The 128,520-nt window shown below is 45.8% G+C and overlaps 4 protein-coding genes across 6 annotated transcripts; all 4 read right to left on the bottom strand.

The window, feature by feature from the left end:
• Window positions 1–10,734: 10,734 nt before the first annotated feature.
• MYH9 (myosin heavy chain 9) lies at window positions 10,735–79,318 on the bottom strand. Of its 2 annotated transcripts, none has more exons than XM_042838006.1 (41): window positions 79,219–79,318; window positions 64,296–64,648; window positions 59,290–59,446; window positions 48,787–48,814; window positions 47,938–48,031; window positions 43,491–43,583; window positions 42,739–42,802; window positions 42,088–42,186; window positions 41,094–41,237; window positions 38,844–38,939; window positions 37,685–37,803; window positions 36,569–36,721; window positions 34,598–34,771; window positions 33,523–33,696; window positions 32,825–32,939; window positions 30,247–30,440; window positions 29,785–29,906; window positions 29,542–29,611; window positions 28,436–28,596; window positions 27,593–27,701; window positions 26,473–26,604; window positions 25,675–25,881; window positions 25,019–25,156; window positions 24,392–24,515; window positions 23,402–23,573; window positions 22,637–22,849; window positions 22,065–22,209; window positions 21,332–21,538; window positions 20,443–20,547; window positions 19,052–19,204; window positions 18,456–18,704; window positions 17,757–17,969; window positions 16,792–17,004; window positions 16,295–16,456; window positions 15,483–15,611; window positions 15,048–15,136; window positions 14,728–14,851; window positions 13,433–13,641; window positions 12,887–12,995; window positions 12,497–12,669; window positions 10,735–12,324 (listed from the first exon to the last, which is right to left on the bottom strand). In XM_042838006.1, the coding sequence occupies exons 2-41, from the start codon at window positions 64,626–64,628 to the stop codon at window positions 12,207–12,209; spliced, it is 5,883 nt and encodes a 1,960-aa protein (XP_042693940.1). In that variant the 5' UTR covers window positions 64,629–64,648; window positions 79,219–79,318; the 3' UTR covers window positions 10,735–12,206. The 2 variants fall into 2 exon arrangements, with proteins under 2 accessions (XP_042693940.1, XP_042693941.1); XM_042838007.1 differs by lacking the exon at window positions 79,219–79,318 and adding an exon at window positions 77,726–77,818.
• A 17,792-nt stretch (window positions 79,319–97,110) lies between these two features.
• TXN2 (thioredoxin 2) lies at window positions 97,111–104,540 on the bottom strand. The gene is made up of 3 exons (XM_042837709.1): window positions 104,249–104,540; window positions 102,341–102,464; window positions 97,111–97,832 (listed from the first exon to the last, which is right to left on the bottom strand). Exons 1-3 carry the CDS (start codon window positions 104,458–104,460, stop codon window positions 97,716–97,718), a joined length of 453 nt encoding a protein of 150 aa, XP_042693643.1. The 5' UTR covers window positions 104,461–104,540; the 3' UTR covers window positions 97,111–97,715.
• Window positions 104,541–106,057: 1,517 nt separating this feature from the next.
• Window positions 106,058–115,211, bottom strand: FOXRED2 (FAD dependent oxidoreductase domain containing 2). Its single transcript, XM_042837705.1, has 9 exons — window positions 115,204–115,211; window positions 114,438–114,959; window positions 112,579–112,830; window positions 111,631–111,900; window positions 110,776–110,942; window positions 109,956–110,121; window positions 109,214–109,455; window positions 108,178–108,348; window positions 106,058–107,118 (listed from the first exon to the last, which is right to left on the bottom strand). The coding sequence occupies exons 2-9, from the start codon at window positions 114,944–114,946 to the stop codon at window positions 106,853–106,855; spliced, it is 2,043 nt and encodes a 680-aa protein (XP_042693639.1). The 5' UTR covers window positions 114,947–114,959; window positions 115,204–115,211; the 3' UTR covers window positions 106,058–106,852.
• Window positions 115,212–115,466: 255 nt separating this feature from the next.
• EIF3D (eukaryotic translation initiation factor 3 subunit D) lies at window positions 115,467–122,815 on the bottom strand. Of its 2 annotated transcripts, none has more exons than XM_042837706.1 (15): window positions 122,711–122,815; window positions 122,348–122,481; window positions 121,884–121,929; window positions 121,364–121,500; window positions 121,178–121,263; window positions 120,629–120,701; window positions 120,382–120,497; window positions 120,048–120,180; window positions 119,317–119,464; window positions 118,878–119,008; window positions 118,322–118,407; window positions 118,004–118,133; window positions 117,409–117,551; window positions 116,173–116,453; window positions 115,467–115,579 (listed from the first exon to the last, which is right to left on the bottom strand). In XM_042837706.1, exons 2-15 carry the CDS (start codon window positions 122,468–122,470, stop codon window positions 115,566–115,568), a joined length of 1,647 nt encoding a protein of 548 aa, XP_042693640.1. In that variant the 5' UTR covers window positions 122,471–122,481; window positions 122,711–122,815; the 3' UTR covers window positions 115,467–115,565. The 2 variants fall into 2 exon arrangements, with proteins under 2 accessions (XP_042693640.1, XP_042693641.1); XM_042837707.1 differs by having other exon boundaries at window positions 120,382–120,494.
• Between the last annotated feature and the right edge of the window lie 5,705 nt (window positions 122,816–128,520).

Raw genomic sequence — 128,520 nt, 5'->3', positions numbered from 1 at the left:
AGCTCCGGCTCCCGCTTCACGCCGCGGGCGGCCCCGCCGCTGCCGCCGCCGCCGGTCAGGAGCTGCGGCTGTGGCTGCTGCTGCTGCTGCTGCGGGGGCTGGCCGCCCTCCGCCATCCGCGCCGCCGGAGCCCCGGCCGCCCCCCGCCGCGGTCGCCCCGCTCTGTCACCGCGCCGCCCGGCCCCGCCGGAGGAGAACGACGAGAAGGAGCGGGCGGAGGAGCCGCGTGCGAGCGCAGCGGGCTCCGACCCACCGGAGCGCCTCGGTCACGGGCTCGACGGCGGCCGGGGCGGGGCCGAAGCCCCTCGGCAATCTCCGGAGGTGTCGAAGCCGCGCGACCCCCGCTCGGCAACCTTCGGCAACGGCGAAGGGCGGGGCGAGGGGAGAGGAGGGGCGGAGGGGCGGGGCGGGGCCGCGGCGGGGCACGGGGCGCCCGGCGCCGGCTGGAAAATGGCCGCCTGGATCCGGCCTCGGTGTGCCCGCCGCCTTCCGCCGGGATGCGGCGCCTTCTCTGCGGGAGGAAGGCGGGGGTCCGAGGCTGCTCCCTGGGGGGGTGAGGTTGGTGGCTTCGCCTCGGAAGGCCGTGCTGAGCGAAGCCCTGGCGGTGGGATGCGCTGACTGGGTGAGCGGCGATCAGCTTTCTGGATCCACTGTGGGACCCTCGCGGCGTGTTTCTGCTGTGTAACTGCTCATAACAGGAGCCTGAGGCCGTACATCGGCCCTTATTTGTAACCGCTGTCAGAGGAAAACGGTCACAGAATGGTTAAGGTTGGAAAAGACCTCTAAGATCACCTGGTCCAACAGCCAGCCCATCCCACCATGCCCACTGTCCATGTCCTCAGTGCCACATCCACACAGCTCTGGAACACTTTCAGGGTCGGTGACTGCACCACCTCCCCGGGCAGCCTGTGCCAGTGCAGCACCGCTCTTTCTGAGAAGAAATCTGGTGCAACTTGAGGCCATTCCCTCTCATGCTATGGCTGTTACCTGGGAGCAGAGGCCAATGCCCACCTCAGCACAACCTCCTTTCAGGTCATTGTAAAGGGCAATAAGGTTTCCCCTGAGCTCCTCTTCTCCAGACTGAACATCCCCAGTTCCCTCAGCTGCACCCCAACAGACCCATGCTCCACACCCCTCGCAGCTCTGTTGCCCTTCTCTGGACACACTCCAGGTCCTCCACATCTTCTGGTAGTGAGGGGTCCACAACTGAGCACAGCACTCGAGGTGCAGCCTCACCAGAGCTGAGTACAGAGATACGGTCACCTCCCTGCTCCTGCTGGCTGCACTACTGCTGATACAAGCCAGGATGCCATTGGCCTTCTTGGCCACCTGGGCACACTGCTGGCTCATGTTCAGCCGGCTGTCAACCAACACTCCAGATCTTTTTCCTCTGCACTATTTTTCAGCTGCTTTGCCCCAGGCCTGTAGCACTGCATGGGGTTGTGATCAGTGATAGAGCAGCACCCGAAACTTGGTCTTGTTGAAGCTCATACAGTGGCCTCAGCCCATTGATCCAGCCTGTCCAGATGAAAAGGAATCAGCCAGAAATGGCAGTGGTCACAATGTGCCAGCACACACACAAGGAAGCCATGCTCTACTTCTCCAGGGTGTTCTGGAGCCTGGGCACTCACTAGGTGGTCTTGGTGGGTCCCTACAGGTCTGCTGACATTCAGAAAACCGTACAGCTTTTGGCTGCAAGTAGCAGTTACAATGCTTGGCTCCACTCTTCCCATACACCACATTTTTCTTCATCCAAAAATAGTCTTCAAGGCCACGTTAAAAGCTATTTTAAGTGGTATGTTTTTGCTATGAGGTGCCAGTTTGTCTCCTCCAGTGACAGGGAAATCTCTTTTTTTCAGAACGATTACAAATCCCCACAGAGTGGCAGGCACCCAGAGGACAATTACACGCAGCTTCAGTCTGCTCGCCCACCGAGGGTAAACACATGTCTCATTCATCTCGACTGGGTTTGATAAAGTGAGCCAGGCTGTCAAACAACACTGAAGGCACGCGTTCAGTCTGCCCTCAGCTCGAAACGAAGCAGAAAGTCTTGTGGCTGGGATGCTGCTCCTTCGGAGAAAAGCGTCTCCATCCTTATCTTCATCCTAATTTTAGTGGGGCAGCTGTCAATGGAGATCACGGGTGAAGATATTGCCCACGAGATGTTGCAGAATGCTTCAAGTGGCTTCTTACAGGATCCAGCCTGGATTCAGGTTAGGAGTAAACAGTTTGGAGACAAATCTGTGTGTGCACTTGGTAGCCGTCCGCTCTGATAGTCATACATCTGTGATACGTCTGATATTCTCCCTGAGAAATACTGCAAAACAGAGTTGCTCTGTGGTACCCTGCTCCACTTCTACCTATCCTCCCCTACTCCCATCCCTACCAGCTCTGCCCTATGGGTGATGTTGAGGGCAGCTCCCTTGGCAAGGCGTTTTTGGCAGGGCAGCAGCAGATCCTGGAGAGGCCTCAGTGGTGGTGTGCATGGAATAGTCAACAAGAATTCCTGTGCCTTCGCTGCCAAACCAACCCTCAGTTTCCACTGGTGTGCTGTGTGCTAGTGCTTGCTCTCTGTCATTTCTGTCGTGATGCTTTGTCTCAGTATTTCTCTGGCTCTGTGCATTTCCACTTAAGAAAAGATTAATGAATTAATCTTCGTTCTATGCTTGTGGGATGGGAATTATCTCAATTTAATAGAGGAGATGGAAAGCATTCCTGAAGTCACAAAAAAGCTTTGGAGCTGGGACTACAATCGTAATCTGTTGATTTCCTTTCACACAACCCAGCTGCCTGTTAGGTATGTGTATGTGCCATCTGAGACTGCTAACCAGACAGCTGCCTCTGCTGTTAACCCTTTCTCTCTGAAGCACAGCACTCCTGCCTAGAACTCCTGTTTGCCATTATGCACAATTCTGTGAAGTGCTTGCCAATGCCTTGTCTTTGACAGGCCAAGAGGCAGCTATAAGAAACGTCGTCCTTCCAGAGAACTCTCAGAAGTTGATTCATAAAATCACAGAACTGGAGAATGATTAAGGTTGGAGAAGACCTCTAAGATCACTTGGTCCAACCTCCAGCCCATCCCCACCATGCCCACTGACCACGTCCCTCAGTGCCACATCCACACGGCTCTGGAACACCTCCAGGGACAGTGACTGCACCACCTCCATGGGCAGCCTGTGCCACTGCAGCACCGCTATTTCTGAGAAGATATCTTTACTAATATCCAACCTGAACCTCCCCTGGAGCAACTTGAGGCCATTCCCTCTTGTCCTATTGCAGTTACCTGGAAGAAAGGGCTGATTCCCACCTTGTCACAACCTCATTTCAGGTCACTGTAGAGAGTGACGAGATCTCCTCTGAGCCTCCTCTTCTCCAGTTTGTGTCATTCTACAATTAAACTTGATTCATTTTTGTTTTGTTTTGTTTTCTCAGAAAAACATCCCATGAAGGGTTTCCTTGAAGGATACGTGCTGGGGCTCCTACTGGAATCGGGTGCCGCAAGGATGCCCGAGAGATGCATGAAGCACAGAGCATGGCACAGACACAGTGACTCACACAAGCTCTAAGGCACAGGAGTGAAATGAGGCACAAACACAGCTATTCGTTTTTGACCCAAAGGCATAGAAATCATTAGGAGACAGTTCAAAGCCAACCTCTCCTCCCCAACACAACTGGGAAAAGTTCCTTGCTGCTGCCATCGTCTGCTCATCGTGGCTCATCCCGGGTGGCTCTCTCTCACCCTTGCAACCTCCTGCAACTGTGCCCCTCTCCTTTCTACTAGAATCTGCCTCTCTGCTAAGCGGCTCAGGGACATTTAACAGCTTGCCCAACCCTCCTCATTTCTCCTGTTTCCCTCCTGCCAGCTGAGCTCCAGCTGCCAGACTCTTTTCTTCCCAACAGCCGCAGGTAACAACACGCTGCCAAGGTGGAGCTGCAGCCTGCACTTTGCTCCTGGTTATGCAGGAAGCAGTGGTAGAGCTTTCCCTATCAACAGGCACAAGTAAATGTTTCTCCTTGCTTATCTCTGGGCTGACTCTTTGGTCCAAAATTTTATTAGCACAAGTTGCCTTTTCTTGTCACTGATCCGTATGTAACATAAGCCAACAGGATGCAAAGGTTTTGTCACCTGATCTAATTCATCTGCCTGGAGGAGGCCAGTCCTTGTCAACACCTTGCTCTGATGCAGCGGCACACACTGGTTGCCTGGAATTTCGTGGGTGCCACTGCTTGCTCTGAGGGCACATGGCTTCAGGAAACAGTGCCTCACCATGCTTCATTTGGTGCTGGCACAGCTGCCCAGAGAGCTGTGGGTGCCCCATCCATGGAGGCATTCAAGGCCAGGTTGGATGGGACTCTGGGCAAACCGAGCTGGTGGGTGGCAGCCCTGTCCATGGCATAGGGTTGGAAATCGATGATCTTTAAGATTCCTTCTGACCCAAGCCCCTCTGTGATTCTATGATCTTCCTGCCTGCTTCAGACATGGCTGCAGTGCCTTAATCACTGCTGATTGCCAGCCAGTCCGTGCTTTCTGTGGGGCAGCATCGTGTACAGAAGTTGCATCGTTTGGAGAACACTGATGCTGCAAAGACAGTACAACACCTGCAGTGCAGATGCAGTTATCTGCATCTATGCAGTTAGCATAAAAATGCCTTCTGCCTGCCCTGCTTACGCCTGTAAGAATGGCGAACAAAGCAGAGGTGCTTCAGCACCTTGATACCTTGTGATAGGAAAGAGGAAATGGTTTCAAACTAAAAGAGAGGAGATTTAGACTAGATATAAGGAAAAGTTTTTTTACAGTAAGGGTGGTAAGCCCTGGAACACGTCACCCAGAGAGGTGGTGAACGTCCCATCCCTGGAGACATCCAAGGTCAGGCAGGAGGGACTCTGAGCCATGCGATCTAATGCCCTGGAGCTGCAGCTCTTCCCCTCTCCCAGCAGGTAGCGGTGAGCAGCCCCTGCACTGTGTGCTGGGTGCTGGGTGCTGGGTGCATGGGCAGGCAGTGCTAATCACTGCTTGCAGCTGCTTGTTTCCAAATATGCTGCTGAAGGAGTGCAAATGCCCAGCCGGAGACAGCATTTGTCTGCAGCGAAGTGGGCAGACAAAGCAAAGGGCAAAGCAAAACACCCATCACAAGAGCAGAATGGTTTTTATCCTGTCATTCTTGTTTTTGTTTCCAACCGAGCACCATGGCTCATAGGGCTTTGAGCTACAACTCAATTTACTACATGGCTGATCTCTGGAGACGAGGCTGAATCTCCCTTACTAATTGGTTTACTGAGAAGCACCTCAGCGTGCGTCGCTGTACATGAAATTCCAGGATGGGCTGTAACAAGGCTGAGCCAGCAGAGGAGCGGAGCCCTGCACAGCTCACGGGTGTTCCCCCAGCAGCCCCTGCACCACCTCTCGCTCCATTGCCTGACGGGATGAGTGCAGGCTGTGTGCTGCACCCTGATGCTTCCCAGCTGTCGGAGCTGAATTGCAACAGCACGAACTGCGCCTCGGGAGCCGTGCCACAGCGTGCTGCCAGCATTGCTCCAGCTTTTCGCTATTCCAAACATTCTGCAGGCCCCTCCTCTTCTGCTGCTCAAGTTTTAGCCCTTTGTGTACTTCGCGCTCGCAGACTTTTTCCAGTTCCATTCCTCAGATTTTCCTTGGTCTCAGCTTTCAGCCCATATTTCCACGTGTCCGGGCAGGCATGCTGAGCATCGCAGCTCCCGCTGTGCCTTACGGGTGCCTCCACCTGCTGGCTGCTCGGCCTGGCTTTCCTACACCAGGGACCATGGGGTGAGCTGCTCACGCCACAGAATTACGGAGTACTAAACTGGAAGGACCTGTAACGATCATCGGGTCCAACTGATGATATTCCTCCACATAGGAACACCCAAAATTCCAATCCTCTGCCTGAGAACGTCCTCCAAATATTTGGGGCTGTGAACGCTGCCTTGTGGAGCCCGTTCTGTGCCCACCACCCACTGGTGGGGAGCCCCACTTCATAGGGAAATCCCCCATAGATGTCACATCCACACAAATCCTAGGAGTTTGCCTAAAAACCTGATGTGTGCACGAGTGCAGAGCCAGCTGGGATGAGATAACCGATGGTCAGAGCACAGACAAATCCTCCCCTTGTGACTCAGCGCTGCATCGAGGCTCTTGCTTAACCTTCAGCCCAGGAAATATCACTGCAGTCCCTGAGGTCACCGAGGGGCTGCTGGGCTGGGCAAGAGCTGCAGGGCCGTGTGGGCTCTGGGTGCACACAGCGGTGGGTGGAAGAAGCTGCTGCTGGGAGCACATCAGCCCGCTCCAGCGCTCCCTTGCCTGCAGCACAACGCAATTATTTCAAATGCAATTTGGAGCCCCTACTGAAAAAGAAGTCAAGCTCTCTCTCCCTGAATTACAGAAATCTCAGACAACCCATAATCCACTACAGGAAACACAAACGCCTAATGCAATTTTCTGGGCGGCCAAAGGGTGCCAAGCCTGCTGGCCCAGGCAATAGATTGCAGATTTCTGCAGGAGAAACAGCAAAAAAATCCAAACGCATCGGGAGGGGGCCGGGCCTGCAGCTCCTCCTGGTGCTGCACAGACCTTGGGAGCCTCGCAGCGCTGCTGGGGCCCCGCAGCCCGCAGGAACGCGGCCATATTTAGGCATATTCTCCAGCCCCTTCTCCCAGCCCTGCCTGCTGAGCTGCTGCCGGGGAGGAGAGCGGGGCTGCAGGCTGAAGCCAAAGTAAAACCTTATCACCCTGGGTGCAGTGCAGAGGGGGACACACGAGGCTGCTGCCAAACTGCGGTGGAGCCCCTGACTGCACGAGGGGAAAGCTGGAAGCAATCTGCGTGCATCCTTCAGCAGGTAGGGCACCTAAATAAAGGCAGCTGCAGTGCCAGCGATAGCCACGTCGTTGCACAGCACCATAGGGTTGTCACCCAGACTCTCTGACACTGGTTTTCAGAGGCATAGGGTGCCTTTTCTCCCCGGTTCCCCTTCTCCAGGCAGCAGCTCATTGGGTGTCCCAGCTGCACCCCTGCCTTTCCTTTGCATCTGACCGCGGCACTCAGCTTGCACTGTTTGCTTAGGTTAACCACAATACCTGCACAATGGACTTTACCCTGGATAGTACCCACGCAGTGCCAACTCACATCCATGCAGCTGTACACACATACGCGTAAGGGGCCACCCAACTGCAAAACAACTTGGCAGAAAGGTCCCATGGTGCTGGTGGATGCCATGCTGAACACGAGCCAGCAATGTGCTGGAGCAGAAGCCCAGGTGCTTTGGGGAGCTTTTCAGCCTGCCACATGGGCTGGAGTAACCTTCTGCAAGGCTCTCCTTCACAGTGTGAGGCACTAGAAGGATGGAAGGAGGTGCAACCTCTCTCTTACAAATGTTCAGATTTAGAATTGTAGAATGTCTTGGTTTGGAATGGACCTCAAAGATGATCCAGTTCTAACTCCTCTGCTGCAGGCAGGTTGGGTCTGGTCTGGCATCAGGAATGCAGCCCTCTCAGCCCCCTGCGCTGCATGGGGAAGTGCTGAGCGGGAACTGAAAGTAGCTTCTGACACGCGCCCATCAGCTGGCCTCAGGAGGCTGGAGCATCTCACAGGGCCCAGTGGCTTGGCCAGGGCCCTGTCCTGCTTGTCGAGCGGGGCAGAGATGGGAAAATGGGCTCTGGAGGGAAGAGGTGGCCTCAGTGCCTTGGAGCATGCTGTAGGAAGGCTGCCTTCCCTACTGCAGCAACAGGAGCACTCCGTGCCAGGAACTGTGGGGAAAGAAGTAGAAGGTGGGCTCTGCACTGTGTGATGCTGCTTTGTAAGGCAGCACACAGGATGTTTCCCTGGATACAGCAGGAGCAAAGAGCAGGAAGCACATTTCTTCAATCACAGCTCCGAGAGCTGTTTCTTTTCCCCACATCAAGCCGTCACTTCACCCAAAAGTGAATTCAGGGGAAGTTCAGGTTGGATATCAGAGAAAATTTCTTCTCAGAAGGAGCGGTGCTGCAGTGGCACAGCCTGCCCAGGGAGGTGTTCCAGAGCCGTGTGGATGTGGCACTGAGGACATGGTCAGTGGGCATGGTGGGGATGGGCTGGCAGTTGAACCAGGTGATCTTAGAGGTTTTTCTTCCAACTTCCATGATTCTGTGAAAAGCAGGGCTCAGTCTGCTCCAGGCCCAGCTGCCCTGTGCCTGTGTTGTTTGGCACCGGGCTGCTTCCAGGCACACCTCCCCCCTGGGCACCACCACCCCATCAACTGTCTGCAGAGCTCCACTTCAGCCCCAGCCTTACAGTCAGATATGGGAGTTGTGTCTCTCTCCCTAAGAACGGGGTTTAGGAGAGCGAGCCACTTATCCTGAGTGATGCACCCTGTCAGAACACCCTCTTGAGTGAGGTTTCCATCAAAAGTCAATTAAGGCCGTGCCGGATGAAGCCCCCTGCAGTATAATTTCAGATTAATTAACAGCACAGAGCTAAATGATGAGAAAAACAGAAGCATGAAGCCAGCTGCTCCATCATCATCACTTCTCCATTTTCCCTCTCTTGTTCTTCCCTGGGGCCGAGTGATAGCAATAGTGCTGGGCCAGAGCCTGCTGTGGGCAGGTGCAGGTGGCAGCATCCCAGGCAATGAGGAGAGCAGGCAGCAGCCTCCACCAGAACAGTAATCCAGGCAAAGACATCCCTGCTTTCACCTCGCTGCTCATTACCTGGCCTTCTCTGTGCATTTGGATGTTGCAGACGTGAAGTGCCCTGTGCCTATGATGAAGATGCCAGCATCTCCCCTCTGCTGTGCCAGGCCCTCATTGCTTGAGCTGTGTATCACAGGATCATTGAATCCCAGAATGGCGTGGGCTGGAAGGGACCTCAAAGCCCACCCAACCCCAACCCCCAGCCACAGGCAGGGCTGCCACCCCCCAGCTCAGGCTGCTGAGGGCTCCATCCAACCTGGCCTTGAATCTCCAGGGATGGGGCACCACAGCTTCTCTAGGCTAAGAAGAATCTCCTTCACAGCTCTCTTTCCCCTTTGGTGCTCAGTTGCTTGCTTTGCCCAGCCACACCAGCTCAGAATGGCAGCAAGGTTCGGGCAGTCACAAGTTCAGGACCGGAGGCTTTTTTCTCCTTTTCCTTCTGCTTTTGTGCCCATTGTTGGCATCAGGGGGAAGGAAAAAAAACGGTGCAGGCGGACAGCAAGCAGCCATCAACCAGCATCAACTCTCTATTCTGAAGCTGGGAATACTGCTATAAGGTCCAACAGCAAGTTTTGCATCCAAAGCTTTTCAAGGAGGCAGCACAGCTGGGCTCTCAAGTGCCAGAGCAGGCATCTAAGATAGAGGAGAAATGCAGGAAGACAAAATCCTCATCGCAAGCCTGGCAGGTCAGGGGCTGTGGCTCGGGGCTCAGCTGAAAGCAGTTCTGCTGGAGGACATCCACCCTCAGCCCAGGAAGGGATGCTGCAGGTTTGGTTATTTGACTCCACATCCCTGCAGCTGATCATCCTGCCTGCTCCAATCTGCTGCTACAACAAGTGCATGCTGTAGCCTGCATCACCAGGAGGACTATTTTTAGTCAGGGTTATTATATTTAATGATCCGGTTTACAGCAGACCCATGAACCTTTGAGCCAGCACAAGCCTGGCGCGGGGATGGGAATGCTTGAAACGTCACTGCCAGTCACTCCATCTTCTAGAACTACATCCATGTACTCCATTCTCATTCGGGTCCTTCCAACACACTCTGCAGTCAGCCCTGAGGTAGGACCAACAGGTAGGGCCCCAGCACAGCACCCGTCACGCACGATCAATCTTCAGAGCTTCGTTTCTGCATGCCCCGTGTTTTCCCCCTCTACCCAACTCAGGCTTTAGAGACAGTACCTTTTCTGCTCTCAGCGTTGCTTAGACAAATGCCACCCCCTGGAGGCAGCACTTTGATTCTTGCTATTTTACTGTAGGCTAAGTTCTCATTTTCCAGCAGCCCCAGCGCTTCGGCTCACTGCTGCTCAAGGCTCTTTCTCACCAAGGTTTAAACCTCTGCCAGTTGGAGACCATTCCAGGCCCATGGATGAGCTGTAAGATCAGGCCCCAGCCCAGCCACAGGTGTGATGCTGCCAAGGCAGTGGTCAGGGCTCCAGAGGTTGCTCCAGCAGATTTAATCTGTACCACCCTAAGAACAGGAGGGCCTGAGGCAGCTGAAGCGGCCATTGATCAGAACGTGAATATAGTCACAAGCTCCTTATTCAATTCTATCCAAAACGTTACAAAGGTAGGATTTTTCGGGGATGAGCTAGAAGCTGAGCGAAGGGCAGGTTTTGCCAATCCATTGATAAAACAGACGTTGAGACATCCATCACCTCCTCCGCTAACTTCACTTCCCAGTTACTATAGAGATGGGAAATAAAAGCTGAGAATTGGTTTGTAGCTGCAAAACACCGCATTCAGCCCAGGAACAGAACCGGCTCAGCCCAGGTGCAGAGCGCCACACTTCGGGCAGCTCACACTCCTGAAGCACACGCTCACTCACTCACTCACACACAGCAGAGGTGTGTTGTCTTCCTCCAACATCCGTGCCGTTGGCCGCTGCCGGCTGCCACAGCGATACACCGACGTCCAATTTCAGCATCAGGGAAGCGTGCAGCTCTGCTGCCGGGCCCAGGCCGACGCTGTGATGACACCAGGCGTGCTGTGGGAGCGGTGCACGAGGTCCTCACTGCACCTGGGGAAGGAGGGAACGGCAACGCAGGCACACAGATTGCAGCACATGGATAATCTTTATTGGTAACATCAGTGGAGCACCAGTAATCCATTACTGACTGTAGTGGTGACACACAGCTGAGGCACATGCTAAGGCACTTTTATTATATATATATATAAAAAAAAAATTAAAACTTTCTTGTGACAGCAATTGGGACACGAGGCTCCTGCATTTAGAGCGCTCCAGGCATACAGCGTGGCGCTTCATACTTAATTATTTTTACTCTGCTCTTAAGTAGGTCTAAATGCAGCATATACAATATGGTTAAGAATACAGGTAAATCCAGCAACCAGTGTACGGTGTAGAAAAGTAAAGACTATCTCTATATAACCATGGTCCCAATAGAAAGGCAGTGATAAAGACCTTTATTTTTTATCTTAATTACTTATTACGAGAGATACAAAGGCCTTACATATATCTGTGCAGATTAAAGGGTTTTTAATATACTCTTAGTCAATGGTGCACAATAACTAATCCCAACCCCTGGTTATAGAGCAGGTGCAAGAGGCTTGGACATGTCAATAAAAGAGGGATTTCCCTCCCCTCATCCCCACCCTCTGCCCACTACCCTATTAAATTCCCCTAGATTCTATTACCATTAAATATATTTGGTCCCTAGAGATTCTCAGACAAGGATGAGGATATTGTTCTGCTTCCCCAGCCTGTCATTAACTACTGGTCCACACTACCTTAGATGAAACCGCTCAGAGGCAGAGACACTAACAGGACATCATTGCACTTCAGAGATCTGTCCAGACAGTAAAAACGAGGAGAAAGGATGGGAGGAAAGGGAAAAAGAAAAAAAAAAAAAAAAAAAAAGAAAAAAGAGAAAGGGGAAGGAAATTAAAAAAAAAAAAGACAACTTTGGCAAGTCCTCCAGGTAGTCCCAAGAGGGGTTTCCCTCTTCACCCCTCCCTGGAATCGTGTGAAAGAAGAAAGGGTGAGTTGCCATGGCCAAAGCACACCGTTTTTCCTGAAACTGCTCCCAAACCGTGTGGGTGGGCAGATTAAAAGAGGCAGAAGTCTGAGGTCACTGAACATGATTGCCGAAAGCAAACAAAGAGGGAGGGGAAAGAATACAGGAAGGAGCTTCCCTGCAGCTAGCATCTGAAGACAAAAAGGAGATTTACAGCAAAAATAATCTTTCCCTAACCCCACTCCCTCCAAATTGTGTAAGGATTCTTCAGCAGACGTGGCACAGACAGTCTTACACGACTTTGTAGATGCCAAACTGCCATTCAGATTTTAGAGCCCCAACTCTTTGGCATTAAATACAAAGAGGATTAGGAAACTGGAAAGAGGAGGAAACGAGGAACACAGATGCCCGATGGCTCCAGATACACAGAGCTGGACTTGCTCTGCAGATCCCCAGCCAATTTAAGAGGAGAGGGTTTGCAGAAAGTCCAATGGAAAAGGGGAGGGTGGATGGGTCATTCCATCATGTGTAACCTGGGCACAATGAGAGGACTTTATTCAGTAGCTTTGGCATCACCAGCTTCTGCCTTGCCGTCCACTTCCTCATCGGAGCACTCTCCTGTACCCTTCCTCACAAGCCGACGTGTGACGACAAAGGGCAGGTCCCCACGCCTAGGGAAAGACACACAGGGTGTCAGATACTACATAACACAAGATTTACTGCGCTCACCAGACACGGCGGGCTTGGGAAAAAGGAGAGAAAACAGACTGTTTGCCATGGGCAGCTGCAGCAAGCCTATGCTGCGCCGGCTGCCAAGGTACTGCACCCAATGCTCTGCCTTACCTGAGTTTGCTCTTGAGGGAGCTGACCTCTCTATTCATTGCATCAGCTGTTTCAGTGGCATCGTCCAGTTCACGCTGGAGCTTCCTGCGGGACGCGTTGGCTCTCTGGGCCTCCTCTTCTGCTTCCTCAAGCTGCCGTTTCAGCTGCTTCAAGCGCATGTTCGCCTTGTCCGCCTGAGAACGGGCAGGGATAAAGATCAGTGTTCCCTCACTTACAGCACAGTGGCAAAAAGAACAGTTTCCCAAGTCTCCCCTTCCTGAAAGAAGCTGCCTAGGACTTGACAGCTCCAAGCTTTTCTTAAATTTCTCTTAAATACGGAGGATGCCTCGACCATAGAAGGGAAACCCTCCCACCAGCAGACTTTACAGTGCTGTAGGTAACCACACACACCTGATCTTTGAATTGCTCAGCATTACGCCTCTCATCATCCACCTGCAGCAATATATCTTTCAGCTTCTTCTCGGCACGGCGCACTTGCTTGCTGGCAGCCTGGCGCTCCCTGCACAGAAATACAGCCAACAGCTCAGACATGAATTTATCCCCCGCTGTCCCCAGCCAGAAGACCTGACACGGGTAAGTTGGAAACAAAGAGGATGGCAGAAGTCACACTAATTTTTGATTACCAAAAAAAAAAAAAAAAAAAAAAAGGATGGGAAGCGATGTTTCCTAGAGATGATTAATAGGTACCAAAAAGTATTGGTGCCACCACAGATACTTTTTCCTGAAGCTATAGAGGAGCAGCAACAGCGCAATCACAGCTGCTGCTTTAGGACTGGTTAAGATTGGCTGAAGTTAAAAGTCTCTACAATGAGGGCAAGGAAGAACTACCCAGTACCTCTACAGTGAGCCCCTCATACTGACAAGTTAGTATTGGCTCAGAAGGGCTTAAAATTCCTGGGTGCTTGTAAAACAACCAGGGTTCTGGCCAGGACATACTTGGTCTCCATGTCCAATTGCTCTTCCAGCTGCACTATCTTGGCTTCCAAGGCCGTGATGGTAGCCTTGTACTTGGACTTCACTGCACTCTCCATCTCCTGCAGTTTAAGCTTAAGCTCCTTGTTCTGGCGCTCCATCTGCTGGCGAGCATTCTCATTCTTCTGGGCATTGCTGCGCTCAGCGTTCAGGTCGGCGTTCATCTGATCGATCTGTGGAGAGAAGCAGCGCTGAGCATATCGGGTGTCCCAGCCTGAAGGGCTGATTTGTTTCTCAGACACGTGCTGATGTGCAAAGAAAAAGGACCCTCAGGGTGAGCTGAACACCTGGGATAGCTCTGCTACAGGAGGAGCTGTCTGTAGACAGAGATACAAACTACTTCTCAAAATTTCTTAGCTTATTCCAACTTTTTAAAGTAATTACTTGAAAAACAGGCTTCTCAACCTCCTCTTAGTACTACGTTTGCCAATCACGTGCCTCTCTTGGGTGAAGGAGCAGTCTGGCACTTAACAACTTAATAATTACCAGACCTAGTGAACTGCATCCATCCTGAAGGCAAGCGAATTCAATATATGTGCTTTACTGATCTATCGCTTACTTGCTGTCTGTCTGCTTCAGCTACAAAGAAGCAGCCTAAAACTACTGACTTTCAAAGATGAAAGGGCAAAAACTCGATCCACTTCCAACCCAGGGCTCTGGCTGATAGTCAAGTAGAGAGCTATGTTCTTTGGAGTAGAGCCACCCCTTGGAAAACCATCAGCCTAGGTTCTTGGCTTTAGAGAGCTAACAGAACAGCATGCCTGACTCCTAAAGTCGGAAAGATAAAGCACAGCAGAGAACAGACAGATTAGGATCACTGTTTCTATAGCAGCCTAACAAATTCCATATGGAAAGTCCATTTGAAGAAGCATAGAACTGGCGAAAAAGCCGCTTTCCAAACACACTGTGGCACTGTTCAGCAGGCCAAGATAGAAAAGCACACTGCAGAACATAATTCTCATAGATCCTCAATTTAAAAAAAGAAAAAAGGACCGGAAATTCCTGATAGACTTTGGAGATGGTTCCAGCTACCAAAATCATTTAATACTCCAGGATCAGAACCAGTGAGTTAACATGAGCTCCAACTGCCCACCACGTTTTCTCTGTTGTGGCATTCAGGTGTTTCACCTTGCTCATGTCTACAGACTTTCCAGGGCCCGTAACATCCACAGAGCAGCAGCTGACATTTTTCAGAGCACAGTCTGACAATTTACACAGGTTAGAGAGCATCTGCTCACACATCCAGCCCGCGTAAGTACCTGAAGATTTGCCTTCTTGAGCCGGTCATTGATTATCTCAGTGTTGCCCTGCTCCTCCTCCAGCTCCTCCTCCAGCTGTGCTATCCGAGCTTCCAGGCGTCTCTTTTCCTCCATGGCCAGCGCTCTGTAGGACACACAGACATTCACGTGATGTTGGCAGCATTCATGCCTTGGGGGAAAACCTGCCCCTTCTCATTTTATAAAATAAGCTCCGTCTTCTGAAAGCACAGAGGATGCAGTACACACTGCAGTCTAACAACAGCCTGCAAAGTATTTTCTCCAACCAGCTCCTCCACTCTTGAGCAGGGAATATTACTCACCCTTTACCACTGCTGTTGGCAATCTCATCAGCCAGCTCATCCCTTTCTTGCTGGGCCTGGCGCTTGGCACGCTCAGCAGCTGCAAGTTCCTGGAATGAAAACGAGACAGCAGAGGGAAGTGACCAACTAACTAATGCAGCATAGGAAAAAGAAGTTACTAGTAATGGGTGGTACAGCCTCTAGCTAGATCCAGACTGAATTATAAGACCTGGCTTGTTTCCCTCCCACTTCACAACTTCCTTTGTTTTGCATCACTTCTATTGCAGCTGTCAAGCAAGGACCGAATTCTGCAATTAGAAAGAGACCTTATATTTGAGCAGAGTGGGAAAAAAAACAAAAGAAAGGAAAAGAACAACTGTTCAAGCTTAAACCGTCATGCTTGGTTCCTGGTCAAGAAAACAAACAAACCCTTGATTTGCATGCATATGCCATTACCTCCTGCAATTGGATCATCTCTGCCTCCATGCTCTTCAACTTCTTCTCGTTTTCTTTGGCCTGAGCCAAAATCTCTTCTCTGGAGGTACGCGTGTCCTCCAGTTCCCGCATGTAATCCTTCATCTGTGCCTGAAAAAGGAGAACAAAAATGGATGGATTTCAGAGCATCTGCATGAACAAACGCTTACGTTTATCTTACAGGAAATACAGGGAGGGAAAGTGGAAGTGGGGACTTCATTAGTCTTCACTACCTGAAAGGCTGCTGTAAAAGGAAGGAATCATCTAGCTTCATTTCACGAGAAACAAGAAGTAGTAGTAACGGAAGCAAACAGAGTTGCTTAAATTGCAGGGGAAAACAATTCTTAGATATGGGGAGGGAGGAGTACAGGAAGCTTTCTAGTGAAGCAGTGGAAAGGATGGCCTAAGGGAGGATTTGGCGTTTTTCCTACGAACAGATCAGACACATGCCTGTAGGAATTAGAATAGTATGACAGAACTGTTTCAGGCAGGAGAAGGCCTACATATTCTTTTAAGTCTCTGTAGCCCTGCAACTCCATAATCCTTTACAGAAACACTGATATGAGGCAAGCACTCGAGCAGACTTTCCCAGCAGCTTGTCTCTCAGGGAATTAAACAGGCAGAAGGGGGTTAGAAGGATATTTGAAATGCCAATAAATCTTTCCTGTTAAATTGCTACCAAGTTGCTGCTCTTGTGACACTGAAGCTTGGTTCTCAGGAGGTGAAATCTTGTATCTCATTTCCCTGGGTAAATACACTCTACATTGACAGCTACAACAACTGCAGTTCCTCACCTGCAGTTTGCGGAGCTGCTTGATGGCTTCATCACGATTCTTGTTAGCAGTGTCTATATGGCTTTCCAGATCTTTCAGGTCCAGCTCTAGTTTCTTCCTGGCAGCCACAGCAATGGAACGTTGTTTTCGTTCATCTTCCAATTCCACCTCCATCTCCCGCACCTGTACACAGAAATTTAGGCATCAGTGTTTCAGCTCCTTGATTTCCCCAAAGCTCCTTTTCACATCCACCTTACAAACTGCACTCAAGTGTAGCACGTGACTTGTTCTAATCCCTCCTGACAGAGGGATGAGGGTTGACATTCCTTACAAGTAAAGCAACACGGGATCTTCAGATAGGCAAAGGCTCTTTGAAAAATCATGCATACAAGGGAAAGCCTTTGCAGCACTGACTGGACAGTTATCATTAACAGTGATGAGTGGATTGGCACTGTGAACCATCTTTGGGCATAAATGCCTTTGCAGAACGCTTTCAGGATTTACAAAGCAGTTCTTACTTGTCTAATCAGCTGTTTCCTCTTCTCTTCATTCTGTTCATCACGTCCCAGGAGGTCTCGGTCAAACTGTGCTTTCATGGCCTGTTGGTTCACTTCTAGCCGCAGTTTGGCATCCTCTGTGGCCTGCAGTTCATCCTCCAGCTCTTCCAGCTGTGTCTTCATCTCCTCCACCTGCTGCTCCAGGGCTCGCTTAGCCTTCTCCAGCTCATGGACCTACAGCACAGTACCACACACAGGGTTTTCTCAAAGAGGAAACCCAGTTTCACCTATCCTAAGAACAAAAAAGCCCGAGAGCAGCTACTCAAGACAAGACTCAAGGACTCTGTATTTGTTCCTTATATTAATGCAGGGATATTCCTCCGAGCCAGCTGCTCACATAGCTGCAAGCTGCCACATGGATTATGATTGCTAAGGTTGGAAGAGACTTCCAAGACCATCAAGTCCAACTATCCACCTACCACCAGTATCTCTCCACTAAGCCAGGTCCCTTAGTACTATGTCTAAATGTTTCCTGAACACCTGCAGGGACAGTGACTCCGCCACCTCACTGGGCAGCCCATTGCAGTGCCTAACCACTCTTTCTGAGAATAAATTTTTCCTGGTAACCAACCTGAACCTCCCTCAGTGCAACTTGAGTCCATTCCTTCTACTCCTATCACTAGTCATTGTGAGAGGTCGACCTTCACTTTGCCAGAGCCTCTAAATCATCTCACATCACACCTTCTCCATCACAATACAAGTCTCAGTTTACCATCACGTCATCTGAGTCATTTCCAGGCTCTTCCTACTCAACTTTCCTGCTCACTAATGTAATACAAATGTTAACATTCACGAATCCTCAAAAGCGTTCAGTTCTCTCTACTACAATTCTTCATGTTCACACTAGCATAAGTATTTTGCAGCATTAAACTAACAATATTGTCTTTGTGACATCTCTTGTGCAGATACCTTAGCTCCATACTTACGCTTTTCCCAACATCATCCTTTGAACTCATCAGGTCTTCCATCTCTGTGCGGAACTGCTTATTGACTCGTTCCAGCTCAGCTTTCTGTTCTATGGCTTCTTCAAGGGCTCTGGCCAGGGAAAGGGCCTTTGTCTCCTTCTCACGGGCTTCAGCTTCAGCACGGTCCCTCTCTTCTGCGTATTTGGCAGAGATGTTCTTCTCCTCTGCCAAGAGCTACAGGAGCACAGAATTTTGAGAAATCACTAAACCATTTTTAACAAGGTAAACATGCACCTTTTCTGTTACTGCCTTCTAAGTAGCATTCTGCCATGGACAGAAAGAATCAAGAAAAACTGTCTTCAGAAAATGCATACCATCCCATCTTCAATAATGTGCTGACCCCACGGTGAATAAACCTGATTCCCTAGGCATCTAACATATCAGTTCCAACAGCTCCTCATAAACTGCAGCCAACATTTACAACTTGAAGTTGTTGTCAATATAAATGTAAGCCCTTTGGGAAAAGGCACATCTCTAAACTTCTTGTGTATGAAACAAAACAAGTTTCCCTCTATGACAGCTTCTCTCTCCACTTTATATGCTATACCTCAGTTCAGAAAAAAACATACATTCTCCAAACAGCACTGTTTAGATATACTTGGAGGCAAACCTGCCAAGTCAGATGCACCTACACTGAATGGATTGAGACTGAAGTCATACCTGATCAAACTTCTTCTGCTTCTTCTCTAGGTTGGAAACTGTCTGGCGCTGATGATCGAGGTCCACAGCGATGTCATCCAGCTCTTGCTGCAGGCGGGTCTTTGTTTTTTCCAGCTTGTCATATGCAGCTATCTTTTCCTCATAACGCTGAGTTAAGCTCTCCAAGTCCTTTTGCAGCTTCTTCTTGGCTTCTTCTGCTATCTCAAGGCAGCCCAGACCATCATCCATCTTCTTCCTGGCCTCTACTGCCTGAAGGACAGAAAAGACTGCACGTGAACCTCACCACACATAGCACAACACAGTATGTGGTTTACTGACACCAGATGAGCTGAGGAAATAAGTCTGTTGAGCTCTGAAGGAATCATCTACAACCACTAACACTGCATCAATGATTCCAAAGGAATTCCTGGGTAGAAACCTACAGTTTGTATGATGGTTATCAGAGACTCACTCAAGTAAGCAGGATCACCTTTGTCCATCAAAGGTTCTCTCATTAGATGCCTGCACTGCGTTTGCATTTTACTGCCTTCAAGTCAGACTTGCACTTTGCACTTCCTCTCCTTTCAAGTGTTTGGTTTATGGAAGGTAGACTGTACCTGTTGCTGAAGAACAGAGATCTGCTTCTCTAGGTTTCTCTTTGCCTCCTCTTCTTCTTCCAGTTGCTCTTTCAAAGAATTCTTTTCATCCTCTGTTTGCTTCAGTTTGGTGCTGAAGCTCAGCTTTAGGCGAGTCTCCTCCTGCAGCAGCTCCTACAATACAAGTACCAAGAGGAACTCAGCACATCTCCTAGGATTTAAAGGCTCACCATCTTCAGTCATTCTCTCCAGCAGGAATACTTTTGAAGTTTAGTTTAATTATGCTAGTCATTTCACAGATCAAACAATTGAACATAGAATTTAAGTAACTATCTTCTACTGAGTCTGTATAGGAACAAAATACTGACAAAGGTCCTATTCTCTGTACACTCTCATGATTAAAGTAAACTTCTTTGCCACATAAGTACTGCCTTCCTGCACACAGCTACCCACAGTCCTTTCTGGAGTCCTCTGAGTAGCACAAACAGCATTAAAAAGCTTTTCCACATGGCCATACTCTGCTACACAACTTTCTCATACTCAAGTATCACAGAAATGGACAACAGGATAAAGAGATTTACCATGGTTAACAACAAGTTAACTCTCAGCAGAATTCAAAGACAGCAGTCATTTACCAAATTGGGGCACCAACAACATCTACTAACTTCTGCTGCCAGTACTTAAGCTGAATGACTCGTAGAAACCAATCTTCAAACTAGTGTGTAACTTCTGAATTGTGCATTATCTTTGGGACTGTATTTTAAAAGATAGAACACCAGTGCCCATTCAAATTTACTTAATATCTAAGGCTTGGTGCACTCTTCCTTTCCCTCCCAGTCTTCTGCATGGTACTCCATTGCTTTGCCAAAAGATCCACATTCTAGTGATAGTAAACAATTTTATTTTGTTCAATCCCAGAATGTAAGATTATGCATGAATTTTCTTGGAAAAAATACTCAGATATTTGAATCTGTTTCTTCCCCATTATCCAATGGGAAATGATTTTTTTTCTCTTTAACTTTATGGATTTACTAGAAATCATGCACAGGGAAATTAGAAAAAACATCAAACACAAGAATCTAGCATTGCAGCTCAGTACTAGCAACAAAGAATGCCCAAGAAGAAAGGTCATGGAGGAAGACCTCTAAGATATGGAAAGCATGGAAAGACTTCTAAGCATGTTGCATGCACTGAAGAAGCAGAAGGAAGATAAAGTGCTTGTTTCTGTAGAAAAGCTCTCGATACCATGCAGCACAGCCCCTCAGCAACACAGCCAGAGCCACCTCTGAAGTGTTGTGTAGTCAGTTCTTAACAGCAGTCCAGATTGTTTTCTCACTTTATTTGAGATCATTTGTGACAGTGGATGTAAGATATACAGATGATATGGATGCCTTGGCTTCCGAAGCTCTTACCTGAGTATCCTGAAGCTGTGACTCCAGAGCAGAGAAGTCCTTTGCTAATTTGATTGATTTGCTGTCAGATTGGTTCAAAAGGCCTGTGACATTGTCCAGCTCAACCTGAAGGAGAGATGAGAGTATCACTTATTAAGTGCATCAGCAAGAACAAAGCCACGAACAGCTGCAAGACCCGAAAATGAAAAACAAGGCACTTCTCAGAAGTAAGGCATGTGTGTCATCTCTTGGGAGAAGAAACGTGTCAGATGAAATAGAGATGAAATAAGAAGAATCCAAAAGAGGCTCTATTGCAACATCCTTTATGTCTTTATCACATATGGTTTGCTTCAGGACTGGATGAAGATACTCCAAATTACATTTTCAGACTCCAGAAGAGTACACATATGCCAGCAGTGCTAAACATCTAATGATAGCCCACCAAAAAAGACAATGCTTGGTGTGAACCAAAGATTTTCTTGTTTATCTTGAAGAGAGTTGGAGAAAATCCTGAATTTCAACATCTCCCTTTAGTCAATCCTCTTCACCATCAACCACACTACAAACTATCAAGATACATTCTTCCAAATCAGCAGACTGTGCCAGTCTAGGCTCACAAGTAGCTGAAAGGTTACAGAACAGTACAGTACAAACTGCTGCACACTGAAGGGAAGCATCTTCTCAGGGCTGCTCATTAATGACATCAGTCCTAATGGCCTGAACCGATAATGAGATAAGGAGTTTGCTGAGTCTTGGGAAGCAAACCATGCCTGTGCTTTTTTGTAGGAACTTTATCCCCTGGAGGAACGAGAGATTTTCAATTTAACCATAGGAAGGTACCACCCTATAACCTTCTTTTCTCTCTATTCCTTGGCTACAACAGAAGATAAGGAAAACCCATGCCACTTACCTGCAACTTGTTCACCCTCTCAGCCAATTCTGTCTTCACCCTTTCACCTTCTGTAAATTTCACCTGCAGTTCCTGGAGCTGAGCATCTACTTTTTTCCTCTTGTGCTCTGCATCCCCTTTGCCTTGCAGAAGTACCTTTACTTCATTGGACAGTTCAGCCCTTTCACTTTCCAGAGCTTGTTTTGCTTTTTCAAGATTTGCTTTCACCTGGAGGGGAGGAAAAAAACAGCAAAATACCTCAGACAGAAGATACAGCAGAATGCATCCAGTGAGTGATTACGCTTTTTTTTTCCTCCAAATTATTCCAACAAACTAACGTTGCATGTTTAACAGCTAAATCTTAGACTGCTTACTCAGAAAAAAAGCAATGTGAATGCCTGATAAGCAGGAGACAATTAAACAATCAGAGCAGACAACAATAAAGGAGATAGTCTTGCACCATCAGATTTCCAAATTAAAGGTCGTACAGCTCAGCAAATGCTAGCAGTGAAAAAGAACTACACAATATTTTGGCTATTCAGTATAAGATGCCTGATGGGAATAAATGACTGAGTGCAACTACTTAAAACAACTGTAATATGCTTCATAGTGCAAAGTGATCTACCAGGGAACGAAGAGCATGTGCATCAGAAACCTAGTTTTATGTATTAAAACACTGCCATAGAGCAGCTATCACTACAATCACTTCAAGAGAGGCTGACTGCTTTGGTCTTGCATTCCCTGTTCCACATACCCGTTTGGTTTGCTCTAACTGCTCTGCCAATTCTTCAATGGCTTGTGAATGTTTCTGCCTCATCTCTTGGATCTGAGCCTCATGTGTCTTCGCCTCATCCTCAAGGGTCTTCTTCAAAACCGTTACTTCTTGTTCTCTCTTTGACCTGCAAAATTCACAGCTTTTATTTAGATGCCAAGGAGAGAATCAAACAGATGTGCATATCCACAAACAGCATCTCTAATGCAGAAAAACACCAAGGTTTGTTTAGCCCTACATGCTACAAATGCACTTTTCAAAGTTAACACTTATCTTTGAACCCTTCTTAACTACAAGCTCACAACGTTGTTTTCAGCTAAGAATCAAATCAGAAAGCATGAATGTTTGGACTGTCACCACCACTAAGGTTACAGAACAAACTAACTTTCTTACATCAGATAAGGGAATGCAATCTTGACTACAGCTTGCACACTGCCTCCTTCTGTAGCCATAAGACTGCTAACCAGCATGCTCTGATGAAGACTTGCATTTTTTTTAACAAAGAAGTCAAAAACAAAACCAGACTATACGACACAGCTACATGTTGGAGTTACCTGAGCTCCTGCTGAGCAGCTGTAGAATCTAAAGTGTCTTCTAGCTCTGTTTTCAGTGCTTCCAGCTCTTCTCCCAGGTCTCGTTTCTGTTTTTCGGCTTTGTTCCTTGAAGCTCTCTCTGACTCCAGGTCTTCCTGCAGCTCAGTGATCTGGGACTCGAGTTCCCTGATCTTTTTCAGGGCCATGTTCTTCTGAGCTGCCTCCTCCTCCACCCTGTGTTTAACATAGAGCTCTGGTCAGAGCCAGATTTAAAGCATACAGAAATGAAAACCACCTGTCCTACAAGAATAATCCAGAAAAAAAGCTGGTATAGATCGTCTCTACATGATTACTTTCAAATTTTGATCCATAGATCACCCACAAAATTCTAAGTTCTAACTCTCAATACTTCAGAGAGCACAATTACTTACCTTAAAGAAGGAGACAGAGAAAGACTGACAACAGAAGCAGAACAGAAGCAGAAGAAAAAGCACCATTTTACAATGGAAGTTGGACACTTCACTGAACAGAGAAACACAGCAACTACCACAGAGAGACAGTGCCCTGCCACTATTTTTTAACACCCTCTGAAATCCTACAGCAAAACTTGTTGCAGGGATAGTCTAGGTCTGTACAGAGAATGTGGCAGTGAGTAACAGCCAAAGAACTCTGATGCTAAGGATATGAATCCTACCAGTTCACAGACTGAAATACATAGATTCCAAAGAGACACACGACTAGAAGAAATACTTCCTAACGTGGCAGTGCCATGGGTCAGATTCTCACCTAGCTAAGGCTGCCTGCAGCTCCTCTTCCTTCTTGGACAGCTGTATTTTGAGTTCTGCAATCTGAGCCTGCAGCTCAGCAATCTGGTCATGCAGATCACTGGAGTCTCCTTCAAGCTTTCGACGAGTCTTTTCCAATTCTTGCCTCTGCTTTTCTTCACGTCGAAGACGTTCTAATGGAGATAAGGACAAAGTAAGTTGCACAATGACACAAAGTCATTCAAAGAACATTGTGCAAGGCAGAGAAGATAAAGCTATTCAGGCAATAATATCTTTCCTGGTAATACAACTGTAAAAACTAGCTGGAGTGCATTATTATGTCAGGATAATGCAGACGGCTCGCATATTTTGCACTTAAAAGATACATGTGCAATTTTCCTTTCCCTCATTTTCCATTCAAACCTCCTTCCCCACTTCATTGTAAAAAAACAATAAACAACAAGCACAATGCTAGTCTCTCCCAACACCCACACCACACTGCACTCATTAAGTGATGCTGAACACAGGGACTGCTCTCCTTTTACTGCAACTAAATAGGCTATCTCCTGCTGTGTTGACCTGGTTAGCCCCATGATAAAGTGCATTGAGCTTGAACTCTGAAGAACTTGCACAAACAGAGCATCAAAACCCACACTAACCCTGACAAACTGATGCTGCTGGAAGTAGAAAGGTGGAGACCCTTCCACAGTAGGAGAGGAAAGAAAACCAGCTTCTCTTCTCCATTGGCCTGCTGCTTCGGAAAGAACTTTTATTTAGATCACGGGCTCAGCTGACAAGGCACATAACCTTCACCCAGCCACTGAACAGCTCTGTCAAACCAATCAATAGCATACACACTATAGACTAATTTTTAACCCTTCAAAAACCAGATTGAGACTCAAGCTTTAGAAATGAAATTGAAATTCCCCAGCTTTAAACAAGAAACCACCCAAAACTGAACAAACAATTTGTCTGCAGGATCTGCTTTTTAAAATATACAAAAAAATGTCACCTTCCAGGTCTGTGATCATGGCCTCGTGCTTGTTCTTGAGTTTGGCTAAACTCTTTGATTTCTCCTCTTCCTCTGTTAGGTTTGTTGTAAATTCAGACATTCTGTCTTCCAACAGTTTCTTTTCCTGCAGAATTGAGAAGTTATTGTTAAGGCAGCTGCTGAAATTAAAGGAAAATTTTCAGAGTTGACTGTACTTAAAGATGTCCATGTCATTGGTGCCTACTACTGCAACAAGGAAACATGGAAGGAAACAAACCCACTCAGGATTACAGATAATACTCCAATAAAGAGGGGCTTACAGATTTGTATGTGACAACCCTTTCAAAGCCAAAAGGGAAGCCTGTTTGTGAAGTAACTTGATACTGTCCGGCATAACAAAGTACCAGAAAAGATTTGCTTACCTACTGTTAGTTAGTCAAGGCTAACTTGACTAACTGTATTTAAATATACAACACTGGTCTGTAAAAAACATACAGACAGGCACCTAATATCATAAATAAATTCAGGTTAGAGCTGCTTATCACCAGATTGAATTAATTCGTAAGCTTCCCATAAAAAGGGAGCTCGTAGCTCCACGGGAGTCACTGCAAAGTCTTTAGACTGCAGAGAAAACTGCAGGACTCTTACCTTGGCCAATTTGAGATTCTGATCTTCCAGAACTATCACATCTTCTTCTAGTTTCTTCAATTTGGCCTCTGTGGTCACTTTTTCCAGCTGCAACTTCTGCCTTGCGCTTTCCTCTTCTTCAAGCTGCTCCTCTAGTTCCTTCACAGCACAAACACAAAAGCAAGGAACTTGTCAGTGCTGCTCACTGCCCAATATAACCAGCACAACAGACAAGTTCTAATTTTAACGTTTCTTTTTCTTTAACCCCTACTACAAGGTAATATTAGCACTCTCCAGAATTGACTTCTCTGTCTTGACTTGATGCAACATACTGCACTTCAGTAAATAAAATTTATAGCAGAAGAAAACAATACTGTTTTGCAAACAATACTACTGTTCTCAAAACACCTGGTTCAAGCAAAAACTTGTCCAGTTACTTGACAAGTAGCCATAACCTTCACCTTCAAGAATGGAATAACACATTCCAAATGACTGTTTCAATGCCTAAGGCATCAGAATTGTCCTGCCCCATTATTTCCATGCTTAGATTTTTCAATCTTTTCTTTTATTGTTATTCTCACTCCTCTGATTTCCTCCAAAATGTAAGACAAATCAAACCACTCTGACTCCTATTATCCTGCTTACTGCTACCAGAGATGGCATTCCTAATGCATTACCTGAATGTTCTGCTGCATTTTCTTCTTTTCAGCCTGCAGATGTTGACACCGTTCCTCTTCTTCCTCCACCCTTGCTTCCAAGTCATGACATATTTCCTCCAGCTCTTGCTTCTTGGCTGTCAGGCGGGCTCTTATCTCCTCAGCTTCAGCACAGAGTTCAGCTTCTGCTTGCAACTGTTCTTGCAGCTGCATCTTCTCTGCCATTAGCTTCATAGTACACAAAGCAGAAACAACAGTAAGACAAACTCCAATTTACCAAAGCACTAAGTAATTTATATTATCTGAAGGTATATATGCCAATGTTCCACAGTTATAACAACTTCAGCTGTCTCCTGCTATGAGTTAAAGATTGAATGTCAAAATGCAGTTTTTAAGTGCTTGATTCCCTCCACAAACCATTCACATTAGCCCTAACAAATTTCTAGAGATTATGACCATTTGAAATAAGGAGATTGTTTAATTTTCCCCTACAAAAGTAATGCTAGTAAGTATCATCCCTGCAGAAAAACAAACCTGCTGCCACCTTCTGTGTTCCAAACAAAAAGAATTCCATTAAGGCTGAATTCAACCAGCTTGCTATAATACTCAGCCAAAAGAGACTTTACACACAATGGCTGTAACAAGGCAATAGTTATTCACTAGGAACTGAGCTGGGGAGAAGGGCAAGCAAAACCCAACAAGGTAGAGCAAAGTCACATATTTCAGCCAGCAGGAATCCTGCAGCTTATGCATCAGACCACTGAAGCAAAGGAGCAGCTCTTAGGGCAGTGGACAGAATGAGTTTTACACACAACTCACCTGGGCCTGGAATGTCTCCATCTCACTCAGTCTATTTTCTGCAGCTAGCTGCTTCTCCTTAACCTTTATTAGTTCTTCTTCCTTGGCCATCATCTCTTCTTCCTGTCTGCTTACTTGCAACAGGGGCTTCACCTAAAAAGGAAACCAAGGGAATGGGATGTATTTAATAAACATTAAGAACATGACAAAGTGCTCTTGTACATGATGAGCATCCAATAAAACAATGTTTTTGTAAGTATCATATATGAAGGACTGACCAATTACTTTGTTATGAACCATGGGAGAATTAGAGAGGACTGGATACAGTCTGTTTTGCCACTAACCCTGTGCTTGCCTGACTAATCAATATTTCCTTCAGGATGGGATAATTCAGGAGAGTAATATGTAAAAAATTCAAGACTCTCAAGGGGTAAGCAGTAATAACAGTAAAATAGATTTGCCATCCAGTGGGGCAAATTACAGTTTGTGGGCAGTCAATGTAAACAAAACACCACCACCACTCATCTGTGTGCTTCCCCAGCAAAAATCCTTAGAAATCTTCATAGGAAGAAGAAGAATACTTTCAACTCTGACTTTGCTGCAAAGTCTCCACAGTTGAAGAGTAAAAAATCCTGTGACTTCAAGAAAAAGATTGTTTCTTCATGTGCTCATTGTCTTTATAAAGATAAAATATGTACAAGTTTAACAGTAGAATCAGACTTCAGTGTTTTCATTTTGCTTTCATGGTTCTGGAGAAAAAGATGATAAACCTCTCTCCATGTTAACAATTTTTGTCTAGCTAAATTGACTAGCCATGTAGTAAGTGACTCTTTGAAGTGACATGCTACCAAAACAAGCAATCCTCTTCTATGCATAAAACTTTAAATGATGACTTCTGCTTTTCCACATTACTTGCACATAGCCTTGCACTTCTTTTTTATGCAGGAATACTGCAGATATAAAATATGTTACAATATTCATTATCAAAATGAATCAGGGTGCAGTTATAAGCAAGCTCAGCTAGAAAGGAAGTGGTTTTTTTGTTGTCGTTTTGGTTTTTTTTTGCTGTAGTTCAACCTGAGAAGCTTAAATCACAACGACAAACTCTCACCAAAACTTGTATAAAGGGAAAAAATATTACCTTGGTGAACAACCTCCACCACTGCCAGTTCCGCAGCTTCAAATAAGCAGCACAGTTCCTCTGGAGCACCTTCATGGCTGTCAGCTGCTGCTGGCGCTTGGCAAAAGCTCTACAAAGTAAATGGAGATCAGATAACACAGGAACCCACAGTAGGAACCTCTTAACCAAAGCCACTCTTGGAGAACTATAGATTATATTTTTACAAGGTTCCCTCCTCAAAAAAAAAAAAAAAAGGCAGAACAAAATTTGCAGTGCAATTCCACTGGCTTTTTTAAGCCTTTTTCTGCTCAGGTAAGACTGGTTATCTTTTCCTTTACTCAATTTCCTCTGTATTTCCCTAGCACCTCCTTATCTTAGAAGCCTCATTCTCACTTCCCACGAGGAGATACGAAACAGAGGTGTTTTGTACCTGACAGATACTATTCTTGTTTTTAGATCTGTACCATTTGCAGTCCTACCTAACAGATTCAGAGAAACCCCTGTGCTAAGACCTTTGAAATATCACATTCATAACTTGCAGCACTTTCACAAAAAAACAACAAAAACCCCAAACTTAAAAGTTGCCTCCTATATTGCTGTGTAGTGTTCCTATGGAAGGAAATAGTCTTTACTGCTCTGTATGTAGGACAGCAGCATACATGTTTTCTTGCACGTGCAAGCACTCAAGTATTACAGAGATTGAACAACTCTAAAACAATTATCAGCTGTTGTATACAGTGAACAAGTCATGGTCCTTCTGACAAAAAATAATTTGTAATCAGCTTTTTTTTTGGAAGAGAAACTTGCACCTGAAGAATAGAAACACATATGTTTATAATGTACTTTATAAAATCTGATCCTTACTTTCTGGCCAGGTAGCCTCTGCAGCATGCTTGGAAGCCAATAATGACATCTGTGATTTTCAGATCTCTCTCTTCTTCAAGATGAGCAAGGACTCCAGCTCTGAAAAACACTTTACTCTGTCCAATTCGGTAAAGGTTAGAATCCAGCTCCAATGCTTTGATCTATAATGAGAGAAAGAGAAGAATATATTTACTGCAAAGATTGCTCCATGTCACAACACAGATTATATGACTCTCACAGCTATAAGATACCCCTTTTCTCCCACAATAACCCAGTCAGGTCAGCCAACACTGCTAACTCCTGCAAAAGCCCTGTCTCAATTAGAAGATTTGGAGCTCAGTCAAGTATGGCATGAAACAGAGGCAATATAAGACAGAAAACATGTTAGAAGGCCATTATTTAATATAACACCACATCTAGTACCCAAAGCTACAAGGATGCTGCAAGGAATATGTTTTTCTTTCTAAAAGTCCTCTTCCTTTCCTAAGAAGAATACATCTGTTGATTCTTCGTATTTCATTTTTCCCAATACTAGCCTGAAAGGCACCCCAACCAACTTTCCCTTCCTTTAAAGGATTTGTGGCCGATACCTTACACCAGTTCAGAGGAAGAAACTATATTCCTCTGAGACAGAATAAACAGCAATCCCTTAAATTCAGCTCAGTGTCCCCTAGTCATCAAGCTAACAAGCCAAAACTTTCCCTCTGAAGCAGGCATTTCTGCAGAAATTAAGAGTTCTCATTGAAAGTGTTTGCCATCAGCAGGCATTTAAAAATGTTTGTTGGAGCTTGTACTTCAAGTATGTAACCAAAGATAACAACGCCTCTTAACATTTTGATTCAGTGAATGCTGTTGGCATCTAAAAGTGCAGATGTGTTGAAACAGAAGGATTTGCCCATGATTATTGAACCTCATGTTAGTCAAGAGCCTCCAACAGCGAAGGCAAGACAGTTTTCTGCACCCTCCTTCTCTCAGACAAACATGTTTGTCTTTTGAATTTCTGTGTGTAGAAGATACAATTAATATGCTTACAGAATACACAACCCCAGCTTCCTCACCACATCCATAATGTTTATTCTATTCAAAGAGTTTATGGAATGTCTTACCATCAGCACACAGGCTTGTTTTCCATCCATAAATCCTTTGGGAATTGCATTTGGAGTTAAGATCTCATATCTGAAGAGCAGAATGCATTGGATTAATTACATAGTTATATATGAAAACAAAAAATGCTAGTTCCTACTACATTTCGACTTCAACAGCTTATGGTTTTCTTAGAAAAAAACCTGCACCTGTATACAAAAGAACATGAAGTAGCAGATAGCAGACTATTATTTTCTAGTCTTTACCTTTGCCTGAATTCCTGGAATACAACTCTGTTGGGGAAGCCTTGACGACAAATACGGATTCCCTCCAGCACTCCGTTGCAGCGAAGTTGATCAAGGACCAAGTGGGGGTCGAGCTTTCCAGCCTGGTAAGGAAAAAAAACATTGGCTTAGTATCATTAAGCTTGTACAAAAAGAGGCTGAACACCTTGCCTCCTCCCCTGTTTTGTAAAGCAGCTGGTTCTCTTTTTTTTCTTGTTATGAGAAATTGAAAGCTTTTTTGCCACCTTAGAAATAACTGCAACGATCAGTCTCCCAAATTCTGGAACGAGTACCCTTATTTAAGATAACTGTAAAGAGAGACCTTGAATAAACAGGACCACTACAAAATCTGTTGCAAAAACTGGGAAGATATAACAACCCAGTCATACCCTGCCAAGGAAGTCCATCTATGACTGCATGGGCAGTAGTTACAACCTCCTTTACCTTTTTCTCGTGGTTGGGGATAATGCAACGGACGAAGTTGGGGTTGGTGTTTCTCAGGGTGGCCATCAGTTTAGCCAGTTGTTCTTTGTAAAGTTGTCCCACTGTTCGGAACATACCCTTCCTGGTTTTAAAGGCTCCTGGCAACGCTGTTTCTGACATGCCAGCTACCTGATCCAGCCCAACAATACGATCAACTAGAGAAAGCACAAGAAAGGGTATTAAAATTCAGCCACAACCAAAGGAAATACTGGTCTGTACAAGGAACATCTGGGTAGAACAGGATAAATGAGAGGAGCTGCAGGATCCTTTTTGCTTCATCTCTACACAGATGTCGACTCCTGTACAGAATTTGTGCAGGGATAGGAGCAGGAAGGAAAAAAAAAAGCAACAGCTCACTACAGGAAGTTTGAGTGATGGAATCAAACTTACTCCCAGACACAGCCTACTGATGCTCTGGAGGGCAGATCTGGAAGAGCAATCTAGAAGTGTGTTTCAGATGCTTCCACTTGCTTAGGTTAATGAAAAACAACAAACCAAGAGTTCTAGCTGCTAGCCCACACCAGAGTCAACTATTTGTTACCTCTGACTCAGAAGGGGCTGCAGTTAGAGAAAAAGCCCAGCTTGACTCTTCAGCCAGAAGCAGAATTGCCATGTTTGGTGATCAGAAAAGCCATGTCTACTTGTTAACCGAACAAACATGGTTAAAGGCTTGATAAACACCAACACCACTGCTTGAGTTATTTTGCAGAACAAGCATTCTATGACTTACAGACATGAACAACACCACTAGGAGAAAGCCAGAACTCCCTGCCCCAACAGCTTCTCCACTATGCTACAATGACATCCAAGTATTAATGAAGCCATCATTTTAATGGGTGAATTCCAAGATTGTTTTTTTCAATAGAAGCCAGTTAGATCTGAGAGTAGCATCAGTCAGAAGAAACTAAAGCATTCCTTTTTCCCATTGTTCTATCATGTAGAGATAAATATTCACACTCACAACCACTATAAATCCCCACACCCTAAGGTACTTTTTCTCAAGGGCTTCAATCTACTATCTCGCTACTATCCTCAGTGATTGCTTGATGCCTACACTCAGGCTCCCTGTCTTAACTTCTAAAAATATATAACTTGTGCTCAACTGGCTAGATTAAAAAAATCAAGAGTCAAGAGAAATCCCCACAAGTGAAGAAAACAGAAAGGACAGACACTGTCATTTACAGTTAATATTAGTTTATAACTGCTCACTTCTAGAGCAGCCATTAGAATAGGGTCAAAGCTGTCTTATCAGAAAGAAAAGAAGGTTATGTTACTAGATGACACCATAGGGAAATCCACAGAAAAGTGTCCCAGATTCTGTTTGGAACAATCCTCTTAAAAACTTGAGCCCTGCAATCTACATCAAGATGGCAAAAAAGGACAGTCACTTGCAACAGAAGCTCCAGAGAACAACAGATGAGATCTGATCAGCCGTGGTTCAGTCAACATTCTAACTCCAAAAGGCATGTGTCAGCCTCACACAGCAGAGGCCTTACTGGGTACTACTTGCTGATGGATATTTTTCACATTGTACCAATTCCTTTTCCAAACTTAACTTTCCTTTTTGTGATCTGCAGCTGAAATCAAACCCCGGCATTAGAATCAGCATTAAACTGAATTTCAGTTTTAACACAGTCTTAGAAAAGTTCTTCTTCCAAGTTTTGGAATGAAATATAGCCTTACTAGTTCTACATCCAAACATTTGACAGGGATTTGCTTTTAGTTGTTCCTATGAAAGTCTTGCAATAGCACCTTTAGCACCTGATTGTGTCCATATTTGCCTTGTCTCCACTCACAAGGATTCTTATTATTATTATTTTTTTTTTTTTTTAAGTCTGTGAGGAGCTACTAGCACAAAGCAAAGGAAATGAACAAGAGAGACAAGCAGGTATGACAAAGGGACAAAGAGAAGTTAATGGAAGCATTTCTTGCATGGCTCTAGGATGCATTACACACATGACACAACAGCTGGATTTCTCAGTCACCTGGTTCTAGATGAAGAATAGGAAAGTGTTGATAGAAATAGGCTCTCTGAACGTTCTGCATCTCTGCAACAGACAGAGACGTCAAAGAAAACCCATGACAGAAAGTGACAGCAACAGTAAGACTCAAAAGCAGATAAACTCAGAGGAGATAGAGCAAAATACTGAACAACACTGCGGAAAAAATACGCTATTGCAGGATGGAAAACCTAGATTCAGCCTCAGATCTTGCATTTGAGTGTTGCAGCTAAGCAAGCTGCCAGGACGCATTGGTGTGTTCATATTTTAATCTGGCATTCTCAACTTAGAACAATAATTGCAGAATATGCAGCAAGCTTAATGTAAGTCAATGCACATGAGCCTTTCTTTTGTGTTACAGTGAATTTTAAATGCAATACCAGGGTCTAAGCAAAAGAGGTACTGGATAATATTCATCTTGGTGGTTTAGTCCCCAGGGAAAAAAGGAACACAGGTCATAACAGATTTTTGATGAACCAACAATTTTTTCCCTGTAAAACAGGAAGAGAAAATACATGAAATTGCATTTAACTACATACCATCTTTCCACAACTCAGACACAAACTTATCCGACGACTGATGGAGAAGAGTAGCAATGTTATCATTCAGTGGATCCATGTTCTTCATCAGCCACTCATCTGCTTTATAATCCACCTGGAGAAGAAAAACACGTCAAGAAACTCCAGAGCATTTTCTGCAGCACAAGATCCAGCAAGATTCTGCAAAGTCTAGAAAAGCAGCACCAAGGTTTGCATAATCAACAACAGACAACCTAATTAGTCTTGAATGTGTCATCTAAGCAAGCATACCTACAAACACCAAACCCTTAAAAAAAGCTGAATGCTCTGTTTTATCGGGAATGGATTTGCAATGCTAGTATGCATCAGCCTGAGTGTGAAGCAAAAAACTGCTGCACCACCATTATTGATGATGAAATCTTGATGCGAGGTTTCTGAAAAGTATCTCCAATCCCATTAAGTCACAGAGAACAAATTTAAGTTGGTGTCAATTTGACATGTCCTCAACTATACATAGATAATTTGCAGGTTAATCTCCTTCATGGAAATCTCCTGCCCCGTAATGTCTACAGCAATGAAATGGCTTTGTGAAGTCTCCCACCAATTTCCTACGTCTTCCAAAACACAGTCCCTCTGTAGCTACTTCTAAAAAACAGTAGTTACCCAGTGGAAAATAAGGCAGACATTCTTTTAATGCAGTTTAGCTATTAATTCTTTACCTTGCCAGCATAATGTATGATACAGAAGTCAGCTTTGTCTTTCAGCTGTTTCGGCTTCTGAAATTTGGGGTGGGTGCCTTGTTCTTGTACAACTTTTTCCACAAAGCTTTTGTCTGTTGCTTTTGGGAACCAGCACTCTTCATCCAGCAGGGCCAGTATACCAGGGGGGCCAGCCTTAAAAGAAGGAAACATCCAAACACCATTAAGTACATGACTGTATCAGTAATTACAACCCTTGGACAGCTAGGAAAAAAGGATACCTAACCATGATCCCTATCACATTCATCTGTCCTGTGGTATCAGTTCAACTGCTGCCACAGTAATAGAAATCATTAATAATCTCTCAAGATCCTCTTCTGAAATCATAGAATGGCCTGGGTTGAAAAGGACCACAATGATTAGGTAGTTTCAACCCCCCTGCTAAGTGCAGGGTCACCAACCACCAGACCAGGCTGCCCAGAGCCACATCCAGCCTGGCCTTGAATGCCTCCAGGGATGGGGCATCCACAACCTCTGAGCATTTTTAATTGAAGGCCTCTTTCATGACACTTATACAGGGTGTTTTAAGTAAAAAAATTTTTTTTTTTTTTTTTTTTAATACAAGGACTAAGGACTACAGAAGACCAGAGCAGCAAATTGCAGGCACTAGTTCTTACTATTGGAAATCTACTGTGAAATGTGTGAATTTCCAAGTTTTGCTAGTGCAGGGTGAAAGCAACAGAGATTCCCAGCCTCTCTTCACGCTTGTAGGCAAAAAAGGAAGTTCACACTATTTATCCGAAATTGCACTTCTGCACCTGGCACCATGCAGTTCTACACAAAGATAATTTTCTGATTAAAAAAAACGGGCAACAAGGTGATCTGTTTGCATGCAACACTTCCTACAGAACCGATACTAATGATTTTATTGACAGACTTTCAAACCAAGAGAAAACTGTTCATTTCTGCTTCTTATCAAAGCACAGTGACAGTAGAGAATTACAAAAGCCAGCTGTATATAGGGAGACTAGCTTTTTATGACACAATCAGTGCAGCCATTTCTTGTTGTTCAAGAACAGGAGAATAGGCTTCTTACCGGCTTCTCTATGAGGTCAATGCAGGGCTGCAGGTCCAGGCCAAAGTCAATGAAATTCCACTCTATGCCCTCCCTCTGGTACTCCTCTTGCTCCAGAATGAACATGGTGTGGTTAAAGAGCTGCTGCAACTTCTCATTTGTGTAATTAATACACAACTGCTCAAAGGAGTTCAGCTAATGAAGAAAAGGGTAGAAAGACATTTGAACAGTTGCTTTTGAAGGCACGTCTACTATTCTCCTAGCACTAAACATCACGTTTATAGTTATAGCTCAGCAACTCTAAGCTCTGTTCTTGTCTAACTTCTAACTCTTTTGCTTATGAACCGCATTTCCTGTCACATGCTACTGAAACACTGCATCAGTCCCAAGGGAAATTCACACGCTGCTCCTCAGAACTTGCAGAAGAATGTTTTGTCATAAACAGCAGAAGAATTACTGTAGCCACTTAACCCGGGAACAGAAAAACCTCCGGTTTTCTCACAAATTCAGAGCTGGCAAGCCCTCTTCATAGGAAGGGAAGCAATGGAGGTCTGCAGGCAGATTACTGAAAACATGTGTACTGGGAAGTCCTTTTAAAATCCTCTTTGATGTATAAAATCAGAACAAGAAAACTGAGCAAAATTTCTTCATTGTGCCCTGATTTCTTCAAACTGTACGGATAAGGTTAAAAACCAAGGATGCATTTTCATGTTAAACCATACTTAATTTAATGCAGCTGCTGGACAGAGTGGTTCTGTTCTACTTCCTCCATGTTCCAGTAATTCCTAACCACGCATTTCCACTCTCCTCACATTTTTATGAGATGTAGCAACCATTAAACTAAAAGTACAGTTAGATAAACAACACGATCAGAGAGAAACAAAGCAATCTTCCTGTGGCTTAGTTCTCTATTTCATCAATAAATGAACCAAGTAACTTTGCAGCTGCACAGAAGCTAGATTCAGAAAAACACAAGTTCATAGGAGTTGCCTGGCTTGTTACCTGGCTGCCATGGGAATAGCAGCATAGTTCTTTCCTGGTGTCAGCCTGTGGCTATTTAAGACTAAACATAATGCAAAGCCACATTCTGGAAGTCTAGTTTCACGGACATTATGATTTAGCCCAACAGTTAACTGTTACCTATAGAGGGAGCTCCCACTTTCCCTTTCCTGTTTCTCCTTTAGCTTTCCTTCAGCTGCTTCTTTCTCTCATTTACCTTGCATCAGTTTTTGTGCTTAGATTCTCCTTCACAGACTGACTCAATTATATGCCACCCTAAGAAAAACAGTATCTGCAGTCCTGGAAAATTAGACAGTACAAGAGGGTGTAGCCAGGAACAGCAGAAGGGGAAAGGTGAAAGTTTACTCCTTTTCTTCATCAACGAACTGTCACATCAGTTTAGATGTGAAACCAGACTCTGAACCCTGATTTTCACACTTCTCACAGAACACAGGATATATTAGGATATGTTGAACCTGATTTGGTCTCCCCTTCCTTTGTCTTTTCAAAAGCCTTTGTCAAAACTAAGCAGCAGAAAGACTTTCTAACAATTCTTAATGACGCTAATAAGTTTCAATGGTTCATATTTTTAATGCTTTGGGATAAACTAAGGGGACAAAATTTTAACTCCACTTGACATTTCAAAGACTAGCAAACTCTTGCATGCTGAATTATAGAGAATCACAAGTGTCCAGAACTATAAAATTAAAATAATTGTGATGCACACAACAAAAAGGATGTAGCACCAGAATAGAAAGCAATGAGATAACAATATTTGCAGTCCATACAAACTAAGAATTATGAACTACTCGCACACATTATTAAATAACCTGACAGTTCAAATCAGCAGGGATCTCAAATAAAAGCAGAATATACACACGATTTCCAAAGCTGCTCTATTTTATTCCAGCTTTGAAACTATTTCCTTCAACACATTTCCTACCTTGCCCCATGGTAAACTGTGCTGATTGCAGGGACCTGACATCTCCTTACCTCGAAAATCTCAAAACCAGCAATGTCAAGGATTCCAATGAAGGATGCTCCCTGTCGCTTGGTCTTATCCAGCGCCTTGTTGATGCGCATAACCAGCCACCGGAACATCCGTTCGTAAGTGGCTTTAGCCAGAGCCTCAATGGCAAAGTCAGCCTACGCAGAAAGACAAATATCAGGAGTTGCATTATGACAGTGATATTCCATAAGCAGGAGCAAAGAATATTTTAATAAATCAGCATGTCAAAGCCAACTTTTAGGACCATGCCTACCTGAGAAACCATAGCTTAATATTCAAGAAAAAATAAACAAAATCAAGTCCCTTCCAAAGTAACGTAGCATGTTCACATGTATCCAAAGAAAAGCATTAAAATTACTTTGTAATTTAGAATTCGTGAAAATCATTGTTTTCCCCTCAGTGCCATCACCCTACCCATGATTAACACAAAAATAAAATATAAAGAGTAGGAAATTAAATGTCAAAACTGAAAGACAGTCAGTGAATATTTCTAGATCTCACTTTCCCTTCCCAATCCTTCTCATGTTATGGGGCATGTTTATTTTCACTGAGAGTAATGATGTGTTTATGAAAAGGCCACGCAGAGAGTAAGCACAGTGGCTTTATTTAGGAAGCCATTAGCTTCTAATTCAGGTTTCATTTAAGAACACATTCAGCACAGCCTGATTCAAGACTTTTAAGAAACATACAAGCAATTTCAGAGGTGAGATACAAATTCTTCCACCCAAGCAGCTGGCCTACTCAGAAATGGTGCTTTCTATGTTATAGCAACTTGAAAATGTCATCCTTGCATAGAGCACTGAAGAAACTTACTCCCCTGAGACAGTCAGTCACTAAAATTAGGAGAGTTGTGCTCTCATTTTTTCCTCATACGAGAAGAAGTGCTACAGGGGCAGGGGTGACTGCTATTTTTATACAGATCAAGAGAGCTAATACTAGAAGGAACACAGATGCCATATTATTCAAGCTGTAGTTGCTTGAATAACACTGCAGCCATGAAGATGGCCATTAAATGCTAAAGAAAATTTTAATAGATTTGCTAGCTTTGTGACAGCAAAATTAAAGAATGAAGTACTCATTCATTTGTACAGAATGCCTACCTGTTCTTTGGTCTGAGCTTTCTGGACATAATCTCGCCCAACTTTGATGCGAGGAGTCAGAATACCTCTGGTGAAGTCTGTCACATTGATACCCAGAAGATGAGACACTTTCTGAGCAGCTTAGGAAGGAAAAAAGAAACAAAGATAACAATATGTTGGGTTTTTTTCCTGTTTTTCTGAAAGAAAATAAGAGAAAGAAAACGTTCCTGCAACTGCATTCTCAGGACAGTAACAACTGCTCTCAGAAAGCCATAAAATGAAGAGCAGGTTAATGAAACAAAGAAACCCTCCCAAAAAACTCTAAAAACCCCTACTAGAGGTTACAGAGTTTCTTTAAAAGTCACAGGAGTGTATTTGACACAATACTCTCACATACTAGTAAGACATAACAGGGAATCCCCATAGAGTTCACATTTACCATCACATTAAAGATACCACCAGTGACAAACTTCTTAATCAAACTCGTTGTACTTCCTTCTACTAAGTGATTTTTGGGACAACCCTTTTTATTTCAAATTAAAAAGCCAAAAACTCAAATGGTTACTCTTCCTTCCCAAGGTGCCCCTTAAAGCACATTTTATACCCTGACAGCCAAAAGCAAGAACATTTAAAGAGCATTTAGCCACCTCTGACATTTCTGCAGTAATTCTACAACACAACTTTAAGATGTCTTCCAATACGCAGACTTCTATTATGTGAAAGATGATGCTACTTACACATGCAATAATAGCCAACTGAAAGGTATCTAAATATGAAATTTGTAAATATTCCTTAATCAGGTATGTAAGAAGTAATCATTCTTAGCCTGATTAAAACAGACACATGCTATGTGTTCCAGTAGAGTAAGCCTTTTCATCTGGTCACTGTTATGTGTACTTTCTGCCTGGTTCTTTAACAATAACAGTGCCACATTCTTGCCCATGAGTGGCTGCAAATCCACATTTGGCAAGACAAAGCATTTCTTTTTATATTTATATGAAGGGGCATGACATCTCCTTTGACAGTAAGTCACTTGATAGAAAAATAGGATGGGAGCATTCCCTATATACTGTAATTGATTTCTCTACTTGCAAGAACTTCCTGTAGGCTTTTTTTTCCTCTAATTTTCTACAGGGAATTTTTTTTAGGGGTGGAGTTGTAGGGACAGGAGGTTGGTTACCTGTGTTGTCTGGCATAGAGGCTTGGTCTGTGTTGCGCTCCTTCTTGAAGACTATGTTGCCAAGCTGAAGAACACCTGAGATAACCTTCAGAAGACCTTTTGAAATAGCAACAGCTCAGTGTCAGACATCAGCAAAGCCCCAATATGACCCAGTTAACCATGGCATGGAAAGTAAGAAGCTCTTCCCAACAGCAAAAAATCATTCTGGAATTTGGCAAAAAATCCCACCACAGATAAGTAATTCCTCTATATGACTCCCATCCAGGACACAGGGCTTTCCCTGCTTCTCCAGTGCAAGACTAGGCAGCCTGGGAATATACCCATCCTCAACATCACTACAGTAAAGTTGGAAACAAGATCCAGAGTCACATCTCAACCTATAACATCTACATGTTTGCTCTTGATAACCAAAATTCACTTTTTTCTCAACAAGTACTGTTAAACAAATGAAAAATACAGTTTTTAAGAGTGCAAATCAATTAAGAGAAAGAAGTTTCTGCTCCTTTAACTTCATATTGCTTTCAGCTCCCTGACCAAGATCTGTAGACCATACAGACAAACTACAATATAGGGAGGGCGACAGGATGTGGGCAAAAGGGCCTGTGCCATAACTAATCACATGCTGAATCACCTCAACCATTATTAAATATTTGTACTTCTGAACAGTCAAATGCAGCATCAGACGTTAGGACAGGGATAAAAAATTTCAGTATCACAGCATAGAGCCAATTTTCACTACATGCCTATCAAAGCTCATTGCATAACAGCTTCTTGTTGCCTTGAAAAAATTGGCAGTCACTCATAAAAATGGTCTTATGCCAAATATCTTTTTCATCTCCTAATTTTTTACCTACTACAGAAACGGCTGCTTTTTGATAGCAGAACAAACAAAGGCTCCACAGATTCTGCATCAGGACTAACAGAAGAGAATCATATATGCTCCTAGTGGCATGTTTTGAAATCCAGTGTTTTGACAGCTGAACCTGGAGTCCTGGCACTCGGACATACAGCTTGTTTTGATGTTGTCTCATACATGGAGAAAGTTAGCATTTAGATTATACATCAAAACTAAGTAATCTTACTGCCCAGCCAGCTACTCTATCTATTCTTATTTTAAGCCTAAAGGAACTTCATACCTTGAATGGCAAGAGCAAAATACTACAGTTATCTTTGCTGCAGTGGTTGGAACCAACTGCTCATCTATGTGACAGCAAAGACATGCCCTAGAGCATACATTAAAAACAAAACAAACAAACAAAAAGAGCCACAAATCAAATAACAACAAAACGAATACAGTAGGACAACTTAGCAATAAATTAGGCTGCCAATTATTTAATTATATTTAGGCAAACATGTCTTCACCTCTATAGCAGTTTGTCTTAGATGATTTAGGATATAGTATTAAACTGTGGATAACAAAAGCATGGATTTATAGCTGACTGCACAGTGAAGAGCAACAGCTAAGGCACAAGCACATATTCCAGCCACAAGAGCTACAGCCTCCAGCAGAGGAAGCAGTGACCTCATAAAAAAAGAAAAAAACACAGATGCTTGCTACAGTGTAGGGAAAAAAAGTTGTAGTTTTGTAAGACCTTATACATCTACAAACTGAAATTTGGCAGACCACTGGTTCCCAGCCAGTAAGGCAGATTATAAATGAGAGCACAGAAAAAGTGAGTAAGTATTGTTGCACTTTGTGATGGCTTCATAAATTCTAGGGAACTGTGCTCCCAGAATCAGACAATATTAATTTCTGATCAGCAGTTCAGTGTTAAGCTGGAAAGAAAGGCACCATAAGCAGGCCATTTTCAAAGCACTAATCCAGCCAGTACTAGATTAGATACTTAAAAGCCATTGCTTAGGGGGCGGGGGAGCATACAAACCTTGCATTACACAAGAGAATGAGGGAAATCTTGTATCTTGGATGTGTTACTCATAAACCAGATACACAGCTCTCAGTCTGGGATCAAAACCAGCAAAAAAGATGAACGTTTTCATTGGCAGTTTGACTTCTAAGACTGAATGTATGAACTGAAACTATGCTTGTATATCCTGAAGTGGATTACTCCAAAGCCACTAAACTCACCACCTGCACTCTGCTCACTTGGGGTTTGAGCTGGGGCCAAAGAAACAAAGTAACAACAAAAAAATACCAAAAAATGAAAACAAACCAAAAATAGAAGTTTACAGAGATGTGCTCTATTTCCTCCTTGATTTTCTTGCGTTTCAAGCTCTCCAGAGGACTCCTACCTATTTGTTCCTCATCTGGGATGCCCATGATCCTCATAGCTTCCATGGTCTCTTGAAACATATCTTTGTCTTGCTGACCCGGGATCGTGACATGCCCATTGGAAAGGAAGCGGTATTTGTTGTAAGGCTCCAGAAGTAGATCAGCTTAAGAAAAAAAAAGGAGAAAGAAGTTATCGTGATGTTATTTTAATAGACAAACTACCACTGAGAGCAAACGTCTCACCTGCATATACTAGCAGGTGCTGGATGAATCTGAGATTAAGATCAGTTTTACTAACAGATGAAAATTTAATATATTTTCAAATAAAAATGGAGTTTTTCTGCCTTATTTCTTTCTATTCCTTCCTTTGGAATACTTCGCTAAAGAAGTGCCAATCATCATTATATCCTAAGTCTATAAAAAGCAGGGATTAACTTTGAAGTAAATTTGCCTTCCACTTCAGATGCCTTATTTGTTTCAAGTCACACAAAGGTTAATAAATAGCTCTTGTAATAGTAGCAACTATGAGAAAAGTCGTCTCTTCCTGTTATTCCTCCAGATCAATTTGCAGCTCTCACACAACATGCATTCCAACATTAGTTGAGGCTTTAAAGGTAGGTGTGCTAGCATCCTAGAGCTGCATAGGTGCCAGACGCTTTGCTCCATTCACCCAAACGCTGAGCACATCACAGTAGGATCACTGCCGCATAAGACAGGCTTACATCATACAAGACTAGACTAAACACAGGACAGTGATTTAGATAAGGAAGGGTGTAGATTCATTTCTGGCAAGGAGACAAGTGCAGGAAGGAACCAGAGAAGCAAGTTTTCAGGAACTGAGAAGTGCAGGGGGAGGGCAGAGGGACGAATGCGTATGCAGAAGTGGAGAAGGGGCGGCCATATCTGAGAGGCAGAGACAAGAAACTATGAAAGAATAGGTGCAAGTGCAGAAAGAGTTTGGACCCTTTTGCAGTGACAAGAGAACTCCACACCCACAACAAAAATCAAACTTACTCTTCAAATGTTCTCCTGCCCCAGACAGCAGGTAGTAGAAGATGTGAAAGGTTCTCTCCTCTTTGGCTTGACGAATTGCACGTGACTTCTCCAGTAGATCTTCTGAGAGTTAAGGCACATGGCAGAACATACACATCATTTCCTCTTTTATCACAAAAGAAAACCTAGCAGTACTTGATCTTCTCCCCATGCCAGCTAACAGAAGTATTGATTTTGCAATTGTTATCAGCCAACAAGCCACTGAGTTCTGGTCTCAGTTCTGTCAGCTTTTGAATGATGGCAATGACAAGAGAATCTTTACTGGTAAACAGAGAAATAGCAGCCATTCATCTGCATTCACCTGGCACAGAGGTAAAAGTGGCTCATGAAATTCCAAAGCTATTTATCTTATAGCAGTTTATGTTGCCATCTCAGCTTCCTATGTTTAGAACTCATTAATTCACAAGAGATATCCACTGCGGTCACCAAACCACAAAATACACTACAGCTACAACAGTAATCTTGCTAGCAAAATTTAAGTGCCTCCCAACACATTCTCAACTTCACAAACAAAGGTAAGGTGGGATAAGCTTGCTAAGCATTACTACTGCTTACTTCAACTTTACTGTACTTAACTACTACTGTAACTTTAAGTGGTTACAAAAAGGATACAGGTCTCTATATTGGCACCAACAATGTAACCGTTGACATCAAAGTTGATTCTGATGAACTTGCCCTGAAAGGAAGTTATTGGCAAAAAGGTTAGTATTCAATCTGTCCAGTAATTGCAATAAGCAGCAAAGGCTAACCTTGTCTTTTTAATGTGGGAAAGGAAATTCAGAACAGGTCAGGTTTTATGCAAAACATAAGATCAGCCAATAGGCAAAGTCTATTGATCACAACAACGATTTAATGAGCAAGACACCAAACACCTTTAAGTAAGAATGGGCAGCCCACAATTCCACTTAATTATGTTTCAACCCAGATTTCCCACAATTACTGCATTTTCAGTTTTCTGTGCTGTACGGTTCAAACGGTTCCGCCTCCCTCAGTGCCTGGCATCAACCATCTTCATTCAGCTTCAGCTCTGGCTCCTCAGTCTGCCTCAGACACTTGCCCATCTCTCCAGAGCAAGTAAAATAAGGATTGCTATTTGCTCTCCAGGATAAAACTGACTGTACTAAACTTAGGATAAAAATCGGTGCAAACAGTCCTGGCACAGGATCAGGTTCCTTCATACTAGAGACCTACCAGAAGTATTTTCTTTATAATTCACTGAATGAAATTCCCTTCCCAGGTTAACTTCAATGAAGTCACACAGACAGCTGTCCTATCCCAGGATAGCACTGCACTCAAAGCCAAAAAAAAGTCCTCCCTCTGAAAAGCTCAGCATACTAAAAATCATGCTGGATAGTAATACTCACAAATCTTGAGGAGTTGTCATTCTTTACTGTCTTGGCATTTCCAAAGGCCTCCAGGATGGGATTAGCCTGGAGTAACTGCCTCTCTAGTTCCCCCTGGAGAGAAATTAGAAATGAATAAAGGAGGTAACAGTTTGCTGCATTAAGCTTGGGTCAAACCAGCGCTGAGGTTTCAGTTCACACTAGCTTGGTATCTGTAGTAGAGAAGCCATCTTAGAAGATGATCCCTTAAAACCTTCAAAAGGAGACTTATTAGTTATCCAGGTAAAACAGAAGCACTCACAAAAATCCTTTATTCCAGAAGCACTCACAAAAATCCTTTATTCCCTTCCCCGAGACAAGGGTGTCCCAGTGCTGTCTTTCTGTTAACAAGCAGCCGTTTAAAGTCACTTGGCCACAACACCCCACAGATTTCCCAGAGTCAAAACAAAAAAAACCAAAACATTTCATCCAAGATCAGGCCCTCATCCCAGAAAATGTCTTGCCATCTAGGTAGGAAGAGTGAGAAAAATCCTTTCTTGCTACTGTGAGCTCTGAACTCTGCTACCAGTAGATTAATAAGTTAGCCTGAAAAACTGCAATGTTTGCAAAAACAAACAAACATACAAATAAATATATAAAGAAAACAGCAATACCAAATTGGACTAAGAGTCTATGCTTTCCACAATACTAACAAGCAGAAAACTCTTTTGTAAGGAGGCACACAGAAAAAAAGAGAATTAGTGGTATCCCACAAACTGCAGGATCGCTCACATTCTACTGCCATATTTGCACACTCCTCCTCCCCTCAGGGAACACAAAATGCTGGAGCTGCAGGAAAAAAAAAATCAGAACTTTTATCCCTGCCAAGCAGTAGATCATTGGAGCATGTACACCTTTCCCTTCAGGCTCCAGATACGTCGCCGGTTGTTTTTAAAAACATTTGTCCTTTGTGTTAAGAATGTGGAGTTCTGCATATGTCAGGATTACTCGAAAAACTTCTGGAGACAGAAAATGACAGTTTAGATGAATACTTCTCTTTTTAGCAGTTATCAGTATATATTCAAGATTTCCTGTGCATAACAGATGGAAATTGAGTTTGGTGTGTGAAAACTGGAATGCACGGGCAAAATATTTAATGGCGTTTATAAAGGAAAATTGTTGGCATTCATTTTTCAAGTGCATTACAGAACAGGTCATTGTCTCTCTGAAAAAGCAGGAGAGTTGTGTTATGTAGTTGTTGTTTTGTTTTTTAAAGAGGTGGTGCATCAGTAACCAAACAAAGAACTACCACTGCCTCTTTTCTCGATTCCACAATCATCTCACTTCATGCTTGCAAAGAGCACCGCCAAACAAAATGCCAAACATGACCTCCAGTCCCTGCAGAACTGCACACACACAGAAGGGGCAGCTGCTGCAAACACTTCTATTCATTGTAAAGTATACACAACAAGGGGGTTGGTTGACCATGGAAAGGGAAAGCTGGGATACCTGCTGTCTCACAACAGAGCCAGTGTGTAGGAGAAAACCTTGAAACTGGGGTTCAGTCCTTGGAACTGTGCAGCAGTCACATTTCCCTCTCCTATTCTGGCACATGTACTGATACTGGAACACTCTTCCCTCACCAACCTGCAGTGAAGTTCCAGGCCTCTGTTTGTGACTACAAACTGTTGCTATGCAGGAGAGGTCAACATTTCAACTCAACTAAGGCACAACGAGGAAAGAGATCAAGAGTTGCTTTTTCCTCTAAAAAGAAGTCAGGCTGAATCTGTTCAATTATTTGGTTAAAAATAAAACTAAGACTATGCTTTGCTACACAAATATCAGAAGTTTACAGAAATTTTCACTACCAAGCCTCCTCTTAATTCCTCAGTGAAAAAGTGTCCTCAGTGTAACATAGGTGTTGGTAGACCACAGTTTGAAAGTGACTCAGTCCCCTGAACCACACCAAGGTAGAAACAGGTGTAAGAGAACACCAGCTCAGGGCTTACAGCAGTACAGCACTGTGAGGAAAGGAGAAGGCTGGAGCTGGTCACATCCCTCAGTTCTCATGACTTGTCAATATGGAAATGGGCATCCAGAAATCATAGCTAGCTTTCACATCTTTTTTTTAGAAGAAAAGATGTTGTTTCCCCTCTGGTCTATGTTGGTTTTATTTGCTTTAAACATTTCAGAGATTAGTTTCTATATGCTTTTCTACAACCAGGTGAAAGTCTCTCAGACAACTGGATCCCAACAACACTAAATTTGATGGGGAAGGCGGAAAGAGAGCATCAATAATGTAACCTCCATTAAAAAGATTTAAACATCAGCAGCCACTACCTGTGAACTTTTAATCAGCTGCAAACATTCTCATCTTCACGACTTAACAAGTCAGTAGAGAAGCAGAGACTACAAAGGGGAAACCATCAGTCTTAACTTTCGCAAATGAAGTAAAAACGTATTTATATGATTCAATTCAGTAGGCCCCAAAAGCAGCTTTAATGCACCTAATACTCACACCATGCAGCTAGAAGCTATTTAGCTGAATATACTAATTCATTGGACCTGGTGAAAGCAGCCACAACCTCCAAAGCAAGAGAGCTACAGCTGACAAATATGCTTTGTAAATCAGATTTTGCTGAGATACTTCAAAAAACAGGAGCTTAAGTTCAAAACTTCTACAAGAAGACGGTCAAGAAACCTTCCCCGTAGATTAAGTATCACTACTTCCTGCACTGTCACTGACAAAGTTCCACATCTAGTCTTGCTAATCAGTGCCAGCAGCGGGTTTTTGGTGTTGCAGCATGAAGGCTTGACACTGCCGTATTCTATCTTAAAGAATAAATCTGTCAGGATCTCAGATGCTCAGAAACAAATAATGTATAACCCCTCATAATATTGTTCCAAGTTTAAGATTTGCAAAGGATTGCTGCCCAGAACAATCCTTACCAACTAACATTTAAGAATCCACAGGTTACACACTGGAATAATACTTAGCTGAAGCCCACGATTCTGTTTTCCACATTTAAAATTAGAAAAAGAAAAAAGAATGTTTCTAAATACAGCTACTGACAGACCATGGAAAAAGCCTTCATATGTCTGAAAGTTTGGCATGTAGAAGGGTTTTTTTTTTGGTCATATTCCAGAAGTTACTTATTAGAATGTGTGTGCACAAGCACAGCATGCCTTATTCACACACTCTACACACATAAGGCATGCCTATACATTAAGCTACCAGCAAAAAACTTTTACTGACAGATAACACTGGATGCACTTGGCATCTGGATTTCATTACACAGCTCACCAGTGAACATTTCCAAAGTGTTCAACTCTTACTAACAAGCTCACAGTCCTGGAACACCCCGTCTGCAGGGCAGCCTTCCTCATCCATCTTTCTCTGCAACTTGCAGTCACATCTCACTGCTGGGAGGAGAAAGCTAAACACATGCCTACATTTATCTTACTAGGAGCACCACACATACTAGATATTCAGTTGTATGAAAGTCTGGTCCCAGTTCAATTGCCTCAGAGGAATATTTTTCCAAATAAACTGTTCACGAACTCCTGGAAGAAAAGTCTTAAAATGCAAACTAGTTTTTAGCACAGAACACAAGTATTCTTTCTTTATATTACTTTAGTCCCCAATCGAACATCCTAATAAAAAGATTATTGTGCACCACACACACACACAAAAAAAAAACTGTGAATTGTCTATGGGTTTGGTTTAGCTGCAGAAAGTGATATTGGTGTGGAGTGAAAAGCTGCTCAAAAAAAAAAAAAATAAAAAATCACACAATGGGACAGAAAACGCATTCCTGGTGCAGAACGTGCAGTAAACGTGCAGCTCACCTACGAGGACACAACTGATGAATTCGGCAATAGTCCACCGGGGGAGAGGGAGGGGAAAAAAATATAAGTGAGACATTTTCAAAGTCTTCCCACCATCACCACCACCCTCCTTTCATGTGCTGCTACTTGGCTCTTTTCCACCCTTTTAATGTCCTCCTACAATTTCAAAGTTTTCAACTGAGGTTTCACTAGACTACCTCTCCAGTTTTGAGACAGTATATGTAATAGTCAAGCCTAACATACAAAGGTACAGAAGACTGGAGACAACTCCTCCACAGAAGGATCAGTTTTAAACTTCCTGGACTGGTTATAAGCCTTATGTCTGTGTAAAAAGATCAGGATGGGTGATGTTTCATTTACAGCATTTCTAGCCCACAAATCCAAGAGGTTGCAGATGAGTATATTCCTGTGTAGCTCCACTGAATTCAAAGGAGGTTTGACTTAGAACAACGTTCCCCGGCTCGTAGTTTTCAATAAACTTTTATTATTGCATAGTTCACCGTCCTCCTCAGTCCCTGATAGATGTTACCATCTAAGCTTTTATTCAGCAACATGGCTTTTACCAACGACAGCAAATACATATCTATTGTCCAAAGTCAGCACAATAATAAAGCATCATTAAATTAAACCTAGGTCTTACCTGGTCTTTTTTAGACTTGTGTGAAGAAGCAACGTGAGCCAGATACTGAATGACCTTCTTGGTGTTCTCCGTCTTACCAGCTCCTGATTCACCTCTGTAAAAAAAGTCTGCAATTCATTCTCACACACACACAAAAAGACATAGGGGGACATATTTCTAACTCCAAAGGGCTACAGAGCTCCTTAAATCCATTCTATCACAACACCTCTCAAAACCAGCAAAAACTGAATCATACCAGAGAGTGGCATGAGCGTAGCTGGATGAAAGCCTATATCTCTCAGCTAGTTTTCTACTGGGCATCAATTCTGTGTGCTGACACAAAGGAGGCAATAGAAACAAGAACTATATTTTTTAGTCACTTAGATACGAAAACTGCTAAGTGGATGAGGAATAATTCAGAGGCAGCTATAGAACAGTGAAAGGCAAATAAATGAATCTTTCATAGCGAAGGTTCCCAACTGAAGGCCAAATTTTGCTGTGTCAAGAGGAGAAACTGCTGTAATAAATAAGACTATCAATTTGTTATTACATCAGGCATATCAGCACTGATGTTCTTAATCACAACAGTTGCATCAAATCTTAAGGAGTTCTCCAAAGCTTTTCCACTGACAAAACTTTATTTCTTCAGGAGTTTGGGCTTTCTGAAAACCTCCTTCTTTCCTTCAGTTACCATGAAAATTATTCTGCAGAAAGGGTTAGATCTTGGAGGAAATGAAGCAGGACCTTCCTTAACCCTCCAATATTACTCAATTTACTTGAGACCACCTCCAAGTGCTCACTAAAACAATCCTCCAACCAAGATTTTTAACACAGACATCCAGACAAGCTTGCAACTGCTTATATACTCACGTGCAAAGGATGGACTGATCCTCTCGGTCTAGAATAAAATTTAAAACAGTAGTCAGATTTAGACTTGAAAATTACATCAACGTGACAGAAACAAATCAACACCAAATACAAAAACAAACTGACAAGTTCATTATCTGAAGTATCATCAGAAATATGGCCACGTATCCCCTCTTTTGGAAACAGAAGCCAACTTCCCACCATCTGCTGAAGTTAAATTTCAGCAGTACCATTGTTTTCTTCATCCAGAGAGAGAACATCATTTGCATCAATTTTTCTGCAATCATCACAGAATTCTCTCACTGAATGTTTCTTTATCACAGAGATCATTTGATACATAGGTACTTGTTATTTATCCCCTTCCCCCCTTCCATTATTCTGAATCCATACTGACTTGCAACAATGATGAGCAGAGCAGAGAATACAGATGGGAGGTGGAGAAAAAGGTGGGAATGGGGCAGGAACCATTAAAAATTCCAAAGAACTAAAATCTCATATCAAACTGAGACTTCCACCTACACTACACACCAACACTAGAAGCTCAGTGAGAAATTACTGTTACTTATTTTATACAGAATGGGTTTGAAAGCTACAGTGCTGAGCAGCAGCCTAAGTGCTCTACAGGTTACTTATTTGCAGCACCAATCCCTTTGTATTAACTGAGCAGTCAATAATAGCAGAATCTTTTTCATGCTGACAAGTTGCAAAAAAACAGGAATAGGAATATTGCACTGAATGCTAAATAGTAGACATGCTAATTCCTGTGCTCATTTCCCAGCTATGGATTACGAAATCTTTCCAGTTACAGAACTTACTTCACCCAGCCTATCTACCACTATCTTCTCCAACATCTTTAACCTCCTTTCAGCTTCCACCTATGATTACACTTCCTCACAGGCAATCCCTGCCCAGTCTTCATCCCACTGCTCCTCAACCACTTCTATGCAAACATGCTCCCCTTCTTCTACCTTGATTTCACTTTCCATCCACTCCTCCACTCTGAATCCCACTTTAGCCCCCAGAGTCTGCATCATATTCTCCCCCCAGATGGAAGCACTCAGAAGACTGGAGAGTGTCTGTGCTGTGTACAACTTCACTAGCTGTAGAAATCACAGGGGAAGCGAGACCTGTTCAGACACAGAACAGACTCAGGAACTGTAAGTAACAAAGTCCTGCATCACACAAGAGCTATTGAGACACGCACTGTGCCATCAAAATGTGTTTATTTATTTATTCAGGATAAGATCCAGTCTGAGAGCCTGAGTATCACAGCAGTTACATTTCATCTCGTCACTGTTCTTTTTCCACATTGTACTCCAATTTTGTGTCAGACTACAGTCTAATCTTTAAACAGACTATAAGCTCTAAGCATTCATGAATAGAAAATTCACTGGATTCCTCTAATAAATTATTTCAGCAATTGGTAGCTTTCATCAGTATGTTTATAACTGTGACTATCTCCACATTTGAGCTACTTCTTTTCCTTCCTCCATTCTCTTACAGAATGTCAGTGTACTCAATGCTCTCCCCACCAGAGAACTGCTTAGAAGATATAACTGAGTCACCATTCAAGTTTCTTTGTGTGAGATAGTGAGATTGAACTGTAATTAGGAAAGGCTTTATAGTCAGGTAGACTTTTCATGGAACAGGAAAAGCAGGTAAATCTACCAAATTTGAGATTCTGTCTTTTCTTAAACTATTCTGAAAACAATATCAGAAACATTAAGTTCGCACTATGGAGAGGTAACCTGCTCTGAACTTCCTTTGCTGGAAACTGACTGTATTCAGGTGAGCATAAAAGTTTAGAGGAAAATAATCTGCTTTATACCAGTTAATACCATTCTCAGAAAGAGCTGATCAGCTTAGGACTGGAAGAAAGCAAGCAAAAGAAAATTGTCACTACACATTCCAAAGTAGACACCTGCAAGTTTATTAGCACTGCACATTCACTGTTTTCAAGTGCTGAATTTTATTCCTTTGCTTTTGAGATACATATCCCTTTTGCTGAGGGAAAGGTGAAGGACAGAGGTGAGGCAGCCTCAAAGGCCTCACCCATTCCAAGTTCCCAGTGGGTCAATGGCTCAGCAGACACATCTGCGTGACTGGGCACTGGGAAGGCGGATCAGGGGAATAACTAATGACTCATTTATGGATCGCCTAAGGAAATGTATTCTGCAGGACTGCAACACTTGGATGCAATGCTCTATCACAAAGCAGCTATGTGAAAGGATAAGATTGTGCCTCTGAATAACATCTGCCTTTTGAAAGCTTGACTAGCCCACTTGTTCTAGAAAAGTTTATATTTGCATTCAGGTACCACAGTGGCTCTTCTAAGAATGTTTGAGAATGACACTCCTCACTTCTGGAAACCAACTTTGGTGTTGGAGCTCGTACAGGTAATGGAGTCCTAAGTACCTCCATACCACATGCCATCTCTTCCCTGCTCTCCAAGATAGGATCCTTATTGTAGCAAAATACATTGGTAAACAGACAAACCGAAAGTTGCATGGAAAAAGAGGTGACCAGCATCAGACAATCCCCAGTTTTCTTTTGGCACAAAACACTCCTGATGATCACAAGTTTTGTCGACTTTCTGAGAAGCCCTTGTAGAGCCATGCTACAATGGGGCTAGGCAGCAACAACACTCTGGAATTACCACAAGAAGCCACAAAGGGGCAAGCACAGGATCTCTCCAGGACTTAACACCAAGTGAGGTGTTGTCAGGTGCTCAGCAGGAAGAGCCATAGACAGTGTTTAAGAGCCCTCTTGGCACTAGGGTTGCCTCCCCCAGCACACTCGTCTGGTGGCCTGCTGCAGCTGTGTTAGTCACCTCTGCTTTAAGCCAGTAAGAACGTACCTGCGAGTGCAGGCAAGCCACCGGCAGCGTGCAGACACTGCCATAAAAGGCAACATTCCTGTTTGCAATCCGGGGGAAATTCTTTCCCAGGACGGCAAAGCGGCAGTCATTGGGATAGCTGGAATTCTTCTAATTGTGTACAGACAGACAACTGAATAATGTGTTGAGCAACAGGAAATTGGAGCCTACCAAAGGGCCAAAGAGCTAACAAATACAAAAGCGTAACTCTTAGACACGCTTCCAATTAAGTCTTGTTGTAAATGCCAATACTTATTCTCTATACAATGCTGACTTGCGCCATCACCGAATCCAAATCCAATTGCCCAGACAAGAAGCCACCTCCACTCCCCCACATTTTTTTTTAGATGATCATTCGACATGGGCGTACTGCACAACCTCAGTCAGCACTTGCCTTTACTGCGCTGTCAGTTGTGCAAGCAACCTACTCAGCAAAACAGAATGTGCTGGGTACCATAAACCCAGTCGCTTATAATAACACAATCAAGAAACGCCTGATTAAAAGAAATCTGCATCTGCTTTTCAATCCTAAGTAGAGTCACTTATTAAAAACAATTCAGAATAACAACTCATTAGTTAATTATAGCAACAGCTCTGTATTTCAGACCAGCTGGCAAGGAAGGCTTTTTATCTAGGCTCCTCCTCAGTTCTCATCATCACAGTATTCAAGAGACCCCAAGAAGCAGCGGCCTCAAGCATCCAGAAATGCAGGAAGTAAGACATCCTTCACATTTAAGTTATACAGCAGGATGGTATAATGAGATCTCTAGATTAATTTTACTATATTAAAAAGACATATCTGACTTCTCTCAGTTTAAAAATAAAAGGCCTCATTTTAGACTGCTTCCAGGACCTTGCAGGACACATTAAAAAACTTCATTAAACCAAAATTTGTTTCGACAAGACAGAGATCTTGTACATTAATGATGCTCAGATAAATATTCCACTGCAAAATAACAGGTCTGGAAGAATTCTGAACCGCTGTGTTCAAATATATTGTTCAAATATATTGGCATTACTGATGAATAAACTCTTGATTTTTTATTTTTAATATACATTTGGGGGTGGAAGAAGAAGAGGTTTGTAGGCTAGAACAGAAGAACAGAACGCACAATTCAGGCTCTCCATCTCACTTACAGCACATCCTACCAGGCCTTTATCACCCACTTCCTCTGCAGTTGCAGGCCTGTTCATCTCCATAAAAGGAGAAGTGCTATAGCGCTCACACAATGGTGACATCATCTCTCCAGCCAAGAGGAAGTGTAGCTGAAAGGCAAAGGCTTGGCTTGCTATCCGCTGCCTATAGCTGACTCATTAAGGCTACAAGTTTAACCGTAGCGAGATGGTACCACCCACCTCCTAACCACAGAGCCCGGCCCTGTAGGTTTCCGTTACTGTAAGGCTGTGAGGGCCTGGCCCAACTGGGGGAACGTCTGCTGGCCAAGTTAGGGAGGTGACCTAAAGCAAAAAGTGGGCTGAAATGCACGTTTCAGCCACGCAGCTGCCTCAATTCCCCGTCTCTCCTCAACAAAATCTTACTAGCATGTCCTTCCCTCGGGGCTGGGACACGTGAGGAGCCGCAGGCACCTGACACACTGTGCTACTGAAACAACCCCGCTGGCATACAATCTCATCAAATATATTCACAGCAGTGCTTTAACCTACGTGCTGCTTTGAGTAGGATCAAAAACACCCCAGGGAAACACCCAGTCACAGCCTGAGAACTTGCTTTTGCATTCCCATTTTGGGAATGTGTTCGAGAGAAGTTTCTAAATGTGAATACCCTACCACCGAGCACAAGGAAAAAAAGAAGGACAAGCATAGAATATTTAAGACAGCTCTTACAAAACACAGCTTCTAGACGTGGAAAAAAGAAAAAGTCCCTTGATTTGGCAGGACGGCTACAGTGTCAAGATTCAGCTTTGCACTATGTGAAGTTTGAGGGCAGCCACAAGGAAAAAAGGGTCATTTCAAAAAATGAAATACATCCTACCGGATCAAATGTAAATATTTATTTCCCTGAGCCTGTTTTTGGACTAAAGCCCATACCCCTTTCTCTAACATTTCAGGACTGAATCTAGAGATAGCAAAATGGGAAAATAAGTTAGACTGTAATTTTAGGCTACACAAATGTTTACGAAGTTCTGACAGGAAAGAAAAACCACTGTATAGCCTGCAAAAGCTCAGGCTGCTCGTGGTCCTAGGACAGTGTGCAGCGGGGGGACTGACAGAAAGGGCTGAGCTGTTATGTAAGAACTGCCAGAAGGCTCTTGCTCTGGTTTGCAGGAATGAAGCAAAGGGTGTGGTAACTACTAAAAAACAAGTGGGCAATGGACTCTTTTTAGCTCCTTGTTCTATTGAGAACCACATTTCAAGACGCACTCTTTTCACAGTTGCATTTAGAAAGCTCAAATGATTCAAAACTAGTAAAGCATCTCTTAAGAAAGATCAGAAACTGCATGCAGCCTTTCTTGCAATTTGTATACAGATATCATCAAACAAACATCCTCCGTAATTGGTATCCAAATTTAACACTGCCCTTTGCATCAGAACTTTGGACAAATCTCAGAAATAAACTAGTGAAACCACATGCTACTTTCCTTTGGTTTTAGTGGAAACAAAATTGACTTTTGCAAGCAGCCTGAGAGAGACATCTGTGCCCCTGCATAATCTGAGCGGGCTCTCAATCAGCTATTCCTGAATTGGCAAACACACAGAGAATATCTTATAGAAAATAAAGACGTGTTTTGGAGCAGCGCAGTATACAGTGCAGTACAGCAGAGCAGAGCTACAAAGCAAGCTGAGAAAGCAGCATTGAGACACAGAAATTAGAAAAGAAGTGTTCTACTAGCTTGGAAACTTAAGAAATATGTCAACGTGTGAGAATTATGAATAAAATACTTCAAGGTCATGTTCCACAGGAGCAGACCTAGAGGACTGTTTCTTATGAAAATGACAGCTGGGTCTGAGGTGCATCTAATGACCTGTAATTTGTCTTACCATAGCTAACCCTTTCATCCCTTAATATAACAAGGCCAAGAAATTTCAGGAAGGTGCTATGCTTCAGAACTTTTTCTTTTAAACACCAAACCCAAAGACTGCTTAAACCCCAAGCTGCTGGCTGCGTATGCTCCTCTGCAGACTAATCCATCAAGGCCAAAGAGGATTTAATAACTGTACAATGTTTTTAAGAGTTTTGTTCAGTGAACCATTAGGAATCCTATACTGACATGCAGAAAAACTGGATGAGAAGTGAGATGAAGCACATTCAGTAGCAATGTGTTGCTTATACCCTCTCCCACCCATCTTTTAGTTGAGCAGGTTGAATAGAGGCTAATAGATTGGCAGAGTACATGTACAAGGAAAGAGCTTTGGAGAAAGCATTCCAGAATAACCATACACATCAAAACTATTACAAAGAAGTTTCAGACACTGACATTTAACAACGGTCATCATGCTCCAGACACTAAGAAGACTCATAGCTTATTGCTAGCTTCAGTATTTGACACAGAAAATTTCTTCTATGTGTTCTGAGTAGACAAACAGGTGTCATTTAATAGCTTTAAAAGTTTTTTTTTTTCTTAATAAATCCTCTGGAGAACATGAATTGAGGTAGAGAATTTATCTCTTCAACGTACATCTGCTGCTTTGCAATAATGATTTGTCTGCTTAAGATACCATTCCACTTGCAGGCACTCTGCTTCCATCATCAGTGCCAGAAAAACAATTCTTCTGAAAGCAGTCAGACCTGAGGCTTCTGGCATTCAGGTTACCCAGGAAACAGAAACATTAAGACAAACGGTTGTTTTCATAGAAAATAAAAATGTTATAATTTTCTCAGAGTTCTTCTCTTGAAACTTAAGAAGTATCTCCAAGCACCATGCAGCAAAATTGTGGGTTTATCTCACTTCTGAGTCTTAATGTCCTTTGTTGGGAAAAAGGAGGGAAAAAAAATACTTAAAACATGTTCCCCATTATATTATAGCTTCAAGGAAATGCTTTTGGTGAAGTTCAACCAAAAAACAAACAAACAAAAAACAACTACCCACAATTTAACCCCTTGGGATATACAAATGGCCACCATGACACTTCTAAATGGACTAACCATGGAAGACACAAAAAGAGGACCAAACAGTGCATTGGCATAGATGCATGAAAAGGCTTAAATAGTTTCTGAATTAGCAGAAGTTGGATTAAAATTCTCATCTTCCTCTCCCTTCCCTATCTCTTTCCTAAAGGACCTCCCTTTAGGAGGCCTGCTTATCAGAATACCATAAATTGACTGAAAACCAGAAAAAAAGAAAGTCCAAATCAATTAACATGCAAGACTTTTTCACTCCCTCGGCTTAATAGACAACTACACCTCATGCTGGCATAAGTCACCAGCTTGCTATCCTTCTTCAGACCCTGAAGGAATCCTTGCCTTTGGGGCTCAGAAAGCATAGTAGGGAAGGCAGACTAATCCCAAATGCCTCTAGCTCATGTGGAGCACTGTACCCTTTTATCTTCTATTCTCTGAACAGATTCCTGCCATACCACTGGCTGCTGCATCAAGCCTCCCCCACTGCTAAGCAGCACTAAGAAAGTGAAATAGGAATGTTGCTTTCCATTGCCCTAGAGGCTAGCCAGGACCAGAGACATTACAACAGCCTACTCATCTTTGCTCCCAGTAGCATACACTGGAATGCCACTACTAGCAGCAGTGTATAAAGCAGCAAGTAACCCTACAACAATCTCTGGGCATTTTTTGCTAGCAAACAGACACACATGACGTGCAGAGAAGAGCTGGGACAAGCCTCTAGATTGTCAAAATCACTGAGAATGCCACATAGCTAGAATAGTTCTGGCTCCTCTTGGCCAAGTGCAAGGTCCTGCACCTGGGTCAAAGCAATCCCAAGTACGGATTCAGGATGGGCAGAGAATGGCTTGAGAGCAGTCCTGAGGAGAAAGATGTGGAGGAGTTGATTGAGCCATGAATGTGTGCTTGCAGCCAAGAAGGCCAACCATTTCCTGAGTTGCATCAAGAAAAGCAAGAAAAGCATGACCAGCAGCTTGAGAGATGATTCTGCCCCTCTAACTCTAACTCTGCTCTCATGAGACTGCACTGAAGTACTGTGTCCAGTTCTGGAACCCCCAACACAAGAAGGACATGGAGTTGTTGGAGCAGGTCCAGAGGAGGGCCATGAAGATGATCAGAGGGCTGGAGCATCTCCCTTATGAGGACAGGCTGAGAGAGCTGGGGCTCTTTGGCCTGGAGAAGAGAAGGCTCTGAGGGGAACTTGTACCAGCCTCCCAGGACCTGAAGGGAGCCTACAGGAAAGCTGGGGAGGGACTTTTTATTAGGACGTGTAGTGACAGGATGATGGTGAATGTCTTTAAGCTGGAAGAGGGCAGATTTAGACTAGATATTAGTAAGAAATTCTTTACTGTGAGAGTGGTGAGACATTGGGAACAGGTTGCCCAGCGAGGTTGTGGATGCCCCCTCCCTGGAAGCATTCAGGGCCAGGCTGGATGGGGCTTTGAGCAACCTGGTGTAGAGGAAGGTGTCCCTGCCTATAGCAGGGGGTTGGAACTAGGTGATCTTAAGGGTACCTTACAACTCAAACCATTCTGTGATTCTATGATTCTGGAAAAGGCAAACATTTCAGAAGAGTTCATTGCAACTTTTGCTGCTAGGAAAAACAGCAGCAGGGCTTCCAGTCTTCAGCTTTGTGCACCAACACAATTCAAGTCTGAGATTTCTGAGTTTTAGACTTCACTCAAGCAGTGATCCAATGGAAACACTTCCCTTTTCAAAATGAAAGAAAATATCCATGTAGATCAATCACTATCTCTGAAGCACTTTCAGACAAGCAAAGTTCATCTGTCCCTTCCTGCAGCTGTCTGGACATCCATTGCCACATACTAGTGTACCTGGCAGTGAAAAAGAACAAGCTGCATGCACATGCAATTCTACACGGTTTAACTGTTGACAATGGAAGGAGAAAGACATCTTCAGTCTCCTTACAGCAAAGAGTCTGTTCCTGATGCTATGCAGAAAAGATTTCGTTTTAGGGAACAGTAACTTTGGGAGGACTTAGTCAATAGCTCATTTAAGGAAAATATACATTGGTACTTCAGCTGACAAGAAGGAGTGAGCAAGAGAAAGAAGGAAGTAATAAAGGAAATGAAACAGTGATAAGAGCTTCACAGACATGCTGCCATATATTGTATAGGAGGTGCATTTATCTTTGTGATTCATGGCAAATCCAGTCTTTGTTCAAAGAAAGTAAGGCCCTATGTAGACCCAGAGTTTGTTTTTTCCCATCTGCAGAGTAATGTTTAAGTACTCTGGATGTATTTTCTTCAGACCTATCACATCTTCAATGAATTGCCATCAGTACTCTGCTACTAGTCCACTGCTGCATGGCTCTCCCCTTTGCTCTCAAGGCTTTTACCAATACAGCTTAATTTATCCATCATGCTAGCTCTCTCTCTGCTCCACATGGCACCGTACCTCAGCAAACTTCCTCGACATTCTCCACAAGGAAAAATTATTTAAAATCATTAACTCTGGCAAGCAGAAGAAGTTTTCCTTGCTCTCTTTCCACTCTGGGCAACCACATTGCTATATTCTTCCCATGCTTGCAAGTACAAATAACAGTGAGGGCAGGGAAAAAGTGCAAGTGTTTAAAATTGGGTCTAATTAGAATTTCAAAACATGTTTTTATTATAACTGGCATTTGTTCAAAAAGTAAAACTGATGATGAGACTCTGAGAGACCAACACCTTAATCATCCATCAGAAAAGTGAAATTTATACAAACCAGCCAAATCAAACCATCCTTTAAGCATGCAAAGCATGCCTCTTCGCATAACCTAAGTATAAACAGGAAGAAAAGCATAGAGTACTTCCACGTTTGAACACTCTCCAAGCATCCCAAACATAAGCACTGACCCTGTGAAAGACCTCCTCAGAGAAGGAGAGATATATACAGGGCCTGCAGAACTCATTAAATTAAATTTAAATTCTCAGTGACAATCAAGGAGATAATATATATATGGTTCTTCTTTTCACTGGTATACAAAGGGAGGTATTAGGGAAACACGTCAACCTGCTTGCTTGCTTTTATCCATAAAAAGCCAACAAATGTATTTAATATTGTCTGATATAAATTTTTAACAGAGCAAGAATGTAACAAAACAACTAATCAGCAGTAAAACTACCACCAATCATCACACTTCAGGTTATACTAAGCTAGCTTCATCCAACCAGACTGCATGACTGGATTTTAACAGTTTTGTTGAATTGCTGTCTGACTATCTGTAGTTATGGCCCCATACGATCACAGAGGGAAAATCTACTTAGTTCAGTCCTATTTGCATGCTTCTCTGAGCTCCACTGTACTGAAACCAATCAGTCATTTATGTAATCATGCACTTGTCAGACCCTTCTGTAATATTCTTTATTACACCGGAGCAGGAGACAGCTATTCACCTGAGCACAAGAACTAGTACCAAGCAGGTGCCGTGTCTGTAAGCAACAGTGCAGCAATGCCTTTTGATAGCAGTGAGCTGTTCTTCTACAATGTTTCAACTGCAATCTTGATCTGTGATTTCAACAAATGAATCATTACCTCAGTAAGCACTCACCTTGCATCATACTCCGGTAGGCTGTGTCTGTGATGGCGTAGATGTGAGGGGGCATCTCGTGCCTCTTTTTGCCTTTGTACATCTCCACTATTTCTTCTGAGTATATTGGCAGGTTCTTGTAAGGATTGATTACCACACAGAACAAGCCTGAGTAGGTCTGGAAAGAAAATGCCCCAGCAAATAAAGAGTTAAAATTTTGTATATTCGTGCCTTTAAACAGCATATTATTTGAAAACAGATCAGTCATTTTCAGGTGCTTCTTCCAGTGATGCTAAGTGGGATGCCTCCCACTATGCAGTATTAGAATATCAGCAACGCCTCAAGTTAGATCAACTTGGATGGTACTCAACCTTTCAAAGTATGCAAATAGCATCAACTGACACGTTAGTCACCTCGATAATCAAAGTGGCCTACTCCCTAGCTAATTAACAGTCTCTGAAGAGTGGCTTTGTCTCCTTCCAAAATCCAGATATTTGTCTATTATATAAAATAAGTCCTCAGCTTCTAGAAAAAAAAGCACTTTACATCATGTTTGTCTATCTACTAGACAATTTTATGCATTAAACAATCAACTACAACATAATAAAACTTCACGAGAGCAAATCAGTTTACTTGTGTCTAGAAATAGTACAGATGTTGCAGAGAGACAGCAAGATATTACTTCAAACACAATACAAAGACATATATTCTCTTTCACAGATGGCACCCTAGCACAACACTCAAGAAGATATTCTTCTCCACACTCAACAGTTTTCATGCTAAATGATAGCTACTAAATAGAGGAAAGGACACATAAGGCATTCTTGGAGTCTTACTGATAGATGAGTGTTACTGGTGACATCAAATCACTTTGTAAGGCCTTAATATATTCCTTGGATAGGAGTCAGGCTTGTTTATTTTCTATTATCTCCTGCTCACTTATGCTCAGTATGCAGAAAACAGGCTAGACACTTCTCTAGAGATGAGAAAGACTAGACAAGTGCAACTTGACAGGACTTTATATAGGTCTATTCGATGAAAAGTTGCCCCTCCATCCTGCACTTTGTCAAAATATGATTCCACTACAGGGATTCAAGACAAAGTAGTTACTAAAAGAAAAATAAGACCAGCATACTCCTTAGAGATTTTCAAGATCACTGGACTAGGCTGAATTCAGCGCTGACCGTCCTCTTAACGGGAAGTTAGACCACATGGCCTCCTGAAGACCCTGCCAACCCAAAGACTTTTGTAATTTACATGTAATGAATGTAACAAGAACTAGAATCGGAACCGTACTGCCATTAACGTAGCATAGTTCCAAACTAGTGAGTATAGAGAACAATTCAGCAGTATTCCATTCTTAAAAAGTCAGCAACATTTCCCAAAGTTAACTTCTAATGGACTCCATAGCAAAATTTACTGATCTGACAGCAAACTTCAACTTATCAAATGGTTTCCACTGAGTTCTAACACAACTGTCAAAATAGTTCCAGTGAAAGTATCATCTTTTCCCCCAAAATATCTTTGAAATCTAAATATCTAAAAGCAAATCTAACAAGCGTTTTAATTGCAAAGACAGTAGGAGAGGACCTTCCATATTTCCTAGATGTTCTAAGAATAACATTCCAGGGGTTGGTGCTGAGGTTTAGAGTTCCCTGTCAATTTTAGAGGCAGCTATTCAAAAAATCTGGATATAAGTAGCTTTCTACAGATACCTGCAGTGCTACCGGAAGAGTACATTTAGCACCTTCTATTGCTAATATCTCTTCTATTGTTTTCTCAACAAAGAGAGCTTGGACATGGTAAAGAGTTCTCTACAATAAGGGCAGAAAAAGTACTTAATCAGATTTAGCCTCTTAGCTAGATAAAGGTAAGAATTAGACTACAGAAGGATGAAAATAGTATCTACTACAGTTTACAGTTTTACATCCAAATTTTCTATGCACTCGTTTAAATCTTTGGTAATTAACCTTCTCTTCACACACAGCTGACTCACTTTCACCCTATGTCTCCCAGAAAGTATACTTCATATAGGCATTTTAGGATTATTATTATTATTTTTTTTTTTAAGTTTGTGTGTATTTGCACACACACACAAATATTTGAGGAACATCTCAATAGCATACAGAAAAGATTCTCTTTCTAAAGTGGGAACTGAAAACTGAATAAAACCCTTTACCACACGACTTCAGGAAGCTAAATGTCAGTGAGATTCCGGTCAGCTATGAGATAGTGCTGGAAAGGAACTATAAGTAAGCTATAGGAGCTAACTTAGCACTGCTAGTTCCTTTAACCTCAGCTTCAGTTCTTCACCACAAGAGACAGTGCTTGCATAGCACAAAACAGCAACTAAAAGTCTGTGTAATACTTTCCTGATCTTTGATTACAGTAGTGGAAGACAGGACAAGAACAAGAGGTAAAAAGCAGTCTACTCCAGAGTGCCCCATTCATTGCACACTCATTACACTTTCTATTAGCATGGGAACTTCTAGCACTGATGAAATTACAGATTCTCTTTAACACTACACTTCATGCCACAGGGGAGTACTAGAAAGAAGTGGCAATGTGAGAAAAGGAATTTGAAGTCTTCGTGTCTGTATTTGCATGACTTTTTATGGTCATGTTTGCCCACAAAGACGACCAGTGCCTTTTCAAATAAAAATAACACAAGGATCTGAAGTTGGACTGAAGCATTCTGCTGGAAGAGAGCAACAGTTTAGAAAAAGGAAGGCATAACTTCCTCAGACTGATGAAGCAGGCCTGCAAGAAAACTCCATTACTTCCTTCCTATGACCACTAACTATGTTGACAAATAGCATTTTGTAGCTGAGAACGTGCTCTATCAAATAGTGCTACGCTCCTTGTAGCTGCTGTAGCTTCCATGGAAATAAACAGCAGGCATTACTTTCAGAGTGACCTCAGTGCACTGCACGTACTCCTCCAAGAGGATTAACGATCAAGCAACAGCCGCTTCAGTGAAAGTATCTTAAGCGTTCACGTTAATCTTCTGACTTGCAGAGAACTGCTGACAGGTAAGATCAGTCCATTTCACAAGTGCACAGAAACACCATTTTGGCAAGTCTAAGGCTCTGTAATAGAGCATTACTACTCCAAGTTTACATGTGTGAAGGGCGTGGATTTTTTGTTTTTAACACTGCTTTCTACCTAACTAAAGGAATTCCCTTTATTATAGCCACAGATCATGTCTGAAATTTCAGAGGATGTCTTGCAAGATAAATGAAATAGCCCATTGCACAGCACACAGCAGACTTCACAACACCGGTGAATTATTTTCAACAACCTATTACATAACCTACCAACGTATCCTGTTCTAAAAGTGTTACACACACGATCTTGCATATCCTATTTCAACACAAGGCCAACATTCTTCCCTCCGATTAGAGGTTTTGACCAATAGTCAGAAGAGCTGTCCAGCTGCATGGAATAACTAACTGCATCAACCTCTTAAGTCTCAAAATCTTGAGAGCAGAAGGTGACTAAGTATATATGAGTTTTGCACCCTTCCAGCGTTCGCTGATAATTTAGGCAGCAGTTGTCTGTACGCCCTCACACTGCACTAGAAGAGCTGTGGTCACAGCATTAGTTAGAACTTTTAGTTTGTCTTTGTGTTTCTTAATTTAGAACACAACTGCTTGTAGAGGTTTCTAACCAAGACAGATAGCTAGAGGGAACTCCTGCTATGTGGCGGCTTAGAGATAACCAGGCTCTGTTAGGACAGAAGAGATTGTCTACAGCTTGCCTCATAAGATGACTAGAAAAAAAGACTAAATCTCTTTCCGTAAGGTGAAGTAATAAGCATCCCCCCCCCAAAAAAAAAACACAAAAGAAAAACAAACAACACCAAAGCCAAAAACATACAGAAAGAGAACAGTTTTTATTTATGTTGTCGTCTCCAGATGAAGAAAGAGGAAGAGATTCAGGGGTTTAGAAGCTCAAAAGGAGAAAAAGTATCTAGACACGCTGTATTATCTAGGATTGGGTTAATATACATGTTTACCCATCAAATTCATTCTTTAATGCATCCTAGTAGATCTTCTAATCTATGGTGAAAAACACTTCATAATGTCTTAAGATACTGAACACCCGGAATTTCTACATCTGTGAGGCATTTTCTCTCTGGCAGACTCATTTTGATTCTGTAAGTAGAAGGCATTTGGAGAACAAACAAACCAAGAAACACTGCTTCATGTTTTAAGCAGTCACTGCATCCAAATTTTACATTACTATTCAGTTTATTCACCCTACGTTGACAGAGTATTAAAATAGTAGAGCCTATCAGGACAGATTTCTGTTGGCTACACAGGAGTTAAGACAGAAGGGACCTGTAGAACTAGTCAAAGTTCCAAATTCTCCTTCCCTGCTTTTCCTTATTTACTACTTATGGTATGCAGTGAAGCAGTTCTTGCTTGCTTTAGAAGGTTATGGTCATTGGTCCCATGCATGGCACCTTTGTCTTTCCCATAGTAATAATAATCCCATTCTGGGATGAGAAGGAAGTATTACCCCACCTGTAAACTCACATGTGTATACATGTGCCTTTCCTAATAGCACACTTTGAGATCCAGAATTTGTGTTTAAAAAAAAAAACAAACAAAAATAAAACAGCTTGGCACTGGTATTTTTTTTCCCAGTGCAGCTCCAGACATGAGAAAAAGCAACTCAGATGTTAGGTATATTAAGATCATGTTTTTATTATTTAATTCAGTTCAGATTTCCTGTTTACCACTTTTTAACTGCTCTCACTTCTTGTTAAGAAGTTAGATGGCATTCAAAACATTCTGCAAATGAAGACATTGAAATGTGAAAGACTGATTTACCACAGCATTCCTTGAAAGCTTCTACATTAACTAGAGAGGGATTGGCATAGTTTAGCAAAAAAATTTTAAGTAGAAGGAAGAAGCTGATTCACATGAGAGTTATATATGTGGGCAATGAAAGGTTAACATATATAAAAGCAAATTGATTACAATAAATTTCCACAATACAAAATAGAAAAGATTACTTACATAGATCAGTCCAGAGTAGTATCTTTCCTTCAAGTTGTGAAGCACAGAAGCCTCATTCAGGCATGTCAGCTCAGCCATATCTTCCACCTTAGAGAATTTGGGAGGATTCATCTTCTGGATGTCATCCTTATTTACTTTCACCTTCTTCCCATTCTCTGCCAATTCTACGATGGCTTCATCTCCCATTTCTTCCTTTAGGCTAGCTGCTTCAAATCCACTCTTCTCTGAGGGAACCCATACCAACTTCTTGGCTGCCCAGTCAGCCTGAGTAAGGGGATTGTTAATGATATTTTTGTCCACATAAAGGTACTTATCTGCGTCTCTTTGTGCCATTGTGATTTAGATTTGGGGACCTGCAACGGGGAAAAAAAAAGAAATTCTTAAAGCCTCAAGTTGCCTTGCAAATTCCTTGCAGACCGGCACATACTAAATACTCTGAGCCCTTCATTGTCAAAGTATGCCTCCCCCTACCTTCAGTTTCATGTTAGTAAGCACTGGTAAGTTGTCAAACTTCCAATAAGGTCAAGGTTTTGACTGCCAAGAGGATGGGAAAAAACAAACTAGCAAGCAGTTTAAAAAAAAAAAAACAACAACAACACAACACAGAACAAAACAACGACCGTTAAGCATTTGGAAGCCATTATTTGGCAGAAGAGTAGAAAGCATGTTAAAGTGGCAAGCATCACACAATTCAGAAGATGTGCCAACATTCACAGCATCAGATACTAGGTTGGTAATGTTCAGGTAAGATTAGCCTCTTAGTGCTCTACTCAGTGGAAATACTTGCTCAGAAATATCAAAAAAGTTTAATCAATAATTTTACTTCTTATCTCCTTATCACGATTAGCTATGAACAACAAGAACAAAATTCATAACTTCTCAGAAACATCATATTGCAGTCTAGACAATGCAAGAGACACAGTTCACTCCTAGAAGACACTGAATAATTTAAGGACACGAATTAACACAGACTCTACATATCCTTTTGACCATTAGCTCAGTAGTAACACCGAACCCACCACTTGGTATCTTTTTTCTAGTCAATGTTCAGCAGCAAAACAGCTCCAAGATGGTTCAAAAACAGAAAAAAATAAATACTGCTGTCAGGAGACTTCACAGTCAATAATTCTTCCCAAAGATCCACCTATAAAGTAGTTACAAAGCTGTGTTTGGGTAGAAGAGAGTGCCACCGCTACAAGGAGGAGATGTAGGCAGCGTGCTAAGAAAACGGCACCCTAAATTTAGCATTTCATCAAAACCAGAGCACAACTGCCAGGGATTTTCCAGTTAATAAGGCAATAGTTTTATTGGTGCCATTCAGGAATTCTTTCAATCACGAGAAAGAACTTCATGCATCAAGGCTCATTAATCACATAACAGCAGCCTCTTTACAAGGTCCCATAAACATTATTTCTTGGATCCTTCCTCACAAAGATATCAGCATCCTTAAAATATGCTTGGATAGCAACTAGAGCTCTTTACCACCAGAAGGAACAGGAAATTAAAATAACAATATTTATATCACGGAAGGCTACAGGGATAACTATGTCACAGAGCATAGGCATATTTGCTCACCAACCTACAAACCAAATACGTGAAGTCTGATTATAGATAACACCAACAAAAAGGTACTGAGGGAGGGGCTGAGCTTCACCTATTGAAATGTGTAAGAGCATCCCAGCACTCACAGTAACAAAGCCAGAAAAACACCAGCTACAATAACGATGGGCACAAAATGCCCCCACCAGACATTTGTAAGCATGAGGGGAAATTCCTTTCAACAAACGTATCACTGTATGTGCTATGTGAGTTTGTGCCAGAAACTAGGATAGTTGTATATTACGAGTCAAAAATTCTTCAGCAAACAGAAAAAAAAATTCTAAAAAGAATTCTTCCCTTTAGCCTGCATTTGAAGTCTGTCTTCAGCCTTATAGGAAAGGGCAAACACCCACCCCCATGCTTTGCCTCATCTTTCCTTTCCCACAGTGTCACTGACAGTTCCATCTCAATCACCGCAATGACAATTCCCAGAGCCACTCCATCTCCTTGGCTTTCTGTGCTTTTATTGAAAATCCAGAATTGGATGGGAACGCAACAAAAAGATGTGATGCAGACATACGAGGTGGATATCAAGAGCCGACCATGAAATACTCATTTCTCAAGAGAGCTGCAAACCCAGACTACAACAGCTTGCCTGACATAGCAAGTGGGAAATAGCAAAGTCTGACAATTCAACAAAAGATGTTGAGAGTCCATGACACTGCAGTGTCTCCTGCAGGTTGTGATCAAAGGGTTAAAAGAAGGAAGAGGAAGAAAGGAGGGGAAAAGAAAAAAAAAGTAGTAAAATAAAGGAAATAAGTATTCAATTGTGTTCAGAGTTGTATCAGGTTTGGCAAGGCAGCAGCTGTGCTCTACCCTCCATTACACAGTTTCCTGCATTTGCAACTCCCAAAAATCTAACTGGTTGCCTTTTTTGGCTATAATCAGGCAGGACACAGAGGCAGCATGCTTCAGCTAAATTCGGTTTCATCATTTCCTGAGGAATCCTTAGTAACCAGCCATGTGAAGTGCCCTGCATACACTGAAACACACTCCTCACCTCCTTACTGTTAAAATACACGCAACCAGCACACCTTGGAGATTTCTTCTGGGATAAAGAATAGTTCTTTTTGGATAAGAAATATAGATCAGACCACGAGAAACCTTTCAAAAGGTACTCCCAGCCAGTCCTACATCCTAAAAGATCTAAGAAAATAGCTACAGGGAGGTTAGTCAAATCCTCTCACAGGAGAAGTCCTAAAATGTTTCAAGAACTGCAAGATCACATTCTTCAGCCCCTGAAGAATCACTGCAAAGCATCTATCCTTCTTTCACTCTCAGTGCTCAGAAGAACAGCTATCCAAGACAAATGGCCAAACACAGCTGTTCTAAAAAATCTCACCAAACAGTAAGGGTTGGGTTTTTTGGGTTGTTTTTGTTTTGGGTGTTTGTTTTATGGCAGTACTACTAAATAGCAAGGTTAAAAGACCTCATACACCTCAGACTTCAAACACACTTGAGAATTACACTACTGCATGGCAGCAGAACACAGTCATACTTTCATTCACCATCCCAAACTAGCCCAGAACAGAAGAACCCTCAGGTACCAAAACTAAGACACTGGAGAATCGTGCTGCAGTAACACGGCATTAGTGCTCCTCTCATGGCTGACTTCTACCCCACAGGGCCTCTAAACTAGCAATACCACAAACCAACCATTAAGCTTGCCTTGTCCACAAGAACACAACCAGCAGAGGAATCAGATTCAGCAAGTTCTGTCTCATGGTCTTCAAAACTTATCTTCCAAGTTCATCATGTGTTCCATGGGGCATTTCAATGAACTCCTCAAGGGACAAAAATCAGTCAGTCCAATGAACTGCAACTCAACAACAGCCCTGCTGAATGCAAGTCATTACCATTTTAGGAACAAATTGGGAAGCAATTTGTTTGCCTAGTAGTTTGCACTTGGGGTGTAGATAATTACATGGGGAAAGAACATTTATCTTCACCCAGCTATTGTGCTGCTGTCAAATGCGAATATTGCTAACAATATTGTTTTTGATGCAATACCAGTCTACAGGTAATAGACAAAAATACAGAAGGAAGACAGACCATCCTTGTTTTCAGTTTAAATGCCTCCTTCCTAGTATTGTTTCCAAAAATGAAATACCAGAGTCACTTCCCTATTAACCCAGCGTGCTCTTGTGTTTCCCAGCAGTCTGAAGAACAAGCCGCTCAAACATGGCTTGTTTTCCATATTTCAGGCACCAAATATGGTTCTTACCCTATTTCACTAGCTACATAGTTGTCAGAAAGAAGCCACAGAGTTACACATGGAGGAAAAAGCGATCTCTATGGTCCTGAGTAGGAGGGGACTCAGACATCATCAACACCATCCAGGCTGCATGGGGCTGTCAGCAACCTAGTCTAGAAGGCATCCCTGCCTATAGCAGGGGGTTGGAACTAGATGATCTTAAGGGTCCCTTCCAACCCTTCCAAACCATTCTATGAAGCTATGATTCTATGAATATGCAAGTCAATCTTAAAAGCATTACAAGAAACCTTTACTTACACATTTTCCCGCAGATTCTTCTGAGATGAATAAACTAAATGCTGGCTTTAAGTTAAAATGCCATGCATTCCCTTCGAACTAGGCAGAACTACCCAAAACCCTAATTTGACTCATCATATGGACACAAGTTTGCCTTGGCCTTTGCTACAATTTCATAGCTGTAAGGCTCCAATTACCAGACACTGCACTCACTCCTCTCCCTACCCAAGGCATTGAGCATTCCACAAAGATCTAGAAATACACCTTGGCCAGCTTGGAAAGGTCTAAAAGTTGTCTCTGCTAAAGCTCTTTTCCTTTGAATTAAGTGTTTTGCAAGCACTAACAGCTCACAATGTTATCTGCTTGCAATTCTGTTTTCTGGAACCATTTGTATCATTCAACCCCTATACTGTTTAAGTCTGTCAGCAGCCACAGAATTGCTGCTTCTAGGACTGAGCCACTAGCTCAGTAAGATGAGCTTGTGTTATGTTAAGCTATGGAAGTAAGGGCTGTAGCTGAAAGAGCATAATATGGTCAGAAGAGCATATAAATAATTACTAGAAATGCTCTTCTGCTTCATATCCACCAGTAAGATGCTGTTATTAGAGCTTTATGTATCCCTCCCCCCCAGCTCATTCAGTGCCCTTTGATACTACCCTTAAGCTGAAGGTGATGGAAAGAACAAACAATTAATAGCAATGCAAACACATTCAAACAAACAACCCTTCTTTCATTTTTATTTTTCATACAGCTCACATCTTTGAAGCGTTTCAGGAACGAAGTCCCCATGCTCTTTTTCACATCGCCTTACCTTTAGCAGGTCGTGACAGAAGAGCCCACAGCACAAGAAGCCCTTTCAGAGTGCAGGAATACACACCTTTTTCTACCGGCACACAACTTTTATGCTAGAAAACTACATCGTTAGCAGTCACTTATAGTTCCATTTCAAATATAACTCAACTGTCCTCAGTGAAGAAACTTGATTCTTTGCTAATACACAGCATTTAAAAATAACCTGGCACTGAGAAGCTGGTAATTCAAACTAAATTTGATCAGTAACATTCTTATGCCAGAAATCCCCATTAAACGTACAATCTGAACAGCTAATACTTGAATTATTTTTGCAAACTCAACTATTTCACTTTCCCCAGTCAGCTGAACACACTTCAGCAAATCAACAGGAACAGTTGCACTAAGTGCAACAAGTAGGATGTGTGGGACAGACTCACCGGCGGCCCCCCCCCCCCCAAACACATAAATTCCCTTGGATTCACTAAGAAACTGCTTAGATCTCATCAGCTTCGGACGTGCCAGACAGACACTTCTCTACTTCACCTACCAGGATGTCAAAGGGAAGGAAAACTGTGAAGTTTGTTATTTACAAGTTGGAGTAGTTTGTGCTAACACCTATATATGAAAAGAAGTCTCAATCACTAAGGGTGAGAAATGGTTTGCTGGGGGAGGAGGAGAGGAAGGGAAGGGGAGGGGAGAAACTGTTATGCAGCTAAAACTGATGGACTGCTTTATTTACTCATTTCTCAAGCCCAGTACACTGTGACACACCAGTACCTGATGCTTCAAAAGAAAACTCAGGAATCATAAGTTTCAGCTATTTCACTGGGGAATACATCAGGAAAGTGCACAAATTCACAATTAATACTCCTTCAGACAGCATACTGAGCTGAAGAGGCAGTCAGCTACACTCACCTTTGTCAGCCTGCAGCATGCTGTGCTGCCACACAGTCTCATTCCTTCTAGTTCAGCTTTATTTGGGATTCATAATGGTTGCTATTAGGCTTACTGCAGTTCACTTCTTTCCTCTCAAGTCACATTCTGACGCACACAATGCATTGTTGAAAGCTTTATTTCACAACTGGAATGCAGATTGCTGGCAATTATTGTTGCACATTCAGTTTGACTGCAGTGCTGCCCAGACTTGCCAGCTACCATGTTTATTACCATAAGCTGAACACAAGGTAGAGCGCTGAAATACTTTAGGCTCCAAGAATGAAGAAGGAAGCTATCCAAGCATCTAATGTAGAAGTGATACCTGTGTTACTCAGGAGTAACCTACCAACCAGACCACATGCTGCAAGATGGAAGAAATGAACTGAAGGGAGTTCTGCCTCTTCCAAGTGACCTAAAGGTAGCTGGCAGGCATCATCAGAACACACACAGAATAAAAGTTTCTCAATTTCTGCATATCCAGTTCTTTTCATCAGCTGTCAAGCAACACTTTTCTGGTATGCATGAGGCAGCACTTGCACATTCTACTATAACAGCTGACACAGGAGGTTTGCTCTGCGAAGCTGGGACTTTTCACGGCAAATTGCAAACACCATAAAGCCCTACATAAGAAAGACATTTGTCCTTACATGCCAGGTTAGTAGTCACCTTTTCCACTGCTCAAGAAAAGACAAAGATTAGATTCACGCTGCAATCAGAAGCTACAAATTAAGCGTACATGGACGTAATGTAAATTAATGCAGATCTGAACAAGCTAAGCTTGGATACCAAGCACTGAAAAATGGGATCGCAAAAGTTTCACCAAAAACTATACAGACACAGCAGAGCTCTTGGGCAACTGTGCTGCATGCCATAAAGAAACTTAATCTGTAGCAAATACGTCCACACAGAGCGTCCCTGAGTTATGCTACCCTGCATTTTAATTACTGCAGTGAGATACAAAGGCACATGACAAAGAACACGGCACCAATAAAGTGAACCAGTTCTCTGAAGCCCGCGCAGTTGTTTAAGCACCCCAAGCACTGGTTTACGGAGGGGGAGGGCAGCCTCCTGTTAATTTCAAGTCCAGTCTTTAGCATGACAAAGCTAGGCTGGCTGCCACCCAACCCTATTCGCTTTGAATAAATATTCAAAGTTTACAATCCTACAGAATACACTTTCTGCAACTGTTGTTTCTCATTAGTGCATGTACAGTACATGCCTTCTCAGCAGAGGAGAGAATTCCTCTTCCAGAGACAGCGTGCCCACAAGGAAAACATTCCGGGGGAGAACGCATTCTTCGTGACCACTCAGCAAAGTAATCCCACTTAAGGAGAGGGCTGTAGTTCAGCGGACTGCGGCCCATCCCTGCTGTTCAAGCTGTTTTGCTGGAAGACTTGTTTTCAAGCGGCATAATGGCCTGCAAAAGTTCTGATCAGGCATGCAGAATTCCCCAGGGACCTCTCGTGAGACAAGGGGCGAGAGCTTGGAAAGTTCCAGCTTGTCCTCGTTATCTCAGGGTCACTTTCCATCCCTTCCCTAATATTCTGATTTAAGGCTAAAAAGCTATCTGCCAAGAGCTCTCAGGGGCACTGAAGTACAAAGCAGTTGTGCTAATAGATGGCTTTATAACAATCAGCGCTCTCTATCACCTCTGACAATTCCAGGTTTCAATGCAAGAGGGAATAAGGAATAAATTATATCTAGTTAGAAGACAGGGACAAAAAAAATACCTATACATGTATATATGACTCCAGTCCAGTCTTTTAGATACAGATAGTTAGCATGTATGTGGCTAAGACTGAGTTATCTCCCAGGAACAATTATTCTCACTTCCATTAGCACAAAACTCACTTTGGTCTCAACATTGGTAAAAACAATTTTCTTCCAGATCTCACCAGAAAGAACCAAGAAACACTGCAAATACAACTGGCAAGACACTTTCAAAAGGGTTATTTTTACATTGTGGTGAGAACCAAGCTTTTCTAGACATTCACAACTTAACCCACTGTGCCAAACCACGGCCATGTCCAAAGAGCATCCTGCTGCTATATCTCACACTTTCTTCCCTGTTTCAAATAGTCTCCCTCACCATGAACAGCAGGTTGGTAGGCAAGAAGCCTGGCATGGGTAGGTCAGCCACCTCCACAGGCTCCAAATTGGTCTTACAACTCATCCAGCCAGCAGGGAGCGATTAAGAGGACCCACTCCTGTGTGTGATAGCAATCTTTGAGGTGGGAGCAGGACGACAGGAAGAAAGAGAAGGTACAAAGTTTTAAGCTTCAGGATGTGTGAGGAGGTCAGGTCGAAAACAGCTTTTTTGACCTTATATTTATTTATCGAGTGGATTGAAAGCTCTGAAACGCTGGAAATGAAACATTTCCCCATTTCAACCAAGGTATTTCACAGCTCCCTGCTTAGCCTTCCATCATAACCACTGTCCTAGAGAACACCCTCTGATGCAGAATGTCCTGTACAGCTCAGCCTAATGCTCATTTTCTGGTTAATTTGCTTTGTCCTGACCTACGCTTTCTTCCCAAAGCATCAGATATATCAGTCTTCAACAAGGCTCTCTCTTATTTTAGAATTCACCCAACTGTGCCCTCCTGGAGCACTGATTTTTGTATGAAGGGACATGAAGGCCTTTGGCTTTCAATGCAAAGTTAGAGCAAGAAGGGCACGTAAAGCAGGAACCTAATCTAAACTGTTACAATTATGGCCATAAGGAACACCTCTTTCTCCCCTCTTGTTTCAGCATTGGGGGGAAATAGATTTTTAGGAAGAAAAAAGAAATCCTCCCATCCTCACCAGAGACTCACACACTTTGACATTCCACTCTCCCAATAAAAGGAGGTATGTGTGTAGTAGGAGGCAATGCAACACATGTGTGATCTGGAAGTTTCCAGCAATGTTTTGCTTTCTGTTCTAAGATGACAAAAACAAGTTCAGGAAATACTGATCATGCAGGAGCAGAATGGTTTCAAGTGTTTCTACTACAATTAGCAGCATTCTCCACAACCAGACACACTGAATGTTGCAGCTGATTCTGGTCAATCCGTATTCTTCCCCTTATCTACACGAGCAGCAGCGAGCCATTAGTGAAGGTGATGAAAATGGTATCACAAGATGTGGTAATATTTATCAGTTACATCTACATTGAGCTTTTAGAAGCATAACACAACTAACATCTGCCAATATATAGGCTCTGTCCCTAAAAAACCACGTAAAAGATTAACCCCACTACTGTGTGGATGAAGACGATAGCCAGACTATGCACACGTATACGCCAGCCCTATCTGGACAATATGCAAATACATAATTCTCATAAGTTATGCTATTATGTCTAATAAACTGACAATCTGCCTTTAAAATGATGACTAATCACCTACCTCATCACATTTGTGCATTCTCATTTTACATTTCATATCATGCACTGCGTTAAGCTCAAGTTCATCTGAGCAAAACTTTGACTTGGGAAGGGCCAGTAAAATAACTCAGCGTATTTTACTGCATAACAAGAGGTCAAAGACTTCAGTACCTGCTATTAACACTCATGCTGCAATTTAACTCCCAAGATGGAAACTACGAGAAGCAGTTGAAGTAACAAACTTTAAGTCACAGTTTAAACCGTTTTGGGGCCTGTTAAGTCTTAAAACACACACAACTGTCACCCAAAAAAAGAACAAATATACACAGCCTCCTCTGCATTCTAAACTATGAACAACTAAGCCAAAGAAGAATGCAGTCTGGCTTCAGCATCTACAAAAAAAAAAAAAAAAAGCAAAAAACAAAAGGGTTAGAAATCAACTCATCAACAAAATGACTCCAAGAGCCTCACTAAGACCTTCCTCATGCAGTTCATTCTGATGACCTCAGATTTACATTTTAGTACCCACTGTCAAGTTCCTACCTTTAAGCACTACATATTGCTTTGAATACACTTAAGTTCTAACAGTCTATCAATTACAAAAAAATCCTCTGTTAATTAGTTCTTTCTGCAGACAGTTGTCTCAAAATAATTAATATTACTGATTCTGAGAACATTATGATCAAAATCTCCTGCCCTAAATGGCAAGCAGACCTGAAGCATAACAATCCTTGCCAATAAGAGTCTATTGACTAAAAATGTACCAACAGATTATTAAAGCAGGTTGCTTTAAGTCAAATTTGGAGATAAAAAAAAAAAAAAAAAAAAGATTGAAACCACTGAAATTGAATTCCTGATTGAAGTTCTGTCTAAGTTTAATTCAGTGTTTCTCAGTTTTTCAGTGTGTGCTAATAAGACCAGCTGCATTGAGTACTGGACATATTCCACTTTGGTTGAAGTCAAATCTTCTGTACCTCTAAGGCTGATTAGGGGAGCCTACATTCAAGTGAACTGCTCAAGTCTTGACCTTAAAAGAAAAACAGAGGCGAATGCAGCACTCTGATCACTACAGACAATTAAACGGGAAGTCAACTATTACAAGAGCATGTTTTAAGTCTTATATTTTAAACAGGAAGCAGCCCAGCAGGAAAAAAAGCCCGACCGCACACAGAATTATCAAAGTTAAGCTGTTGTATTTCTCAGAACCTCTTTTCTTAGCAGTCTGAACGTCTACTTTGCTTTAGTTTAAATCAGAACTTCAGTTCAGCATTGAGGCATATATCACAATAGTTTTCCTGCCGAGACTCGTTAAAATGGTAGCTGTTGATGAATAGATGTATTCATCAGTTACACAGACTCCAAGACACAAGTTTCCAAGTTCAGTTTCCCTCAATACATATTGATTATTAGCTTGAGTTTACTGAAATCACTCATCCATGTGGTTATATTTACTGCTCTCAGAAGAGTCAGTATACATGCATTAAGAGAAATTTAAACTTGCAGTCATGAAGACAAGCAGAATCCAAACCCTGCGTACAAACCTCTAGAGGTATACATTTCATAAAGAGGTCACGAAGTCAAACCACAGCATGCAGAATTACATTTTATTACACCTCCCTGCATCCAACTGCAGTACATTTGTAATACTTGTTAAGAAACAACTTGCAGTAGACGAGTATGCTACATCAATTTTACCATTTCCTCTTTGCTGTGTTTAAAAACGACACAACTCTGCAGTGCTTGTTCCTCATCCAATGAATTCAATCACAGTTCCACCACTGGAAAACTGCGGACACCAGGGGTTCTTCAGACTTCTCAGGATGCTCAGAGAGAAAGCACGTGGTGCCAAACACAGACTAAAAGGCCATAAGTGGAGACCTAAGGCATTATGCTGAACAACACTGGGTTGGAGTCTGGTGAGAAGGCATTCAAGCACTACAGTAACCTGGCATAGCAAGACCAATCAGCATTGAGATTACCACTTCAGGTGCTTGGAACAAGTTCTCACAGCTGCTAAAAAAAAAAAAAAAAAGAGGACTAAACCATAATTAAGCACTGGCATGAAATTAAGATGAACTTGTAAGCCAATGCATTTCATTTAGTTGGACAACACCCGTTTGCATTAACTGCCAGAGCAGAAGTTGCATGTGTGTTTTTGTCTCCTCATAGTCTATTTAAATCAGGTCGCTAATTTCCATATCTTTCTACACCAGAAAACTCAATTAGAGCCAGGATGTGCTTTAACTGAAAAGAAATTTAAGGTACAAGGTCACCAAGCCACCACTGAGCTAGAGGACTGCCAGCAAAAACAATGCTGCTGTAGGCAATCCTATGCTATTATAGCTTTGTTCCAACCCACAAAAGACTTAACGTCAGGCACACAATTTCTCTACTTAACATGCAAACAGCTGTGCCTCAATTACTAGCTAGGAAAACAAAGACTAAAAAGATATTCATACAAGAAATTAAATATCGGAATGATGTTAGAGGGCACCAAGTACATTTTTTGACTCAAAGGTACAAAACCATACTTAAGCCCTACACCCAGGATTAAAGGTCTGGAAACCTCTTAGTAGATGTGCACTCTGACTCCAGGCCTCCACAACACACTTTAGTCATCAGCTAGTTTCAGTACATTACCCAATAACCTGAAGTCACGATGCAAGAAAGCAGATGCAGCACACAGGGTGGGAGGTAAAACAACCTGAACACGGACTTCCCCTTTCTATAGATCTTGCATTAACCACAAAGAGTTCCTGTACCTCCAGTGGGTCCGCTCACAAACTCACCCTATTACAGTCACACCAATATGTCAGTGTGATCAAGACAAAGGGCTCAAGCAGAATTATAGAACGGCCTGGCTTGAAAAGGACTGCAATGATCATCTAGTTTCAACCCCCCTGCTATGTGCAGGGTTGACAACCACCAGATCAGGCTGCCCAGAGCCACATCCAGCCTGGCCTTGAATGCCTCCAGGGATGGGGCATCCACAGCCTCCTTGGGCAATATTCATCAGATTTCCAGACCTAAAAGCACCAAGCCGTTCCTTGCAGCAAAACAGACGTAAATGAGCTGAGAAATCAGAACACCTACAATATGCCCCCTCCCCCAGCTGTTTAGCATCCTGGGATTAACAGAACAAACCCTGAACTTCTGGGCACAGACAGAATACTTGAAGCTCCCAGAACAGAGAGCTAACCTGGGGATTATTAGTTATAACATACATTTTGTACAACACCTTTTAAAAAAACCTGCTAAGACAATAGCAGCTCAGGTTCCAAAGATGGACTGCTGTGGCACTAAAGCTAAGTCTCTCTGCAAATCTGAAGGAATACTTGTGTGCCAAGTACTGCCAGGAAGAATTCAAGCACCTGCAGCATCAAACTCCACTAGAAACAGTTTTCAACTCAAGGTCAGTTATTACAGCCACCACAGGTGGAACACACCTTCACCCTCTGAGACCTCGTGTGAAGCCCACCAAAATAATGTGAGGACAAGTCACCTCAGCCTCCTACGGAAGAAATTCTTTTCATCTTTCCCCTACACCTCTGCCAGACATTTAATTGTATCTGTTATTACAGCACTTATTAATGATTCATTTAAATTCAGCCACAGTGCTTCAACACAGCTGCCTTAAAGTCCTGTGAAGCGTATCAAAAAACACCTGAAAGAGAACACAATGGAAAAAGAAATGAACCAAGATCATTCCTTCTTTTACTTTTCGGATGAAGATACCACCCTGATATATTTTTTTTCCCTTATGGGAATGACTTGAAAAAAGGAAAAAACAAACATATGTAATATGGTAGCAGTGTCCTCACCAACTGTGCAAAGTCAAACAAAAAGCCTTACATTTCTACGCACATTCTTCTGTGATAAGACACCCAACTATTCTGTCGCTCTGTTTATACAGAAAGAGCCACGCTTGCTACCTGACAGAGCAAACCTTGAGGTTGAAGTCTCGAGATGCCAGAGAACTTTCAAATCAAATCTTAACACCGCCAATCAATCATCCAAGAGATGACCCCACCTTACAAGAAACACCACAAAATAAGGTGCCAAGAGAAAAAACAAAGGAAGTTCTGACCTTTTTTTTTTTTTTTTTAATCAGCTACTAGCAATTTCGCAGGTAACTTTAAGCCACTGAAACTTTTGCCTGTCCCCCTTCAGCAAGACAGCAGATGCTACAAATAAACACAACAAATACAGCTCTCAAGAAGGAGTACAAGTCCATTTAAACAGCTGTACCTGATGCAGAGCTTCACGGAACCGCTGCACGATTTCACCCTGCAGTTATTTTTACAAGATCAGGTTAGCAGTACAATCTTGTGCTTATACAGGTGATGGTGGTTGTGATGAACAGCTTCAAAACCCTTTTGTGCCAAAAGCAGTTTCACTTATCAGTCGCTCCCCTCCCCATTACAACTTTCCAGTTAACAAAAATATTTGCTTATCTCATTCCAGCTTCAGGAAGGAGAGCCACAGTTGCAGACAGTACATCTATGAGTCAATAAATATCTGTGTCGTGGTTTACCATTTTCACTGGAACGCCATGGATAAGTGAACCCAGCCACATCGTCACCAGGTGACTAATTTCAAAAGCATCTTTACACAAGCAGCAACTGATTAGAGTGCTGCTATTTGGGAGTTAAAACTTCACCCTATTGAGGTCTGCAGATGAAAGACGTATATGAGAGCTAAGGGCACGCAACTTAGCCTTTCAAGCCATAGCTGAACAGCCTCCACTCAGATTAACTTATACTTCTTTACAGTGTAGGGCAGAGGCACCAACACAGAGGTCAAAGTCCACCTCCTGCCATATCTCTCCAGGTTTGAAGCACAACTTTCTTACGCGTTACTTAGCACATTGATCCATTTTGGGCAGAGCTGCTCAGCTAGGAGAAAAGCCAACATTGTCAATATGCTCTCATAGAGCATGGCTCAGGATATTTAACACGGAACACAGAAGGAAAAAGCAAACAAGAGGAAAGCTGAAGAACACAGAGTTCCTAGAGAAAACAAAGAGAGGAGCTGTAAGGAAGAAAAGTGAGTTTAACAGACAGTGCACAGAAAGCTTCCCCAGCAGAAGAGTGCTGTTTCCTCACAGCTCCCTTCACACCACGTTTAGACAGAGCAGGGGCCACCCCGCCTGAGAAAACCCACTCGCGAAGGGGCTCGGTGGTTTGGTGTTCCCCACACCTGCTGGGATATCACCGAGATACGGAGGATCGCTGCTCCGACCCCGTCGGTGGTGATGCCTGAGAGAGCGAGCTATCTGCAAGCCTTCCTGCTGCAAGCTTCATCTTGCCCTGTCACTCCCTCCTCCCTCTGCCTCCTGGCCTCACTCTGCAGCCCCAACTGAATGAGGAAGTGGAGATGTGAGGGCGGAAGCCAAGCCCAGCGCGATGTCTGCGGGAGGACGGGCAGCCCGTGACTCAGGCTGCAGCCCTGACAGCTGCCAAGCGGTCCCATTCTCCCCTTCCCGTTACTTCCAAGGGGCGGACGGCGGGACGGGGAGAGGAGAAGGGGCGGCCGCCCCGGGGGCGAGAGGGAAGAAGGGCCGGGGACGGCGAGGGGCAGCGCGGGAGGGCGGCGAGGCGCTTCCCGGAGCCGGGCCAGAAAGAACACGGGAGGGCGCGCGGCTCGGAGGAGTAGCGCTCCGCCGGACAAAGAGGCGCGGAGCCCCGCGAGGAAAGAACGGGGCGAGTCCGCCCGGCCCCCCGGCACACCTCAGCGGTTACCTGAGCCAGGCTCCGGCGAGGTGAGGAAGCGCCGCGCTGCGCTCCTGGCGGCGAGAGAGTGGCGTCCGCACGCTGCCGGCTCCTCCCGCAGGCACCGCCGCCACCGCCTCTTGCTCACCGGCACTGCCAGGAGCCCGGCCGGGAGGAGGCGCCGCGGCACGGAGGCACCGCCCGCTGTCCCGCCCGACGCCGACCAACCAATAGCGAGGCAGAGCGGGGAAGAACTGGCAGTCGTCAGCACCAATAGGAGACGTCGGCGGGGAGAGGGCGAGGAAGCGGGCGGCCGTTTGAGGAAAGAGGTGGCCGTTGAGAGAAGCGGGCGGCCGTTGAAGGAGGGGCGGCGCCTCGCGCCCTCTGCCGTTAGCGGCGCTCGGACAGGCGCAAGGCGCCCCGCCCCGGCCCAGCTCTGCGGCCACTCGCGGCCCGGCCGAGCCCCGTTTCCTCTTCTCTCCTCCCCTCCTCTCCTCTCCCTTTCCCCGCCAACCCGCGCCGTGCCAAGCCGCTCCCACAAGGCGCCGCGCCGTGCCAGCCCGGCCCCACAATGCCCCGCGCCGGGTGGGCGCCGGGCAGCGCCCAGGCGGTGTCACCGAGAGGTGTCCGAGGCTGGGGTCGGCCTCTGGTAGTGGTCGGAGGGCAGACATTGGGATTTCGTTATGTCCTGTAAAGGGCAGTGCTGGGGCGAGCAGGAACGCGGGTATAGCCAGTCTCTGGTGCTGTGCAGTGAGCTTGAAACGGATCGGGGAAGGTGTGCCAAAACAGTAGAGGTGTGAAAAGGGAGAGGTGATGTCATTCTCCCTCTTGGCATCTGCTACGGCCGTCTCCAAAAGCTTGAAACAAGGGGGAAAAGGGAGGAAGCGGGAGCTGAGAAACAAGACAAAAGTCTGAAGTGAATATGGTGTAGATGAGGCCTGATGTCAGATCCAGCTATAAAGATGAGACTTACTGCACATTAACACCAGGCTACCTCCCTTCAGGGCTCCCTACTTCGATAAGGAGAACAGATTTGCAGAGGACAGAAAATTCAGGGTGGAGTTATGCCAGGGGTCGCTACCGGACACAATATCTTGTTCAATATCTTCATCAACAATCTGGATGAAGGGATAGAGTTTAACCTCAGCAGTTTTGCTGATGACATGAAGCTGGGAGGAGTGGCTGATGCGCCAGAAGGCTGTGCTGCCATTCAGTGAGACCTAGACTAACTGGAGAGGTGGGTGGAGAGGAACCTGATGAGGTTCAACAAGAGCAAGTGCAGAGTGCTACACCTGGGGAAGAATAATTGCATGTATCAGTACAGGTGAGGGTACAGCTGACCTGCTGGAAAGGAGCTCTGCAAAGAGAATCTGGGTGTCCTGATGGGCAACAGGTTGGCTGTGAGCCAGCATTGTGTCCTTGTGGCTCAAAAGGTCATTGGTATCCTGGAATGCATTACGAAGAGTGTGGCCAACAGGTAGAGGGAGATGATCCTTCCCCTCTGCTCTGTCCTGCCGAGGCCACATCTGGAGTGCTGTGTCCAGTTCTGGGATCCCTAGATCAAGAAAGACAGGGAATTTCTAGAGAGTCCAGCAAAGAGCCACTGGGGTGGTGAGGGTCCTGGAGCATCTCCCTCACGAGGAAGGGCTGAGAGCCCTGGGACTGTTTAGCATCAGGAAGAGAAGACTGAGGGGGCATCTTGTCACTGTTTATAAATACCTAAAGTGCAGCAGTCAAGTGGATGGAGCCAGGCTCTTTTCAGTGGTATGCAGCAGTAGGACAAGAGATAGTGGGGAAAAAAACTGGAACAAATGAAGTTGCATATGAACACAAGGAAGAACTTTGCTGTGAGAGTGACAGAGCACTGGAGCAAGCTGCCCAGAGAGGTTGTGGAGTCTCCTTCTCTGGAGGTATTGCAGATCTATCTTAACACTTCATTGTGCAACCTACTGTAAGGAACCTGCCTTAGCAGGAAGTTGGACTAGGTGATATGCAGAGGTCCCTTCCAGCTCCTACAATTCTGTGATTATGTAATGTCAGGTAGTATCACAGAGGCAAATGAAGTGAAAGAGGCTGGAATCAAGACATCATCAGAGAAGTGTTTTGAGTAAGCACCTCTTGTCCAAGTGAAACACTTCTGGCTCAGAAAGATTCATTGCTGCAGTTTGGAAACAATGCCAGCGTTGATGTCTGAGACACAAAAGGCAGTGGAAGAGATCTCAGAGAGCTTTGAAAGATTTGTACAGCTGAGTCTCAGGGATACAAAGGTGTCATTGTTAAAGGCAGAGATGAATGGTATAAATATAGGTACAACATAAAAATAAGAATTTGGCAGCAAGAAGAGAACATAGGTATTAGCTAGTACATTAAGACAAAGGATGAAAGGGAGCTGGAACTGTGACATGAGGCAAGCAGAGATATGCAAGTGATCAGATACCTTAAATGGGGACACAGTCTGCATCGTCTCATGACTTATCCCTGAAAAAGTGACAAACATGTAAAGGATATTTAATGATTGAAGGACAGGGTTTTAACTTCTCCCATGAAAATGAGACAATGAAAATACTGAAGATTACAACATATATCAAAAACCTTTTCAGAAAAGGAGAGGCTGTGTCTTCAGCCAAATGCTAAGGAAGGTAAACAAAAGTAAGCAGTCAATATCAAGTCTAAGTAAAGGTTTTGAAGGATAAAAGCAGGGCAAGGGAACACAAGAGGCAAAAGTCAACTGACAGCAGAAGTAATGTGAGAAATAAAATGTAACGATAGCACGTATGAAATGCAGACATTAAAAGACTGTCAGTTATTGTTAAGAGTGCATGATCTGGGAACATATCAAGGTTTTTTTGCTCTTCTTTGGCTCTCATACTGCACTTCCTGAGTCAAAGATTTCAGGCTAAGATCAGGCTGGAGTGTCTTCTTCAGGCTTGGCTTCTTTTTTTTTTTTCTTGAGTAAAGAAATTGAGAAATTGTTTCCTTTCCAGTTTAATCAATGGCAAAACTTCCTTGATGACTTCAAGCACCAAAACTGAACTCAAAACAGAGATTGCTGCAGTTTCACAGCGCCCTGTTCCACATGAAGAAGTATCACACCTCTTTAGAAAACTCTGCGTATTTCCCTCGTGCTCAGATGTGTGATGTCGAGACAAGTCAGATTTGAAAATTATTTTCTGTAGCTTGATGATTTTGAAAGTAAGTGCAAAGGCTTGTAGTGGGGATCTGATGGCAGGAAGTTACCCAGGAAATGAGACACACCTCAGAAAGAAAGAAGTATGAGTAAAAAAGCTAACAAATTAATTTTATACTTCCGTTACTGTCTATAAATTCACAGGATGTTTGTTTGGTCCTTTTGATCAGTGCCACTCATGTCTTCCACCAGTGCCTGTAAACCAGCATCCTTATAATGGTCACTGAATTCTGAAAACCGGCATCTCAACAGCAGCTAGATTTACAGGTTTGGAGGGGATAAAATAACAGCATTTCAGTATTTCTGGAGGAAAGAAAACCCCTTATTGCTGAGAAGTTACTCCTGAGTTTGCCAGCCTTCACTACGCATCAAGCAAACGCTCGATTTGCCAAATGACACCAATCTTCCCTATGGCAGCCTAACCCAAGACAATCAGGCTGAAGTCTGAACTGTTGTGATGAACATTGAACTTGGCCACGTTTGATTTCTATATCTCACAAAAGGCAAAGTGTCCAAATTCATTTTGATAAATAATTTCCAAGTGCTTTGCAAGGCAGAAGAAATCTCTTCCAAAACAAGTTTCTTAGAGACTTAAAGAAGAGTGACAGGAGGCAAAAGGTGTTTACTTTATCAGAGAAGTCACATTGCTAAATTCTAACCATAGTGACTTTACACACAGAAACCACACACACACATCTGGAGAATGTCACATTGCTAAGAAGCTTCAAGACTGCTTTTGCAGATGCCTGAAACATCAGCAGTTTCAGAGCAGTTTCATAATTAGACCTAATTAAAAAAGCAGCTCAGGATACAGAATCTTTAATACAGATACCCATACATAGCAGCTGCTCTAAGTGCAGATGAGAACTTGCAGGGTTTTTACATACTGTAACAGAAGGGAACAGTTCTTTGGAACTGAGTATGTAGGAGGAGAAAGCAACGTTACTGTGGACTTCACCATTCACTGCCTGTGTTCTCTGAACAACATGAAATTTGTCTGGAATTTAGGCATCATCTATTAGCACATAACTTCCTTTTCCCCTTGTGCCAATTCTTTATTGTTCTGCTCCCGTAACAAATGCCAAATTCAAACTGTGAAAGCACAGAAGGTGGAAAACCATGAACATAAGATGCAAAAGGAGTGAAAGCAAGTGATGTTCCCTCTGGGGCAGCAGAGCTTACAAATTTCACGACTATTTAAGCCCAAATTCTAGCTCTGTTCCTCCAAATTCTAACAGGAACAGCTGACGTAAAAGAGCCATACCGGACCACACTAATGCAAATGTGGCCCTGCAACCTGTCTCAGAAGTGGCCAGAAGCAGACAGTAGGAAGAGAATATATTTGCCCTTTTCGTACAGGAAGAAGTTACCCTTCACATGCCTACCCAACTTTTGTTATGGCTCTGGAAAAAGGGATAGCTTCATTGTCTCATTTTCGTGTGTCAGTGTGCAATTCTATAATGATGTCTCTGTCAGCCAAACTGGCTCGAGATGTTATCTGTTCTCCCCCCAGCCACTCATTGCTCATACTGTCTCACAGCCACTGCTGCCACGGTGGTGCTGACGTGGACGTTTTGCAAACCATATTGTAAAGTGGATCGCTGGGGTTTGAAAAGAAGGTTAAGAAAGAAAGATCGGCTCACTGATCTAGTTTACAGGCCCACAGAGAGACAGATGCAGCAGCACAGCCAGAGGGATTAAGCTGTGGGACTGCAACAAGAATCTTTCAAACTGACTTTGCTGACGGAAAAAAATAGAAGGGAGGCATACCTGAACCCCAAGGGTGGGGAGGAGGGGAAGAGCTGTGCCTGCCATTTGGAACAGTTATTCTACCTTCCACCTCTCCCCAACCATCCACCCACTCAGTCTTGTGTGAACGACCTGCTGAGTTCCTGTCCCTTCATTGTGGTTCTTGCTTCAGATTCAGTGAAGGAAAAATGTGTTCTTACTTTCTTAACATACTACTGACAAGACCTGCAGCTGGAAGATGGAACGTTTACATGCAGCATCTCTGCTGGGGTATAGATCAGAGGCATAAATCTCTACCCATCAGTTAGGTAGCACAGTAAGTAAATTTACTTTGCACCAGAGACCCTCCTTTCAATACAACAGGGATACATTACAAGATGCTGTCTTGTAGAAGGGATCTAACTAGGAAAGCAGATTGTCACAACTGTGCTTAAAGTCACAGGAAGTGTCCTCTGAAACACACCTAAATGAAAACTTCTCTTTTAGGTAGAGAAAAGCTCTCCTTGGAACTTGTGAGTTCCTCCAAACACTGGGATGGAATTGCAACTCCATTATGCAAGGTTGCAGATACCGCATTCCTGATCTGACATACCAAGAACAATGGCCCAGAGCTCTTTACCTCCAAGGAATTCAAATATAATTATCACTGCCATGTAAGTGCAAGTACTGTGCTAAGCAGAATACATTTTTAGTTCAGTATACCCCCTTCCTAACCTTCTTTCCTCTAGCCCTGTCCTCCTGCTGCTAGCTATTTTTCATCTAGCTTTAAAAGCCAGGAAAGAAATTATACAAAAGGAATTAAGTACCAGAAATGCAAGCCACGCAGCAAAAATGTCTGCCCCCCAACTAACATGTGAGATCAGTTGTCTGCCTTGAGCCTAATGCAGCTTGTCCAAAACGCCAGCAGAACACATTCTGCTACCTTAAATAAACCTGCCATCTCCTTGCCGCAGAAAACAAAGATCATTTTCACACAGACTGTTGTGGTTTAGCTCCTTCGGTGATAATTCAACCAGTACCAGGCATGACATTTTGGACTTGCCTGCCCTGGCCTCACAGCCATGTCTTCCAGCAATTACTACCGGTCCTTCATTAGCATCTCAAAGTCCTCCTTGTCCTTCTCCCTTTCTTAGAGGAGGTAAGAAATGCTTCAGATTCCTGAGTTCAGAAGGGCTTGGGGGCATTCTTTACTCAGTAGAGAATAAGCTGAAAGGGGAATAAACATCCCTGTTGCCTTGCAGCTGTCATGCTTGTGACACACAGGTTGCAAACATACTGGCCAGGCTTGGATCAGATATTGATAAGAAGAAAATACTTGGAATGGGTTGCCAAAGCCATCTAAATGCTGCTTTCCTGGTTAGGTAGGGCCATGGAGAGCTATACATAGCCTCTGCCTCTTTTCCTTCATTGGTCTCAGGCTGGGCCCAGTTTTCACAGAACCAAGAACAGAGTAGCAGGAGAACAGGACCAAGTTCAGAGAATCTGCAAAAGTGAATGGTGGTTAGCTACTGCACAGTGCTTACAGTTTAAACTGCATTTCCGCATCACTCACCTCTAACACACCTCTATACAAAGGGCATCTAACTGGATGTTCACTTCCCTTGCCCCCTCCCCAGGCGTCTTCTTCCTCCAAAGGGAACTGAGTCTCCCTTTTTTCATCCCTGCAGGACATGGGAACGGCCCCACTTTCAGCCTGCTGCCTTTCCAGAGGTTACAGTATGTGTGCTAATGGTGCCTTGAAGCTTACCTCATGTTTGCTGTTTGGTTTTGGGTTCAGCCTGCAAGAGTAATCGAGGCCAAATATTTGCTCAAGTGAAGTGACTCCGTGGTTCTCATTCCAGAGAGCTGGCTGAGGACAAAGTGAAACTAGCTTGAAATATTCAAGTACACCCAAGAGATGCTTGGAACAAGGGATTTTTCCAGAGCTGTAGAAAATCATCCAGATGCCCGTTACAGCTTTGTTGTGGGAACTGCAGGGGAACTAACTAGTTTATAGCCTACCACAACTAAAGACACAGCTCTTGTCTGCCAGAAACCAAAGTCGGTCCAGTCAAAGCCAAGCTTTGGGCCCATTCTGTTGGGCTATGGCTCTGCAGCCAGAAAGACTTGATGTGCAGACACACCGGCATTCACCCTCTTCTGCGAGCCTGGAGCCACATTTTTCTGATAAGAGGAGGCTACATCCTTTGTGCATGCAAGTCAGCAGCAGGTCTTATAAACACACCCACAGATTCTCAGTGTAACATATTGTGAGCTCTGTGTGGCTGAAGCCAGTGCGTGCTTTGCTCAACAACCCCCCTTTCTGTTCTGCCAAGATTCCCTCCCACATTTGGGACTTTTTTCTTCCCTGCTCCCTTGAGAGCCTCCTCCATTCTCCCAGATCCCTCCGGCCTCCCACTGCCAGCATGCACTGTTTGGTACAGCATTTGGGAACATATGGGGCAGCACAGGAAGCTTGTTTCAGCCCCCTGGAACAGAAGACCTAAAGAACTGACAGTACCAGGAGGGAAGGCAGAAAATGAGCCCTGGGGACTTACTAAGGCATTATCTTTGCAGGATGTGAGAAAATACCAACAGATAGATGAGGCAAAATGGGAAACCACATTTTAGACAAGATGCAGCCGAAAGCCCCACTTACTGCAGTCACCTTTTTCCATATTTGTGAGAGCATTGTTTCTTGGGATTATTCTGCAACAAAGAAAGCACCTCACGGGGCAGCCTGTGTGTTTGTACAATGAATTCCTGTCAAAAATCAATAAGTCACTGAGGAGCAGCAGGCTGCTGGACTGCTCAACCTCCGGCTAGCACCCATCCTGCAGCATTTCTCAGTTATCAAGAGGCAGGAAAGCATTAGAAGAACCAAACCCACAGATCAGAGATGTTTTCAGGGGCTCTTTGTGAAGTCCCTCTGTGTGAGCAGCTACTCGCATTAGGCTGGGAGGGAAGCAGTCCTGCATGCCCCACTGCCTTCTGGGCAGGGATATAGAAGGAAGTTGGTGGGAGAGTACCCAGACTTTGAGATAGAGGTCCATGCATGACACAGATCTAAGACACTAAATGAGAAGATAGCTCTACTCTCTTCTACCTATTGGGTGAAAACATGTACTAAGCAAGCCTGCAGAGAAGTCCTGTCCCCTCCCTCTTTGCATTTTCCGTTCACACATGGAGCAGAAGCACCCTGTTCATTACAGGGGAGTTGGACTAGATGGCCCATAAAGGTCCCTCCCATTCTATGATCCTCTGGTCCTAGCTGCTCTGCCATTGCCCCAACATCAGCTGCACTGAACTTCAAGCACTCACCTATATACACATTTGCAGCTAATTGTGAGACATAGGAGGCCTATTAATTCTTTGACTCTTTACAGAAGAATGAACATATTTAAAAGCTTTCTGGATTTCCATAAGCCACCCCTTAGATGTGGGATAGCAAAACACAAAAAGATGAAAACTAGATGCTCATTCGATGATTCAGATTTCCTGCAAAGTTTCTTCCGACAGCCATCAGAACCCTTAAAATAATCACCCCGACCCCTTTTCCCTGTGGTTTAGAAACACATCAGTGATGGGAATCAGAAAGATAAGGGTTTTGTTCTTGCTTGGAATCCATGAGAAGGAGTATTGCATTACATGGAGAGAAAAATGCACGCAGGAAGGGGAGGTATGTGTATTATTATTTTTTTAACTTAAGGAATGCTAAGTCAGGTTTGGCTTTGCTAGGGGACATACCAGCTGTCTCCCAGCTCTTTTTGTTATGATCTCTCTTGTACCTTAATTGGAAAAGCAGGGTGTGGAGCCTTCAACAAAAGCTCCCCTTTGTGGTGTGTTAATTAGGCACGGGAGTCAACTGAACCCCTCGGTTATAAACAATTACCTTTCCCCAGGCTCACTTTCATTTCCATGCTACTGCCTTTTTGCTAATTTTCTATTCGTTTTCCAGAGTGGACAAAACTAATTTCTAAAATTAGTCTTCTAATTAAGAAGGAGGAAAAAAAAAATCCCAAGCAGGAAAATATGTAAAGCAGGAGGGGAAAAAGATATATAATTAGATGCACATAATGATGCCTTATTTGTGCTTCCTAGGATACAAAAGCCCAAGGTCTCTTCAGATCACTGTAATGTCTTCTTTAAAACTGAAAACCTGGATTGTGCTCTCCTGGAGGTGACGCTGGGTGGAAATTCCTGGGGCAGGGAAGAACCAGATCTGGACTCCTGTGTCTTGAAGCGGGTGCTACCTCAGCACTAGTTCCATTTGCAAAGCCAGGTTTGCATAAAGCAGATGCTTGGCCCTCTGGACACCTCTCTGTGTGCCCTGGCTGGCTGATCCTGCACACACAGCACTGTGAAGGGAGAGGCCTCTGCCCCTTCATCTGTGAGCCAAACCTGGCATCACCCTGATAACCAGAACCTCACCTCTTAGCACTGCACTGCCCCACAGCCACCGTGGCACCAGCGCCCCTCCTCTTCCTCCTCCAAGGCAAAGAGGAAACTGAGGGGCTGGGGTCTGTCTGTCTCAGAGCTGGAAGAGGCAATCCCAGGGATGGGAAACTGGGGTAAGGACAACTGACGTCTGAACACTAAACAATATATGCCCTACAATGGCACAAATCTTTGTGCTGCTGCTCTCTGATCTCTGTTTTCTGTTGGGTTCCTGGAGCAAGGTGGAGTAAGATACTTTAGCCCAGCTATGATTCAGTGTCCATTTGAACAGCATCATGCTTCCTTTGCCACCCGTCCTCCAGCCCTGTGCACCCACTAGCACAGATGAAGTGCTCCACTCATCCTCCCCAGGGGCTGTCTTTGTGCCCAAGGAGCTGCCTGGAGGGCAGTAGTGAAGTGGAACTGGGGAAAGTGTACCTCAGACCTATAGAACCCCAGCTGCACAGTGGGCAGTGCAACAAGAACCTTGTAGGTCTATGTCTCCTGACCTGGAGAGGGCTGTCTGGGGAAAACTCATCATTCCCAATGGCAGCCTCCCAAGTACAGTGGTTCTGTTAGGGAACATCCCTGCATCTTCTCTCTGAAGGAGACATCTCCTGAAAACATTCCCTCCTTTATCGCATCACATCACATTACAGTCCTCCTTTCTTACTGCACTGCGGTAGTGCAGATTGCTTCGCAAGCCAACATCAGCCCTTGTTCCTTTTCCTAGGGAGCTTTTATGCCCATATGAGCTCCATGAGGTGGCAGTGAGAAGTGAAGAAAGGCAGAGATTGGCCCCAATGCCCATAGCACGAACCAGGTAGGATGTGGGACAGGATCCTGCTCTGACTGACTGGGCAGGCTGGGGAAGCAAGGATCTCATGGCAGCACGATGGAAAATGTTTCAACTACTGGAGCTGAGGCCCACAGGAAAATTTTTGGAAGTGTATGCTGGGTCTAAGACAGGAACCAAAAGAGTCGGTGTTTAAAATATGCACTGACAATGAATTGCTTCATTACTTAGAGAAAAGTTGAGAAGGGGGAAAGGAGTAAAACTCAGCTACATTAGGAAACAGGCAAGCTATTGTCTGATGGGCACACCAGGTTGCTGACTGCTGGCATAGGGCTTTGCTGCTGTTCAAACCCATGGTGTCTTTCTCATCATGGCAAGCTTCTCCTTCCATGAGACAGCAGGGTCTCCTTTGTTTTGGGGTATTCCCTGCTGGAATGCACTACATCTCAGAAAGGGCACTATGTACGCCCTCAGAAAATCATTTTTCCACAGAGAAGTGATGGAGGTTGTTGTCAGTGTGGAGGCTCATGTTATAAGCAGGAGACACAGGACACTGACAGCCATGTATCTCCGTGCTGCAGGGGACCTCACATGGAAGGCACTGCAGGATTAGGGCCCATAGCTCAGCACCCAGCCTGCCCACATGAATTCTCTCTATGGGATGGAGACCCAAAAGCAGCCAGCAGCAATGTGAACAGTGCTATGTACCACCTTTGCAAGCGTGTTGTTGTGCCATTTCTTTTCTCCTCTTACCCCTTCCCCTGAAAATAAATGCTCAGTTGAAGGGGGAAACTGCTACCCTTCAAAGCACGGAAACTTCTGGCTCACGAGCAACTGAAAAAAGGGAGGAAAAAAACAGTGCAAGAAGCTGTGAGCCTCCTCCCACAGCACTTTGTGAAGCGAAGGAAGAAATCTCAGAACAGAGGCTTCGTCAGCGTGGAGCAATCTGAGGTGAGCTTCCAGGCTCCTGCAGAGCAGGGCAGGTAACACACAGCTTTTTATGGCGTTTTTTTTTTTCTTTTCAATATCTATTTCCTCAGCAACAACCACAGCCTTATAAGGGCAGGAGCACAGCACTGGAGGCTGCGCGGAGGTGGGGCCTCCCAGGGTTGGAGGCCGTCCGGCCCTGACCTCCTTCCTGGGAAAAACCCTGGGAAACCTCCTGCAGCCCAGCTGCTGGAACGGTCAAAACTGCGCTCCCCTCCCTTCTGCCCCGCTCCTCCCTGCAGAGCTGCAGTGAATCGGCTGCTTTCTGCATTTGGGGACTCTGTGGGGATCTGGGAGCGATGGGTTCACAGTCCCCCGTATCCAACACGGGAAGCCTATTCCCATCTGGTTGTGATAGCGCTGAGAATCGGAAGAGAAAAAGGATGGGAAAGCAAACAGCCTCCACCCCACGTGGCCCATCAGGCGCTGGCGAGTGTGTGAAAAGCTGCAGCTTGCAAATGGTGCTCAAAATGCTGCCTCCCTTGCCAGCTTTGGGATCCCCCAGTGATGCCATACGCGTTGGCGTTGGGTTCGTACAGCCCAGCCCGACCCATCCAGCTCTGCACGCTGGTTGCGAACAAGACTAAACACAAACATGCTGAGCATGTCACTGTCATCAGATAAGGTCGCTATGCACACAGCATTCCTAACATGAGTTCATTAGACCGAGGACACGGAAAGTCAAGGCAGCAGATCACGTACATGAGGTGGCTGGACTGGAGCAGGGGCACAGTGAGGTCTGCAGCTCTGGTGCTGAGCTTGGTGCCAACCTGCAGGACATCACCCCTGTTTCTCTCAGTGGGCAAAGAAAAGAGAGGTGTCATGGCACCTACCTCCTAAAAATGATACTGTGTTTTGGGAAAGGGCAGGAGATGAGCCACCTCACTCCTAAGCATGCCATCACAGTCACTCCTTGGCTGTCTGGGGGCTGCATCAGGCTCAAGAGAGGCTGAGCAGCCTTTCCTTTGGGATGAGTGACTCGGGTTAGGTCAAGCTCCAAGTGAACATCCTGTTCCTTCTCAGCCTCAGAAGGTCAGGGCTGTGGTTTAAAAACTGTGCAAAGCCAACCCAAGCCTGGGCAGCCCCTGGAGGAAGAAGTCCTCTTCCCTCCTCCTCCCCTCCCTCCTCTGACCTTCGCGCTCCCACTGCCAGCCCCGGATCTCTCAGTTCCATTCAGCTGGAAAGTGGCCCGAATTGAGAGGAAGAGCTGTGTCTCCAGCTCAACCATTTCCTTGGATCGGTCAAGAGCCCGGGTGCTAGAGAAGAGTTGGATATGCACGGTCATGGGAAGGACTTTTCAGTGACAAACCACACCAGGACTGAGGGAATCACAGACCTGGGAAGAAGCCTCCATTCCAGCGATACCACGAATTAATTTATTTAATTTTAGCCTGTGTACCCCATCATGTCTAGACAACATCTTTTTCTCCCAGCAGCTCTGCCTCAGCAGTTGCAGGTCCTCTCCCCCATTGTTACTGGAGATGTTTACTGGGTGGATCTGGTCAGGTAGCTTCTCCATTACTCACCTCTCAGCTATTGCTGTGCTCCAGTGGCTCGAGCAGAGGGAGGCGGGGTGTACTGGGCAGCAGCCCGGGCTGGAAGACAACAGAGATCATGTTCTGCTTCGGTGATGCTGCCTGAGGGCAATGCATCACTCCTCTGAGGTCATATCTGTGAGCCACGGCCTGTAGAGCAGAGTGAAAAGAATACCCACTCGTGGGCCAGAAGTGGTCAGAAAGGAGGTAAGTGGGAAGGGAGACCTCAAAGCTTTTACTCGCTGGCTTGGGGACAACGGTAGAGAAAATGACACAGAGCTGCAAATCAGCCGTGCCTTCCGTGGTATCAGGAGCACGTTCTGATGAGCAATCCCTCAGCAGTCTTCATGAGAGGTGGGACGTAGGACAGGCTGAGACAGGCTGTGGGCTGCGGACTGAGGAAAGGCACCACAGGATGTGATTCGAAGCTGCCAAGCAAGAGGCAGGGACAGGGCACCCTGACTACTTCCAGGGTTGAAAACCCCAGGGGGTCTCTGCGCCAGAGAGGGCCTGGGGCACTTTGGTACAAGCCATGTTTTTCAGATGCTGTGTAGATACGCATGGCAGGCTGCGACCCAAAGAGAAATCTGAGTGTGCTGGGCCTCAGCACAGGTGAAGCACTCAGAGCAGGACAAAGTTTGTTCCCTAACTATAGAAGGTTATTGCACAAATGCAATAAAACAGGTTTTTACTGTAAGCAAAGGATGAGAATTACCAATTGTTGGTATCAGCTGGCTTGCTTATTCTGAAACAACCCGTGGTCTGCCTTAGATGCCACGAGCAAAAAGAGGTTGGGATTAGGCTTGAAAAGCAGAGCTTGTTCCAGGAATCAGCATCTCCTGCTGCACCCTTTAGTCAACCCCAAAGAAAGGTGGGGAGGTGAAATTCAGGTTCAGCTCAGCCTCCTCCAGCAGTTCCACCTCCGGACCAACAGAGCCCAGCAAGGATTGGATGGGACTCACGTCTGGATATGGTTTAAGGTTGGAAGGGACCATGGAGCCCCAACCCATGCCGTGAGCAGGGCTGCCCCCCACCAGCTCAGGCTGCTCAAGGCCCCATCCAACCTGGTCTTGAGCACCTCCAGGTATGGGACACCACATCTCTCTGGGCAGCTGTGCCAGTGCGTCACCGCCCTCATTGTGAGGACTTTTCCTTATAGCTAATCTAAACCCTACCCTTTAGTTTAAAGCAATTACCCCTTGTCCTATCACTCCACTCCACGATACAGAGCTCCTCCCCAACTTCCCAGAGGTTCCATTAGATACTGGAAGGCTGCTATAAGGTCTCCCCAGAGCCCTCTCTTCTGAGAGGATCCAGCATATACATAGAGCCACCATAAGCCATGGGACTTTGCTCTCTGCCCATCCCTTCCAGTTCTGCCACCTGGCACATCTGACCAAGCTTATCTGGTTGCATGCCCTCCTCCCTCCCCAGCTGTACCCCATGGGCCAGACTTTCCTGCTTCACCCCAAAGGCTTATTTTTGTTATTTTAAAACAAACAGAGTTGTGTCTGTTTTGATTTCCAGCAGGAGGTTAGAAGGAGGTCAGAGCAGACATCTGGTTTGGAGATAACATTCCCATCTAATTAGCAAGCCCTGAATAACGAGGGCCTTCCTGTCCCTCCCCCTATCCCAGCCCTGACCAGGAGAGGGCAATGCAATGGGGCCAGGGCAGAGCAGGAGGACCTGGCCTGGAGCGGCCCTGATGGATGATGTCTCATTTCCACAGGCATCCTCCATCTCCACGCAGACACCAATGGCAGAACCCCAAGTGTGTGCTTCCAAGTGTCATCACAAACTGGGAACTGAACTTGAGCTGCAGACTGGGGAGGGGGGAAGGGGAAGCCCAGAGAGGTACAGAGGGCAGGGGGAAGAGGGAAGCACTCATGAGTGCTGGAGGAGCCCAGCCGAAGGCTCAGCCCCTTGAGAATGAGGCCAGCGAGGGAGGAAGAAGAACTTGAAGGTTTTGTCTTGCAGCTTCCTGCCAAAAGCTGGCATGGCCCTGAGATCATGGGCTCAGAACAATGAGGCCTCCTGTCACAGCAGCTGCTACAGCCATCACCTGGGGAGCTTCCTGCCACGGGCCGGGGGCAGGATGAGGGGTAGCTCCCAAACCCTTTCCTGCAAACTGCCACAGCCTGATTTACGCTTGGCTTCATCCCTGCCACCCCCTCTCCAGCACCAGGTGTCCCACGCTCAGAGAACAGGATGTGGCTGCTGAATCTTCTCCAGGCAGAAGGCACTTTCTTCATCACTTCTGGCCACCCTGCAGGCAGCAATTCTCCTGCAGGCACCTCTGGTACATTCTCTGTATCCGCACCGCTCGAGCTTCAGCACCCCAAAGCACTTTGCAGGTGCTCCCTGGCTGACACACGCTGCAGATGCACCGCTTGCAGCCACCGCAGGGCTGGCACAGTGCTGCCGCCGGCTTCTTTTCATGCCATCATGCCTTTCCAAAGCATTCATCTGCTGGTGTGAGGCCGCCTCACGGGTGAGTATTTTTAGAAAGTTGGAGCTAAGACCATGCAGTCACTCCTGAGCTATGCCAGGATGAAAAGAAAACAACTGCTGCTGCCTGAACAATGCAAGCATGGAACAAAAAGCCTCTGCAAATGGGATTTTTCAGCATCACTCAAAAGTGGCCTAGCTTTGAAAGATGAAACTTGTAGTAAAAAAATAAAAATATAGAGGCTCCCAGCGAACAGAGAGGGCTTTGACAATTTACTTAAAAAGCCAGATTAAAGCAAAATGGTGTTATATAAATACTGGCAGGCGTGCTGCAGCCTGCACTCAGCACAGCTCTGCGTTTGCCCTGCAGCTGCTGTGCTGGCCAGGCTGCAGTACGGTGCTCAGATGCAGTGCCTCTGCCCCAAGGCACAGCCTTGTGCTAGGGCAGTGCAGGACTGGTTATAGACATGCACCTGGGTGGGCTGCAGAGGCAGGCTAAGGAGATGGGGCACTGTCCTGTGAGCCACTCTGGTCTGGAACTTGCATCTTTTGTACTGTACCTTATCTTTTTGCTTAGGATATTGCAGCTGTCCGAGCTGCAACTTGTTGAATTTACAGGAAGCCAAAACCTACAGCACAACCTGGCAGCACTTCCACAGAATCATGAAAGTTGGAAAAGATCTCTAGGATCACCTGGTCCAACTGCCAGCCCAGCCCATCCCCAGCATGCCTAATAACCACGTCCCTCTGTGCCACATTCACATGGTTCTGTAGGGACAGTGACTCCACCACCTCCCCAGGCAGCCTGTGTCACTGGAGCACCACTTTTCAGAGAAAAAACCTTTCCTCATATCCAACCTGAACCTTCCATAGCGCAACTTGAGACTGTTACTTCTCACCCTACGCGTTGGAATAGACAGTCCCAATGCCCCATCCCCTACCAACACATCAGGGGATCTCAGCACTGCACACCCCTCTCCATCATGAGAACTTAGCAGCAGACCCAAACACCTTAGGAAAGAAGCAGCTGCCTTTGGCTTCAATGCAAGCCAGCAATGAAGAGAGGAAGAGCCCATGCTTGCTGAAAATTGGGTTTCATTGACCAGACTGAGGGCAGAAACACTGCAGGTGAACCTGGGGGGGATTTTCATGCTGGGCTCAGAGAGCACCCAGGGAGGGAGTGGCAGGGCCAGCTCTGCTCCGACAGGCAGCGATGGCTGCACACTCTTAAAATAGCAGCCGGGAACATGAGAAGCGGAACGCTGCTGTAATACTTGGGTGGGAGGGAGTCAATGTTTAACAGATCAGGGCAATTTTGGATGTGTTTAACTCCAAAAGGGAAGAACGACATCCTTGCCCTTGGCAGCCGTGCAGTTTCTGAAGGATTGCTCACAGGGCACTGTCTATGTGGCTCTTCAGTATTTATCTCAAAGAAACAGTTGTGGCTTTCACATAACGCACCCTAGGGCATAGCCGAATGGGACACTGGCTCCACTTTTCCTTAGAAGGAAGTGATAAAATAGCTGATTTATACTGTCTCTTAAACACACAATGTAAAGCCACTATGTTTTTTCCTGTTCTGTGGGATGGCGAAGCATAAAAAGTTGGCTATTGTTGGGTACGTGACGCTATTCCCCTACTCTTCCTGAACATGCAGAAAAATGAGGATGGTCTTTACTAGAAGCGTTCACGGGGCAGCAGGAACACGGAGGTCCACCAGAAAGGCAGGGCAGATTAGAACAGGACACGAGCAAGCTTTGCTTCTGCGGTCTGCAGTACAAAAGCAAATGCCACTGCCTACTGCTCACAACGTACCAAATTACAGCCCGCTGACATCAGCGCAGGCAGAGCGCTGTGCAGGCAGTGTGCCAGGGGTGAGCTCAGCCCTGCCGGGAAGGCACCCACCTGGGGGGCTGCGCCGCTCCCGATGGACGCAGGTGGGAACACCGCTGCGGTTGTGGCGGGACAGGCAGGACTTGGATTGGCTGCTTCCCCGCTCCTTAAAAGGCCGTAAATCGTTGGCGCAAAGGTGCAGAACAAACTCGCCTCGTCGTCGCTTGGAACAACCGACGGCAGGGAGGCAAAATGGAGCAGAGCCAAGGCAGAGTTTGGAGTGATTGAGGGAAACGGGAGTGGGAAGGAAAACAAGCAAGCAGCTCTTACATGGCTGTTAAGCACATATAATGTCCTCGTGCATCTTAGCCATGCAAACCGATGCAAAGTCTTACAGGGGGCATCAGGGCTTCAGACCCGGTGTTGTGCTCTGCCAGCAAGAGGGAACTGGGAGCAGGGCACTGCCAAGGGAAACCAAGAGGACCTTGAAGTCACCAAGCATTTGCAGGGAGGGAGAGCTGGGAAGGGCTGAAGGCTGTTGGTAATATGGGCACACAACTGCCTCCCTCGGTCTAAAGGTCAGGGCAATTAAGAGTCAGAAAACTGCCTTCGTCAGGGCTCACCCATGTAAGCAGACTTAATTATCTACACAGAGGGCAGCTCTCAGACAGGAAAAGAGGCGAGGAAAGCATGGGGGGCAATGAGCCACTGCACAAAAGAGGAGAGCCCTGCAGAGCCCGGGATCCAGCTGCACCCAATGCGGGACACAGGAGCCCTGCGACAGTGATCCACTTGTTTTGTTTTTCAGAGCATTACCTTTTAGTAGAGATCAAGTCATAACCTGCACTCTCCCAACCCATCATTAGGAACCAGCCACTGTTCTGCTGATAGCGCCTCTCGCTTCTCTGGACAGATAAGGGGTTCCCCCGGGGTTTCGAAGAATCAAGTTTCATTCTCCAGCTAGACAGATGTGACGATAAAGTTTCTCTTTATTACAGACCTACAAAAGGAGATCCATAAAATACTTCCATTTTCTCTTATAAAATTACGACGGGAGCCTGTGGGTTTGCAGAGGATTTGTACCTGTCCTGGGGACATCCAAACAGAGGGATCAAGACAGTTTCCACAGACGAGGCAGAGGCATTCTCAGCTTTAAACCCACCCAGAGCAGATAAGCCTCCACATGTTGTGGAGGAGTTGCTCCATGCAGAGGAACAGCTGCCCTCTGCACTGGACTGTCAGATACTAGACAAAAGAAAAAATTCCTCCTCTTAGCTCAGCAGAAGTTCCACACGTCAGCAATTTGCTGATGAACACAGGCTCCTAATCCCAGCTGCATTCCTCATTTTGAGGATGAGCAGCCCTGCTCCTCAGCACCCTTTACAACTACTGCTGCTCAAGAGAAGGGGGGGAGCAGGAAGGAACGGTTACAAAACCGTCCATCTCCTAAAAACCCCAAACAGAAGAAAACCCCAGGCCGTACGAGGCAGGCAGCCCGCATGCTCCTCAACTCTCCTAGACAAGGAATGCATAACATGGACATATCCAGAGGCAGAGGTACAGCCACCCTTTAACTTCAGGCTCCAATGAGTTTCTTGAGGAATGCTTCCAGCTGATCCTCGTCCTTTATCCCCACAAACTTATCCACAACATCTCCATTCTTCATCGCCAGCACTGTTGGCACTGCCGACACCTGGGGGCAAGAGAGACAGAAACCCATGTGAGCAGAGGCTGCAAGAAGCCCAGCTGCACCCAGTCCCAAATGGAGCTCTACAGCTGTGCCCATCCAGAGTTCCCTGCCACGGACAGGGAGACAACTGCAGCTGGCAGAGGACTGAAAGCTTTTCTCTTTGCTAAAGCTTTGCTTTGAACTGCAGGGACTCGACTTTCTGAAGCTGAGGGCATTTGGTTATAAACAGGGACGGCTCTGCCTGCAGGTCAGGGAGCTGATGCCACAGTGCTCAAAGCTGGCACATACCCTACAAAACGACAACGAGACAGAGTTCCTTCTCTCTGTGGCCTCATCTCTGCATTGCCTTATACAGCAGTCTGTGTTAAGTCTCAACAGCTTTTCTAGATATAATAAGACCCACAATTTAAAAGACAAGACCACACCTAATATAAAAGCAAAAGGTAAAGCTATTTTCCCCTCCAGTACAAGCTCGCCTTCCTTTTTATCCTATCATAAACAGACAAACCCAGGCTTTTACCAGGCCGCCTCTCTGACATGATGACCTTTAGACATTTTATGGCCAGGGTGCTATTAGATAGGACCTATATTCCTCTTCAGATAGCACAGGAGCTGAAGGAGGGCTCCCCACCCATCAGCAAGCAAGAGGAAGACTTTTGCCATCCCCCTGTGACCCATCTTTCTTCTTCTGCCCCTACTGATCAGATAAGACAGAAATCCCTCCAGCCAGCGCCCAGGAGCCAGCTGCACTGCTCCAGGTGCTATTTTTCTCATCCAGAACAAATTTTGCTGGGAATTATTGAAGAGAACAGCAGTGGAAATGATGACACTCCCTGGGGACTTACTGAGTGCGTGGAGACAGAAGAGACCTCATGCATGTGATCACGAGAAGGAGCTGCTGCAGCTCAGAGACATGGTCACGGCACTGAGCAGACAGCCTGTTTGTCCCCATCCAACTCCAGCACAAAGCCCTCCCCCCCAACCACCTCCTGTCCTTATCTCGCCCCTCTGCCAGCCTGTAGGGCCTTCTCTAGTGCACTCCAGCTGTCCCAGCCCTGCTGCCAGCACGGATCTGCCACACTCACAAATCCTTCCTGCAGGAAACCCTCCAGAGGTCTGGCTTCTCTCCCAGCAGGAGGCTGAGATGAAAGGGACATTTTGTTCTTCCCTTCCCGCCTGGACCAGCAGTCTGTCCTCTGGGGTTTGTGCAGTTCCATCTGAGTGCATAGGAGTGCCGGGGCTGCTACCACCCTGCCAGCCCTGCTGAGACACAGGTTCTTCAGCTCCTCCTAGTGACAGGCTGAGGCAGGGCCGTGCTACTCTGATGGCAAGCTCCTTGTGATTTTAGGGATGAGGATACTGAAGTTGACTGGTCTCTTCCTGGCAAAGCTCCACCGAGCCTCCTGGATTGCAAACTGGGTTTGTAACAAGTACCCCGAGGTTACAGGGCCAGGAGTCAGTGAGGTGGGTGAGAGCCAGCAACCCTGTGGAACCCTGCAGCTGCTCAGAAACAGAGTGCTTTGACAGCATCCTTCCTGCCATACTTGTATTTGCTGCAGGGGTTCATACTTGTTTTTGCTGCTTATGAAGCAAACAGCCTGAGAATTATAAAAAGCAAACTCTATTTTTACCTTCTTTTTTGGGGGCTTGGTTTGCACTGAAACTAAATAAACTCTCTTCTTCCTTCAAAGCATTTCTGAAGAAAAAGTCAGGCTGCTTTTGATCAGCACTGGCCAAACAGATAAATGTAAGCAGACACACAGGCTATTCGTGGCAGAGCTCACACTGAGGGAATTCTTTCCCATCTGAAGCTGAGGACACCAAGAGCTGGGCAGGGAAGGGCCTTCACCCAGCCTCAGGAACAAAGCATAGCAGGAACGAGCTCTGCCAACAACCAATGTCCCCACGTCCATCAGTCCTAAGGGCAGCTCATGTGCCCACAGGCAGCAGGAGGAGGAAGGGTTGCTCCTTCCCAACAGACACCAGGCCAAGGCAAAAAAGGAATGTAAGGAATTTCAAGAGAAAGCAAATTAAACAAAAACACTCCTCCCTTCCTGCTCCCAAGAGGTCAAGAGCTGGCTGGAGGAGCAGCAAAAGGCCACAGCTGGCAAGGAGAGGAGCAAGACAAAAGGAGGAACTCTCAGAGGTTCTCTGCATGCTGCACTACCTGGATAGAGGAGGGTGCCTGGGGCATCTCTGGTCTGAGGAAATGCTCCCGTGTGTCATGGTAGATGGGGCTGCTAGGAGCTAATGGCATGTTCTAGCTTCTCCTGGGGGCTCTCTCTTCCTCCCCCAACACCAAGGAAGCCAGTGGAAAGTACATTGTGCAATCAGGCAGCAATCTGGGGTGTATGTGTGTAAGCAGGGGAACGGGCACAGGTTGATGAGGCTTCCTAACACTAGCAGGGAGTTGTGAGGATGGCACAGACCCTGAAACAAAAACCTCAGCCTGTAGATATCCAATCTCAGATGGAAAGACTTAAAAACAAACAAATAAAAACTCTTTGACTCAGCCTCAGTGATTCCCCATCAGCTCTCATGCCCACATCTCTCCTGTAGGTGGCAACTTCCCAGTAGACAGAAAAAGAGCAAGCATGAGCATGGGGCACAACCTAAACTTTTGCATGAAAAGGATGCCTCAAATCATGAGGATCAAACCTTTATCTATCCTTTACCCATCTGCAGCTATCCTACTCACCAACACTACCTGGGAAGGGATTCAGCTGCGTGCAGAACGGTCAGGACCAGATACATGCATCGCTGCAAGAGCAGAAGATGCAGAGACAATCCTGGGGTCCTCTTGCAAAACAAAACTTCACTGTGTCTGTATGTTAGGCTCCAGAAAGAAGTCAGTCCTTGCCTGCACCTACATCATCAGAGCTGGAAGACAGGCAGACCCTGGAAATAAATAGCTGTACGCCTGCAGCTTCTCATGCACATTCAGTAGCCGTGCTTGCAGTAATCACACTTACAGAACAAAGGAACTTTCAGCCTCTTTTTCAAGACCTTTCTTCCCATATTTGTATTCTGCTTGCCATTTTCCAGTCATCTGAGATCATCCTCCTGTAATGCTAGCTCATTCAGCCTACTGGAAGGCTTGGAACAATATCACAGTTAAGCTAATAATCTCCATTCTCCTCTCCTTAGGATGGTTGCAGCAGAACCTCCCCTGCACCTATCAGGATTACCTACTTTCTGACTACAGCAGAAACAGCCTCTTTAACCTGTTCTTACCAGCATCCCTGAGCTGCAGAGCCATCAGGCTGCAATACAGTGAGCCAGCACTCATTCTCCTTGGCTCTGGTGTGTCTGAGAACACACCACTGCCAAAAAACAGCATGACAGGCTCTTGTGCTCAGCCCACAGAAGCTACAAGTGACACTGGTGGGTAACAGCTGAGAGGGCACTCAACCACAGCACCAGCAGGAAGTTCTCTCTGGGAAGGAGTGGGAGGAAACAAACTGCTTTGACTTCATCGTCCTTCTGGCACAGCAGAGTATGAGAACAGGACAGTACATCTCCTCCACACTTAAAGCGATGGCTTGCTCAGGGAGCTGGCGTGCAGTTTGCTGGGCACTTCTGGAAGCTTCCTGTGTTAGCCTCAGCCACTCAGGGCACACACTGCCCTCAGGGGCAGGACTTAGCCTAGGAGAGGGAGCAGCTCCATCTGCATGATATGCAAGTGAAAATGAAGTATTTTCTTACTTTCTTCTCTGTAAGACACAGCAGCAGGATACTCCAACTCAGTACACTGAACTGTTGCTTACAGGAAGCAGCCAGCACAGTCCTCAAAGGAATTTCTGCATTTCATAAACTGCCTAATTGCTGAAGGTTAGAAGGGGGAGAGAATAAAAAGTCAAATGTGCCAAAGCTGTGGCCTTGTCCAGTCCCCCTCCTTGCTCCTCCCTGGAGCGAGGTAGTGCAGGGACATGAGGAACAAGCACGTGAAATGCTAACACCGTCACTGAGGTCCATGCTTGTCAAGAACAAAATGCACGCTCCTGCTGTGCTCAGGTGTTCTCTGACCTGAGTTCCAACTGTCCAAACAAAGCCTACGGCATCTCCTTGTGATGCAGCTTAAGGACAAGACTCTGTCACCCAGCAAGAATGAGGAAAAGAGAGAGGAAGGGCTGCCTGCATGGAGAATGGTGTCTAAGAGTGCAACAGCCTGGGGCCTGTTGCTTCATGCTCCCACCCTACACCCAAGCAACCTGTGCACAAAGTAAAAATGCTGCACACACCGCACTTGCAGTGATAAACTTCTGTGTGGCTGAGAGGACACACAGATTTCTGTGTTTCTACAGATGGGGATGCCAGATAAGAGCAGCAGAGCTGGAGGAAAGGCACACAGTGAAATCCACTCACTAGAGACCGACCAAGTGGACCAGGAGCCAGCAGGCAGAACTGGGCTTCCCCTCCCCACCCAGACTATGCTGTGCTTACATCCCCTTTGCAGAGGAACATGCCCTGCACCAACAGCATCAGCAAGCTTGTGCTTTTCTGGTTCCTACCTCGTACTCAATCGCAAGGTCTGTGTGATCATCGATGTCCACTTTGGCCATCACCACTTTCCCCTCCTGCTTGGCCACCATCTTCTCTAAGCGGGGGCCTAGGATCTTGCAGGGACCACACCACCTAAGGAGAAAGAGGAGAGTGGACATACAAAGAGGCAAGCGCAGCAGCAGCTATAGAAGCCTGGCTGGGACCTTTAGCACAGTTTCACCTCTTCTGACCTCTGTGCCACAGGACAGTGGTGGCACTTCAACACTGAGTGCACACATTAACCAGGACCAGCAGCCTTCGCTGTCCTCCATACACTTCTCATCAGTTGTCCCTCCTCTCACGTGCTGAGCTGTTACCCAGCTGATCACATCACCACCACGGTGCAAGCATCACAGTCAGGTGCATTGGCTCTTGCTGGTTATCAAACCATAGACTTCAGCTCCATATGGCAACCTGACCTAGTGCCAGATCTGGAAGCTGTGGCAGGGGGGTTGGAACTTGATGATCCTTGGGGTCCCTTCCAACACAAGCCATACTATGATTCCATGATATGCACTGCATGGCTTACAGAAATCCCCCATTAGCTGCAAAAATTAGAGATGCAGCAGCTGCAAAAAGACCATGGCAAACGTGGCAGATTTTGCAATGTTCTGTACAGGGAAAACACTCACAGCTTTGTCTAGCTGCACTGGTAAGGAAGATGTGAACTTCCTCAATTGGGGGAAAATATGAATGAAAGCTCTGAGTGCCCCTTCCATCTAAAATTGATGCTGTGGTGAGATTTGTTAGCCTCCCTCCACAAAAGGTTCTAGGCTTTCAGTTATTCGTCCTTTTCTCCCTGGATGATCCCTGTTAATGTAAATTTTGGCTTGTTCAGAGCAGTTTGAGGGCTGTTTTAACATCTGTTTGCCCAGAATCAGCCACAGCTGGCTCATATGACAGCACTACAGGGAAATGGAAATACTTGAATAAACTAAGGGAATCAGTATTGTTAATGAAGCAGATTACATCTAGGAATATTTTTACTGGCAAGAAAGTGACAGTGTTTTTACTGACCACAAATGCTGCTACTGGTAAAACAAAGCTGTTGCCAGTTTTTGGCATTTGTTGTTGAGAGCCCTGGTTCAAGAGCACAGAATCACCGAATGTTAGGGGTTGGAAGGGACCTTTGGCAATTTCCCAGTCCAACCCCCTGCAATTGCAGGTTCCCTAGAGTGAGTTGCACAGGAAAGTATCTAAAGAGATCTTTAATATCTCCAGTTTGTGCCCATTACCCCCTGTCCTGTCGCTGCACACCACTGAAAAGAGCCTGACTCCATTTATTTGACTGCTACACTCTAAATATTTATAAACAGTGATGAGATCCCCCTTCAGCTTTCCTTTCTCCAGAGTGAACAGTCCCAGGGCTCTTGTACAGGAGATGCTCCAGGCCCCACATTATCTTTGTGGTCCTTCGCTGGGCTCTCTCGAGATATTCTCTGTGGTTTTTTTTGAACTGACAAGCCCAGAACTGGACACAGCAATCCAGCTGAGGCTCCAACAGGGCAGAGAAGAGGAGGATAACCTCACTTAAACTATCGTCTGCACATTTTGTAAAGCACCCCAGGATAACGTTGGCTTTGTTGGCCACGAGGACACTTCTCACTGAGAAAACTTGAAAGCCATAATGTGATGCTATGGGAGCACACAAAGCACAGCGTGCACCCAGGGGCAGCACTATCATTTAGCGTTTTTAAGGGGGATTTCACCCCAGCAGCTAACAAAAGATGCTATTGGAACTGCCCAAGCCCGGAGGCACCTGTTACAGGCTGACACAACACGCGGACCGAGTGACTTTGGCACGGCCACCCTGCCCTGGGGAGCTCTGTTCTCCACCGCCTCTGCAAAGCTCTGGCCTCGCTGTGCGTGGCACTTACTGCGCGTGGAAATCCACCACCACGGGCTTAGGGCTGTTCACCACCCGCTCCTGGAAGTCACCTCCGTCCTGCACGTTGAATGCGCTGCCGCGGATGGCCGAGCCGCCGAAGGTCCGGCTGGATAAGCCCTGCGGGGCCAACTGCCTGGGCCCGAGGGGCAGCGGCCTGCGTCCCAGGGCCAGCAGCCTCCGCAGCGCCAGCCTCTGGGCCATCTGCGAAGAGAACGGAGGGGACGTGAGGATCACGGAGACCCCGCAGAACTCCGAGTTCCTCCCGCCAAGCCGCAGCCCCACCGCCTGCACGGCCAATAACCCCCGGCCCGCACCTTCCTGGCACGGAGGTGACCCCTGCCCAACCCCGCTTCCGTCCAGCGGCCCCGCCGCCTAGCACGCTGATTGGCCTACCTAGCCGGAGCGGTGGGCTCTTATTGGTTGCTGCGGCTGTCAGGTAGGAAGGAGGATGTTGCACCGCAAGGGCGGATCCAGAGAGATGATTGGCGGAGAACAACGCCAATCAGCACTCAAGTCCCACCCCCGCCGCGGAGCGCGCTTTTCGCACGTGGCTCGAGGAATGACGGCGCACCTCTGGGTTAACGTCACGATTTTTTTTGTTTTAAGCTTCGTAGGAAGAACATTGCCATACAAAACGCGTTCGTTAGACAAGAGCGCACAGCAGGCAGTAACTCACTTTAACACAACTTACACCGAAGCACAGCTCTGCAGGACAAAGAATGGTGTCGGTGGGTGCTCCTCTTCTGCGGCTGCAAACACAGCGCCCCTTCCAAAGGGATCCTGCCTGCCAGCTCCAAGGCAGTGGGGTAGAAACCAGAGCTGCCGTGTTTGATCAGCAGTGCATGAATAACACAGACCTGCATTCCCTTCTCAGGATCTACTGGGCACCACAGAACCAGGTGGCAGCAAAGCCTCTGACATCTGCCACTGGATACAACCCTGGGAGAAGTGCATGGAGCACAATGGAAGAGTAAGCGGGCAGCATCTCGTAGTCAATTTTCTAAGGAGAACCACAATTTAAGGCAACGCATTCACTGTGGATTTACAGTCTGCAGATCTCTTGTGGGAATTGGGGGAGGTGAGAGAACATCAGGAGCATAAGCATCAGCATACACGGCACACAGCTGACTCCCAGCGACAGCCAGCTGACCTGGCTCAGCTGCTCTTATCATTCCCTGGACGAAGCCAAATAAAAAGCCCACAGTGCTAAGGCTGTAGCAAGGAGCTTCTGATGCTGATCAACACCAACATCATTTCTCCTGTCCTGCATGTCTGAGCAGGTATGAACATCCTTCAGAAGCAGCACCTCTAGCAAGTACAGTACATGCACATAGGAGCAAGAACTCATTTATCGTCTCATCCACTTCTTCTGCTGCCCAGTCTCTGCAAACACAAAGCAGAGGTGGTAGGAGCTGGAGTTTCACTGAAACAGCTGGACTCAAAGGATTGTGGGAGCCTTAGGTACAGCCCTACCATGATCCAGGAAGCACAAATACAAAGGGGTATTCTTTCAGGTGCTATAGAACTGGAAGATGTGCGTGGAGATAGAAGTCTATTCTCTCTCACTGTCTCTATTGCCTAGAAATCACATAGACTCAAGGTTGAGCTCAAAACTTCTCCTACTTTGTAACTCCAAGGCCTTGGAGAGAACCCCCAGGAACCCACAGACTGACAAATGCAAACAGTAGGCAAAGAGGGAGCAATAAAGTGCAGACAACCAACCAGTCAATGCTTGTTAGACTTCAAGATGACTGGAGGGGATAAAAAGAAATAAGAGAATGAGCACTTTAACAACATCAAAGTTCACCCAAAACTTTCTTGATGGAACATAGTGCAAATAGAAAAAATATTGGTCATGCTTTGTAAAACACAGGGGTAACATTTCAGGTTTTTTGGTGTGGGAAGAAAAAAAATGTTAGGACAGGAGGGTCAAGCTCAGTGTAATTGTCTCAGTCCTAGGTGTTCTAAGCAAGCTATTCACCCCTGCAGAGGGAATGTTCTTCTGAATTGCTCTGCAGGAAGTGACAAATTATCCTATTCATACCATAACTAAAAGCCACCAGCTCTCTCCACTCAAGCTTCGTGACTGCCCTAACTCAAATGCAGGGAAACTGCCATGAAGTTTGTTTGGTTTGAAGTACCACGTCAGGATTCAGCACGCAAACAAATCTTCAAGTACACAGAGCATCCAGTGACCTGAAAGCTTCCACCAGGCTGAAGCAGAACATAAGCCAGTTCCCTCGGAAGAGGCAGGTGACAGGAATTCCTAAACTCTCCCTTTTTCGACCCCTGGACGCCGCTGTAAATTACTGGTTTACTACAGAAACACAAACACCATCTTCAAGCAACTCTGAACTCCGCCAGGACAAAGCAGGAGCGTCAGCATCACTGGATTCCAGGCTCTGACTTATCCTTCAGAGCACGTTGGTCCTTTTTGTAACAGCAAGATCTGGGCAGGTCTTTGGCAATTCATGATCAGTGGAAGGGGCTGGGATGTAAAAGGATGTATAGGAGAGGGAAGAATCCCGCCGTGGATCCCTGTTACAGTATTGTCACAACAGCACCTGTGGATTTCCACGTGGTGTGAGAAATTCTAAAATTCATCCTTGGCATGAACAAAATGGTGCAGAGGACGGAGTGGTATCATATGATCTCTCAGCAACTGGTCCTGGGACCCTTGGCGGCTGTCAGGGAGTTTGTCACCTGAGAAGTCCATGACAGCATGATCCTCCAGCAGGCCAGCATCCACCGCGTGACGCCGGAGCCTCTCATTCCCAATAAGCCCCTGCATTCTCGCATACCCCTGCTGACAGAAGGGAGGCAGCTTCTGACGTGTGAGGGCAAAGAGGAAACAGGATTCTACCAGGAAAAACATTAAAAAAAAAAAAAAAAATCAGATTCACCAGAGAAACCATTTAGAGAACAATTCACACAAGTTCCTGAAGACACTTAGAAAAGAAGGCAGAAAGGATCAGGGAAGAGTGGAGTTTCCCACCGGGAGCTTTGCACCAGGGTTGCAGCAGCGTAACTGACTCAATGCTGCATGTATGAGGAGATGTATACTGGAGGTGCCAATCCACACTGACAGAAAAAACATTTGAGTTTTCAGCCCTCTGTCATCATATTCATGCCAGAGAACTGGCTGTGTGCTATGTTCCCCCATTAGGTTGTCAGACCAAGAAAGGAGGCAGCAGAGGCTCTCCAGCTTCCATATCCCACCATCCCCATTTTCACTCATCTCCTGCTGGAAACAGTCCCACCCAGGGTAAATGAGAACAGATCAGGCATCTGATGGCAAAAAGGAACATCTGGATAATGGAAGAACAAGGCAAACTGCAGCTAGAAAGGGGACTGAACCCAATCTCATATGCTCATGAATCCAGGTGCAGTTGGGTCAGTCTTTTTGTGGAGGTGAGCAAGAGCAAAGGCTATCTGGGAACGTACACACAGCACCAGCACTTTCTCCTGTTTGTACAGCTATTTATGAGGGTGGATAGTGATAGGACAAGGGGGAATGGTTTTAAACTGAGACAGGGGAGGTTTAGGTTAGATTTTAGGAGGAAGTTTTTCACTCAGAGGGTGGTGAAGCACTGGAACAGGTTGCCCAAGGAGGCTGTGGATGCCCCATCCTTGGAGGCATTCAAGGCCAGGCTGGATGTGGCTCTGGGCAGCCTGGTCTGGTGGCTGGTGACCCTGCACACAGCAGGGGGTTGAAACTGGATGATCTTTGTGGCCCAGGCCATTCTATGATTCTGTGATTCTACTGTCTGGGGAGTGCATCAGAAAGGTGTCACTGTGAGTGTCAGCGCATCACAGGGAAATCTCAGTTATCTGCAGAAGAGATCACTCCTGTCACACGTCCGTCCCTCGCATCCCCCCTCCTCCTCCTGCATCCTCGACCCCGGGGGCTCAAATTACCTGCAAAGAAATTGCGCAGGTCAGTGCCGAGGCAGTTCTCCAAGAAGCGCCTCAGTGGCAGGATGTGAGCGTTTGGGGCTGTCCAGTCTGTCAGAAAATCCTCCACGATGTGATGGATGGCATCTGGGCGGGGGAGAGGCAAATCTGGGGGATGAAGTCTCATCTCACGCTCTGCCAATAGAATATTAAGGGAATCTCTCAGAATCAAAACTGCATTAAAAAGGGCTTGGAAAGCAGAAAGCAACTACAGCAGCTGTTCAGTTTTTGTTCTGACCTGCTAATCCCCTACCTCACTTTTATTTACAATCCCGTGTTAGCTTTGTCCTGAAGAGCCCTGCCACCGCAGAGCTGCCCCTTATCGCTGACCACAGTGTTTCCTGTCATTTCACTTTTTGCTCCTGTTCCCTCCGGGTAGAGACTGCCAGTCAGGCTGAATTGTATTCAAGCTTTAATGCTGCTACCAATCATACTCCTTTCTGGGGAAGTCAGGGCAGACCCTGAACACCAGGCTTCTGGAGATGAAGATTCAGAACACGCATTTCCCAAGGAAATGTGTTCTGAGTGGGTTTGCTGGATAAAATATTCATCTTCAAATGTTTTGTTTCTGGCTGCTTCAGTCACTACTTGACCTCTCGGACCTGATGGGGCCACAGAAAGCAACTTCCTTCTGGCAGGAACACAAAACAGCCCAACTCTGACTGTCAGGACTCTGCAGAATGCAAGCACTGCAGGCTGCAAAGGCAGGCAACATTCATCACTGCCTCATGACTCTGGAGACAGCGTATCTGTTTATTCATCTTCTCCAGTGTGAGGTCTCCAGTATAACCTGCCCCATTTTGGCAGGACTAATGGAAGCTTCTTTTCTTCAGCTCACACAGTGGCAGCAAGCGCCTCACAAGATGGATGTGAAGGTAGGTGAGGAGGAGATTTGCAGCATGTTCCAGTCTTGCCCCATACCCACTCTGGCTCTCAACTACCTTTTTCTCTCTCTATTTTGCTCTTATCAGGTAATTAACAGAGAGGCTAGAAAGCTTACCTGTAGGGAGGCGCTTGTAGTAGTAAATAACAGGGTGCAAGAAGTTGGACTGCCAGGCATGTTGTGCCTCTCCCACAGCTCGGTTGTAGTAGAAGACATCCTTGTCATCTCCTGAGAAGTTCCTCCCGTACTCCATGACGACAACAAACAGCCCAGCAGGGGCTTTTCTCCCTGTCTGTGTTTCCAGCTCAGCCAAGATTCCAACTGGGTATTCTTCCAGGTATTCAAACACTGTGGCATTCCTACGAATTGCAACCACAACCGTAAGACCTCTGCTGGAGAAAAACCACCTGGGATCCAACACTCCCTCAGCAGGTTGAGGCTAAGGCCAAAGAGCCATCAGATAGCTATCATTTTTAGTCACTACAGATTTGGGCTGGGCTTGATGCAGAGCTTACAAAGGCTGCATATACTGTTACAAGACTTCATTCTACTCCCAGACTCTGAGATTCCTCTAACAGTGCCCAAGGAAAGTTTTTCCCTAGGGAGAGTGAAAGAGAACAAAAACTCCGAGCCTAGCAGAAATGCCTGGACCATCTCAGACTTTTAAGAGGAAATAATTTGCAGAACTGGGGACAGCAGCACCACTCACGGCAGCGGTACAGGTTTTGAGATATCTGCCTGTGTGACATCAATGGCAGCAACGCAGCAACTTTTGTGGTGGCACCAAAAGCAGCAACAGTGAAGAAAAAGAAACGAAACAGTGGAACACGGTGCTGGGAATAATTGCTCACTCACTCACTCTCTCAGCAGTATGATGTCAGCCAGGACACTGAACATCTGGTAGAGGCCTGAGGCCTCGTTCACCCGCTTGATGATGGAATTGGTCAGCTGTGTAATAGGGTAGACTGTGGATGGCCAGGGGACACCATGGTGACGGTTTTCCAACAGGCGGTGGACTGCACGAGCTGAGACATTGAGAGAAACAAAGACAGCTTATTTAAAAATCCAGCCTTGCACATTTGGAAAAAAAAAAAAAATCCCACTGCTCTGCTGCACACAGATCCTGGCAGGATACAATAAAGCAGCTTAACTGCTCATCCCACCCAGATTGCTACCAGCTGCAGTGGAGATGCCCTCAGAAAGCTGATGTGATGCTGAGTGGCTGGTAAGGGGGCAAGGGGTCCCTGGGGTATTTCATTTCTTCTGAGCAGCTCTATAATGATAAGGATGAACGCACACACAAACAGAAACTCTCCCTGCTGCTGAAAGCTGCTGGGTTTTAACACGGCAGCACAGACCTCTCACCCACAGCCTGCCACGAGGCACAGCATCTGGCAGGCAGAAATTTATTGTTACATAAATAAGAGACGGCGGGCCAGAGAGACACAAGACAAAACAAAGACAGACAATCAAAGACTTCAGATATGACCCCAAGGCACTTCCATGGCCTCTCCTCCCCGTCAGACTATGCAGCTGCATCTTGGCTATGTTTTGTTATTCTTACTGCCAGCACAAGATGAAGGGTCATCCTTTTCTATCTAGCACTAAGCTATGAATTGTTCTTTGGAAAGCAGCACTGAACCCCAGCCCCTGCCCTTTCTATAAGCCCCAGTACTCACTTGTGTACCGGAAGCCATGGATGAAACCCCCAGCAGATTTCCTGAAGTCAACAGAGTGGCTAGCAGTGCCAAGAACAAAGAGCCCTCGAGTGCCTCTGGACTCGTAATTGGGTTTGATCTGAGGATATTTGCTTTTATTCCCTCTTCCTGGCATCATTCTAAGGGATCTGATGTGCAAAACAGAATAGCAAGCTGTCAAGAAGGGCAGGGGTGGAAAAAGAAAGAGGGCTTCTGATAAGGCACATATCACACGGCAGCCACAGCAAGACACTGCTCCATGTTTCTGTTGCCTTCAGTGGAACTCACTACTTTCCCAAGAGCATAATGTCAGCAAGGATCCTCCAGAAGAAAAGGGCACACCTCTCAAGGTAGCTGTGGCCACCATCAAATACCAGCCTGAACCACTGACAATGAACTTCAGGAGATAGCAAAGTTAGCAATACCATTTCAAGCTGAAGAATATATTAGGATACAAAGGTGAAACAAAAATTGCATCTTCAGAAGGAAAAAAAAAAAAAAAAAAAAAGCAGATGAAGCTTTTCTGTAGCAATCTGCATTTGTGCCATCCTCACTCCGTTGAGCTATGAAGACACAAACTTTTCCTGAAACATCCAAGGCCCAGCACTGCCACCTGCTCACCCCTACAGCCTGTCAGTCAGAGGGCAGCAGCACACATTCCTGCTGGGACACAAACACAGGACTGTGCAGCATCAGGTAACTTGGAGCACACGGAGGCCTGGGCAGTGCTACCAGCAGAAGAGCTGTGATCACGCTACCTGGCCTTCCCCTCCTCCTTGCCCTGGCCTGTCAGTCTCTTGCTATAAATACACTATAAAGACACTGATTCTGCCTCACCTGTTGTAGATAGAGAAGTCAAACTTCCAGCCCAGACAGCGGATGACACGGTCATACGGCGCGCGAGTAGCAAAGTTATCCAGTTCATCCTGAGGGAGGGTGATCCCATCGATGCCTGCGCTGGTGTTCCTGTTCTCCAGGTAGAACCGAAGTGTGATGTGCAGCTTCCCTTTTTTGTCCTTGACAATAGCTAGATCTTCCAGGTCACCTTCCAGAAGTCCATCCAGAGATTTCAGCTGGTAGGTATCCAGTAAACCATTGTTAATTGCTCTGCAAAGAAAAGGGAATGAAGAAAGGCTAACAGGCACAGCTGGAGCCAGGGCTTGGTCTCAGCCCCTGAAAATGGGATGAGCTTACCGGGTGAGCCTCAGAACTTTGGTGACACTGCTGATGGCTGTGTCACTGACCACTGCCACTCCTGTGAGCCCTCAGCACGCTCCCCAGCGTGCCTTGTACAAATGAGAGGGGAGCTCTGCCTCCTCTGGCCCTGTTCCTGAACACTCATTAATGCCTTAATTTTCACTGCATTCCTGCTGTGTACAGCAGTGCTATTAGCCCTGCTGAAAGACAAACAGGCACAGAGGGTGTACACAGCATGCTGACAATCAGCTAGGAAGCCCGCAGCAGAACAATTAACCACATGGGGGTCTCTGACCCCCAGGCTCTCTCTGATCAGAGAGTACTGCCCTTGTGTGATGCAGACAACCTCTGCTTGCAATCAAGAGAGTTCAAAGGACCAATTCAGGAGCCAGCACTTTTTAATGACACAGAATCCATGGGAACATCTTCCTGTTTCATACTACTCAGCAGCTGCAACCTGGGCTGCTACAAACCAAGGACCTACAGGTAAAAGTACTCATGCTTCCTCCTCCTCCTGGTCTCCTGAGCAAGCAGCAGCTCTCATTTGTTTTTGCTCTAGCTGCGTTAGGAAGAACAACTGTTTCCTACCTCAGATCCCCGACGTAGTGAGTAGCCCAGGAGAGGCGCACGCGGGACCGGCTCACCATGTGGATGAAATTTGTGACACCCAGAATGTTCTCTGCCGTCTCAAAGGCTGAGTTCCCTCGGCCCAAGATCAGCACGGTTTGACCGGCAAAATCCTCCGGGTTGGTAGACACCGTCTCATAACCCTCAACATACTCTGAGCCAGGGAAGTTTACCACGTTGGGGACCCACGTACCAGTGGCAACCAACAGACAGCTGCAAAAAGAGGAATAGCATTAAGGAATACACAAGAGTCACACTGTTTTTCCATCTCACTGCTCCTAACACAGTGGAAGTGACCCCTACAGAATCATAGAATGGCCTGGGTTGAAAAGGATCACAATGATCATCCGGTTTCAACCCCCCTGCTATGTGCAGGGTCGCCAATCACCAGACCAGGCTGCTCAGAGCCACATCCAGCCTGGCCTTGAATGCCTCCAAGGATGGGGCATTCACAGACTGGCCAGGTTGACTGGTGCTGCATACATTCCAATTTCAGTAAAACTTCCCCCTGGCTTCACCTAATGACTTGCTCCTACCCTTCCTGTCATTATGGTGATGAGGAGGGCTCCTAATGGCATTGCATGTAGCAGAAGTCAGTGTGGACACAGTACTTACAAGCTCCACTTATTTCCTAACCTTCAGTTCTTTGTAGATGTGCAGCACTACTACACATGCCGTATTATTAACATGTTTCACAGGTGGATGATAAGCTGCATAAAAATTACTTTGTTTTAAAATGTGTGCTGCCTTTTCATGCAACGGAACCAAAAAAAATTTTTTTAAGAGGGATTTTAAAACGCTATCAAATTTATATGAATAGGACTTGCAACAATGCTAATATTTAACACCAAACGTAAACACAGCAGTGTTTTCATAGCTCTCTGTAAGAACGCTTGCCCAAGTATTACAGGAATTACTGCAATTGATAAGGAAGCAGAAAGCAGCAGAACTGAGAGGCAGTGTCTGCTTGCACAGCTCTTGAGAGCAATTTCCTGACGGTGTGTGGGTGTCCCATGCTGAGCTCTGCCCCCTCCAAGCCTGCCAGCCAGCGCACCTTCAAGTGACAGTCAGCGTGACCGGCTGTCGTAGATCTGAGGCTCTCAAGAGAGCTGAGAAATACACTCCATATGCTCACATGAGTAACTCCAAGAGGATTTTTAAGAACATGGTTGAGTAGCAGTGTGGGATGTGTGTTTGAGCATGACAAGAGGCATTTGGGGAAGCTTATAAGCTTCACTGGGACTTAAAATCATAGAATTCTTAAGGTCGGAAAAGACCTTTAAGATCAACTAGTCCAACCATCAACTCATCACCACCGTACCCGCTTTCTGCCAAAGACAGAATTGAACATCACAGACTGCGTGTCTTGAGTTGAAAGGAACCTGAAATCACCCAATTCCAGCACAGCCCCCTCAGCCCCATTGCTCCCCAGCTCCCTCCTGCTGCTTCTGAATTGAGCATGGGCCTCAACAAGGTGGGCCACACTTTTCAACTCAGCTTTTTCTAAATGTGTGTGGATTAACTGAGGTGAAAACAATCCACTCCACCTTATGTATCGACCAGCCTGCGCCTGATCCACCAGCCCCTCAGGTGCCTGATGTGAAGCATCACCGAGAGAAGCACCACGCTGCCAGGAGCTGCTACTTCTCCCCAGCAGCCCGCTCACGTGGCGATGCTCCAGCCTCGGGCTAGGCTGCAAAATCTCCACTTCAGCAGGCGCTCAAGCAGGCTGCGATCAACCTGAAGTAGTGGGCTCGGACAAAACAACCTTTGATTACTCCACAAACGAAAAGCCACGTGGAGAGCCGCGTGCCCTTTACCTGCACTTGTAGCTCTGCCTATTCTGGTCGCTCAACACAAAGTAGTGGCCGTTCCACGCCCGCGGATCCTTCTCCAACGTGACGTGAACGATGGCGGTGTCGTATCGGACGCGCAGCCCTAAGATGGCGGCGAAGTCCTCCAGGTAGCGCACCATGGCGTCGGCGTGGGGGAAGAACTGCCTCGAGTAGCGGCGGAACAGCAGGCGGGGCTCGTGGCTGAGAAGCGAGTTCCAGTCATGCCGCAGGTTGAACTCGCTGTTGGACTTGCCCGTGTGCCGCTTGTTGATGCTGATCAGCTTGCGGTGCCGGGGGTAGATGGCGAAGAAGCTGCCGGGCGCGTGGCTGCGCTCGAACACCACGTAGTCGCGGCCGGCCCTCTGCAAGAAGTAGGCGGCCTGCAGGCCGGCAGGGCCGGCTCCTAGCACGCAGTAGTCGTGGTAAAGGAAGGCGGCAGCGCCGGCCGCACACAGGGCGCTGAGGACGAGGCGCGGGAAGAGGCCGTGGGCCATGGCGGGGTGGCGGCTGCCGGGAGAGGAGCGGGAGCGTCGCGGCGCGCAGCACGGCCAACATGGCGGCACCGCCGCCCCTCAGCGCCCGGCGCGGGCCGGCCCCGCCCCTGCCGGCCGCCGGCCAATCGGGACCCGCCGTTCCTCACCTACCTGCCGCTCCTCACCCTCCCACCCCACCCTCACCCAATGGAGTGCGGGGCGTGGCTGCCCGAACGCCATGCGCGCCGCATCCGGCCGCGTCCCGCCCGCAGCCGCACCTGCACCATGGACCCGGCCCACGCAGTTCCTCCCGCGCCGCCGCGCGCGCACGTCTGCGAAGGGGAAGGGAAGCTGCGGGCGCGCGCCAGGCCCGCCACAACCCCGCGCCGCGTCACGTGACTCCGCCTCCGCGCTGGACCACGTGGCCGAAGGCGGGGACGGACCTTAAAGGAGCAGGCACCCCGCCCGCTGCTCCTACTACCACGTGGTCGGCCACCCTCCCCCTCTCCCGCTGCTCCACACAGCACACGCAGAACAGCCGTGCAGAGAAAAGCCACTTTTTATTCCGGCTTCTTTGCCCAGCCGGCCATTTCCAGCGGATCCTGGTGCAGGGAGGTGCCCAGTCGCAGTCCCTTGGTGCTCAGCTCTCTTCTTCTGCAAGAAAAAGCACGGTGGGGCCGCTGCGGCAGGAGGAAGAAAAAGCCACATCCCCACCCTAATTGAAACAGGATCACTGCTCCTCCCTGTGCTGTAGGAATGCCCCAGGCAGCAGGAGTGGGCAGCCTGCACTCCCCTGCTGCCAGAGTTGTTATATGTCACATAGTGTAGTCACCGTTTCTGAAACTGGAGTAAAAAAATAAAAATAAAAAAAAAAAATCCAAATCCAGAAGAACTCAAGGCCTGCCGTTGTCAGCACGAATTCCAGTCCTGGGCAGGCTGAACACAGCTAGCTTGCAAGGTTCTTTTCCTGTGCTCTGGGCCCATACCTCTGTCATACATTCAAGCCCTCCTTCCCTGTCCATGTGTAAGCAAAACCTGACTTCTTGCTCCCAGCTTTCTTCTTCCCATTCAACATTCCAACTCTTCCCAACACCCTTTTTCCACCACATACTACAGCATCCTTGGGGCTCCACCTTCCCCAGCCCCATTCCTTTTGTCATTCCTCCACACTAGCTCTCATCCTCACCCTACATTCCCCCTTTCATCCAGATCACTTAAAAGCACAAACACCTGAGTATACTACAAACCTTCCTCTTCCTCCTCCTCTTCTTCATCCTCCTCATCCTCGTCTGAGCTGAAGGTACCATCAGGCAAGCTGTAGATTCGGATCACCTGTTTGTTGGGGTCTTTGAGGATGAGGTACTTCCCCTCATCCAGCTTCATGCAGATGTCGATGACGCAGCGCAAGATGCCCCAGGCATTCTCTATGCTCAGGTTGATCTGGCTGGCAAACTCATTGGGCTTAAACTGCTGGGTGCCCAAAATCACATGGCGGGCAGAGTCCTTCACATGGTAACGGGACACGTACCTGGTGGGCAAGAAGGAAGAGAGGAGTAGCAGGGGATTAATTTTGGCCACCAAAGTGACATAAAAAAAAACCAGCATGATTGGTTTGCTTTTGTCTTCTGAGAAAGAAGAACCATCCTGACTCTCCAACACTGAAAACTAAAAGCATCTCTTGGCCACTAGCTGTTGCCATCAGTACCACAGCTGGAATCCTCCCACTATCCCAGATCTGACAGAGCAGCAGAGAAGAATTAGTGCCACAGATAAAAACTAAGCAATCACATGGTAACTTGTGAGTCTAGACTTCAGATACCTCATACCCAAAAACAGAATACAGAATTGCAGAACTACCAGGATTGAACCCTTTTCATTACCCTCAGCTATTATTTTCATTTACAGATAAGACGATATATGCTCAGTGTTGGTGCTGTGCAAAGAAACCACAGGAAAAGCACTCTGGTCTGGATTTCTGCAAAACTGGATGGCTGGCAGAAGGCAGCACACACAGCAGCTCCTTCAGGCCATCAATAACATGGCACAGACTCAATTGGTTTTAAACTGACAGTTCCAAACAGGCTGTGGTGAAACCTCCTCCTCCACTTGAATTCTCAGTAATGGTGCACTGAGGACCTCAATCAAACTCCTGACAGGTAGCATGGTCACTGCATTTATTTCCCTTGTCGTCAATTTCAGCAAATAGGCTGGGAATGGCAGAGGCTGTCTGCTTGTCACACGCATGAGGTCTTACAAGGTCAGCCACAACGGAGGGCACATCAATCAGACTTTGAGGGGAAGCAGCTAAAGTTAATGCCTGGGTCACCACTGGCACGTTCACTGCAAGCTTTACCCACTGCTGTTCAAACCATGAGGCAATTTTATCATCATCCAGACTCTACCAACAGTTCACTATGATACAGATTGTGTTAAATCACAGAGAATGCACTTGAAAGATACTTGGTGTGAAAACCCTGCCTTACCCGAGTTTGAGATATTCTGATCCAGCCAGCAGTGCACAACATGTCCAGCGAGCCAATTTGTAGCTGTTGTTTTTCAGCTCTGTGGCAATCACAGCTCCTCTCTGTGAGTCAAGCTTCTGGCGCCAGTCTACTCCATTGCAGTACTAAGAGGAGAATCAAAAGCAGGGTGAACCTAACAAGCCAGCAGCAATTATCTCTTCAGCCATTGCACGGGGAAGCTTCTCCTATCTAAACTATGATACCGTAACTAGGGAATGCAAATCTCTACTTGCAGAGAGAGCCCCTGCACTGCAAAGGGAGAAACGCAGTAGCAATGGCTAGGAGAGGAAGTCTGCTAGGGATGGTTAATGAGGGCAGCACTGATAAAGATACGCTACTGCACAGAGCACCTGGGAACAAGAATAGGGTTCAAACCAACTACCTCATGCCTGGGTGAGGCTTAATAACAGTGCTAGTCCATCAAAGCTATGCATCTTTGATGGAAGGCAACTCAGGGGACACCACTAGATGTTTGTCTCATCTTGCCTGCTATACCTGGCATGTCAGGCAGCAGTGAAGCAGTTAGAGCTAGCTTTGGGATCTTGTTCTTCCTCACCCTGGAATCCCATTCGTTCAGAGTTTTGATGTTGATGAATGACACTTCGCCGTTAGCTCCCGTCATCACTCCGTCATGCTCACAGCGGACAATGAGATCTATGTCATCTCCCAGCTTCCACCTTCGGTACCTGCAAACACAGTCCAGATCGTTATTTCTGACCCTGGTTCTTCTCCAGACCTTTCCAAGTACTCAGCAAAATCCTTTCATCCTTTATCTGTTCATTGGTTTTGATTGTTTTTTTTTTTTTCCCCCTGCAAACCACATTGACCTCCTGCACCCTTGTCAAAGCTGGGAAGAAGAGATACATCAGCATACCTGTAAGCAACAGAAGCTACTTCGTTCTTATCCATGTCATCCTCCACAAAGGGGTTTGGGTTGGGAAATTTGTATTTCTCCTTTCCCTGTATACGGAAACAGAAACAAGCACAAGAACAAAACAAAACTTAGAACTCTCCTCTTGGATGAATATTCTGTTATAGCAACCACAGCTGACTTCCCTTACAAAGAAAAGACACTAAAATAATTAAGACAACTGATGCAAATCCTCATTTCCATGGTAACCACTTTCTTGTAATCATTGGTCCTCTTAGCACTTCAGCTTTAATAAACATATTCAGAAGCTTGCCCACTTTACCAACAGGAGTGGGATTTCCTCTTTGTAAAATAAAGGTGAAAATCATTTTATAAAAAGAGTCACTTTGCTCACCATAAGGAATCCCACCTGTTTCAAGCTGATGTAACACCAATACAACTACCTTTACCAATTTAAACACTTCCGTGCTGAGCAGCTACATTAAGCAAGTCTGAATAAAGTCTTATTTCCAGACTCTTCACAACTCAGACCCTACTGCCCAGGACTGCTTGGCCTTACCATCCTCAGACACTGCTGGGAGAAGTTATGGTTGATGTAAGTTGCTTCCATGGCAAGGTTGCGTGGAGAATTAAAAGAGTTGCCCTCTTCCTGCGGTGGTTCATTAGCTGTTTCACTCACTGTCAGTAGATCTGAGAAAAAAAAAAACAAAAACAGTCACAAGCTGTTATTATACCTGGAGAGAACTTCTATCAGCTTCAATGAATCTCTACCACCCATGCTGAAGCAGATCAATGCTGAAAGTACTCTCACAGTCAGCAATATATTGCAGCAATCAGTTTGCTCCAGGTATCTCAGTCTTGGCGCTGAGACATAGAATAAATTAAAAAAAACAAAAAAAAAAAAACCCAAAAAAACCAAAAAAAACCCCACCACCACAAAAGCATACAGGAAACAGATTAGCAACAAATAATACATTTCTTTCAAGAATTTTCCTCACCAAAATCTGAATTGTCCCTCTTGTCAAAGAAAAGCTTGGATCCAACTCTCTGGACAATGATGTCCCAGGAATACACAGAGCGAGTGCAACTCATCAGTGTGGCCAGGATGGCATCTGTGGCAAACACATTCCCTTGAGTCTTGGCCAGCTATGGATACAGAAAACATTATGTTTCAGCAGCACTTACAGACATACCTTTCCTTTCCCAGCCAAGATCAGAAGTGTTAGCAAACCAGATCGTGAATTTTTCCTTCCATACTGAGAAAGACAGATTGCTGGGTACACCACTGACAGCTATGCCAAGTGTGGAGTACTACCTAGCAATCCAAGCACACTCCTGCTCAGACAAGCAAAAAGAAACCTACTACAAAACGCAAATCTGCTGTTGAAGGACTTGGTTCTTACTGCTGAAAGAATCATAAAGAGCAGTCCCTGAGCCTCCCTCATGTCCAAAAAGCAGAAAACTCTAGAAGCAGGTTTTCAACACTGAAGTTCCTTTTCCTGCACTGTTCAAGTACTAGTTTGCCTTTCCTTGGCCAGTATTCCCAGTTTTGCCTTGACCTAGCTTTACCTTAGGTCTAAGGAAAGTACCAAGGTAATACTTTGTTTCCACTTTGCAAGCTGAGAGATGTGGATTTTTCCTGTTTGTCTTTGGTCTGACTGTGACAGGTCTTAAACAACAGCACGCAATGAAAAGCACACCCTTGGATTTGGCAAACCAGTGAACATACCTTTCGGATAACTGGGTCATCAGTAGTAGTGACCGTATGGAAGATACGCTTAATGCTCCTCAGCAGCTTCTCATTCCTCGTTGTAATGCGGTCGAAGGCTTTGTCATAGTATTCCAGGGCTCCACAGCACTCTCTATGGAGAGAAAGGGAGGATGAGCTTGATCACACAAATACCTCCACTGACAAACCACAAAGGACTGAGGGAATGATAGGGCATTCTACCACTCCCAGCTTTGGATACTTCGCTAGGAACAGTGGGACCAACCCAAGAGACCCCTTGATCTCCTTCTGTCCAAAAATTTGGTCTATTCAGGAAATTGTTTTAGGAAATTACATGTCCTGTGGCTCTGACACCTCCAGGTAGCGCATCTTCATCAGTCGTGGGAAATCCATCTCTTCCTTCACCTCCCAGTCACTGCGAACTTCCACAGAGGAGTCACGAGGCTTCTGCTGCGCAGTCAGAGGTGAAATGCGTAAAGAGAGAGAAACACACGTAGCACATCAGGATTCAGAGAAGTCGTATCATGAGCACAGCCAGAAAAACTAAGCCATCACCAGGGTGAGAAACCCGGCTAGTTTACCTGTGACTTCTGGTCCCATTTCTGCCTTACTCCAAACTGCTTCTGAAACTTCTTCTGGAGCCGCAAACGATCCCTATGATGACAAATACGTGAAAAGCCTTACAAGAAGTTCCTGACACAAGAAGCTCTCTGCCACAGTGACTCCCACACTTCCAAATAATCACCAGAGGAACAACACTTTCAGGCACCAAACGTTCACTGAGAATTCTGATATCAAAATGCCTGGAGCATTAAGGGCTTCGTTCTTCACTCTGAACACCCTTCAAATGTTTTTATCCTTAATGACTACAACACAATTTTCAGAAAAAGTACATCCTGCTTTAAATTATCACACATACCTCCTAAATTTGACTCAAAATTTCTCCTAAATTCTTAAATAGCTGCTTCAAATCCATACCTGATACTACACACATCAGCAAAATGTAAAATATCCTGAACTGCTTTGCTAGGAGCTTTGTGGATTCTGTTACAGTAACTTAAATTATTTATCAACAGTACGTTCACACACTCCAGAAACAAGTGCAGAATGCTTGTATGTGATGCTCGCACCTCTCTTTCTGCTTGGCACTCTTTGGCAGTGTCTGCATGCTGAACTGCAGCATGTTCCTGCGGTCTTTGTCTCTCCGAAGGTTCCTCTGTGGAAATGCAGCAAAGAAAAAGAGGACAATTTAGTGGCAAAGTAATTCTGCATTGCTCTATGCCTCTTTTGAGCCTGCTTCTGAAAATAAGCATTACCTGTGCAAATCGCATGCGATTCCTCTGGTAGGCAGTTTTCTGTGTCCGTGCCGTATCCACCAACTGGAAGCTAGTCTCATCCTCCTCATGGAAATACGCATACTGACTTCCACCACCAAACTGTGATGAGTACTTGTCTGGAAATAAAATAAATCATCTTGCTCTGAACCTTGGAAACAAAAATATGACACTCCACCTTCCACAAATTCTCCTCAGTAGCCTTCACTCAAGTCTAATGTACCAAATAGTAGTCCTGCATTAGATTCCACATTTCCTCCCTGCTCTGAGCCTCCCAGAGAAGCACCAGTCAGCACACAGTACAAACCCACAAGGAAACCCTAAGGATAGGGAGAGCCCCACGCAGCTCTCCAAGTGGTGAGACACACTTCTGAAATTAAGAAGCCTCCCCTGCTGAGGTGTGCAGGTAGCCGGTAGAGCCAGTGTGAAACATGAAAGCAGGTATGACATTTGAAGAAAACTCTGCACAAAATAAACAGAATATCCATCAGACAACACGTACTTGTGTATCTCTTATCCTGATACGTGGCTCCCGTCCAATCCGCCACCTAAGGACAAACAATCAAAATAAGCCAGTGTTAATGTTGTGTCCCCCCACAGTAAGGCCTCAAATGGCAAAACAAGGGACTGCTGTACGCTCCTCAACTCCCACCTCCGCAAGCAAGCCTCACAAAATGTTCACAATTCACAAGGTGCTCGAGAACGTCATATCCCAGAATGGCTCAGGTTAGAAGGAATTTTAAAATTATCTAAATCCTGCCATGGGCAGGGCTGCCTCAGGCCTCATCCAACCTGGCCTTTAAAGCCGCCAGGTGAGGGGGCAGCCACAACTCTCTGGGCAGCCTGTGCCAGTGCCTCACTGCTCTCCGAATGAAGAGCCACCTCCTAACATCTAACCCAGCTTTCCACTCTTGTAGCTCGGTGGAGAGGCACAGGGGTTCGCTCAGCAGCAGCACACTGCAGTACCTTGCCCAGGCGGTCTCCCTTGCTGAAGGGCTGGTAGGGCATATCCTTGAACTGCTCGGGCACGGCGCACGGGCCCCAGCCGGATGGGTTGTCCTGGATCACGGGGGTCACAAACTTCGCCATGGCTCACAGCTCTGCGGGGAACAAGTAGAACGTCCCCTCAGTGCCCGCCCGCGCGGTACCACCGCGAGGAGAAGGAAAGGGGCACAGAGAAAGCCCGGTGCGGGTAGAGGGGGCGGGGGCCCCGGCTCGGCCCCACCGGAACCAGCGGTGACGCCGGGGCGGGGCCGGGGGTCGCGCTGCTCGCAGACCGGTCCCGGTAGGGCGGCGGAGCGGGACGAGGCGGCCACGGCGTCCCCTCACCTGCACGGCCGCGTTACGGCCCCGATGACGGCGGATACGGGAGCGACGGCAGCCGAGGCCGGCGAGGAAAGGCCGCGCGCAGCCCCGTCCCGCCCTTATCGCGTCAATAGTGCGCGACGGCTGCGCCGCCGAGCGCCACTGTCGTAAAACATAAAACGCGGGGAACGGAGCACGACTGCCGTAAAGCGCGGATCTCCCAGCAGGCGCAGTGCGCCCCGCTGACGTAACCGTCGCTATCGAACTGCAGGGGGCGTGGCTAGCAGGGGGGTTTCTGTGTTGTGCTCGTGGCGTTTCATTGCCCTGCTGGCAGGGGGATGTGGACCGTGGGTTCGGCCCTACAGCCCTATGAGAAGGCCACCAGCCCATCCCACCATGCCCACTGACCACGTCCCTCGGTGCCACATCCACACGGTTCTTGAGCACTTCCAGGGACAATGACTCCACCACCTCCCTGGGCAGCCTGTGCCACTGCAGCACCGCTCTTTCTGAGAAGAAGATTTTCCACATATCCAATCTGAACCTCCTGTAGTGCAGCTTGATGCCAATCCCTAGTCCTATGGCTGTCACCTGGGAGCAGAGGCCAACCCCACCTCAGCACAATGTTCTTTCAGGTCATTGTAGAGAGTGATGAGGTCTCCCCTGAGCCTCCTCAGACTGAACAACCACAGCACCCTGCAAGAGTGTTTCTCCCCACTGCAGGCGAGTGAAGGCAAAAACCCAGCAGCACATCTCAGATGTTCACGCATCAGAGAGCCCAGAATTGTCCCTTCCCTTCAGAAGAGCAGCATTCTGTTTGGAGATGTCTGCAGCTCACAGGCTGAAGCCCAGCTGTTTGCAGAATAACTTCCCTGGGCGTCTTGCACCTCAGAGTCTAGATCAATATTTCTCAGGCAGAGCACTGTGCATTTCCTCCCTTATTTACCGCATTTAAATCCTCCTCGAGAAATAACTGAAGCAGTCTGCTTTGCCAGGAGGCCATGCCATTAATCAGAAGTCAGATTATTAAAGCAGTTTTCCCCGCAAGCAAAAAGAAAAATCCACTTACAGAAACACGGTTTATAAAATACCATTTGTAACTCTCTCAGGTAAACAGCTTTCTTGGTGACAAACATCAGTGCTGGAACAGCTCTTGATACCACAGACTTAACCTGAGCATAGCTACATTCAAGTCCCGCTTAGGAGACATAAAAGGAGCAGAAAGCCCTAAAGAGAAAATGGGACTAGAGAATGAACGGATGAAAACAAGTAGAGTGATAAACCTAAGCTCTGCGTTTCCCTTGCTTCCCTTGGAGTCCTGTGTGAGGTGCTGAAAGGCAAGCATAGCACTGCTGCTGCCTGCTGAAGAGTGCTTGTGCTTCAGGCCCAGCCCCTCAGGCTGCCTTGTCTGGGAATGGAGCTCTGTGTAAGTGAGGTTCAGAGAGGAAAACAAGCACAGGGAATGGCCAGCACAGAACAAATACTCCTTTGGGCGCAGCATAACCTACCGGTTTCTTATCAGGAGGAAAAACTTCAGCTGTAAGAAAAATCCAGCCTTAAGGAAGGTGAGATTTGTTCCCCCATTTAAGTGGAAGAGGGGACGGGGTGGCTTTGACTCACTCTTATTTAGCACTGGACCCTGCCCCTCTCACCTCCTGTCCTGGGCTGTGGTCGGGGCTGTGCTGGTGTCAGCTCCAGCACCATTTCTGCAGATGATTTGCCATCCAGCCTTTGGCTGTCATTAATAGCACGTGAGGCACACACAGTGTCCCAGAGAAGTGCTGACTTTGCTCAAAATACACTCGCTTGCAATCACTTGATCTGTGATCCATAATTTCAGTTAATCAGTTAATTAATCAGTTAATAAGGCTAATCACTTTTCCCTGGAAGATGCTTATGAAACAGTCAGGATAAATTGCTTCCATCTGGTTCTGCATTCTTGTCTTCTGCTTCTCCATTTCTGGGATTTACGCTGGTGTTTGCAGATCCATAAAAGAGGAGTTTTATTCCAGCACTGTGGTTGCTGCAGTCCAAAGCCTTTGCAGCCATCAAAAATAGCCAGTTGTTTCTTTTTCTGAGCAACAAACACACAGTATGCCTGTACCATATATTTAGCTCCCACTGTCCTGAGCTCCTCGGCAAGCCCAAAGAAAAGAGTCGTCAGCCCTGATACCTTCCTCAAACTGAGAAGCCCAACATTTCCACACCTCTCAGCTCAGACTCTTTTTCTGAAGTCTTTGCATTTGAAGCAGCAAATCTTACTGCTGGCTCCTGGCTTTTCATTGCAGCCCACCATTGGTGTGTGCAGCAGCTGCCTGCTTGCCCAGCTGTGCTGGAGACTCACAGTTTCCATCACTCTCTCTGTATCCACAGCCTGGGAAGCCCTCCTTCTTCCTTGACATTCCTTTTCACATCACATCCCTTGCGTTGTGCTTATATCTGCCTCTTCCTGCTGCTTTCTGAGGCCAGGTGCTTTGCTGCTACATTTTTTTCCTGGAAAAAAAACAAAAACAACAGCTACTGAGCAACTCCCCATGCCATGAATCCGGTTTTCAGTTTGCTGCCTGTGCAGCCCAGCGGGGCTGGGAGCAGGTGACACCTGGCAGGGTTGCTGTGTGTGCTGGGAAGGTCCAAGCAGGGAATGGGCTGAGTTCCTCCTGATCAGGGATTGTGTCAGGGAAGTTTCAGTGCGAAACTTCCTCCATCTACTTGTTCCAGCCATGCAGAGTGCTTCCCCCATCTACTGGATCAGACTGCATTACCTGTGAAGGTGCACTGAAACCTGACAAAAGCAGGCTTCCCTGCCTTTAGAAACTGTATCGCTTGTGCTCTGGGCTCAGAGCCTTGTCCTGCATCACTCATTCCTTTCATGCTGTTATGAAAAGGCTAAGGCAGAGCTTGCTGGAATTTGGGCTGCACCCCAAAATTATCTGTTCTAGCACTGCCTCTTGCCTGGCTTTGGCCATTCCTGTAACCAGTGTTGGATCTGTCCCAAAGCACCCCTAGCTCTGAGCATCAGAGCTTGGAGCACATGCACCATCAAAGACGCAATGTGCATCACGCTCCATCCTCAGCTGCTGAACGCTGCCCTTTCCAAAGCAAAGCTGTTGGGAAGATTGTCTCCTTTGATCTGCATTCAGCGCTGGATTTTATCCCGGCAGCCAACAGGCTAATTCCACGAGTTTATTCTGCAAAGCTCAATGAGAGCAGCTGGTGCCGGCAGCGTCCCTGTTGGCTCCGTGCCTGCTGGAGGCGGGGAGGGCTGGTGCAGGGGCTGGGGTAGGAGCCTGGCGCTGCACAGAGCAAGCTGTAAATCTCTGCTGCGCTGTGGTCCTGCTGGTGACCCCAGGAAGAGTTCTCTTTGAGAACTGGGTGCTTGGATGCTGTGCAGGATTGGAGTTGGGGAGCAGAGTGCAGCACCGTTGGTTTTTATACAAGGGCCCTGCACGTGCCCACAGCTGATTCCTTCAGCATCAGCAACGTTGCAGTAATCTCTGTGCAAAAAATCAGCATCTTCTGAGGCAAAATGTGCTCTGCAAATGCCCCTGCCCAGCTGATCCCTCCTCTGAAAGCATGCTACTTATGACAGCCAGGCAAAGAGGTCTAAGCAGGACATTACCAGGAGCCGAGGCAGAGCTGGGTCTGCCTTAGCCCTTTTCTCCTTACCTTCCTAAAGCAACGCTACTGAATGACCATGAAGCCACAGTGCAGAGACCACCTGTACATCCCTTCTGCCCCAAGGCTACAGTCTCCAGGGGGAAAAGTCCCCATGAAAGGGAACAAGGGCAAGGGATGCAGAGCAGCCCCATATTGCCATCCCCCCCATCTCTCCGTCAGTTGGAGATGCTCAGATGTGGGCAAATGTCCGTCTGGAGGTACACGGGGAGCTGAGCCCTGGGGCTGTTCCTTTCTCTCCTCTTGAGCAGATTTCGGTGCCATCTGCTCTCTGCTGGCTTTGGAGGAGTCAGCCTCGTGCTTTTGTCTCCTCGGGCAAAACCATGCTGCATACAACCCCCACTGGGCTGCGGGTGCTGCAGGGCAGCCGGCAGGAGTGTGCGTGCCTCACTCTGCTCCGGAGAGCTCCTGCTGCAGTAATCCAAAGTGTTCCTTTCTCTCCTCTTCCCTGCATGCCCCTCTGGAGCTGGCACTTCCCAAGGTCACTGCTGACACCCAAAGCAGACCCTTGAACTGAAGCAGCTTCCAACACTGCGGATAAGTGGGTAGGAAGGGGCTAAGCTGGCACCTTTTGATCCGCACATGGCCCAGCAAGTGATGCTGAGGGGCTCAGTGCCCTGCATTTGCTCTGACCTCATAACACTGCACCTCCCTACCTTCTGGCTGGACCCTGTCCCATTGGGGCAAGTCAGATTCTCACATCGAAGTGGGTTATGTCCTTGGGTCTACTACCAGATTTCCTGCAGGAAGGAAAGCAAACAGGAGTGGGGAGTCCTGAAAAAATAATGAAAAATGTCCCCAGTGCCCCACGTGCAACAGCAGGATGCCGGTCCAGGTCCTGACACCAAAGGCTGGACAAACCTGCAGGTCCTCCGGCTCTGCTCAGCGCTGTTTTGGGGCCGGGCTGCTGTGCTGGGCTCATCCCACGGGATGGCAGTGCCTGCTCAGCCATGGGCTCAGCCCCGCTGTTGGCAACAAGGCCTTCGGCAAATTGCACAGCGGTGGCGGCTTCTGATTGACGGGTCCCCAGAGAGCAAAGTCCCTCGTTTCCTCCAGCCCGGAGGGAATTGGGAGCAGCAGGAGAAGCAGCAGCAGTGCAAACCTGTTCTCCATAAGCCAGTGCTTTTGCCCTTGCAGATCTGTTTCTGGGTCTCAGCCCACGACCGTACATCTTGACCCCTTTGCAGAAGCTGCCGGCTTCCTCATCGCTGACTTTGCGCAATGTCAAGAGCCCATGGCTGCAGAGGGCACCTTGTCCTCATGCCCAACCCTACACCCCCATCTCCTGTGTTTGTGTCCACCTGGAGGTTTCAACAGAGGGAAAGTGAAAGGAGGACAGCTGGGTTTGGCATCATTCACACGTTGTTCCTCTTGGTGGAAAATCAGCACAGGTGACAATGTGCTGCCAGAAGGGTTCACGTCTGCACCAGGCTGGGATTTGCGGCCCAGGATCCTGCCTCACTGCTGTGCCCATAGGAAGCAGCATGGCCCTTGCTCTTCCCATAAATAATGGCGAGGCACTGAAACAGGCTGCCCAAGAAGGTGGTGGAGTCACTGTCCCTGGAGGTGTTCCAGAAATGTGTGTGGATGAGGGACGTAGTTAGTGAGCATGGTGGGGATGGGATGGTGGTTGGATTGGATGATCTCAGAGGACTTTAGCAGTCTTGATGATTCTGTGATTCCTCTAGCATTCCTCTGCTGCTGGAAGCTTTTGCTCTGCAGGAAAGCAGGGCCTTCAAGTTATGTTGTTTGTATGGGAACCTCCTGGAAGCGGCTGGAGGTCTCCAGGCCATGCTTGAAAGTTACCCTCCCTTTGCCACTCTAAACTGTGACCTCCTCCTCCTGCCTCTGCCACTGGAGCCTCCCTGCAGCAAGAAGGCCCTGTGGGGTGTCTGCTTCCCTGAGGCCAGCCTTGTGATCAGACAATACCCAGCACTCCCAAGCAAGCCCTGTCCTTGGCCAGCCTCTCTCAGCCAATCTCAATAAAATCACAGTATTATTAGGGTTGGAAAAGATCTGTAAGATCACCTGGGGCAACTGTCAGCCCATCCCCACCATGCCCACTGACCACGTCCCTCAGTGCCACATCCACACGGTTCTGGAACAGGGACAGTGACTGCACCACCTCCCTGGGCAGCCTGTGCCACTGCAGCACTGCT

This window comes from Centrocercus urophasianus, unplaced genomic scaffold (genome assembly GCF_019232065.1).
Source record: "Centrocercus urophasianus isolate 14NV4802_14NV808 unplaced genomic scaffold, USGS_Curo_1.0 seq_73, whole genome shotgun sequence".
In the NCBI taxonomy this organism is placed as follows: domain Eukaryota; kingdom Metazoa; phylum Chordata; class Aves; order Galliformes; family Phasianidae; genus Centrocercus; species Centrocercus urophasianus.
The sequence above is the reverse complement of the archived record's forward strand: the minus strand, read 5'-3'. Positions and strand labels throughout refer to the sequence as shown.

Excerpts from the sequence above, each read along its gene's own strand:
- MYH9 (XM_042838006.1), bottom strand. The coding sequence starts at position 64,628 with ATGGCACAAAGAGACGCAGATAAGTACCTTTATGTGGACAAAAATATC. Across the intron at positions 36,722-37,684 it reads AAGCTCAGACCAAAGAACAG|GCTGACTTTGCCATTGAGGC; the intron begins GTAGGCATTCTG and ends CTTTCTGCGTAG. Across the intron at positions 23,574-24,391 it reads CATGATCACAGACCTGGAAG|AACGTCTTCGACGTGAAGAA; the intron begins GTGACATTTTTT and ends TATCTCCATTAG.
- TXN2 (XM_042837709.1), bottom strand. The coding sequence starts at position 104,460 with ATGGCCCAGAGGCTGGCGCTGCGGAGGCTGCTGGCCCTGGGACGCAGG. Across the intron at positions 102,465-104,248 it reads GTGGTGGATTTCCACGCGCA|GTGGTGTGGTCCCTGCAAGA; the intron begins GTAAGTGCCACG and ends CTTTCTCCTTAG. Across the intron at positions 97,833-102,340 it reads ACCTTGCGATTGAGTACGAG|GTGTCGGCAGTGCCAACAGT; the intron begins GTAGGAACCAGA and ends TCTTGCCCCCAG.
- FOXRED2 (XM_042837705.1), bottom strand. The coding sequence starts at position 114,946 with ATGGCCCACGGCCTCTTCCCGCGCCTCGTCCTCAGCGCCCTGTGTGCG. Across the intron at positions 109,456-109,955 it reads GACATCATACTGCTGAGAGA|GAATGCCACAGTGTTTGAAT; the intron begins GTGAGTGAGTGA and ends TGCAATTCGTAG. Across the intron at positions 107,119-108,177 it reads CCTGCGCAATTTCTTTGCAG|AATCCTGTTTCCTCTTTGCC; the intron begins GTAATTTGAGCC and ends TTTTCCTGGTAG.
- EIF3D (XM_042837706.1), bottom strand. The coding sequence starts at position 122,470 with ATGGCGAAGTTTGTGACCCCCGTGATCCAGGACAACCCATCCGGCTGG. Across the intron at positions 120,181-120,381 it reads GTGTCAGAGCCACAGGACAT|AGAGTGCTGTGGAGCCCTGG; the intron begins GTAATTTCCTAA and ends TTCTCTCCATAG. Across the intron at positions 118,134-118,321 it reads GTAGCTTCTGTTGCTTACAG|GTACCGAAGGTGGAAGCTGG; the intron begins GTATGCTGATGT and ends CTGTGTTTGCAG.